The following is a 123,243-nucleotide window of genomic DNA, read 5'->3' on the forward strand; positions in this document are numbered from 1 at the left end:
AGTCCGAGGCTGAAGACTGTTTTCTCTTGTGAGGCCCAGTGTTTGCTCTTCAGGCTTTTGGTTAATTGGATGAGGTCCTACATATTATCAAGGGCCACCCTCTTTATTTAAAGCTACTGAGCGTGCCTATTAACTATATCCCCAATGTCCTCCACAGCAACCCCCAGAATGTTGAGTGACAGGAAGCCTAGGCACCACAGCCAAACCAAACTGACACGGGAAAAGTTAAAACTCTCAGAGCAAGGCTGCTTCCTTTCAGTTTTTTTTTTTCTCTTCAACTGTTTTTAAACTGGAAAGTGTTTTCCAAAACTGCTGTTTCTGCTTCATTTTCTGAAGAAATATGTTTCTTAGGAACAGCATGTTCCAAACTCAACCCTTCCAGTTGCCTTCTTGGCTGTTAGCTGTGTGGTGACTATTGGAGGAGAACAAATTCTTATCTTGATGACATCAGGGCAAGTACTGGGTGCTTAGGATAAACGTTCCTAACTGGACCTTGCCTGGCTGCTGAGGGCTGGGAACCAGTCTTCCCTTGGTGGTGATGGGGGCAGGTGTTATATACGAGTCTCTGCTTCCCAGATTCTTTAGCTGTTCTTCACCTCCCACAAAATTAAATAGGACAGTGCTCAGGTGAGTGCAAGCTGCACCATCATGTGCAGTTTTAGAATCAAGGGTGGAATCTCTTGCTTCTTGCTTCCTGGGTCGGTTTCCTTGGAATGTGCTGTCTTGCTTGAGGGACTATCTTCTCTCTCTGTTTCTCTCTCTGTCTCTCTGTCTCTGTGTCTCTCTGTCTCTCTCTGTCTCTCTGTCTCTCTCTCTCTCTCTCTCTCTCTCTCTCTGTCTGTCTGTCTCTGGATGTGTCTTTGCCAAAGCTCCTTCTGATTGGTTTAATAAAAAGCTGAATGGCCAATAGCTAGTCAGGAGAGAATAGGTAGAACTTCTGGTCTGAGAGAGAAACTGAAGATGAATTTAGGCACCACAAGAAATGCCAGCAAGCCGGGCGGTGGTGGCGCACGCCTTTAATCCCAGCACTCGGGAGGCAGAGCCAGGCAGATCTCTGTGAGTTCGAGACCAGCATGGTCTCCAAAGCGAGTTCCAGGAAAGGCGCAAAGCTACACAGAGAAACCCTGTCTTGAAACAAAAACAAAAAAAAAAGAAATGTCAGCAAGACACTGAAGTAGATAGACCTACAGTACAGAGGAGAGGTAACCAAGCCATGTGGCAGAGTGTAGATTAATAAAAACGGATTAATTTAAGTTATAAGAGCTAGTTGGGAAAAAGCCTAAGCTAAGGCCAAGTTTTCATAATTAATAATAAGTCTCCATGTTGTTATTTGGGAATTGGCGACCCAAAAAAAGTCTGACTACTCTCTCTCTCTCTCTCTCTCTCTCTCTCTCTCTCTCTCTCTCTGCCTCCCTTCCCCATCCATCCACATTCTATTGATACACAGGTCTGTTTGTGTCAGAATCATGTTTTTATTTTTAGAACAGTACAGTATGTCTTGAAATCAGGTGTGATTCCTCCAGTACTTTTTTTTCTACTAGGGATCTTTTGTGCTCCTATGTGGATTTTTTAAAACTAGTTCAGTGAAGAATACCATTGAAATTTTAATAAGGATTCTGTTGCTTCTATGGAACACTTGCTAGTTCTGCTGACCTGTTAATAAGGCAATCTTTCACTTTCTTTTTGGTTCTAACACTTTCATTTAAAAGGACTTTCACCTCTATGGTTAAACTTATGTCTCCATTGTCTTGGTTTTGAGACTGTTGTGAATATTGTTTTCCTGGTTTCTTTCTCATTGCATCAGTTATGAATACACAGATTTCTGTATATTGACTTCATATTTTCCTGTAAGTGTCAATGAAACTGGAGTATTCTGGTAGAATCTTTAGAGCCCTTAAAGTATAAGATCATGCCCTGCGGTGGTGGTACATGCCTTTAATCCCAGCACTCAGGAGGCAGAGACAGGTGGATCTCTATAAGTTCGAGGCCAGCCTTGTCTACAGAGAGAGTTCCAAAACAGAGAAATCCTGTCTCAAGAAAAAAGTAAGAAAGAAAGAAAGAAAAGTATAAGATCAGGTCATCTGCAAGTATGGAAATTTTGACTTCTCCATTTCCTGTTTCTCTGGAGGAATCTCCTTTTCAATGCCTCTTTCTAACCCTCACTGGCACTTTTCTAGTTTGCTTTTCCATTGCTGTAATAAAACACCAACTTGAGTACGAAAGTGTTTATTTTAGCTCACAGGCTCTAATTTCATAGCTCATCATTGAGGAGAGTCAGTCCAGGAACCTAGAAGCAGGAACTAAAGCAGAGACCATGGAAGAACACTGCTCACTGACTCACTTGCTCTGGCTTGCTCACCTGCTTTTTTCATTTTTCTTTTTGAGACAGGGTCTCACTATGTAACTTTGGCTGGCCTAGAATGTGGTATGTAGAACAGGCTAACCTGGAACTCAGAAAGATCTATCTGCCTCTGCTTCCTGAGTGTTGGATTAAAGGCCTACACCCATGCCCAGCTCAGCCACTTTTCTTATATAGCTGAGACCCACCTGCCTAGAGAATGCACTGCCCACAGTGTGCTGGACTCTCCTGTTTTTAATTAGCAATTAAGAAAACACCCTACAGACAGGACTGCAGGTCAATCTGATGGAGGCAATTCTTCAACTGAAGTTTTCTCTTCCCAGGTGACTCTAGATTCTGTCAAGTTGACAAAGAAAAAATAACCAGCATAGCTATTATCTGTGGAACCCAAGAGGAAACAACTTTCAGGAAGTTTCCAAGGCCAGCACTCCCAGAGCAGATGTTAGGGGAGGGAATGTGGAGCTAAGGAAGACCGTGACTAATAACTAAGGAATGTAGTCACAAAATTCACCCAAGATGTCTTCAGAATTCAGATTTACATCTCACATCTGAGCAAAATATAGAGTGCTACCATTGTATTGCCCCCTTTATATGTCTGTTACATTGTGTGTGTGTGTGTGTGTGTGTGTGTGTGTGTGTGTGTGTGTGTGTGTGAAGGAAGAGGAAAGGGAAAGAGAGAGAGAGAGAGAGAGAGAGAGAGAGAGAGAGAGAGAGAGGGAGAGGGGGAGAGAGAGAGAGAGAATCTGAACTGATCAATTACAGGAAGGCATAATATTAATACCATGGGATTATTACTAACCAATAAACAAATGTTGCTTCTGGTAAACAGCAAAGTGCAATAATATATGGACTTTTCAATTTAATTAGTGGCATAAGCTTCTAATTCCTGGTCCACGGAACACTTTGGAGGTCAGAACTGCTTGTCTCTAACTTCAGGGTCTGCAAATAGGTTAGCCTTCAAGATGGAGACATGCAGCCACAGAACCTGCTGCTCTATCTGGTGGAACATTCCATCCCACGGGGAAAATGCTCATGTGGCCAACTGCAAAAGGCCTTCTCTACAAACACACAGCAACTGGGACTGCACAGTACCTTTGCAGAGACACTTCATTCTTGGTCAGGACCCAGAGTACTTGGGCAGGCTAGACTTCTTACCTGACCTGAGGGGTGAGGGACATGACATGAGGGGGAAAAATGGGAGCAGGGAGAATGGGATTACTTCAAAGGTTTTAGATGTGAGTCAGCACACTGAGGAGAGTTGTAGGTGCTAGCCAAGCACAAATTGCCAGCATGCAGGCCAGATGTGTAGCAAACTGCCTTGTAAATGCATTTGCCTTATTCCCAATACAAAATTCCCCCTTGACATGCAGCTTAGCTGAAAATCCAAGTGATTACGGGTGTCTTATTGTTTACCCACAATACTCTCTTACTGTGAAAATAGCACAAAGGCCAGCATATTATGGTCTGTTCCCATGGGACAAACCATCCCTGACTACCACATTTCTTCCCAATTTCCTTTATCTTGCCTTTTAATGTTATTTTTTAAATATAATATTCTTTTACTAATTCTTTGAGAATTAAATACAGAAATACAGTATTTTCTGATAATATTCATCCCTTACTCCTTCCTAATCCACCCCATCCCTTCTCCCAATTTCACACCCTTTGTTCTGCTTGTTTGTTTTTTGTAATCCACTGGGTCCAGTTTGTGCTGCCCCTATACTCTGGGGTTTGGGGACATCCACTGGAGCATGGTGAACCACACCCTTAAAGGGGCCACACCCTTAAAGAAAACTGACTCTTCTCCCTCAGTAGCCATCAATTGCCAGTACCTCCTCACTAGAGGTGTAGGCTTAGGAGCACCTCCCAGATCCAGAATGTTGACTGGTCTGGTCTTGTGCATGCAACTACAGCTGTTGTGAGTTCATGAATGTAGCTGTCTTGTCATGTCCAGAAGATACTTCCACTCTGGCCCTCCTTGACCTCTGATTCTTACAATCTTTCTGACCCCTCTTCCTTGATGTTTCCTGATCCTGGGTGGAGAAGATATGATCTAGATGACCCACTATGACATTCTTAAGGATGTTTTTAAATGTTTGGGTAGACAATTCCTTGACCTATAAAATTAATACATCCCATAAGCTAATCCTTTATAAGTGCTCCATAATCTCCTTCTCCCATCCTTTCCTCTTCGTGCTCCAAGTATCTTTGGTCCTATGTGTGTATTTGTGTGGGGGCAGTGGGTGGGAGGTAGTGCTGGCAATGATGTTGCTTCCTCCCTCTTGTGTTCTCAGATGAAGCCAAATTCTACATCTCTCGCTCAAATCCCACTAATATAACATTTTCATGAGCAATTTAGATATAATTGTTAATAACAAGTAAATTAGATGAATATACATGGGAAAACATTTATACATGTACTGTTCATTGTTTCAAAATCTTTTTTTAGAGGGGAGGGGACAGGTTTGGTGACACATGTCTTTGATCCCAACAATAGAGGCAGGTGGATCTCTGTGTGTCCAAGGCCAGCCTGGTCTACATAGCAATTTCTGATACAGCCAGGGCTTCATAGAGACAAGACCTCAAAAAGAAAAAAAATATTTTTCAGTAATATAAAATCTTAATATTATATTGTGTTAACGTTTATAAATAGTCATTATTTGTGTGGGTCATTTCTAAATAAAGTAGAATATTAAGAAATCAATTTTAATAGAATATCTTTTTATTTATTCTTTGACAATTTCAGATGTGTTACCAACATACCATGAGTATATCCCCCCTGACTTCCCCTCCCGATACCCAGGTGTCCTGAACTTGCCCCTCCTCCGCCTTCATGTCCTCTATGGTTTTTGTAATTCATTAAGTCTTGCTTGGGCCGCCTTCCAGAGTATTGGAACATCAGTTATCAAGCACAAGTTGAGAGTTCATATACTTTGATATCCTGTTTTTGTATGGCATAAGGAAACACATATATTGGGGGTCTGTGTGTTAATGAATATGAAAAACTGGGCTGGGAGATGGCTCAGTCAGTAAAGTGCCTCTGTGTGAGCATCAAGACATGAGTTGAGCTCCCTTAGCACTGATGTAAAAGCCAGGCTGGCTGGTGCATGGCTGTAACCTCTGTGCTGGGGGTGAGGAACAGCATGACAAGGATCCCTGGAGCTAATTGGCTAGTGAATCTGGCTGAATTGGTGATCTCCAGGTTCAGTGAAAGACCCTGTCCCCAAAGAACAGGATGGAGAGCCATGAAGGAAGACATCCAATGACAAGCTCTAGCTCTACCTGCCATTCATACATGTGCATGCACACTACATCCATGCATACAAATACCCACATGACCATGTATAGATACATCATACACACACACACACACACACACACACACACACACACACACACACCAAGTTCTGTATATGAAATGGTACTTGTGTACAGAATGCTTTTTTAAATTGCTAAGGAATAAAATTCTCTCTAATAAATGTGCAAGGCATTTATTTTTTATGGACCAGGCCTTATAATATGGGGTTGAAAAAGAGTGTGGCTTTGCATTCTTCTGATCGCCAAAATTAATTCTTCTCTCTATAATAACCTTCATTTTTACCAAAAATAATCACAATAAGACCAATTTATCTGAAAATGGATCTACTCTCCTGATTATTTACATAAATAAACATAGCCAAAATAACCACACAGAGTCTTTTAAAAAAATCTGTTCTGTTGGAAATTTTGACAGATTAGACTAAAAAAAAAAAAAAACCCTCAAGGTTACAAACCACAGAAAGGAAACCAGACATTCCATGCACACTATTAAACATGATATTTTGATCAAAGTCAATATTTTCAACTGTGTTCCATTGCAAAAAGAACACATGGGCCTCTTCAACAGAGTTTCATAGAGATCAACCTCCACTGAACCCTTCTCTACAAAGGGAACAGTTCACTTCAAGAGAAGAAGAGGTGATCCTTGCCCTGGGGAAGTCTGGGGTCTATTCTGGTCCAGTACATCATGCTCCTTGAGCCTATCTTGGTAGCTGGGAAATTCCACTAGATGGCCTAGCCCCTCTCCCACCTCTAAAGGACCACCTTTGTAATTCTCTTTCTCTGTGTCTGTCTTTGTCTGTCTCTATCTCTGTGTCTGTCTCTGTGTCTGTGTCTGTCTCTCTCTCTCTCTCTGTCTCTGTCTGTCTCTGTCTCTCTCTGTCTCTCTGTCTCTCTGTCTCTCTGTCTCTCTCTCTCTCTCTCTCTCTCTCTCTCTCTCTCTCAGTAGTTCATTAGGAACTTGCACAGGTCACCCAAAGGAGAGTTGGATCTGTCAAACACAGAGATCCTTAGTGGGGTAACTTCAGCAATACCCTTAATAAAGCCATTCACTCAGATTAGCACTAGTGGGAGCATCCTTCACAAGACAGTGCTCCCTGCTTCCATCCCAGGATATCAGGTTATAGAATTGATGCCTGGTAGCTGAAAAGAAAAGACTCTGTGCCATGGTTGAATGTTCTTACTCATACAGATAAATTCATCAGGTATGGTTAGACCTTAGTTGCCAAAAGTAACCAACAGCTTATTTGGATCAAATAGATAGACTCCTTATCTGGCTCTTTAATTTATTCAATTATAGAGGTTGGTTTATAGGTGTCCTAGCTAAGGAGTATTATAGCAGGAATCTTAAAGATACTTATTAATAAAATCAAACCTGAGGCCAGTTATTGGGGTGAATGTTGGAAGATCAGAGAAGCAGAACAAGCCACAGCTACCTCACCTTGCCAGTTCTTCAGCTGATCTGTTTCCTCAGACTGGATGCCTCTCAGCTGAACTGTGCTGCTCCAAAGCCTAAAAGCTTAACCAGTCAAATGCTTAACCAGCCAAATTCTTCTAGTTTCTGGGCTTCACGCCTTATATACCTTTCTGCTTTCTACCATCACTCCCTGGGATTAAAGGCATGAGCCATCATGCTTGGTAGTATCCTTGAATAGATGGATTATTGCCTCTGGAATGCTAGGATTAAAGGTGTGAGTGCCACCATTTTCTGGCCTCTATGTCTGTCTAGTGGCTGTTCTGTTCTCTGACCTCAGACAAATTTATTAGAATGCACAATATTTTGGGGAACACAATATCACCACAGAGTATACTTTAACTTTTAGTATTACCATCCTGACAGTCCTAACAAAATTCTTCTTGAATACCTGGGTTTTAACCTGGGTTCCCATTGTTGTGATGCACAGTCCTTTGATGACCACTGGGCTGATGATCCCTCTGAGCTCTCTTGGACTGTGATCCTTTCATTTAATGAACATATGCTTAGTTCAGACCAATGAGACAGCAGGAGCAAGATCTTGAGAGTCATTTAGGGGCTACCCATACCTCACAACCTACTGAATCACTTACTGTCCGTTCAGTCATCCAGAGGCACCTCCTGCCTGCAGCTTTCATCAATTGTGACTGCTCTGGCAGTGCTCAAACCACACTATTGGAACCTGGTCCTACCCATCTCTGGTACACTGTAGGATCCCAATCTAGTGAGATTGACAGGAAGAGGAAGGAAGTCTCACGGGGAATGCATCATGCTCCAAACACTGCTGCCTTCCATGAAAAGGATGCCTATTCTGACCTGGGAAGAGAAGCAATGACCTCATGGAGGCGTGTTAGGTTAAATGGGGAGATTCTAAAATTTTATTAAAAGTCAGATTCTCAGAGCTAGAGAGATGGATTAGTAGTTAAGAACATTGCCTGATCTTCCAGAGGACCCAGGTTCAATTCCCAGTACCCATATAGTAGCTGACAATCATCTGTAACCCAAGTTCCAGGGGCTCCAGTATATTCATTTGCTCTCTACAGACACCAGACATGCACATGGTACACAGACATACATGCAGGAAAAAGGCACATAATTAAGTACCCATGTCCCTATTGTCATGTGTATTGTAATATCCACATCCTGGGTTTTGTTGTTGTTGTTGTTTGGTTTTTGTTGTTATTGTTTTTTTGAAAGAGGTAGGATCCCACTACGGCATAAAACTGGCTATGTAGAGCAGACTGGCCTTGAACTCATAGGGATCCTACTGCCTCTGCCTCCCAACTGCTGGGATTAAAGACATGTGCTCCCACACACTACCAACCATATGTGTTTTTAAAGTCCCCAAATACTTTCAGTGAAAGTCAGTTGTGAGAATTGCTAATACCAGAAGAAAGGTGCACCAGCCACCGGAGGTGACTCTAATATGAAACTGGACAGTTTGGATATGAGTTATGGGGCTTGGTGGTCTCCCTGATCCATAGAGAGGTTTGGACCAAATAATCCCGGGCACGCCGGGTGGTGGTGGTGCATGCCTTTAATCCCAGCACTTGGGAGGCAGAGCCAGGCGGATCTCTGTGAGTTGGAGGCCAGCCTGGGCTACCAGGTGAGTTCCAGGAAAAGGCGCAAAGCTCCACAGGGAAACCCTGTCTCAAAAAAAAAAAAAAAAAAAATCCTGGACAGTCCCTTCCAGACCCAAGTATAGGTTTAGGCCAAAACACTAGGACACCTCTGAGGACATGCTCAAACCAGGCATAGCCCACCACCCCAGGGTTCTGAGCTTTCACTTGGGTGGCGAATTGGATGAGAATGCCCTCATAGGCACAAATATTTGAATGCTTAGCCACCCTGGAAGTGGAACTATTTTAAAGGATTAGAAGGTATGGCCTTGTTGGAAGAAGTATGGCCTTGTTGGAGGAAGTGTGGCACTGAGGGCAGGCATGCCACGCCCATTTAGATAAGGATGTAGAACTCTCAGCTACTTCTCCAGAACCGTATCTACCTGTGTGCCACCCTGCTTCCTGCTATGCTGATAACTGACTAACCCTCTGAAACTTTAAGCAAACCCCAATTAAATGCTTTCTTTCATAAGAGTAGTTTTGATCATGGTGGCTCCTCACACCAATGGACCACTGGCGGAGACAAAGTCCTGTTTTTTCTGTCTTCTTGTGGGGGAGTTATTGCTGTCTAAAGTGCCACAGTGGGCAAATGCTGCTGCAAATTCAGTCCTTTCAAAACAATGCTGCAGTGCTCTGAGACTAGGGAGTTGCAACCTGAGATGAAGAATGCCTTGAAATGTAAGGGAGCAGAGATGGGATACAGGGTGGGAGACCTGTGTGGGAGCCCTGTATGCAAATTCTGAACCCACATTGTTTGACTGTGAGACTCAGGCCTTAACCTCAAACTTCGTTGTAGTAAATGAAGCATTAGCCATGGTTATCTCAGGTCGTTTAGCCCAGAAGATCTAAAGTGCCACAGACCGCTGTCCACACAACTTACTGTGTGATTCAAGTTTCCTTTTCATCCACTCCTCACCTAGGTGTCCCAGGAGAGGCATTCCTCAAGAAAGAGGGCCTCTAGCACTCACTTATTCTCCTGTCTCGGCCCTCAACTTAAATCACCCTATCGGGGCCTAACAGCTACTCTTTGAGTTCAAAAAAGTAAAGAAGCATTACTTTATTTTTGATGAAATAATAGCTGCACAAGTTAGAAAATACAACCAAGCTTAAGACAAAAAGAAAACTCTCTACCTGCGCCAAGCCTCTGACACAAACCGCAAGAGGTAGATTGCCTTGTTGGTGTTATTTTTGGGACTTTTCCTTACACCTTGTCTGGATCAATGGCCTGAATCACCACAAATATGCCTGTTGACTTGAGACCAAATCTGTCCAACCCTGGTTTTAAAAACAATGAATGAAGCCGGGCAGTGGTGGGGCACGCCTGTAATCCCAGCACTGAGGAGGCAGAGGCAGGTAGATCTCTGTGAGTTTGAGGCTAGCCTGGTCTACAGAGTGAGTTCCAGGACAGCCTCCAAAGCTACAGAGAAACCCTGTCTCGAAAAAACAAAAACCAAAAACAATGAATGATCAGTCTAGGCATAAACCCACCCCAATATGTGATATTTCTATTTTATTAAGTCTCCCAGTTATCTCTTCACTGGAACCACTGCCCAGGGCATTGGAGAAATAAGTTCCAAACTCAACCTTTGGCCATAATTCACCTGAACTGTGGTGGCACTTGAGAAAGATGTTAGCTTGGTTAAGAGTAGCTGATAAGCCTGGAAAATTAAAGAAAGTGGAAAATAGAAAATCAGTGTTTGGTCCCTCAAAAGGAAGTGTGAGCCCCATCGTGGTTTACTGTCTGACATTTCCCAAACAAGCTCCACTGCTGGACACTTGAGGTCGGTCTCTAAATAACACTTGCCAACAAGGAAGTGGAAATTTGGCTGAGCTGGTGGAAACTGCTGCAGGAGATCCAAAATGGGCTCTGAATGGAGTCATTTCCAGGAGAAAGAAGCCATTGTCCAGGCTGGGAGAGCCATTAAGAAAGGGGCAAAGACCACAATGGTCACATTGGCCAAGTCTAAAGAGAATGTTTTGGAACCAGGAGCAGTAAACACTGCCCAAAAGTGTCAGAAAATTTCGAGAACATTGTGTACTGTGGACATATTGCGGTTCGAGGCAGGAAGATCTCAAAAAGCAAATCTGCAGAGAAAGTTCTCAGGATAGAGCACCATTGTAAGGGCCAGAGGAGTGACTGGGGGGTAAAACATTTGGGGGTCTCAGCTGTTGCTTGTGCCTTATTTCAAAAGAAACTAAAGTTGTTTCCAATAAAGGAAGAACCCAGAACCTGTTCTGACACTGGAGAAGGTGGAGATGTTTTATTAGCCAAAAGTTACAAAGTGCTATGAAAGATCACACAATGTTTAAACATGGCATCAAATCATGTCATAGGAAAGGAAAAGAGGCCTAAGGAAAAGCTTAGACCTTTTCAATACGCAAACTTTCCAATAAACCAATCTCCTTTCTCCCTTCCTCTCCTCTCCTCTCCTCTCCTCTCCTTCCTCTCTCTCTCTCTCTCTCTCTCTCTCTCTCTCTCTCTCTCTCTCTCTCTCTGACTGTGCCCCTCTCTCCTTTCTCTGAAGCTTTATCCCAGGCATCCCCAACCAAATTCTGAAACTGTAAGCTAAACAAATATTCCTTCTTTCTAAGGTGTGTATCTCGGGTGTTTTGTCAAAACAGACAGATGGCCAACACAGAGCCTTTCAAAGGGAATTGTCAAGTTTAATTATCCAGAATCAGTTTTATTGATATCAACCTGAGTTAGGCCAACAGTTTGAACTCAAAACCACATAACAGTGTGTAAGTTTATTTCTTTACCTGTACTCAGAACATCCTGGGAAACCTGGTAAAAGGTGACTGAGCCATAAGAACCCCCAACTCCTGTACGTTCCTGCACACCCATCTTGCAGCTTAGATGCTTTGGAGTCATGATCAACTCATTTGCCATCTACCTAATGAGGATTATAATAGCCATGCTTGATTACACTAAGGACAATCTCCCCATAATCAACAATGGGGATAGGTATGACAGATGCTGTTTATGAAGTGTCTATCCTGATGGGCATTCTGTTAGTGCCATGCTCACCACAGCACCTTCATTTTCATAATTTCCTGAGGGAAATGATTCTATTTTATGGCAGTGGAAACTGAAGTTAACATAAAGTAAATGATTCAAGAAATAGGAGTGAGGCTTGAACTTTAGTGCCTCTAACTCCAAAGAACTCCTCATTGTCTACTGTGCCTCCTGCTATGGCCTCCAGAAACTGCAATATATTGAAAAATCACCTAAAAACTCCAGTCTCTACATGAGTCCAGTGACAGATAAAACAGTTTTCTTTACTGTCAACACAAATCTCTTTTACCAGTTCCCAGAACCGCACTCCTACCCGTTCACAAGGGGCACCCCAATATCTCACCTCACACTTGAGAGTGAATGACTTGCTTGTAATTTCAACTTTCCAAGAAGACAAATGCCTTGAAAAAAACAGGTTCATAAAGGGGCAAAAGACTAAATAAACCTCATGTGCTATAATGTGCATGTGGCTTATCCCCACCACTACTCACACTGAGACTCAGTTTACAAATTTTGGGCAGTAGTGGGACTTTTATAATTGGGTGATTAGGTCATGGGGCTCCACCACCATAGAGGAATGGAGTTCCAGTGAGAACAAGTTCAACAGTCTGGTTACCACAAAAAGGGCTGGTTATAAAGGAGACCAACCCATCCACCATTCTGTCTCTCCTTCTCCATGTGACCACTTCCCTGTGAGCATAATGTCTGGCTGCTGTGAAATCCCTGCTAGGAGTTGAACAGAATGCTAATGCCATGTTTTTGCACTTCCAAAACTGAATTTCCTTTGAAACTTACCTAGCCTTGGATATTTTGTTGTAGCAACAGAAAATAACTAACACAAAGTTGTGTTTCCAAATAGTGAAAGACTTAGGTCTAAGTTGACAATTGGGGAACTTGAAATAATTCTTACAGCATCAATTCCAATGCCCAGTACATGACATACTTCCTAAAATCTGAGATCCAAATTCAAACCTCAAAGAGAGGACATGGCACAGAGATCCGTGCACGAGAAGGTATGGCCACAAGTCAGGGAGCAGGCACCACTGGCAAGGGGGCCCAAGCCTGCATTTTTTCTGGCATTTCTCTTTTTGAGCAAAGGTAAAATTATAACCTCCTTCATTCCTCTAGTGAAGCAACCAACATGCTTTTAGGAAACTGAAATACATCAGAAATCCTAGTGGAATTTACCTTTTTCCATTTTCTTTTGATGGTAACAGCACCACAGACAGAGGGTGTTGTAAAATTAAGAGGTTAGTTTTACTCTGCAGCTGTGGTCCAAGGTGGAGGGGAGGATACATAGTGATGGCAGAGGCCTAAAGCCCTACATATGGACAGACAGATGTGCTCCAGAGACCAGACAAGCAAGGTGGCTTTTGTGGCAGACACACTCTCAAGATCATCCATTGACCTATCAATCACAAAACTGCTTAGTCCATTCGCAATAGCAGAGTCTGAAGGCCCTGTCTCCTCTCTCTCTCTCTCTCTCTCTCTCTCTCTCTCTCTCTCTCTCTCTCTCTCTCTCATATTGAGTCCAGGACTTGTCATAAGCTAGGCAATCACCTACCACTGACCTACACTGCTTGCCTAAATTCTACCTCTTAATATCTCAGAATATGGATTTAATTTCAGCATATGCTTTGGCAGGGACAAGCCATATTCAAACCATTTCAGAATAAGAAGCTAACAAAAGTGAGCTGCTCCACAAACAATCCAGAAAAGTAAGCTGAGGGTGGGCATCCATCTCCCACAGATGCCTCCCTCCCAACACACACACACACACACACACACACACACACACACACACACAGCAATAACATAACTCCTAATGACATATTGTTATATCCAGAAATCAGTGCATGGCTCAACCCTCACCAGAGAAGCTTCTTCTTGCAGTAGATGCTAGATGGTGATTAACACAGAAAGTCACAACTGGACAATGTACACTGATCACAAAGTGGGATGTCATTATCACACCTGTCCCCTCCCAGCTCACAGATCTATGCAGGAGAGGAGGCAGAAGGATTGTAAGGGTCAGACATGGTAGACGACCCAAGGAAACTATTTTCTAGACACAATAGAGCTGGTGTACTTATGAACTTACAGACACTATCACAGTATGCATAAGGCCTGTATAAGTTCAAGACAGACAATACTCCAGCATGGGGAAGGGGAAGTGGACACCAAGTTCCAATACCAACCGAGAAGCTATTTGCAAATGATAGTTGCTAGAGAACGAAAACAAGTTTTCTTCAATGGAATGACACTGGGTGTGTCAACCACATTCTAAGACAGGCCTTGTGCTCAGGAGCAGTTGGCCAACATGAAATAGACTCCATGAAGTGTGTGTGTGTTTGTAGTTTGTGTGTGGTTTGTTTGTTTTAGAGAGAAAGAACATTAACTTAGGTGGGTAGGGAGACAGGGAGAATCAGTGATGAGTTGTGGGAATGAAAATAATATCAAAATATATTACATGATATAAATTTAAACTTACCTTAAAAAATAAGTAAATAAAAGGAAAAGAAAGTATTTAGAGGAAAATTTGGAGAACAATCAAAAAGATTTTTTTAATGAGCTATTTTTTAAAAAAAAACTCTAAACAAATTATTGAAGTGTTGAACTGTATTTGACCTGTGAGTCTGACCAGAAAGAAACATCATTAGCACAGTGGTCCCTAATAAAGCTTAAAAGGCAGAGGGGGGGGGGAATCCACATCCTTAAAGCTCCCCTATGCCTGCCCTGAAGAAACACATGCATACACATGGATAGTGGGCCATGGTGTTCTGCATTGAACTCTAAGAAGAAAGGAGTAGAATCCAGGCAGTAGGGAATGAGGCAAATGACTCATCTGCTAGGATGAGGTACTAAGGAACAAGCAGAGCAAGGATAATGAAGGAGTTCTACCTACAAATGCCAGCACGGTGACTCAATCATGAGTTGAGTAAAGCATGATTATTATGTTAATGAACACCTAAGGATTACTTATCTCCAATGCTTGGGACTAAAAGTCTTTTGGATTTGGAGCTGTTGTGGATTTTGGAAAATTTATAAGCACTAAGGTATCTTAGATATGGAATCTGTAAGCTAGGTCACAGTAAAGGAACCACCAAAATGGTTACTCCATGATTTGAGGGGAAGGATTTTTTTTTTTTTTTAATAAGAAAGAGAGAACATCTAGAGGCAGCTGGATGTGTCCAGAGTAAAGAGGAAAAAGCTGAGTGGACATGGTCAGGGCTATCTGAGAAAAAAGTGAGAAAAGTAGAAAGAGAATTGCAGGGATGGGTGGGGGCATAATTTATCATAAGAAGGGAGCAGGAAATGAGCTATAATCTGGACCGGTCTAGGAGCTAGCATAGTACAGGAGGAGTGGAGAAGGTGAGAAGGGCCAAGAGGCTAGTGTGGACTTTGGGATGCAAGTACGTGTGAAGAGGGACCACAGGAGCCTGGAGGCTAGCATTGTTTTTGATACACATGCCAATCTACCAGATGAAGGAGAGATAGGGAAGTGTCTCTTCCTAGCAAACAGAAACCTAGAAACAGAAACAAACTGAGGAATGCTGAAACATTCTCCTGTAATCCTTCTGTTTTTCCTGCCAGTGTCCAGTCTGAGCTGAACCCAGGCTGCCGTCTTGGACATAGTCAGCGGGCCTGTCCTTCTGGGTGCTTGGGGATTTCCTTCAGACTTAACAGAAACCAAGTCTAAGAATGAAAATCATTTATACTTCATAAACACCTAATATTCATTCCCCAAGAGTAACTTGATATCAAATACTAGTGCCCCTGCATTTTGGCCATGGCCATCAGGTGAGTCACAGAGCTAGAATTTTCCACCTTGGCATCATAATGACACTAAAAGTTTCAGGTTTTGAAAAATTGCAGACTTTAGACTTTCAGATAACTTATGCTGCTTGTCTGAAACATTGGTTGACTGTCTCAAGGATTCAGGAAGCTGACGGATGTGGAGTACTTAGCCGCAGTGCCTGGCAGAGAAGTAAGGCCTAAGGGAGATGCTTCTTTGGGATATCTGCCCAGAAACATCATCAGCACAGTGGTCTCTAACAAAGCTAAACAAGAGATTTCTTTACCCTCAGAATAAGACACAGTTCCCTGGCTGGATGAGGCCTCTGTAATTTGGATTTTCTATTATACTGAAACCTATATTTTATCTAGAAATGTGGTGCTGTAACACTTTGGAATTGTTTGTTTAAAACAGAGGTTTGGGGTTGTTGTTATTTAGTACCCAAGTGCTAAGAAAAGAAAACCATATTCAGCATGAAGAGAGAATTTGGTCTGGCAATGCTTCGTGATCCACACAGTAAACACTGGCTTGTGTACAGAAAGGCCACCAGACTTTTGACTTCTGGGAGGGAGGAAAAGATATCCTTTTGTGCAGTACTAGAGATTGAATTCAGGGACTTGGGCTGATGCCCACAGCAAGCAACCGACCATGGAGCTACACCCTTAGCCCTTAGTTCTTTGAGACAGAGTCTTCCTATGACGCTCAGGCTGGCTTTGAGCTCCCAGACCTTCTGCCTCATCCTCCTGAATGCTGGGATTGCAAGTACATGCCACCAACTTGGCAAATGACATTTTAGTAGAAATCTATAAGCAGCAACAAACACATTTAAAAGAGGAACATGTTTATATCAGAAAATAGTTTTCACTCTCTCCTCCTTCTAAGCATCCTCAAATCCACCTTGTCCACACAGAGCCAAAGTTAAATAGAAATCTTGGTTTCTGTGTAAACGATCACCCAAGAGATGGGATTGTCAGTTCTGAGCAATTGGACAGAAAGGAATAGTGTCCCCAAAATGCATCACTCTTCCACTCAGAAGGGAGCTGAGGCATGGACACCCCATTTACAAGTCAGAGGTGAGGAAAATGTGGCAGAGGAGCAGGAATGGGATCTCCAGGACTTTTGATTTGTCTGTATGAGGACTGGTGCCCAGCTGAGGGGTCACATGCTTTTGACTATGTGGTGTAACTCCCTTGCCGTCATTACATGCAGCCATTGCCCTCTATTTAGTTCAGATCTACTGAAAGCCTATGTAGGATTCATCGTTGAAATTGTCAAAACCCGAAACCACCTGAAGACTGAGGTAAGGAGGCCACAGATGGAAGAGCTAAGGCAAGGGTGTGGGTGCAGAAAACTCCAGAATCCTGGGCTAGAGAGAAGGCTGAGTGCATAAAAGTGCTTGCTGCACAAGCCTGGGGACCTGAGCTCAATTACTGGAGCCCAAAAAATTAGCTCCCCAAAGTTGTCCTCTATTCCCTACACACACACACACACACACACACACACACACACACACACACCACACACACACACATACACACATACAACACACAGACACGCACACACACGCACACACGTACACACAAACACATACACACACGCACAACACACACAACACACACACACACATACAACACACACACACATGCACACACATGCACACACGTACACACAAACACATACACACATGCACACCACACACACACACAACACACACACACAACACACACACACAATACACACATACACACATACAACACACACACACACACACACACGCACACACACAACACACACACACACACACACACACAACACACACTACATACACACGCACACGCACACACACACACACCAATCCTGGAATCCCAGAGCGTCTCTTGCAACTGGGTCAGAGACCCCTCTGCTCCAGACATATCTCTTATCTTCTTTTACATTCATAGATGCTGCACGCCATCCTGTGTTTCAGCTTGTGGGAGACCCGGAAGGTCTATTTGATAGGGCTGTTTGAGAATTCTCTAAGGAAAGGCAACGCAGAAAGCACAAGGCCCTGAAGAAGTGGCCTGGAAGCCAAGCAGGTGATCCTGGGACCTAGCAGGACCCACGGAACCAGGAGCAGGTATGGAATGCTAAGAGGATGGGGCAACACAAGCCAGGCTGGTAAGAATGGGCTGTAGCAGGAATCCTAACAGGTCTTATTAATAAAGTCAAACTGAAGCCAGGGATTGGGGTGAATGCTGGAAGATCAGAGATGCAGAACAGGCTACACCTCACCTCACCAACTTCTCAGCCAATCTTGTTTCCTCAGACTGGAAGCTTCTCAGCTGAATTGCTGCTCAAAAGCCTAAAAGCTTAACCTGCCTAGTTCCTCGTCCTCATGCCTTAAATACCTTTCTGCTTCTTGCCCTCATTTCCTGGGATTAAAGGCTCTTGTTACCAAGCCTGGCTGTTTCCAGTGTGGCCTTGAACTCACAGAGATCCAGGCAGATCTCTGTCTCTGGAATGCTAGGATTAAAGATGTGTGCCACCATTTTCTGGCCTCTATATCTAGTGGCTGTCCTGTTCTCTAACCCCAGATAAGTTTATTAGGGTGCACAATATTTTGGGGGACATAATACCACCACACTGGGCCAGAGATATGCTCTGAACCAGGTACTCTGCCATCCCACTGGAACCCATGAGAAGAGCATTTTCCTTCCTGGGATAGCCCTCCTGGGATGGCTATTCTTTTTTCTTAATTAAATATCTTTATTTATTTTACATACTGACCAGTTTCCCCTCTCTCCTCTCCTCCTGTTCCCCTTCCCCCAATCTCCCACCTACTCCCAACCCCATCCTCTCCTCCATCTCTGTTCAGAAAGGCACAGATGTCCCATGGGTGTCAACAAAGCATGGCACATCAAATTGAGGCAGGACCAAGCTCCTCCCCCTGCATCAAGGCTGGTTAAGGCAATGGGGAATAGGTTCCCAAAAGCCAAGAGAGCTAGCATTCTCTTAAGAGGTTCTGATACTTGGAAGTTGCATGTAGCTACAAATGATGGCTAAAAATGCCCCACTTCATAGATAAGGTCTGGCAATTTGTTCTTAGTCATTGCTAATCCTTTTTGTTACTGATGCCTCCAAAAACAGAACCTTGGTTCTAGAAGTCCCGAGAAGGTACTGAAACTTTCTTATGAGACCCATATGGAATATTCAATGCCAGAAAAATACTGCCCGCCCCAGAGGGAAGGTCAACACCTGCCAGGATATAACTTAGTGAGCCAGAACTCTTACAGTGTGAGTCACAGGAGCTTTTAAAAAGAGGTGACGTTCTTTCTTTATTCAGGTCTTGAGACACCCGCGTCCAGCCAAAGAAGGGAGGCCATCCCAGACCTTTATAGATACAGCAAAATGTGGGCATATGCTGGTTAGAATCAGAAGTACCCAGCACAGTCCCCAAGCATTACATGTAGATACAGGTGCAGGCTAGCAGCAGGATGTGGACATATGCTGGTTAGAATCAGAAGTACCTAACACAATCTCCAAACATTACATGTAGATATAGATGCAGGCTAAAGGCACACTTCACCATGGGGACAAGGCCTCAGTCTTATTCAAAAGAGAGTGTGGTTCAGCTATGCCAGTCCAATTTGCTGCTAGGATTGGAGGCTATGACCATCTCTCCAGAGCCCCACCTAGAAACCATATTTCCTGAGCTGTAGTGATCCAGGCCACAAGAGGGCACCAATGGCCACCGAACAGGCACATCCCTTATCACCCTGAGGCACTTTTTTCTCCCTCGCCTTTTCAGATTCTCTAGTCCCTGTACTCTAGGTGCAAATGCCCACCCCTCTGTAGAACCCCATGAGGGGATTGCTCTGACATGAGCAGTTAGAATGCCAGCAGAGTGCAGTGGGACGGCACACCGCTGGGGCTAAGAAGCTGGACTTATGGAGTGCACTCAAGGTTGGAGTCCTCAACTCTGCACACTTTCAAGGTCAGCATCATCTTCCAGAGACCTAAACCAGAATGCCTGTTCCTGCTGTGAGATGATAGGTACAATGCTGGGGCACAGTGGAACATTCCTTGGGAACAAGCCCAGAGCGGAGACAACTGCCTTCCTCCATGTGGCGCTGCAGCTCTAAAATAAATAGACATCAAATCAAGGGGCTCCAATTCTCCCTTATCAAAATGCTCATTCTGCCCACACATCTTTAATTTGTCTTTTCCTGAGTTATTGTCTCCTCTAGTGGCCTGTCCAGAAACTACCTTACACTAAAACCTAGAGCCAGTATAAATCTGTCAGCACCTGACTGTGGAACAACCATGTGAAGGCTCGTCTGTACACTAAGGCACCAGAAACAAGTGTGGCTAGATTCAGATCAGGGACCCCTCTGTCTTCCCCTTTGCTTCTGTTCTCCCCAAATCACCTGTCAGAGCCCTTTTGCTCCATCCAGGACAGAAGGTGAATGGACAGTTTTGACTGGGGCAGGTGGTACCAAGTGTGGAAGGAACTCCTTGTGATGATAGAGAGGAGACCCAGACGGAGGAGTTTGGAGCCCAGGAAACGTACATTAGGGTTAGACCTAAGTGAGGAGGGCTGTAAGGACTAAGGTAGGAGGCAGAACCTGCAGCATACTGTGCCTAGCTGGGAAGATGGCTCCTCCTTGGGCAGTATTGCTGATTCTCTTGGGTTTCCAAGCCCAGGGAGCTCATACATGGTGTTCTGAAAAGAATGAACCCTACGTTGATAAGCCAGTCAGTGACCCTGACATAGTGAAGTTTGCTTTGAGTACATTCAACAATCAGAGCAAGGACGAGTATGCCTACAAAGTGGTTCACTACACTTGTTTCCTGATGAAGCAGGCAAGACAGTTAAGTTAGTCTTGGTTAGACATTTGTAGTCTGTGGTTGAGTTACCACAGACTACAAATAAAGAAATCAGTTGGTTTCAGTGGTTAGAATGCTTTTTAACTTATACTTTCTTTTAAATTATGTCTACTTACATAAAAATTATTACTCAACATTATGTTTTGTGTTAGTACTTAATTAACTAAAGAATAAACTTTGTGGTTTATAACTGTGATTTTAGCAGTATGGAAGCTGGGACAGGAGGATCTGGATTTATATGTCAAAATGATAATAATTAATAATAATAGTCACTTTAGAATAGGTACTTCTGGGGAGGTATTACTACTGAGCAAAGAAAATATTTATACAAAAATTCCACAAAGACTGAAAATATGTCAAAAACACATTTTAAAGTTTTTGCTAGTGTATATTTATTATGCACAATAATAGGCTTTTAAATGACAGTTCCTAGATATATGTAGTGCCTTTTCATAGTGTTCACCTTCCATTACTCTCTCTGGCCTCCTGTCCCCCTCTCACATTTGCCTTCCTCTTCCCAACACATACCTTTCTACTTGTCTACCTCTTTTCATTGGTGATCAAATGAGTTTACTTAATGAGAGTTACTTTAGGAACATGGCCGCCAGGTTTTATTTAGAGGCACATGGGCAACTTACAATGACGTTCAAATATTAAAGCAATAGGAAGTCTGGGGAGATGGCTCAGCCAGTAAAGTGCTTGCCACACAAACGTGAGGACCAGAGTTTGGACCCCCATCACTCATCATGCAAAAAGCCTGAATCTGGGATGCAGGCCTGTCAATCCTAGTGCTGAGAAGACAGAGACAGGAAGGTCTGGAGAGAGCACGTTTTTGCCCAGCCTAATCTGAGCTTCGGTTTCAGTAAGATATCCTGTGTCCAAAAGAAAGGAGAGGAGCTGCTGAGGAAAACTCCTAGGGTTGCTCTAGGCTCCATGCACTCACATGCATCCAAACAAGCAACTGGAAAACCTGAGAGAGTGGATGGAAGAGAAACAAAATTAGGCATTGAGGATTTGCCAACTGTCTTGTGGCCAGAGACAAGCTAGCTATACTGAGACTGATCTACTCAATATCTCAATTCCCTCCTACTCTGGTCCCCTGGCAGACTTTACTCAGCTCATTGATCACATCAAACTATCTTCTTCATCCCAAAATGCTCCCTGGTGATGGGATGCCTATAGAATGTCCTCAAGATGTCAACAGCCCTCTCCTAATATCACCCTGTAATCATGGGTGAGGAATACTTTGTTCCTCCTTTCTCAGCAGAGGAAAGACAGAAGAGTTTCAGGCCTACACAGCACTGAGACCTCTGGGAATCTCTGCAGAGCACTAGCTGGCCCTGTTGTCTGAGCTTTTTTGGAGTGGAGTCTCACCTGTGAGCTATGGCTATGAATTTGCTAGAGCCAGGGTTGGCCTTGTGGGAAGAAAGGATGAGAAGGGTGAGAGACTAGGGGAAGAAAGAGGGAGAGAAAGTGGAAGGAAGCAGGAGGGAGATTTCAGAGCACACACTATAAAAACTTATCCCTAAAGCCATCATTCCAATCCTGTGTGCTGGTGCATAGTGACTGAAGTATTTTCTTGATTTAGGTCAGGTGACAGCTGTGACAGTATACTACAGATCTGGCTTCATCTCTTTGGGTTGAGTGTGGTGATATATTGTGTATCAAATAAAGCTTGCCTGAGAATCAGAGGACAGAGAAAGCCACTAGATTAAACATAGAAGCCAGGCAGTAGAAACACACACCTTTAATCCTAGTGCTCAGGAGGCAGAGATCCATCTGGATCTCTGTGAGTTCAAAGCCACCCAGGACTACATGAGATTGATTCAGTCTAGGAGAGAAACTGGAGCTAGGCAGTGGTGGCACACAACTTTAATCCCAGTCTTGGGATCCACACCTTTAATCTCAACACTTGAGATCTCATGCCTTTGCTACCAGTATTTAGGAAGCACACACACCATTACTCCCAGTACTATGAAGGAAGTGAAATGGCTTGGCGGGGAAAGGCATATAAGACATGAGGAGACAGGAACTAGGCAGCTTTTGGATGAGGACTCAGGGTTTTCAGTGAGAGGATTCATGGAGATAGACTCTTGGCTCCCTTTAAGTCTGAGGATTAGTGGAGTTAGTGAAGCAAGAAGTTTCTCTAGTGGCTTGTTCCTTTGTCTCTCTGATCTTTCAGTATTTATCCCAATAACTGGCTCCAAGTTTTTATTGTAAGACCATTTAAATTTCATGCAACATCCAGTATCTAACTTTTGGGGTATGAACCCACAACCCTGAAATTAAAAGTCCTGAACCACAGAACCACAACTCTCCCAGAGCCTGACATCTAGAAATGCAGGTGTTGGTGAAAGCACCTGTTGAGAGTGGAGCCTAGGCCTCACTTGGAAGAATACAATATGGAGACTTGAGGTCGATGATGTACTAGTGGTTTATGACTCACCTTGTGACTTCCCCTAGCCTCTACCCAACTGTCACCTCCTAACTCTTAACTCTCCAAGCTAGAGACCTCCCTTTAACTTTCACCTCCAAGAAAGAGATGCTGGGCCTTGGAGAAACTCCAAACTCAGGAGAGAGTTTGGGTTTCTCCCCAGATTGACCACAGACATGATGAGGCCCATCTATGAACAGGCAGCAAGAAGAGTCTGCTCACTTCAGTCTTTTTCTGTCTTAGTAAAAACTACCAGCAACATTCTTCATGAAGCTGAGGCTGAGAAGGACCATCTGTAAGAAATTTGAGGAAAGTCTAGACATCTACCCCTTTCAGGACAATCTTGACTGGAAAATGTAAGGCAAGACACCAGCATCCACCCTTTTCACAGTTGTGAGTGCTGCCAGAGGATAGAGGGGGTACAAGAGCAGGTGACAGAGTCATGCTTAGAGACTGAAGGAGGTACCAGTGGCAAACTTCCCAGAATTCCTTCCTACGCCTTAATGGGGAAAGAGTTCCAAAAGGCAGGCAGCCTAGGTGCAAGCTACAAACATCTGGTCAACCTGTGCCCCCAAATCTGTCCACTCCCAATAGCAGCTGCCTGTTCCTTGAGTGTCATGACCTCATAAATCTCATGTCTTCTTTGGTCCTGAATCCTGGACCAGAGTAGCAACTGCTCATTGTTTGGTCATCCTTCTCCTCCTCTGGAATCAGGGGAGAGAGCCTAGTGAATTCTGATGTTATGTTAGAGACCCTTCACAGATACACAGCTCAAAAAGGGAGTGAGAGAAGGGGTCCTACTGTCTTCACTCCAGGAACTATGCCCTGCAGAAGCTCCAGCATCTTTTCTGAGGGACAAGAAAAAGGGAAGTCTAATTCTTGGACAATCCCCCAGGGCTAGTAGACCCCTATAAAGAATAATTAATAACTTAACTAATGACTTCAGTCTGACAGTAATCAACTCCTTCTGGGACAGATATCCCCTGCTATTCCTGGGAGCATGCATCACGCAGTGACAGCCCAGATATTCTTCTAGGGGCCACTTATTGGGTAAGAACAATAACACAAATGCCTTTGCATCAAGAGGAAGCTCAGATGCAGACAGCTCACCACTCAAGCAGAGTCTGAGTTAGTTGTTACACCTATAGACCAAAGACCAAAGTCTTCCAACTGCTGGCCAAGAAAGGGATAAGGTTGAGTAGACATTGTCCTGACCATAAACCACAGTCTTCCTGAGCCTCCTCCATCTCCTGTCTCGTTTTGACTGTTCCCTTAGATCATCATCTCCTCTTTCACCATCAGCATCCCACGCTAAAAACAGTTCAAGATGTTGAGAATGACTTGTTCTATGGGACTTCTCTGACTGGGAACCACCCCAAGGATCTACCCACTTATCTGCTCCTTTTTATGAAGATGCCTGTCACTCATAGGAAGCAGCAATTACTGGCTTAAGAAGCTCTATGATTCTTGCAAGGATCTGGGGTTTCATGTCCTGGCATTTTAGAAAATTCTCTTTGTACAGATTCATCATATAGAATAGATCATTAAACACCAGCATGTAATAACCTTTGTGGGCTATGGGCATGAGGGTGGAAGTTAAGCACTTAAAGGAGGAAGTTAAGTTAAGTTAAGTTAAGTTAAGTTAAGTTAAGTTAAAGGGAGGAAGTTAAGCACTCAGCAGGATAGCCTGGGGACCCTTTTTTTTTCTGTGGTTTTTCGAGACAGGGTTTCTCTGTAGCTTTGGAGGCTGTCCTGGAACTCGCTTTGTAGACCAGTCTGGCCTCGAACTCACAGAGATCCACCTGCCTCTGCCTCCCAAGTGCTGGGATTATAGGCGTGCACCACCACCACCCGGCTCCTTCATTTTTATAAACCTTAAGAGGTGGCCCAGATAGCATAACTAGATCCATCTGAGCTGTGGTCTCATGACATGACTCATGTGGCCAGAGATAAAATGGTTGTTAGCATCTACCTCCACCAGGGCATCCCATGTACACCATGGAGAAAAGTAAGCACCAAGCCCTTCTCAGCACAGATGGTCTTTGCTCTTTAGGAGATTTCCTCACACAGCTTTCCCCAGTTCTCTAAAGTTGATAGATGAAGGGAGGAATGTAGTCTCACTGTCCAGAAAATGGTTCCCACACAAAAAACAGCAGCAGAATTTCCTTGGCACCACTTAAAAATGAGGACAACCCTAGGAACTTCTGCTCTTGGAAAAGAAGCCACATCTCATAATCTTTGGGGACATTTTGTACTTAATATTTGAGAAACAATGATGAACCTGAGACCACTACATCCAATCTGGACCACTTGAGTAAGGGTCCAGCATGCATTCCAAAGAAGCTATGGAATGCTGACCTTTTGGAGTAGCTGATATCCTTGCCAACTATCTTCGTGTTACCTTTGTTTCTTGGGAATCATAGGCTATGTGAAAACTGATGAAAGTGGCCATGTTCCAGTTCCAGTAGGACTGCTGAGAAGCTGTGCCTGTTTGCAAGTGCTGATCCCATCTAAAGCACCTGCACCTGAGACATGAAATAATATCTTCAGGGGAAGATATAACCACTTCAACGACCAATACAGCAGCTGTAGATGCCCTCCCTGGGTTTACACAGGTGCAAGCCCATCAGCAGCCAGGCATGGACAGAAGGACTCAGAGGTCCTGCTCCTCACTGATGAACTGCTGATTAGGAGATGGAGAATAACTGTCATTAGTTGTGTACCTACTGATGACCTTATCAGACTCAAATAGATAGTTCCAACCCAATTGTCATACAAATGTCCTTGGTTAAACTAGATGGGTCACAAAACAAAACCAGAAGTCATAAATCTGGTAAAAAGGTGGAGATGGTGGAAAGGTGAAGGGTTGACAGGGATGAGAGGAAGATAAGGACAAAGAAATCAGAATACATTGAACACATAAAAATGTTCAAATAACAAAATCAATAAAAAGAAAAAATATTCTAATCTACTCTAGCAACAAAATAAAACCCAGAAAATACCTCAATACATTCAATGAGCTTAAACCACCTTGAAAATAAAGCTTTTCAGAGATATAAATAAATGAATAAATAAATAAATAAATAAATAAATAAATAAATAAATAAATGCCTAGCACATCATGCCATACCAAGTCTAAATACTGCAATTGCCTAGAACCTTCTATTATATCCTAAGACAAACAACAAACACTTAGGCCCACCTAACACATAGTGCACATTTAATCAAATACTTAGCCATTGCAAATTCAGTATATCTTCAGCTTTCTTCCCCTTTCAGTCTGTAAAATCTTACTGGTCATGATGATTATGCTGGCTAGCTTTTTGTTCACTTGACAGAAGCTAGAGTCATTTGAAAGGAGGGAAACTTAGTTGAGAAATTGCCTCTATAAGATCCAGCTGTAGGGTATTTTTAAAACTAGTGATTGATGGGGGAGGACTCAACCCATTGTGAATGACACCATCACTGGGCTGGTGGTCCTTGGTTTTATAAGAAAGCAGGATGAGCAATCCAGTAAGCAGCACTTCTCCATGGCCTCTACAGCAGCTCCTCTTTCTGGTTCCTTTCCTGTTTAGTTCCTGCCAAGGCAGGAACTTTAATGGACTATGACACTGGATATGTAAGCCAAATAAACCATTTCATCTCCAAGTTGCTTTTGGCCATGACATTTCATCACAGCAATAGTAACCCTAATAAAGACAGTGCTGGACCACAGCTTTGTCATTGATCATTACCTGATGCATTTACATATATTCTTCCTTGCCCAAATGAAGGCTACACATTAATTTTTGTCTAAAAGTTTTCTTTGTCTTAGTGTTTGTCAGTTTTGAATTTTCTTTCAGGAATTATTTTAAGTAACAGAATTGCCCAGGACTACCAAGAGTCAGAAATCCCTGAACTGAGACAGTGAATCACTAGTAATTATAGTGAGAACTGGCAATGAGCTGGCATTTGAGCAAGTCCCAGAGCCACCCAGATGGCTCTTATGAAGGTTTTGGCAACCATGATCAAGAGTTACCTAAGCCACAACATGCTCATGTTAATAGCACATCCTGCTGAAACACAGCCACTCTTCCTTGATCATGGTCTGTAACTGCATTCTACATATGAGGTCAGCTTAGGGAGGTGAGAGGGATACCAAATGTTGACAAATTTTGCTGAGCCATGGCCTGAAGTGGGTCTGGGCCACTAGTTCACTAGTTGTTGGAAAGTACCACAGTTCATACTGCCAGTAGACATGGACTCTGTACTCTGGGGGTTGGAAACTTTTCTGGGATTATCTTGCATATCCTTCTGTCTGGGTAATCACAGGTGCTTGATAGTGCTAGATCTTGCTGCTGAGGCCTGTTGTCCTGGTGCTGCCCTGGACACTCTCAAAGTTCCTGTGGCTGTAGAAAGCTTTTTCTTCATCACAGAACCACAGGGACCCTAAGCAACTGGTGACAATTCAAGAATTGTGTTGTTAGGGCTAGAGAGGTGGCTCAGTGTTTAAGAGCACTGGCTACTCCTCCAGAGGGCCTGGTTTCTATTCCCAACACCTGTATGGTGTCTCACAATCATTTGTAACTCTAGTCCCATGAGATCCAAAGCCCTTTTCTGGCCTGCCCAGGCACCAGGCACACAGAGTATTATACAGACACATCCAAGTAAAGGCCATACACATAAAAATAAATGTAGGAAAACCAAAACAACAATAAAAGAACATGTTGTCCTTGAGCCATATGTGTTGTTCTGTTGGCGTGGAATCCTGGTAATGGTGAGGAGTTCATTGGCTATGACTGAAGATGTTTTGGTGACACAGCTGGACTGTTGGAGCACTCTATCTGTCTCACAGGTGATGAAGACGCACAAAGATTAGCCAGCTTGTTGTTGCTTTGACACAATAACTAAGCAAGTCAACGTAAAAGAGAAAAAATTATTTGAGCTTAGGGTTTTGAAGGTTTGGGTCCACAGTTTGTTATTTTGATATTTGTGGCATTTTGATAAGGTAGTATATCACAGTACTTGTGTCTAAACAGGAGCTTGTGTCTAAAACAGTGTCTCTAAACTCAAAGGAAGTTAGGACACAAAAAGAAAACAAAAGGTTGATGCCCAGATAGCTCTTAAAAGTAAGTATTCCCATGACCTAGCTTTCATCAGTAGGTTCCACCTCTTAAAGGTTCTACCATCTCCTCACCTAAGCCTGGGATGAGCAAGGTAAAACAGGTGATGGTCTGGATACTGGGCCTAGTCCATGTCCATAGGGTCATTCTGGAATCAAACCTGCTGACATGATGGGACAATGGAATCTACTAGGATAGGCCCAGCCCCTATCTGCTGGAACATGATTGGACCCATGATTCTGGTTCTTCTAGGGCCAGGGTAAAGCATAGATCATGAGCAACAGCCTAAAAATTGAGAAAGGTTTGTAACCAAGATCACTATGGCCAACTTGGTTGACATGATTGACAACCCAGATTCTCCTTAGGTTGTCCTAGACTCTATAGCCAAGAAAATCATCCTTATTTAGGGTGGGGTTAGAGTTCCAGACTGTGGGCCAGTTTGGTACTGATGTTGGTGTGCAGTATATCCTGGCTGTACTTGGGAGTCATCAAGACAAATTTAGTATTGGCATCCAAAACAGATTCTAGTCTTTTTTTAAATCACTGGAGAGAATGTCTGTTTCCTGAACATGGGGACAGTTAAAAAAGGTGATGTAAAACTGTCCTTCCTGGTCAGTGTGTCTCCTTTTATTTCTGTGTTTACCCTAGGTATTGAAACCTCACTTGATTTTTGAGAGTTTGTGAGGATATGTTCATGCGTACATACTTGCTCAAATTGATGTTTATATAGATCAATACTATCAAGTCCTCTCCCACCAGCTAGCTGATGTCATGCAGAGATTATTTTAAGATTTATTTTATTTTTAATGATGTGTAAAGAGGGTATGTGCAGATGTGGGTACAGGTGCCCACAGAGTCCAGAAGAGGGCCCTGTCTCCAACCAACAGCCCAATGATTTTTAGTAAGCATTTAAATGACCTTGTGACTAATCTTGGCAATTGAGTTGTTCAAATTCTATATTCTTAACTATTTTATGAACACCTTGATGAATTAAGAAATTAAGGAATCAGCAATTCTTTAGGAAATCTTTAGGAAACCCTACTGGTTCCTTTTGTCACCAGGGAAACATGAAAGTCACTTTCTGGAGATCAGAGGCTGCACACATGTGCTGGTGTAAGAGAGGCAGAAGCTCTGCCTGGACCCTATCTTGGATAATTGACACCCTGGGGGACCACAGCCATTGTGCTTCTGGACTTTTGTGACAACAATTCTCATACATCTTACTTATTTATGTCTCTTGTGTCGTCATCCTCCCCCGCCCTCAGGAACTTCAAGGTGAGGGGAGTGTCTTAGAAACTCAAACTGTCCCCACCACCGGCCCATGGTGCTTCCTCTAAAAACATACATGGCAAGTGTTCAGAAATGCGATATTTAATGAGCTATTCTAAATGATGAAACAAGGGCAATATGAATTTTTCCTGGTTATTATCCACATACCCAGGCTTGACACTACACAATGTTGCAAACCAAGGAACACCAGCTCATAGAGACCCTGCCAAGGGTAACCACTTCCCGGATGCAGAGAGAAGTACAGGGCCATTCCATGGATGACTCCAGTCAGAGCAACTATGAGCACTCATGCTTGTAGAGCTTGAATTCTGTTGCCCAGGTAAGGGTACCAATACTGAACAGGCAGGTGTAGGTCTGAGGGAAAAGAATAAAAAAGGACGGTGAAAGAAGGTGAAGGAAGTTTGTGGCTTGTGCTCCAAATTTCACCTTTTCTCTTCCATAGACCAATAGGGAGTAGAAGGAGACAAGGACCTTCAGACATGACTACCCATGGGCAAGTCTTGAGCTGTGTCTTGATTTGAAGCTGCTCGGCAGACAGGACCTCTAGAGGAATATTTAGGATATCTTTGTGTGATTCACATACCTAACAGTGGGGGTAGAAAGTACCCTGTCATGATTACCCACTGTGGCAGTTAGTTTTAACTGTCAACCTAACACAATCGAGGATCATCTGGGAAGAGCATTTCAGTGAGAGATGAGCTAGATCAGGTTGGCCTGTGAGAATGTCAGTGGGGAGATTGTCTTGATTAGATTCATCACAGGAAGACCCAGCCTACTGTGGGTGGCACCATTCCCTGGGTTTGGAACCTGAACTGTATTAGAGTGGGAAAAGTGAGCTAAGTACTAGAAACTTGCATACATTCATTTTTCTCTACTTGTGACTATGGATGCGGTATGACTAGCTGACCCAGTTCCTACTGCCTCACCCCTGTCCCTACAGCACTCACAGCTGTAAAAACTATGGAGGCTTGTGTTTTGCCTTACATTATTTGGACTGTTGCTATCCTGAAAGGGGCAAGTGTCCAGGCCATCCTCAAATTTCTTGCACGTGGTTCTACGCAGCTGAAGCTTCATGGAGAAAACAGCTGGAAAAACCACCTGCAGACAGAAAAAGATGAAAGTGTGAACAGACCCTTCTTGCTTCTTAAGAAGCTCTGTGACTGTGCTCAGTGTGTGAAGAGATCCAGATTCTCTTCCATTTGGAGTTCTTCAAGGCCGGGCATCAGCTCTATGAAGACAGAAACCAGGAAAGTCATCTCTAGATTAGAGAGTTAAGAACCTAGAGTGGGGACCTGCTGGAAAGCAGGGAAGGCAAGGCTGAGTCCTTTATCTCCAGTCCCTATAGCCCACATTCAACCGTAGGAAAACCCAGACATCATCCTCAGCAGATCTGCATGTTCCCAGGACATATTCTGGGAGGGAAGTGGCTCTACCAGTGTTTGTGGGAAAGTCAATCCTAAGACATGGAACCAGATCTCCAGATACCTCCTCAACTGAGCTACAAGCAAAACAGTTGAAGTACAAGCACAGCCCAGAGTGGTGTTTCAGGAGAGGCCCTGTTCTTTTTACAGTGCATGCTTCTGAAAATCAGCTGGGTGCTGTGCTGGGATCTCAGAGGCCTCCGCACTAGGCAGAGCTAGAGCCTCTCTGCCTTTCCTTTGCCAGGGAAGGAGGAACTGAGTGCCTCTCCCCAATGACCAGAAGTGTGACACTGGAAATGAGCATTTCTGTACTGACTGCATTCTGTAGGGGCATTATAGGATGATGAAGAGGGTCTGATGTGGTCAGTGGGGCAGAGTGGGGCAGCCAGAGGCCTAAAGCATGAAGAAATTGAGAAGAGGAGCTGTCTGGTGCTCTCAAGAGAGATAGTGGCCTCCTCTCTATCTTCCATAAATCCTCAGCATATTTTCTGATTATCTTTGTTTTATTCTATGCATTTTTTGTACCAATTACTACTTTATTTTGTTTGTTTTAAATTTTGTGTCTGACGTATTTCTCAGCTTCATCTATCGGCACCTTTTTGTGTGTGAATCTTTTACTTACTATATGGTTTTATCTGCTTAGAAATGTCTGTTCTGGGGCCAGTGAGATGGCTCATTGGGCAAAGGCACTTGCACCAAGCCTGACAGCCTAAGCTCAATATCCATTATCTGCATGGTGGAAGAAGAGAGCTGCCCCCCAATTGGGTCTCTGATCTCTGCGTGTGCCAACACACACACACACACACACACACACACACACACAGAGAGAGAGAGAGAGAGAGAGAGAGAGAGAGAATAAAATATAATAAAAAAAATCTTTAAAAAGAAACACTCACTTTAAAATTACTCATTTAAAATGTTTCAAAACAATAAGAACGACATATGTATATTGTATGTGGATAGAAAATGATCTAATGTTAAAAGAACTTGCAAGGAGACTGAATGAATTAGGTTATGTGTAACTTGCAAGAGAGGTAGATTGCCCTCTCCTGTCCCTCACTGAGTAGCAGGTACATTCTGGCATGACAGATGTCGAGGATGTGGTCACTTACCTTCTCCTGCCAGGAACTCAGGATACGTTCCAGCCTGAAGGCGAATTCATCCTGACTTTTCTGGTTGAATGTTTCCACAGCAAACTCCACTGTGGGAGGGAAGTAAAGAGAGGTATCCTTTTCCTCCTTGGCCCTTGAAATGGGAGTGATGAGGAACTGGAGGCTTAGGAAAAGTAGCAGCATGGCACGAGGCAGAGTTTTCCTTCCCTGTGGACAGGACATGGTACCAGAGCTCCACAACCACTGCTTTGCCTGTCTCAGCCCCTCAGTCCCACAGGAGTTTATCAGGCACAACTCTAGTCCATAATCTCTTCAGCTCGGACACAGACTCCACCTTCTCAGTTGCCTCTCTGATTTACACCCTCTTCTATTCTTGCTTGCTCCAACAAAGGTTTTTATTTTTTATTTTTTGTTTTTGTTTTTTTGTTTTTTTTCCCTTTTTTTAAAAATTATATTTGTGTTTTAATTTTACACATCAGCCATGGGTTTCCCTGTCCTGCCCCTCCCGCTCCCACCCCCATCTTTCCCCCAGCCCCTCCCCTCCATTCCTATCTCCTCCAGGGCCAAGACTCCCCTGGGGACTCATTTAAACCTGGTGGATTCAGTACAGTCAGGTCCAGTCCCCTCCTTCCAGGCTGAGCAAAGTGTCCCTGTGTAAGCCCCAGGTTCCAAACAGCCAGCTCATGCACTAAGGACAGGTCCTGGTCCCACAGCCTGGGGGCCTCCCAAACAGTCCAAGCCACTCAACTGTCTCACTTATCCAGAGGGCCTGATCCAGCTGGGGGCTCCACAGCCTTTGGTTCACAATTTATGTGCTTCCATTCATCTGGCCTTTTGTCCCTGTGCTTTTTCCAATCCTGGGTTTGTTTTTTTCTTAATTTGTTTTTATTTTTGTTTGTTTCTTTGTTTTTGAGACAAGGTTTCTCTGTGTGCCCTGACTGTCCTATGTGCCTATGACTGACTACGCAGACCAGGCTCGCCTTGAACTCAGAGATCTGCATGCCTCTGCCTCCCGAGTGCTAGGATTAAAGGCATGTGCCACCATTCCCAGCCTCAACAAAGGTTTTTAAATCACCCCCAGTCCTGGAAAAAGGAACAGGATGCCAAACAGAATGTGCTGGAGAGAATCAAACCATGGGGAAGATCATCCTCTTATGTGGGCCAGTCACGTCTGCTCCTGATCTTCAATGAAACAGAGGAGCAGTCATCAGAATGTTCCAGATTCACATGCTAAATCGAAAACACAACCCCACATGTGTTAGTGGAAGACAGTGAGCTGAGGAGCAAGTGAGATGCAAAGAGTCAGAGAGAAGAGTCAGCTTTGTGGCTGAGGAGGCACAGCCGTTAGAGGCTCATGGGACCTGCTCAAAGCCTACGGGATTAGGCGGAGAGTGAAGACCACTGGCCCCAACTACTCCTTGTTGCTTCATAGCTTTGCTCCAACTACTGGCAGAGCAGTTGGGGAAGTGGAGACAAAGGACTGGAGCTTCAGTGAGAGACCCTGTCACAAGGAAATAGGAGTGAGTGATAGAGAGACACCTGGCATCAATTGTGGCCTCTGTGTGCATGTGCACAATCATATACATGCGTGCGCGCGCGCGCACACAGACACACACAGACACACACAGACACACACACACACACACACACACACACACACACGCACACCTTTTTTTTTTTAATTACTGACCATGAATCTTCCAAACACCCCTAGTGAAAAGGCAATGAAATAGACATCCTCAACCATAGTAATGGTGCCTGATCACATCTAGTGGGGAGGCCATCTGAGGAAGACAACAGAGATTGAAATTAGGAGAAATAGTCGGGCAGTTATAGTAATTTATAGTATGGTACATGCCTATAATCTCAGTACCATGAAAGAGGAGATAGAATTATGAGTTTACGGCTAGCCTGTGCAGTATACTGAGACTCTGTTCTCAAAATAAACAAACAAAAAACAGTAACAACAAAATCAAAGATGCAGAGAAAGAAGTTACCATAGTCATCATCCCACTTGTACCTACCAATGAGTTAGAACATAAAATAGAACCCATGATGATGCTGCAGAGAACAGAGCAAGCCTCAGCCATGTTGGGAGAGTCTAATACATCCTTTATTTCTCAAACACTGAGAGCAAGAAGGCTGAGTAGGACAGAAGCCAGAGAGGCCTTGGCAGGTGCAGTCAGCTGACCTGTTCAAGTGGTTTTACAGACTGAATTACCCCCCAACTCAATGGGAGTATAGAGTACTTTTTATCTTTTGAAAAATAATACGAAATTTTAACCATCACCATGTTTTTAGTTATATATCTATATATATTTATATATCTGTGTGTGTGTGAGAGAGGGAGAGAGAGACAGAGAGAGACACAGAGACAGAGACAGAGACAGAGACAGAGAAATCAGGCACCATTACTGTGGTTGAAGATTCTAAATATATCTATATATATTTAGAAGTTTGATGCTTTATGCTCTTCCCTTCCCATCCCTACCTTTCTCCTGTTCTAGGGCAGGGATTGAAACAAGGAAGCCCATAGGTATACACAGAGCAGCTCTAAGGGAACCACCAAGGAGAGCTACCTGGGCTGAGCTGTATGTACATGGGGACAAGTAAGCCTTTCTGCGCTCAGCTGAGGTGGAAGGGTTTATTCCATATTGCAGTGTCATCTGTCCTCTCCTAACAAAGAGGGAACTCTAACCTTGAGTAGACAACTAGTCACAAGAGTCAGAAACTGTACCATGCACCCACATGAACCTGTATGTATATTTCTTAGACCAGGACAAGGGACAAGGATAGGAGGCTACTCACTGGCCAGACTAACAAGCATCTGGTCAGAAATAGAAAAGCTTATTCTAAATCCAGCAAGAAGGAGGGGATGGTACAGAAGAAGCTAGTCATCCCTGAGCCTAGCAGAGTAAGGAGAAGATGATGAGGGCATCAGAACCAGGAAAGGATGGAGATCACTGGGTTCTAGGAGACCACATGGTGTACATGGCTGTGCTTAGGGCCTATAAGGGCTGGGAGCAAATACTGGACCCTTCGGGGGCAGCCCTGGAAACATTCCCAGGGAGTATGACTCATCCCAGTTCGTGGGCCTTTGATTACCCATGAAGTCCCTTCTTCATTCAGGGAACTCTTATTGCACAAACAATGCTCACACAGCATTAGCGCTGCTTCCCTAAATGTCATCCATGCAAATGAGGTCAGGAATTAACATTCCCCAGCTTAGGTCCCCCAACTTAATACCGACAGCAGGCCATTAACGATTAATGGATTAGGTCCCTTCGTTGTGCCGTTTTTACTACAGTCATCCCTGCAATCAATGTCTCTGCCCAGCCCACCTCCACCCTCCCCACAGGCTGCATGCACCAGCCCATCCTGGCTTTGCTTTATGGATCTTATCTGGCAAGAGTCCTTCAGATCCAAGGTCCACGCACCTGTTGATGTTACAGTACCACGTGCTATCATGCTGTGTTGTCTCTCCAGAGTCAAAAGCTCAGCTAAGCACTGAGAACCACCCCAGAAGGGAAGGAAGGGCCTTGCAACTCTATGTGCATCCTCCAGTGTTCATCTCTCGCTTCCCTGCACTGCTCCTCTGTTCCTAGTCTGCACTTCTTCTCTCTGGCGCATTAGTTTCTGTCCCTTGCGCTTTGTTCTGGCCTCTGATTTCTTTCCTCCTCATCCTTTCTGTATTCTCAGTAATCCCGCTTCGCTAGTGGACTCTCACATGTCTTGGTACCGAGTTGTTTATAAACACTTCGCTGTCTTCACACACCTTTACGCCGAGTGGCCCCATGCGATGGCCACACACAGCCTTTGCCTGTCTCCTTCCTGGAAGGAGGACCATTTCCTCCCTGCTTAGCAGTGGCTGTAAATGGTTCTTTCCTACCTTTGTCTTTTACTGCCAGATATTGTCAACTGTGTCCCGAGAGCCATTTCCAGCCCACCATCTGCTCTGTAAACGTGGTTTATTGAACTGCAATCACCCTCGTTTGCTTATACATTGCTCATAGCTATTCTCAAGACACAGGAATAGTACTGAGTTATGGGGAAAGAGATCTTGTGACCTCCAAACACCATTTTGGTAAACAATAGTTTAGCTTTTAAGTTTTTTCTTCCATAAACAGTGTGTGTATCACTGGTTCAGTGTTGATCAGTATGATCAGTCTGCTGTTCAGTATGATCTTTGTAGGCTCTGATATATCAGAGTACCTCAGTTGTTCATGGTAGCTGCATCCTCTGGGCATCTGTGAGCATGAGCATGCAGACTCTTTTATGTGCCTTGCTCTCCACAGAAGGCAGACCTGGGAACATCTTGACTCATGTCTCTGCCTCTACCCAGAAGAGAGTGGCGTTCCATTGTTCAGAAAAAAGAACCATGCTCTTTCTTCATTCATATCTCAGAAGATATACTCTTTCTATGATAAAAAAAAAAAACTAAATGGTCAAAACTGGCAAAGTTTTCCAGCCTTATTGGGGAACATGCATGAACTACAGAGCTCCAAGTTCTGAGGCCTAGACTGAGCATGCTCTGGCCAGCCTGGACAAATTGCTAGGGCAAGGAGAAAGATTTTTTATAGAGATGACAAACCAAAAAGATGGAGCCTGTGACCAACAAAGACCACTTGCCTGGACACTGTGGGTACAAGACTTGCATAGGGAACTGGTAAGATGGCTCCACAGGTAAAGGCACTTGCTGCCAACCCTGAAGACCTGAGTTCAATCCTCAGAGCCCATATGGTGGAAGGACAAACAGACTCCCCCAAGTTGTGCTTTGAGGCATACTCAAGTGCATGTGCTCACACACACATGCACAAACAAATAAGCAAACATACATGGAGTCTAAAAGGCATGTCAGATAGGCTGGCTGGTGGAAGAGTGGTTAGAAATTTCTGGATGTCTTCTCTTCTGATACTGAGGCAGAGGTGTTATCTGTGGGATATTCTGGGTTCTGTGAATCTCAAGGGGAAAAATGCTGATTAGTAAGTCATGAGGACTCATATCTTTTTAGTTCCTTTCCCAGGAATGGTTGACTCTGTGGTTAATTGTTAGGAAAGAAAAGGCCTCTTTTCTGTGGAGAAGGGAGAAGATAGCAAACAGCTACTTTCTAAGAGACAGATAATGAAAAGCTATTCCTCCAGGGTGGACGGAAAAGATAGAAGCAACTTTCCGTGGGAGACAGGACAAAGGGAGACATTCTCTGGAGAATAGTTTTCAGTTTTCAGGTGGCTTCAGTCTTTTCTAACAAAGCCTGTACAAACCAATGATATATTGCACAGCCACATGGCCTTCAGAACAAGTAATTTTTAAAATCAGCTAAAAGCATGTAGTCTAGAGGGTTCACTCATCTCTTCTTGCTAACAGCTCCCCCTGACCTGGAACTGGCCTTTTCAGGTCCACAGTCCTTCCTATTTGCTGTTCTTCCCCAGTCCACAAGACACATTTACCCAAGACTTAGAACAACACTGAGGACAATTTTAAAAGGATGTTTGAATGTCACTTCCTAGGGAGGATATGTATTTTAGTCCCAATGACATGAAACAGGACTCTTTTTTTTTTTTTTTTTTTTAGCTGAGGATCAAACCCAGGGCCTTACACTTGCTAGGCAAGTGCTCTACCACTGAGCTAAATCCCCAACCCCCAGATGATCTTTTGAACAAGGTCAGAGTGAGACATTTTGCCAGCACATATGTGTCATTAGTTGGTTAAACACCCTGAAAATGACTCATCTTTAAAAATAGGCCATTTATTTTGGATAAGAATGGGCATTAAGGGCCTGGAGAGATGGCTCAATTGGTAAACAGCTTTCCTTGCAAGCATGAGGATCCAAGTTTGTACCCGCAGTCAGGCATGATGGCGCATGCCTATAATCCTAGCCATGAAGAGACAAGAGGATTTCTTGACTCACTGGCTAGCAAAGTGTTGTCAATTCATTGAGCTCTGGGTTCAATGAAACCTTATCTCAAAAAATAAGGTGGAGAGTGATAGGAAACAACCTGCATCATCCTCTGGCTTTCATTCACATACACATACGTATGCATGTATGTGTACTCACATGATAATAGGTACATATGCATATACCACATTCCATCCTAAATTTATACAGAAAAGAATCTATGTCAAAAATTGGAGCTGAGATGGATAACACAACGATAAAAGCACTGATTTTGGCTGACCCAAATACAGTGTAGCTCCTGATGGAGATGACACGGTGTTGCAGACAGTGAGCTGAGAACAGTGGGCCCCATTTTCTGGGACCAAGGTCACTACTATGCAGAACCGAGTAATGCATCGAACACTGTTCAGGTCTGTGTAATTCCCCTCTGTGAAGGTCAAAGCTCTTTCCTCCTCCAGCACCATTTCCACAGCCCCATGCACACAGCATCTATGGGCCCTGCAGGTTGGGCTCAAGTGCCCCAGCTTCCCCCACAGGGAATCCTGGATGACGCTGCAGTGAGTCTTTCATAGGCCAGTGACCAGCTCTACACAGGGACATTAACCCTGGTCTCCCTCTGTGCTCTGTCTTATCAGTATGTGTATCCCTGATTTGGGGAGAGCCATCACCCCACCTTTCTCTAGGACCAACCAGAAGTCAATACTTTCTGACAAACAATCCAAGAGCTGGTATTTCAAGGCCCATGTCCCCTTCCCATAGGGAAACCTATAGGCTGCTCCCAGATAGAAGATGTGCACAGCAGTGGGAAGTGAGTGAGACAGTGAAGAAGCCATAAGGAGCAGTAGAAACAGCCTGCTCTCAGGGCAGGGAGCCTAATTACTCCCTTAGAGTCCCACACCCTGTTCCCCATCACCACAGAGCCAGGGATCAGAAAGAGTGCCATTACATTTAACCCTTCATCACAGCCCAGCATCAAGCCAAAGGAGGCACAGGTGAAATATGCCTGCTGTCTGACACCATATCAGGAGTCTCTGGGTGGCAACCTTACCCACCACACACAGAAGACAGGCAGTGTCAGAAGGTGCTGCTCTTCAGAAGCCATGCGTCACCTTGATCTCCCTAAGCTCCAGAAAGACTTTGGAGGCAACATAGATAATCTGAACAAGTAGGTCCAGATCAGCTGACATTGCAAATGAACTATAATCTAGCTGGGCTGTACAGTGTTGACCTCAACAAAGCCAACCTCCCCATATTTGTTCATAGGTAGAGAATACACTATTCAACCAGAATACCATTGGAAAATTTTTGGTGAAATTTGCCAGATTATGGCTTGAGCCACTCAGAATCAAACAGAACTTGGAGGCTAAGGGAGCTATGATGTAAGACTCCACCTGACTTTCTCCATCTGCCCAAACCCTTACTTTGGATTATGAAGAGAAGGCCTACTCTAGAGGAGTCCTTAGCCTGTCATGCATGAGCTAAGTGGAAACTGACTTTCTCGGGAATGATCAGAAACATGAAACGGGGAAACAGATGACCTCAAAGATGGCAATGCGACTGACAGGTGCTTGGCTAGTGTTTTGCTAATTCCGTGCACACGTGTGGACTTGAGGAGTGAAGAAGGGGTCCCATGGAGCAACTGTGGACAGCGGAAAGTATTTATGCTTGGAACTTAGTTAGGCTAGAAATAGTAACTTAATTTTGGCAGCAGATTGTCTCTCCTCAGATATAAAGGAACCACCCTGAGAAGGCTGCCAAACCCCAGAAAATAGCTTCACTCATTCTCAGTACCAGATCCAAAGAAGACTCTCTCTCTCTCTGTCTCCCTCTCTCTCTCTCTCTCCCCTCTCTCTCTCTGTCTCTCTGTCTATCACACACACACACACACACACACACACACACACACACACACACACACACACAATGAAGTCAGTGAGTCAGAGGTGGTGGTCCATTATCTTGCAAGCATCTTTATTAATTAAAAGAAAAGTGAGAACGGCAAGGTGTACTGGATGCTGATTAGATCTCTTTGCATTGTTTCTTCAGCATTTTAAGTTCAAATTTCCACGGTTTGGAGCTAACAATAAAAATGCAAAACAGCATCTAAAAAAGAGAAAAAGAACAGTTATTTAGGGAGCTATGGAGATGGCATAGTAAAGTACCTGAATTTGAATCCCAAGAACCCATGTAAAAAAATTCAGTCATGGTTGCACATCTCTATAACTCAAGCACAGGATGAGCAGAGACAGGCAAAGAAGTCAGTGGCCCCTGAGTCTACCAATCAATGAGCTCGATGAGAGAACTTATCCCAAAAGATAAGGTAGAGAATGGTCTGCATGTACATGTGCATACACATATGCATTACTCAATGCACACAAACACACAGGTATACACACACACACACACACACACACATACACACACACACACACACAAACACACACATAGGAAAGAAAAAAGGAAATCATACAAGTCCCTATTTCCAGGTCCCAGGATTTGACTTGAGAGGACAAAGAGTGAATCAACCATACCCATTGCACCGCATGTGTGGTCAACCTGATCCTTAAGGCAGAAGAGCCAGCCTTCCTCACAAAATCATTCTGAACACAGGAACTGCTCAGCCTTTCAAGTCTGCCTCCAGCTACAACCCATGTTCCTGTGATCCTCAGAGGTGCTTTGCTTTATTGGATTCTGCTATATGGAACCAATAAAACAAGAATAGAACAGAGTCCCATGTTTCTTAGAGAGAGTAGAAAATCTGTCCAGACAACAAGCAAATAGCCTTCAGGTGGAGAATCTCAAAGAGATGTGTGACCTGGTCTCAGATCTTACGGAAGTGTAGCTCCAGTCTCGTAGTGGACAACAAGCACCCTTGTTTTTCTAGTCTATCCCCTAAAAATTCACATTAACTTAGAATAAAAATGTAAAGTTGAAACACCTCTATGGCAACCATATAAATGTGAATAACATCCTCAAGCAAGGATGACAAAGAAAATGCATCAAAATATGCATAGTGCACAATAATTTAAAAAGCAGAGAGAAGAAAAGTTTTAACTTATATGAATTTCCATCAAGGTTATCTTGACATAGATGATGTTCAAGGAAATCCTGGGAGAAAAAAATTAGACAATCATCAAAGGTCCCAGAAAGATCCAAACTATCATTTTTATCTCTAGTACAATTTTGTGTAGTTTTAGAAAACATTTATGTATACTTATACAACATAATTCACTTATACAGCATAAATTGAGATATAAAAGATCTTTGCTTATCAGACATTAATGTGGATTCCATTGTGAAAGACTGGCCCCTGTGTATCCATTTGGGCACAAGGTCTGGTTAACACTAGAGAATAGCTATGATGCCCCTCAACTCTAATATGAAAGAGCAAAACACAGAATGTGAGACACTATGTTAAGCATCCAGAGCCATTCAGGAAGTCCTACAGCCTCCCAAGGCTTCCATACAACAGCAGACCTAATAGAATCAGACAATATGATTTCTTCCTGACACTCCCTACTTCAAGGATTTCAATGAAGTGGTCATGCCATGCTCTTTACTGGCTCAGCTCTTCCTAGTACATGGCACTTGAGTTGGGGTCTCTACCAAGACGGCCACTACCGAGGACTGATAGCAGAGCCTACTTACCTCTTCTTTAAGAAAGTAGAGCTGCCAAGATAGCTCAGTGGGTAAAGTGCTTGCTGAACAAGCATGAGGACCTGAATTCAGACTCCAGCACCATGTAAAAGCTAGGTACAGCATCATACACCTGTAACCTCAGCACTGTGGGGAACAGAGACAAACAGATCCCAGGGGCTTCCTGGCCAGCCCATCTATTCCAAATGACAAGCTCCATCTATGTCTCCAAAAGCAAGACAAAGAGCAATAGAAGATACCCAGCATCATACTACTACTACTACTACTACTATTGATGATGATGATGATGATAATGATAAAATAATAATAATAATAATAATAATAATAAATATTTGAAATTAAAATGGTAGATTTCCTTAGGACCACCTACTTATGAAGAAATGGATGAATATAGGTTGGAGAATTTATGTTAGATTGGCTGAGATGTCCCTAATTTTAGCAAGGACAGAGCCATATGCCAGGATATCACTCAGTCCTGAAAGAGAACAGAACACTATTTTTCATTCTATGCCTTTGTACCAGAGTAGCCTCAAACAGAAGGAATGAATATGGAGTAGCTCCAGCTTTATTAGTCATTCTCTGTGAAGCACTAATATGTGATTGTGAGTGACCCACTAGTCTGGAATATTCCTGCCAGTACACACCGCAGGAGTAGAATGATTGCTCAAAATAACCCTGTCCAGAATGCAAAATAGCAAGAAATAACAAACTGGCTTGGCTTTGCTTTACACCCATTTTTGTGTATAATGGATATGTCTCTCTGTGTATTCTTGTGTATGTATGTATATATGTGTGTGTGTGTGTGTGTGTGTGTGTGTGTGTGTGTGTGTGTCCCTGGTTGCATGTACATGTATATATGTATGTGTACATCTTGCAGAATAGGGTAGGATGCTGTCAATGATAGATAATAGAAACAACACCTTAGTTCTGGAGTCTGGCTATAACAGCCTCAAACAGAACAGAGTTTAAACAAGAAACTGGCCTCACAGTGTTCTTTATTACACAGGTGGGACAGGGGACATTTCCTCTCATGTCAGCTACATACCTTCTTCATTTTAGGATCATTTTGAAGCAAGCAGTTTTCATTTTCTCCTACAATTTTCTTGCACATCGTTCGGGCAATATTTACTTCGAGATAGTACTCCAGGCTGTCTGTGACCTGTCAATGAGTCACGTAAGTTAAATCTTATAGAAGAAAACAGCACCAAGCATCTGCTCTGAGAAGTCAATATGCCATTGGCTACTTAGGGCTAAACGATCTTCCTGCTCTTCCTCAACTCTACATCTCCTGGAAGACGTTTTAAGATTATTTGAAAGAATTCTTACCTTGACATCTGTCTCACCTCTCTCTCACAATGGTTTTATTTTTTGTTTATTGACTTTGTGTTTGTTATTGTGTATATTATATATACATGTATATGGTATATGTATGTATTCATGTGGGTAGGTATATTTGTGTATGTGGGTGCCTATGTGAGCATGCTCAGAGAGGCCACAAGTCCATGTTGATATCTTCTTGGATCACATTCACTAAATGTGGAGCTCATCAATTTTGTTAAGCTAGATGGCAAAAGAGGTTCAGGGATCTGCTTATCTGCCCATTGCCCCGAGAGCTGGGGTGGCAGGCGTGTAGTGCCACGTCCAACATTTAAGTACATGCTGTAGATCAAATTCAGGTCCTCATGCATGTGCAGAAAGCACTTTACTGAGCCTCCTCCTTAGCCCCTAGGTTTTTAATTTTTTGTTTGTTTGTTTGTTTGGTTTTGGTTTTATCGAGACAGGGTTTCTCTGTGTAGCTTTGTGCCTTTCCTAGATCTCACTTGGTAGCCCAGGCTGGCCTCGAACTCACAGAAATTCACCTGGCTCTGCCTCCCGAGTGCTGGGATTACAGGTGTGTACCACTGAACCCCGGCAGTTTTTAATTTTAAATAGCAAATAATAGCAAGTGTTCCCAGAATGAAGCAAGGAAATTACGAAGAGCATTCTCCAGTGAAAACTAACCATTTATTTATTGTAACTTGAGATTAGGTGATATGTAAAGAACAGAATATTTAATTTTTGAGATCTTAGAAGCTACACATTTCCAGATCCAGGAGCCCCTGTCTAGCAGGAGTCTTCTTGATACATCCTACCACAATGGAAATCAGAAGGACAAGAAGGAGCACAAGAAAACAAAGACAGGAGATTGATTATGAAGCCTCAAGACCTTTAAAAACAGATCAGTTTAGCCGGGTGGTGGTGGTGCACACCTGTAATCCCAGCACTCGGGAGGCAGAGCCAGGTGGATCTTTGTGATTTCGAGGCCAGACTGGTCTACAGCGTGAGATCCAGGAAAGGCACAAAGCTACACAAAGAAACCCTGTCTCGAAAAACCAAAGAAACAGATCAGTGTCCAAGCTAAGTGCCAGCCAGCTTAGCAAAATCAATGAGCTCCAGATTTGGAGATAATGATCGATCACCTGTGGCCTTTCAGTGCATGCTCACACAGGCACCCATATGAGTGCACCTACCCATGTGAATACATACACATGCCATGTACGTGTATACACCCAAATATAGTGTCAATAAAAAATGAAACAATCGCAAGACAGAAGCGAGATAGATGCCCAAGTTAAGAATTCTCTTTATAGCACAAAAACTTCCCCTTGGGGCCACATCTTCATACCCTGACATAAAAGATTACATTTCCAAAGCATGTTTTTGGAGGCAATTATGAGAGCCCAGGAACTGGCAGACCAAGGAAGGGAATAAAGAATTCTACAGTTATTTCAACCACATCTGAAAATTTAGCCCCTGCTGTACCCACCTTTCAAAAATCTAGAGGGTTTTTAATAAGGAGAGTTCTGGTGATTGCCTCTTATTTTTCGAAAAATGTAAACATTATACCTAGTGCTCAGTCTATAAATAAATACATGCTAGGCAGAAGAGGGCTTCTTAAGCAAGATGCAAAACTTAAACAGCATATGAGAAGAAAAAAACTAAATGCTATATTGCTATGTTTTCAAAAATCTAAAGACCCTATAAGCAAAATTAAACTTCAAACACTGAATGGACAAGTACAGTCTCTCTCTCTCTCTCTCTCTCTCTCTCTCTCTCTCTCTCTCTCTCTCTCTCACACACACACACACACACACACACACATGCCAATTTTATATGAATAACAAATTTATCAACTAATAGATAATTAAATAATATGAGAGAAGAAAGAACTCATAGAAGAAAACACATTGTCCTTAAACTAAATAAAAGACACATTTTTTCATGGTACTGGAAATACAAAGAGATATATTTTCACACCTATTAAACAGACAAATATCTAAAAGACAAGAGAGTTCTAATATTGGTATGATGAATGGCAAGAGACACCCACACACCAGCAACATGGGCAGAAGCCTAAATCTCTTAAATTCACAGCCTAACTGAGGCCTTCTGCTCAATGTCCAGCACCACAAAAAAAAATATAATAAGTAAATAAAAATAAATAGATTTAGTAGTATTCAGGGGCAATTTGCCTTTATTTTACAAATATACTCTTTAACGAAGGAATTAAAATTCGGAATATTGTTATGCTGCATGCAATGGCATATTCATTGTTCCACTTTTTCTATTAACCAATCTGTTGATTTGCTAGGATACAAGCAAAAATAACCATGCTATTTCAGTTTCCAAGGTACGATGAAAACTGAGATAAATCTAGCAGTACTTAGGCAAATTCCTATGACAGTTTGAGTGCCAAAATAGACAGCAGTATGATTTCATGAACACAAAATATACTTAATTGGACCTTTGAGATGGCTCAGTGGGTAAAATCACCTACCACCAAGCTTGACAACCTGAGTGTGATTCCCAGAATCCACATGATGAAGGGGACTAACTCCCACAAATTGTCCTATTGTCCTCTGACCACACATACAAGCATACAAGATACCATGTCCTTCCTCCCTCCCCAAACCCCTTCTCTGTCTCTGTCTCTCTGTCTCTTTCTCTCTTGAACACACACACACACACACACACACACACACACACACACACACAAAGGATTTTTTAAATCTTAAATCTTTCCACGATGTATGTACGTGGAAAGAAAATACCCAGAAGAAGAAAACAAACTACTTTTGTGTTACTCAGGAGTAACCAGCCAGATCGAAAATGCAAGAACCTGTTTCCTTTCATTTTTATTGTGTGTGTATGTATCCATGCATATGTGCATAAGTGTGGGTGCACATGTGTGATTATGTATGTGAAGGCCAAAGTATGACATCAGGAGTCTTCCTCAATGGCTCTCTACCTTTTTTTTTTTTTTTTTTAAGCAGGAAATCTCACTAAATCTAGAGCTCTCCTACTCAGCAATACTGGCTGGCCAGAAAAACTCAGGGATCCTGTCTCTGCCTCTTTCAGTAGTAGCATTAAAAGTAAGCACTGCCACATCTAGCTTTTTAAAACATGAATGCTGGGATCAAACTCAGGGCTTCATACTTGTACTGCATCAATGTCCTAACTGAAGCATCTCCCAGCCAGGCTTTCATTTTTAACTCAGCTACCAATCAGAGCCCTAGAACTTTTATATAGATGGAGATAAATCAAGTTTCTCAACCTCAGCCGCACAGAACTCTTGAAACTGGATCTTTCTTTGTCTGGGAGGCCTGGCTGTTGTAAGATAGAGAGTAGCATTCTAAGTCTCAACTTAATAGGTACCAGAAGTAGCCCTTCCATTCACATCATCAGCAAACACCCCAGGCATCGCCAAAAATCCCCGGGAACAAAAGCCATCCTTCATTGAGAACTGCAGATGTCCCCTTCAAGAAAACCACATATTTAAATACTGTAAGTGGAAAGTGTGTTAATGTATTCAGCTTCACAAATGTCTTAGGTTAGCAATATAGTACCCTAGACAGACAGTTGTCTCTCCATGACCACGGGGCTCACTGGGAGCTGTGACAATACCACAAGAAAATAGGATTTCACATATTGATAGCTCAAGAAAATATCCAAATTTGAAATTCCAAAGCAAGTTTTTTTTTTTTGGTTTGGTTTTTTTTTTTTTTTTTTTTTTTTTTGGTTTTTTGAGACAGGGTTTCTCTGTGTAGCTTTGCACCTTCTCTGGATCTCCCTCTGTAGACCAGGCTGGCCTCAAACTCACAGAGATCCACCTGCTTCTGCCTCCTGAGTGCTGGGATTAAAGGCGTGCGCCACCACCGCCCGGCCCAAAGCAAGTTTTATACTGAACATATATTGCTTTCACTCCACCATAAGTCATAAAATCATAAGTTAAATCATTACAATTTGGAGAGCATTGTGCTTCTCAAGTTAAAATAATTTCAAGCAGTGTCAGTTCACTCAGCCACCAACCAATCTCGAGCCTAATGTACATTCCCAGTTGCTCAACACATGGGAGGAGACAGAGAGGCTCCTGCATGCTGAGACAGGCCCTCATTACTCCTCCAGAGTCCTTTCTCTGACTTTGGACTTTCTAGGAACCTCTCTTTTTCCTTGCGCTGCACGGGTTTCCACTATCCAGCATGATCCAGAAGCTGCTCTCCTCATCCAGTCGTTCAGAGTCACACACTGATTAAAATCACAAGGATCTGGGCTTATGTCTTGACTCTTCTGCTCAGCTGTGCAGCACTGCACACTTTCTGTGCCTCAATTTTCTCTCCATAGTACAGAAACATCACTCCTACCTAGGAAGCTGTGCAAGCTGAATGAGTGAGTCATGAAAAACCAAGCGGACCAAGAGGAAGTAAATGTTCTCGTTGAGCCTCAGTAGTTCAGGCTGCTGTACAAGCTCGTGTGCACTAGCACTTAACACTGTACACAATCTGCAGCTGCCCCTTTTGAGCTCTGACCTACACTTAAAAACAGATTTATTAAGTTGTGGTAAGAGTAAGCATCTCCCTTTGTATTTAGGCTGGGCAAGGCAATCCAGTATGAGGAATAGGTTCCCAAGAGCCAGTCAAAGAGTTAGGGATGGCACTTGTGTCATTGTTAGGAGCCTCACAAATAGACCACACTACACAACTGTCGCATATATGGAGAGGGCTTAGGTCAACCTCTGCACGCTCCTTGGTTGTGATTATGTTAGTTCCTATGAGCCAGGTTAGTGTTTGGCTGATACCCATGGGCTACCTGCCCCTTTCTAAACATAAACAGAGGAGTAGATTGGCAAGGGGTGGGAGTGGAAGGAGATAGGGGAGGAGGAACTGCAGTTAGGATGCAAAATAAATATTAAACAAAAATGCTTTAAAAGGTTGATTTATTTTTATTTTATGTGTATGAATGTTTAGCCTGTATGCATTATGCACATATGTGCACCATGTATGTGCCTAGGGACCACTGAAGGCAGAAAGGAGTGTTGGATCCCCTAGAACTAGAGTTTCAAAGAGTTGTGAGCTGCCATGTAGGTGATGGTAACCAAGCCTGGGTCCTCTCTGCAAGATCAGCAAGGGCTCTTAACCACTGAGCCATCTCTCCAGCCCCTCACCTGTACTTTTAAGGTAAACAATTTTAATTGATATTTTATGCTTTTTCTCTATCTTGGACTAATAAATAGCAAACTTTGAATATATTTTTCAATTTTAAAGTAAAATGATATATTTTAGATGGAGACATCTTTTGACCTTGTTTCCATCCTATGTAGTAGCTATATCCCTGACACTCATCTCTGTCCTCAAAAGAAGACCAAGGGATAAAGGAGCAAGGAGCAGACACTACACCTACCTGCTCCTGAGATTTTAGGATGTCCACCACCTTGAAGTTGTACTGGTCCTTGCTGGCCTTGTTATACTCCTTCATGGCATACCAGACTGCTTGCCGCACATAGACATAGGTTGTGGGGATATCTTCAAATGGCCTCTCAATCTTAGGGGAGCCCCAGGCTTGGACTCTTCTAGACACAAGGCCCACTGTGATCACCAGGAGCAGCAAGACCTGTAAGAATCTGGCCATGGGACCTCATTCAAGGAGACACATACTAAGTTCCTTTTTTCTTTCCAGAGCTGGCGTAGATGTAGCCAGTAATGGCTCTGCTCTCTCTGCAGGTCAATACTCCTTTCACCTTGAGTCCTGACACTGCTGTGGGTTAAAAGAAGGGATTTCTGTTGACATCATTACGATACTGCATATATTTGATTTCCATCTCCCATTTCTGCCCTATAACCCTAGGTATTCCTGAGTGACAGTGAGAGAAAGGAGCATACACACATTCCATAGCACACCCTTTTCAGCCACGTGTAAGTTAGCTCTTGGTGGACCCTTGGATAATTAAAAAGAAGGAGCTCATTGCCAGAAAACCCAAACAGCTTGGACCTTTCAGTTCATCTTTGACCTTGAAGGGATGGAGATTGAGTTAATCACCAATGGGCAATGATTATATTATTTTGTCCTGTATAATGGAACCTCTGTAGCATGTCTGAAAAGAATCCAGAGAGGTGGAAATGAAATGAAATCTCAAGTGCCCAAGTACCAGCCTTTTTTGTTGTGCATCAAGCTTCTCACCTTTTCCTTAATAATTGTCCATTCCAAGGAACAGGTGGAAATCTGATTATAATTAGAATAAAATTAAGATGTGGAATATTTACCCAGAAGATAGGTCACAATTCCCTCATCGCCTTTTGAGTGGATTGGTACTGTTATTCCTGAAGCAGGTTAGTCTTTGCAGAGGTGACTTTGTACCTCTTTTAGTCACTTGCTCCTCCACCATGTTATGATACCATGCAGAGGCCCTCACCAGATGTGGTCCTTCAATTGCGTACTTAGAACCACAAACCTCAGACCCACATTAACGTCTATTATTTTCAATTTATCATATTCAGTCATAACAACAGAAAATTGAATAAGATACCAAAACTGAGGTAGAGGTTGTGGGGACCTTCCATTGGTAGCAGGGTTCAAAGAAAGTGTGAGCTACCCTGGGGACCTTCCACTCGTGATTGGCATCTAAGGTGGGAATCTTATTGAACCCAGTCAAGCCTGTGCTGCCTTAGGCTAGTGCCAGGTGATGTTGAAGTTTAACTGAATCACTGGGTGTCCTTTTGATGCCTAGAGAGAATTAGAACATGGCTTGGAGACCCCACACATGTGGTTCCAGGGGTACTTTGTGAATTTTAAACAATGTATACACAGCAACAATGAACTCAGGATTTCTCTCTCCTTCTCCAAAGAAAGTTAATTTAAAAAACAAAAACAAAAACAAAACCTTTACTGTTAGAATTTAGCCCATTTCCCCATCTCAGCCATTTGTTTCCTGGGAGGACTTACACTTTCGTCACTCACTCACCCCTTCACCTCCCATCCCCCACCCTTTTTTTTTCTGAATGATACCATCTCTTTGTTCTTCTCGATGAACAGAGATGTCTGCATCAGATCTCTGTGCACAGACAGCATGGGAAGCATTTCCTCAGCAAGAATATATTCTCAAAATTCTTCACTTTCCACATATAGATGTGGCAACCCCCACCTGAGATTTCACGCAGGCCTTAGAGGCTGTGTCCCCAGAACCTCCCCATTGACTGATCAGATTAGAACTCAGATCTTCTCATCATCCTGAAGCATGTCAGGCCCTGTGCCTCTTATGTCACTCACTGCCATCTTCCATGGGTGCTGTATACTGAGTAGCTAGCCCCTCTACAAGGGAGGAAAGTGAGGCTTATTAAGAAGCCAAGAAAATGCCTAAGGCTACTTGATGGGGGCTTCCAGGCCTAACCACTGTTGGCCTCATCCCATTAACCTACCTCAATCTAGCAGACATGCACATGTAAAGCCACAGCCTGGAATACACATTTGATTTGGAGGTTATCCAGTTTTACCAGAGAAGATAAATTGAGTTGAAATTTCTAACATCTGACAAACTGGTTAAGGCACGTACAGTCTCGACGGTGAGCAAGCAGACAAATAGCCTAAGAGACATTGCAGAGTTTATGAGAAGTGGAGCAGGCGGTGGTGGTGCATGCCTTCAATCCCAGCACTCTGGAGGCAGATCCAGGCGGATCTCTGAGAGTTCGAGGCCAGCCTGGTCTACAAAGTGAGTTCCAGGAAAGGCACAAAACTACACAGAGAAACCCTGTCTCGAAAGACCAAAAAAACAAAAAACAAACAAACAAAAAAAAAAAATGTGGAAAGACTGCATTTAGGTGGTGCATAAAATTTGATGGCGGAACTAAGAGACGATGCATCAGGCACTGAGTATGAATGGATACACATAACCAGGGTATTTCTGAGATCTTAATTCAGCCATTCTCTGATAACATCATTCTGGCCCCGTGTATCCGCTCCATAGGTAATGTCAATCAACTCATGCAGTAGGTTTCTCAAGTGGACAACTGTGCCAGGTTGGTGCATTTGAACCATCCTATAAGTGAATAATCAAGTGTAGCATTGTACCTCACTATGATTTGGGTTATCCATAGTGAACTGTGGTCCAAACGTACCAAATGGAAAATTCCAGAAATAAGCAACTCATAAATTTGAAATAATTTTATTGTAGAATACTACAGTTGCTCTATTTTATTGGCAGCTATTGATCATCCTTGCATATATCTATGAATTAAACTATCATGGTATGTCTAAGAAAAAACAGAATATATATGATATTAATACTACTCACAGTTCAGGCACCTACTATAGCGAAAAAGGCAAAACACCAAAACAAAATCCCCACATTTTGGCAACCCAGCCGCAACCACTTTTACCCTGACCCCTAGTGATTTAAGATGTCTTATGAAGGCACCTGGAGCACAATTCCCAATGACCTATAGCATCTGACATAGATGACTGATCTCAAGAAAGATGTGTGCTATAAATGTTATTACTTACGAAGATAGTGAGATGCCCATCTATCCATCTAGATTTGGACCCCATATAAATGGTCTATAAGATCAAGTAGCTGCCCCTCACTACTGTAAGACTTCTACATCCTATCAGCCATGAAACGTCCTTTCTGTGGTCTCATCTGCTACCCACTTGTAGAGTATTTCAATAGATTTCCTGTTTGTGTCCTTGGTAAGTTTCTTTTACTAGCTTCCATTGGCCTTGCCTACTCCATCTTCACCAGCATAAACTGGTCATTTTAGAATCTTCTCCCCACAAGCAAGTGCAACTAGTTTCCTGACACGTCACTTGCTCAAATCTCCACTGTGGTCCCATTAACCTACCATCACCATGAAGTCGATGTCAGAGGAGACATAAGATGTAACCCCGTGTTTCAGACGACGTGACCTCTCCACCTCCACCCTACTTGCCCCATGCCTTAAGTATGTTAAGCAGACCCATTGATCACCTTGCTTCTTACTTGATGTGTTACAGGTGAATTTGAACTAACTACTCAATAAGTCTTTCTGTTCTCTAATCGATGGATTACTTTCTTGGTCCTTGAAGACTACCCTGAACACTCTACTCTGTACCATGTCTAAACCAAGTTCTGCTCTGTCCCACAAAATGTACCTTTATCTGCAGTGAAGACTATGATTAAATGGCCTCTATCCTTAGGTTGCTCTCCACCACCATCACACTCAAGCCATGCTCCTATTTCAGGTTAGGCATCTGTGGGTTTAAGCCTCAGGTGCTTCTGGCCTCTGACTGCACTCTCCATCAGGTAGCCACACCTGCATCCCCTTTGTGAGGTAAGCCAGCCTTTCTGATGCTGTTCTAGTCAGGATACCTGAGACAGGTCCTATCAGCCTTTGGCCCACTGCTCTTGTGTTGTGTGACACTATTCCACGGAGATATGAAAAAATGTATATTCATCCCAGATAGGAAACCAAAAGCAGACTTAAGTAAAAACACCACCACAGGTCAATGGTGAACCAATGAGTTTTATTGGGGTTACCTGCAGAAATATAAGTGAGGGATTACTCGCAGGAATAGAAATGACTCAGACAGCTGCATCAAATTTTTTGATGATAACTATCCTAACAGATGGATGTGAAACAACAGATAGAGAATTGGCAAATATGTGACAGTTTTTAATTTCTATATCAAAGAGTTATTATTGACTGACCGAAAAGCTTCATCCCTCCTGACTAGTTTTTGTAGTACTGGAAGGTTCTATGTACTCTTATAGGGGAGAAAAGTAATCAATAGACTTACTCAGTTGGGAGTTGTGCAAGTTGTGGTATGTGACTGGCCTGACAAGCTATGACTGCTGGTGTGCTAGTGGCACAGATGTTACAGAGTAAACAAACACTTTCTGCTTGGATTTAAAACCCACAAGATGAAACTTATTCCTGGTATCATTAATTGGGTAAAAAACTCCGCGTTAGGGATTTAGCTCAGTGGTAGAGCGCTTGCCTAGCAAGTGCAAGGCCCTGGGTTCGATCCTCAGCTCAAAAAAAAAATATGTATGGGTGTATATTCTTTATGCCAGGTGGTGGTGGCAGCAGTGCATGCCTGTAATCCCAGCACTCAGAGGCAGAGGCAGGTGGATCTCTGTGAGTTCGAGGGCAGCCTGGTCTACAAAGTGAGTTCCAGAACAGCCTCCAAAGCTACAGAGAAATCCTGTTTCGAAACACTCCCCCCCACACAAAAAAAGCAAAAACTCCTGGCTGTCAGTACAAGAACTCAAGAAGGTCAGGAACCTGCAGGCAGGAGCTGATGCAGAAGCTATTGAAGGGTGTTGCTTACTGGCTTGCTCAATCTGCTTTCTTATAGAACCCAGGATAACCAGTTCAGGGATAGCACCACCCACAATGAGTTGGGCCCTCCCCCATCAATCATGAATTAAGAAAATACCCTACAGGCTTGCCTACAGCCTGATCTTATGGAGGCATTTTCTTAATTGAGGTTATCTCCTCTAAGGTGACTTTAGCTTGTATCAGGTTGGCATAAAACTAACCAGCACACTGATTAATAGAGACCTACAGCAGGCTAGCATGCAGAGAGTAAGAGACTGTAAGTAAGAGTGTTCAACTCTAAAGGAGACATCTGCATTATACCCCAACTCCTAACGCTCAGAAATCATTGGGAAGAGGGAGTAGATAATGATGATGAAGCAGTATTTTCCAGACATAATGGCACTGTTGCACATATGAACTCACAGGAGCTGTGGCTGCAAGCACAAGACACCCACACAATAAGCCACCCCAAATCCCAGTATGTCTTGGGGAGGACCCATGAAGACTCACTCCTACCTGAGGAGTTATTGGCAGTTAATGGATGCTAAAAGACAATCTGTTTTCTTCAGGAATATGGCCCCTCAGAGAGTACCATACTGCAGTAGATGGTCTTACACCCATGCGCATACAATCAGTACCAAGTGGACTCAGTGTGTTGAGAGAGAGAGGAGAGGGAGAGAAAGAGAGAGAGAGAGAGAGAGAGAGAGAGAGAGAGAGAGAGAGAGAGAGAGAGAGAGAAGTTGAAACTGGGAGGGGAACGTAGAGGGAACAGGGAAGAAGTTCTAGGAGAAGGAATAGAGGGGTGGATTTGGTCAAACTATATTATATGCATGTATGAAATTCTTAAACAACTTAAACAGCTTTTACAGGCAATTTTTAAAAGACAAATCATCTGATAAAAAAAACTTGGACAAAAGTCAGAAGCATGCAACTTATAGAAAAGATACATAAGTATCTATGCTACATAGGTAAAACTGTGCTAAGCCTCAGAACAGTTGAAGTTTAAATTAACTAACAATAAAATGTTGCAATTTCTGATCCATTGAAGAAAAGTAAGCTTGACAACATCAGATTAGCTAAATAACCTAGATTCTCAAACCAACTTCATTCCTCTTGGCAGAGGACAGATTCCAGGCATTTCTGAATAGTCATTTATCTAGCCACCCCTGTTGAGCATTTAAAAGTTACTTATTCATCAGTACCTACCACTGTATCTCAAAGAAGTATTGGCAGATGTGCACAGTCAGAGAAAATTGCTACAACACAGTTTACAATAGCAAAAAGGAAAAAAGAAACCACCCAATTATATGATAACCAAATCAAATATGTAAAGTTTATGAAAGAGAACCAACTAAACTATGTGCTTGGACTAAAAGGAAACAGATCTGTTACACATAAGCATTACAAGCTGACTAGAAATAGGAAACAAAGAACGCATGGGAAGGATGAAGACAACAGGTCATAAAGTCAAAGAAAGAAAATGGGTGGGGTGAACCAGGGGCAGGGGAATTTCAGTTTCAAAGCTAATTATTCACATCACATTGACTCTCTTCCTGAAAAGAACTGTGTTATTGAAAGGCCCCGAACTCCACAGTAGAATTCTAACATCTAGAAGAAGCCTTATGATGACAAAAGGCAAGCACTCCCAACTCCACTCCTGACTTGCTCTGTTTCCCAGGATGCATAAAGAAGGTTGATCCTAAATGCAAATGGGGGCTTGGTTTACACAATAATTCTTGATTCTTCTCTTTTCCCTTGACTGTTTTGGTTGATGGATAAACAGACAGCTACACAGACAGACAATCTCATTCTCATTCTGTAGCCCAAGCAGACCTTGAATTCCTGACCCTCCTGCCTCAGCCTCCCAAGTCCTGAAGTTACAATTGTGATCTACTACATCCAGGTCTAAAATTTTAATTAAACCTCTCCTTTGGTTCATCAGCTCCAAAACACCCCATGTGGCACTTCATTTTTTTTTCAAGATAAAGATGAAAGGAGGTCTAGTCACTGCTTTGTCAATGTCTTGTCTGTTGTGCTTATGTGTTTCTGCTCCATGATCAATCATATGACCTAAAACATTAAAAACCAAAATCAGATTCTTAAGCATGAAGGTCCTGGAGGCATGGTAGGATTTCCAATTTTTAGCCATGGCTCTCTGTGTGATAGTTTTAGTTTGGCAAGAATAATTGGAGCTGGGCCTAAGGAATATTGTATTTGGGGGAGAATGTGACTTCAACCAGGATGTTAAACAGACAGAAAAAGAGCCATGGTTGGAGTCAAAGGTGATCTCCAGGAGACCATAATGTTATGGTGGAGTTAGAAGTGAAGGAGAAGCAGAAAATATAAAGGACTGAATTTGGAGCAAGTAGAATGTCAGATACTAGCAAGATATATCTAACTTAGATGGTCCTCATGTTTGGAATTCAGGCATTTACACTGGCCTGCCCTCGGGGTCCTAGCAGGACACATCAGCAGCAGTAGCCAAGATGTGACACTATGACTATTGCAGCCACTGAGTAAAGCATTCTTCCTATGTGCATGTGCTATATCCCCTTATGAAAAGCAAGCCCGCCTTGTTCCCTCTCTCTTCCTTCCACTCTTGCCCAAGGGCCGCCTCTGCATACCCTCAATAAACTTCCCACGTGAGCTCTGTTGCATGGTGTGGCATTGTAGTTCCCCTTGGCTCCAACCTGCTAAGGTTACCTTCTGCTGTTAAACTATTATACCTTAACCTACCTACCCTTGCCAATTAATATGTAGCCTGCTGCCCTATTGCACATTCCACTTGGGAATATCAGAGGTTATTACAAAATTGCTCATTGGTATATCATCTGTCCTTCCTCATCCTATAAGAGCTCTTCTACCCCTGATGGCTGAGTAATGCCCCATCATTGAACCCTGGCCCCTGTTTTTAACATGTATCATTGCATCATTCACATGTATAGTGCAACAACCATTTGTACACATATCCTCATACAAGTTTAATTTCTCACCCAGAACAAACTGCAGAAAAAGCAGTCACTAAGCATATAAATTTTGCAAGTGTCATCTCCAACCATGATAAAGAGTTCGTACAGGGACAGGAGAGAGACACACTGACAAACAGACACAAAAAAGAAAAAAAAAAAAGGCTGAGTGATTAGTTTCTGTGAATCAAGTGAAGTTGCTGTACATACACAAAGTACCTGGTGTAGATTTCATTACTACATGAAAGCCAGCAAAGGGAGGTGAGGGGTACAGATAAGGAAATTAAAAAAAAAAAAAAAAAAAAAAAAAAAAAAAAAAAAAACAGGAAGGAAATGATGGTGGGTAGATGGTAGATCAAAGGCTAGCTTTGAGCTGAGACAAGGTGCCAGGTAGGACCCACGAGTTTCCAGAGGAGGACAACAGAAGGAACCTGCCCACTGGGGCCTCTGCCTCCTACACCTGCACCTCCTAATGCTCTAAATGTTCTCTCTCTTTGTGGGGAATCTAGAGGCTGAGCTGTACTTCCCCTCCACCTATTTTCATCTTCCCTGCCAGGTAGATTTCTTCCATGTATCATCGTTTCCCAGTTATGAACTCCAATCTCCTGAAGAATTGGTTCCTGACTTTCAAATCTACCAAGGTCTGGGCAACAGGATCTGCAAGGGACCCTCAGATGAGTGTACCACTGTGAGCCATACCTCCTCTGGCCCTTCCTGATTTAGGTGCCCAAGCTCTCACTAAGCAATGGAGGGTGTGTGTGATGATACTCACATCCTTGGGATGTGTTCTTGTCACCTGGCAATTCTGCCAACATTTGCTATTTGAGGCACTAATATAATTTAAAATACATTCAGATTAAAAATCAATACATCTCCCAAATGAATCATGCTTTACATATTAAACACCAGAATATGCAGTAGTATAAGTATTTGCTGGAGTCTTCTGTTTGTCTGGCCCTGTTCTATATACAGTGTCAGGGACCAATACGGTAGCGGGAAGGTGGTCACTGTTTAGGTGGTTCACAGGGAACCCCCTAACTAAGCAGCCCTTTCCACAGGAATCTCTTGGGTTCTGCAGCCAATCAATAACACACCTAAAGGTACTTTATCATCTCTTTTATGAAGATTGTTCTAGACCTTTCTTGAGTCATTGTATTTTCAAACCAATTCCAGAATAGGGCTTATTTTTACCCAGCTCTTCACATATATTCACTTGTGGTCATTTTGTTTTTCAGTTATGTTTTATCCAATTTATATTTATCAGGCCTTGATTGAGAATAAGACCACTACCATAATTTAAGGCCAAATTTGAAGCAAGCTTTATTTAAATGCTAGCCAGGTGGATGGGATCTGGCCAGGTCCATATCCAGATTCCTGGGAAATGACCAAGAATCACAGTTTTTAGCTGCTTAAGAAGGAAAACCCATAATCCATTGCATTTCCTACCAGGTCCAATCAAGGGTAAGCAACATAATACATCCTGACATACCTCCAGCCTGTGCACCTCCTGCCCACATGTGACCAAGCACATCTATGCAGATGGGTCAAACAAACTTGTTTGGGGGAGTGAAAACATGTAGCTTGTTATCTCCCATAAACAAAATCCTCCAGCATTTCAGGAACTATCTGTCCTTGGGCAAGGGGCTTGCAGATCAGAGGCTTTTTGTTTCATGGATCTCTTAGGCACAGTAATTAAAACTTAAAATAGAACTTTGGCTCTCACAGTTCCTGTCTTTTCCTGGGGAAATTTACCCCATTCATATCTTTGTGATCACTAATGTCCTTTGAATCCATTCACAGCTAATTATGATTGTTGCTTTTTATTTTCTGTCCCAGCAGTGGTGCTCACACAATCGTTTTCGCTAGGGAACTGGAAATCCTCCATAATAGTTCTTTTCATCTTATTATATTTTATGCCTATGGGTGTTTTGCCTGCATGTACGTCTGTGTACCAAATGTGTGCCTGGTGTCTCCAGAGGCCAAAAGAGGACACCAGATTCCCTAAAACTGAAGTTATAGACGATTGTGATCTGCTAAGTGGGTGCCAGGAATTTAAACCCTGGTTCTCTGGGAAAGCAGGGCGTGCTCTTAACCTCTGAACCATCTCACTTCCCACCCCCCAGGCACCATTATAGTTCTTTCTACTCACTTAATTCTTGCATATTATGACACCTTAAAGATCTTGAGATGGAAGAGACTGTACTCAGGAGGGGAAAACAATGGTGGAATGCAAGAGAAAATACGCCGAATGACAGAAAAAAGCAAAGCCAAGAGACCAGGGTGCCTCAGTGCTGACCTTGGAAGCAGGAGGCCACCTCCAGGCAAGGCCTCTAACTGAAAAAGCAAGCATCTGCTGGAACCGACAGCACTGTTTACAAAATAACAGCCAGTACCTTCACCAGCTTAGTCAACAAAGATCAAGTGGGACTGACTACACAGGGTTTAGGTGAAGGGACAAAACCCACAGTAGTAACTGGTGGACAAAGTTTCTTAGTGCATCAAAAGGGGGTGAAAGAAAATAAGCCAGGAAAATGTAACCTGATGCTGTGGACTCGTTCATTAAATCATTCCAGCTGTACTTGCACTGTATGCCCCCAGAAGTGAATTTCATAGTGGGTAGGATAGGGGCAAACTTGAGGTTAGCTGGTCAGGCCATGATTGGTACCACAACCAAAAAAGGTTATGGGAACATGCTGTCTGATACAATCCAGTACAAAGAAAAAGACAAACACTCCCTGCCCTGCCCTGAGGGAGGGATGTGATTGTCTCAGGAATCAAGACTCATCACCATTGTCTAAGTTAGGGTTTCTATTGCTGTGATGAAACACCATCACCAAAGAACCCTGGGCAGGAAGGTATTTGCTTGGCTTACACTTCCACAACACTGTTCATCTACGAACACAAACGGGAGGAACCTGGAGGCAGGAGCTGATGCAGAGGCCATTGAGGGATGGAACTTACTCACCTACTCCCTATGGCTTGCTCAGCCTGCTATTTTATAGAACCCAGGACCACCAGCCCAGGGATGGCACTACCCACAATGGGCTGGGCCCTCCCCATCAATCACTAATTAGAGTTGAATCTCGTGAAGGTATTTTCTCAATTGATTTCGATGACTCTAGCTGTGTCAGGTTGACATAAAACAGCCTTCTTGTAAGCACCTGGTTTTGGTGGACTGAGACAAAATAGCATCTCTGATGTTAAAACCTATCATAGGTAGGCCAGGCGTTGGTAGTGCACGCCTTTAACCCCAGCACTTGGGAGGCAGAGGCAGGCAGATCTCTGTGAGTTCGAGGCCAGCCTGGGCTACCAAGTGAGTTCCAGGAAAGGTGCAAAGCTACACAGAAAAACCCTGTCTCGAAAAACCAAAAAAATAAAAAATAAAAAAATAAAAACCTATCATAGGGACATCATGTGGAAATGGTGAGTCAATAGTATAATGAATCTAAGGTGGAGCCAAGGCCCTAGTGTTCTCTTTCTTAGTTTCTATCCACCAGCAGCCCCTCCAATTCTTGACCTGAACAACTGAAACTTCTCCATTTTTGTATAAAATGTGGAAAGAGAAAAGATCAAAACAAAACCTACAACCTTTCTTACAACTCAATCACCACGGAGAATACCTTCTTTGCAGACATTCTAGCCATCTCCAGTTGAAGAGCAAAGCTAAAGTTGCTAAAAAGAGTTGTTGCTGTTTATTTCTACCTCTCCACATGGCTCTGTCCCATATGATGACATCCCACATGTCTACAGTCCACCTTGACCCTGTTTTCATCTGCATGGCCTGGGATCTGCCAGAGACAAGGATGCTGTGCCATTTCTCAAAGAGAAGGAGGTCTCATGAAAGTTTGCTCAGCTAAGGCTGTAAGGTCAGTACCATTGCTTTTTTCATTAACACTGTTTAAAAGCCACTGAGCTTGGAAAGGAAAGGGTCACATCATTTATTCCCCACAGATTTATCATTTACCAGTTACTTATTTTGTTTTGTTTTGTTTTTGTGAGCCAGGGTTTCTCTGTGTATGTCTGGCTGTCCTGGAACTCATTCTGTAGACCAGGCTAGCCTTGAACTCAGAGATCCACCTGTCTTTGCCTTCTGAGAGCAAGAATTAAAGGTGGGTACCACCATTCCCTGGGTACCAGTCATTTCTTAAATAAAGGACTAAGCTGTAAGAGCAGAGAAGTCGCAGCCAGAAACAATGCCTAGCTCAGCAGGACTCACCCTGAGCACAGGAACCAGGGCTCAGGACCACCATGATGTCATTCAAGTCAGCTGTCTCTACAGAGAAGATTACATGATTTGTAAACCCATCTAGGTGTTCAGTATAGTCATGAGACCCATCTTAATAATGAGGCAAATTCTGAGAACTGTATCTTTAGGTGATGTCATTGTTTTGTGAACATTCTAGAATATACTCACACAAATGTGGGTGTTGCTAACCATTATTCCATGTAGCCTCTTGGTACTCGTAAAAGATGAGGCAATCAGTTGTGTGAGTCTGCTGTCAATGTCACACAGCAGACTGCTTTACTTAAACTTCCTTTAAAAAATTGGAGGACACTGAAATAATGGTAAAGTCTACTACATAAAAAACCACTAACAGAGCCGGGTGGTGGCTGTGGCAGTGGCGCATGCCTTTAATCCCAGCACCAGAGAGGCAGAGGCAGGCGGATCTCTGTGAGTTCAAGGCCAGCCTGGCCTACCAAGTGAGTTCCAGGAAAGGTGCAAAGCTACACAGAAAAACCCTGTCTCAAAAAACAAAAAAAAAAACAAAAACAAAAACAAAAAACCACATTCACCATCATTATCAAGTACACTTAGCAATGGTACAATTGATGGTCTCCACCCTCAGCATTACCACAAACATGAGTGCAATGAGCGTGTGGGATCACAAGGTTGTGAAAGGCTATGGCACCACTAGACAGGAGAAGTTTTTCAGCTCTATTAAAGTGTTATGAGACTACCACCCTATGTGGGGTCTACTGTACACCTGAACATCCTTATGTGGTGCATTACTGGACTCTGATTCACTCACTATTCTACCTAGACCCAGAGTCTTGCTACAGAGCTTGGTGAATTGGGAAAAATCCTCAGAAATTGTCATTTCATCATGAATTTCCTTCATTGGAAGGAAGCAAGAGGGTCAGGAGGGGTCCCTCGCTAGGACTTTAGAGCCATTTCTGACCTGCAAACTGGGTCAGTTATGGGTGAATCTTGCTCCACAGGGTCAAGTTCCTCATCCTAGCTCTGGACAGAAGCTGGTATCCCTTTTAGTACACCGACAAAATGAGGCTGATAGAGGATGTGTAGAAGCCCTCCAGCCTACCGGCAGACCGCCCTGGTAAGCATCAGCAGGTATGAGGTAATTTACATGAACACTGACTTCTGTGAGGGCCCTGAGGTTTCTGGCCATGAGAATAGGCAAGGTTCTAAAAACAGGGCATGCTGGTTCCCTACCCAATGACGCAAATCTGTCAGAAAGCTTAGGGTGTGGAGGGGTGTGTGTGTGCCACTCCCTGCAGTATCCCTGGAAGGAGATCTGTAGGGCAGAGAACAGGGCTGTGGATCAAAAAAAGGATCTGCATAATCACCCTACAGTGACCACCTTTCTGACACTGGCCCCAGATTTGCATTCCTAGTAAGAAAGTTGGAAGGGGTATATGCTGTAGATATCTAACTATGGGGCTCGTTGCTTAGGACCCTCCCCATCATCCAGTTAGAGTCTTCTGTTCTTTGTCCAGAATCTTTACAAGTCTCTGTCTTGCCCTTGACCTTGGCCTACTTGTATATTGTAACAAACTGTCAGTCCAAGAACAAAAATGACTGCAGAACTAACATTTCAACTTTTTGACGGGACAAGGACTATTGTAGCAGCGAGAGGAGGTAGCAGAAACCAAGATTCTTCTCCTGCCCCCGCTGCCATCTGTCCCCATTGCCCTGACCAAGTGCATCAGTAACTCAGAGGTGCAAGTATACAAACATACCCATAGCCCAGATTCAGAATCCCGCCTTCTCCTGAAAGGCACCAGATTGCTCAGTACACCCACTCTCACCCCTCCCTGAACCCGTTAAACACCTGAGGTACACATATGTGATGTTCCTGTAAGAAGCTGGGGAGCCCTAGGAGTTGTTACTTGGTAAAAACCTTGAAACTAAGAACAGAATTGGGACAGTATCCCATATCTTGTGAGCTAACTTGGGGCTGGCTTTTGAGGGGTTTGAGGCCTGGAGACACAGAGATGGTATCCTTGAGGTTCCCTTGAAGTATCAGATATTACTTTCCACTGGTCATCTTTCATCACTTGGCCAAGACACAAAACTCATTTTCTTTGTGCTCTAACATAGTGGAGAAAAACAGTCATCAGCTAAGTCCCATCACAAAGTATCCAACATGGCTGAGGAGATGTCAAAAGTAGGGAGGCTCTCCCTCCATTCATCCACCATGCCCCAGTGTCCAATCTCTGTACCCTCCATTCCATTAAATTCCTGGGACTTCAGTCCTTGCAGAAATGCAACAGAGCAGGCAAGAATAACGACCCTGACACATATCAGCGACTTGTAGGTACATGTGTGTGTGCGTGTGTTTGTGATGTTTCTACATAGGATTCTTACCCTAAACAGGGGACTTTTCTTGATGAGTGGGACATAATTGGGAGCAGATAAACATGGCAAGTGTTGTGTGAAGAAAATGGAGCATCTGGACATGGTGGTAGCACAAAGCCGATTTCATAGAAGGGGCTGTCCAGGCACCTTCTTTTCCTGAGGATGTTCATCCATAGCAAAGGAGATGTATGAGGGAAGGCCCTCAGAGCCTCTCCAGCCAGCCCTGCATGAGTTCAAGGGTACAGTGCATCCAGCCCTGCAGTCATCAAGGATACAGTGCATCCAGAGCAAGGCTGGTGAAGTGGGGCAAAGGCTTCTTTTGGCTGGGACTCTTGAGTCACAGAAAATATCAAGTAATTTAGAAAACAAAGAAAATGTATGGAGTATGGAGAAATAATATCATAATTCAAATCCTCTTTATAGTCCTTAGTTACCTGAGAATGGAGCTTAGTTTTGGGGTCTTCATTTTCAAAACACTAACATGACTGGCAGTGGCTGATGTGGAGGGCATACTGGCTAGGGACACACAGAACCATTTAAACTTGCTCTAACTAGGTGTCTGTTTTGCTCACAGGTTCCAAATACTGGAATATAGACATTTTGGAGCCATTGTTCTGCCTCCTCAACTCACATTTCAGAAGATATAGGAGAGAATATATGTTAGGAGAGGACATCCGGAGCCTGTGAATACAATAACTGTGATCTGCAGCTCCTCAGTCATAAACACCCTAACTAACCCTTACTTCAATTGACCCCATGGCCATCCCTGCTGCCCCACATGCAACACTGGCCAAATGTAGCATGGGATAAATATTTGGCTGCCATTAGTGAGGTTTATTCATGATGGATTCCTGGGCCCCATAACTGCTGGGAAATAAGAGCCATGGGACCAGCACAGGTCAATACCCCAGTGTAAATAAATTCACATAGGCACACCTGGAGCTCAGGAGGATATAGCACAAATATAAAAGATCTAGTATGTAAATAATATTTTAAATTCATCTTAAAATACAAAAGCAGGCAAACTGATATTTTAATGTGTTAAGGAATAAAAGATATTTGGAGGAAAAAAACTGGCTCCTTAATCAGCTTTTTAACCCAGAGTCCAATTAGTATGGCAACAAGATGACTTTCAAAAAGCAAACTGACTTCCTTTGCGTTTTCCATGTTTCAGGCTAGCATTTTCTTTTGCTTCTTGGTTGCAAAGAGCCGGGAAGTCAGAATATGGTAAGAGGCTGTGGTAGAATAACTTCTTCTACTGAGCCATGGGTTAGTACCAGAGTTTCACCCCATGGAAGTTGCCCTTCCCAGCCTCTAACACACAGAGGCCCACAAAGAAATATCAAAAAAGGATACCCTGGACCTAGGGTTGCTCCCTGAACCCTCAGGAGCTACCACATGTCCCTCAGTCTTGGTGATCATCTATCCCTGACTCATTGGCAGACTACAGATCAACTGATGTGTCTGACTGCACCCACCACTTAGAAGGGAAAGTTCCTCCCAAGACCACCTATTCCTTCCAGCCCCATCCAAGCTCTTAGAACAGTCAGCCCTTATGTTCACATGGGTAATAGATGAGCAGACAGGCTTGGCTTCAGTGGTCAAGGCCTTATGTCTTTGAGATTCAAGACTTCTTTCTGTCTGGGAATAAATACTGAAATCCTTTGTCAATCTGACAAAGCGGATAAACCCTGGCTTATGTTGGGTAAATGGAATACACATTTGGCTTTCTGAATCATGCCTAACACTACATTTCAAACAGAGTGTCACTCAAAGCCTGGGGGTTCCATCCTCAGAACTATAGAAATGAAATAAAAATGAAAAGGTCATTTAATTTTTTAAAAGAGTGGGAAAATATATATAACACAAAATTTATCATCTTAACCATTTTAAATGTGCAGTTCAGCAGTGTCAAACAAAGTAACATTGTTAACTTCTTTGGGTCACAAAACTAGAATTCTCTAGTCCCCATTAGACCCATAGGTTTTTTTTTTAAGATGTATTTTTATTTTCTGGTTATGAGTGTTTTTCCTGCATATGTCTTACAGCACATGCGTAACTGGTCCCCATAGAAGCCAGAAGAAGGTGTTGAAGTCTCTGGGCCTGAGTTCAGATGGTTTTGTGAGCTGCCATGTGGGTTCTCAGAATCAAACTTAGGCCCTCTGAAATACTAGCAAATGCTTTTAACCACTGAACCATCTATCCATCCTCAATATGATTACTTTCTGCCAAGGAATTCTATCTCTTGCCATCATCCATGTTTATCCACTTCCATCTTTATCTCTCCTCTTTTCATTCCTCTATTCTCTGTTGTATTCTTCTCACAGATACATGCACACACATGAGTGTATGCACACAGATACAGACAACACAGTTCACTTTTGTCTCTTGCTTTTTCTTTCTGACCATTTCTCAAATTGACAGAAGAAACAAATGTCCCCCAATTCACAAATCACCTCTCCCCAGGGATAGACTACCTGGACCTGGAACTCTTAGATAAGTAGGAGCCTCAGGTCAGCTGAGGCATCTAGAAGAAATCTTTTGAACAATACCCACGAGGTTCAGATCTCCTTAAGGGATTATTATGCATCAAAACACATTTCTCTATCTATTGACCATGGGGAACAAAAGTAGTCTACACTCTGGTGGATCCTCAAGCTGGCTACAGGTGAAGATCCGTCTTGGGTACCAGGGCAGAGCCCATATTTCACCCCTTCCCTATATTATGAAACTAATAAATAAAAACGCAAGCAGGAAGGCACACATGAGGAGAGTGTTGGTGACAGCCTTGAACTGATGTTTCTTTTTGTCACAGAGAAAGGCAGACCCAGAAGTGGGAGGGATGCTTCAAGACACCCTTAGATATTTTTACATTCTTTGTTCAACAGGGTGAACTCGCCAATCCAGGGAAGTGCTGCTACCAAAAAGCTGCAGTTGACTTTCTGAAAAAGACAGCAACAATGAACATCAGTAGTATGTCAAAGGAGAAGAACTACCCTGTTGTTAGGCATCAGCCTAGGAATATGCTGGAATACAGGTCACCAACTGTCCTAAAACTCCAACGATCCTAGCAGAAAATATAAATGTAAAATCACAACCTTCCAAACAACAATAAATGAAAAATCAGATACATATATGACATTAGGACATACTCAGGGTTGGCATGTTTGTCCTGGTGAATACCTACAATTTTCTGAACATGATAGCCCTTTTTAAAATTCACTATGCAGAGACAACCAGTCAAGTACAATGGCACCCACTCTGTTCATTTTACTGGCATTTATTTTTTTTCTTTTTGCTCAATGTAATACAACAGAGGCTTTCAAAATGTCCCCTGGGAACTTGCTCAGAATGAAAACCCTACTGAATCAGAAACTACAAATGGGACCCAGTCATCTGCAGGTGGAGCCTCCGTGTGATGCTGGTGTCTTTTCATGTTGGAGAACCATTCATGTGAAGAAAGGAAAGAAAACACCTCTAATGAACCAGGCCCTTCACCAACCTCAGCTCCACTGTGGAATGAATAGTCTAGGGCTCCCCACTAACTTGGCGGTCAAGAAGTAGAGGCTGTGTCCAAAAGCCTCATAACCAAGCCAGTCACGGCATGGGCTACTCCCTACCCTTCAGAGAAGCCTGGGCTTGAGCCCAGATCTTACCAACTAAAAGCCCAGGAAGCTATAAGCCAAGAGTTCTCTGAGAAGCTCTCAGCGGATGCACAAATGATAATGATAAAATGAATACTGTAGCTTCCTCATCCACAAGGTAACCCAAGTCTGAGTTGGGCTTTGCTTGAAAGGTGAGATATTTGGTCTAAATATTGCCTAATCTCTAGCACCTGGAATAGGCCTGCTGCAGATGATAGTGCCTGTAAATCTGTAGGTTTAAATGAGTGCACCAACAGAGTTCCTTTGTGCCTACACAGGCCTGAATGATTCACCTTACCAGCTGGCCAAGCTAGTCTCAGTCCAAAAGGACAGACTTTCAGTGAACATATGTCAATAGTTTCTCCTGCACCAAAAGTCTGGAGTTGATAGAGCCTTGGAGTGGGAATGGCCTTGATGGTATCCTGCATCTTCTATTCTGAGGGCAGCACGGTGGACCATATGGGACTCCAAATGAGGAGCAATCCAGACCTCCTAGAGTGTGGGCACCCTAAGGTTTTCCAACTACCTGGAAGCCTTCATAACCCTAAGTTGGACTTCACTTGGGGCTGTCATAGATGCCTCATTCGTCACTCACCTTTTCCAGTTTGGAGTTTTTTTGAGGGACACAGTTTTCAGTATTGTTTAAAGGCTTTTTGCAATTGCTGCGGGAGATCTGAACATCAATGTGGTATTCCATTCGGTCTGTGATCTGTCAATGAACAATGGTGCAATTTTAATTAAAAATTTTGGTGTGATAGATATGGATCTATTTGCATTCTTCTACATGTCACAATCTAGTTATTCCAGTATCATTTGTTGAAGATGCTTTTTTTTTTCCATTGTATAGTTTTGGCTTCTTTGACAAAAAATCAGGTAATCATAGGTGTGTGGATTAATGTCAGGGTCTTCTATTTGATTCCACTGATCCACCTGTCTGTTTTTATGCCAATAACAAGCTGTTTTTATTACTACAGTTCTATAGTATAGCTTGTTCTATGGGAGACCTTACCCTCTTTGAGGATTGGATTGGTGGTGGGTTGGGGAGAAGGTGAGGGGTAAGGAAGAGGAGGGGAGAACTGTGGTTGGTATGTAAAGTGAATAAAAACCTTTTAAATTAAAAAAAATGTTTGGTGTAACTCCCAAATGCTTTGGTGAACACACAAATCCTTCTTCCTTTATCAGGTCTACAGACCCCAATAAGGTTGAATTTGATTTTTGCTTCCTCTAAAGATTAGCAAAAGTGCCTCTGGCCTGTGTTAGAGGGAAGAAGCTGGTCACAGGACATCATCACCAGCAGAGCTATACACTGGGTTTGGGAGTTAATGATAGAGAAAGCTGAAGATACCATGGAACAAATCATCCTATTTATGCAGTCCTCATCCAAATATCTGAAATAAGAAATACTCCAAAATCTGAAATTTTAGAGCATCAACATGACGCCATAAGAAAATCCTGCACCTGACCTTCGCCACAGGTTGCAGTCAATACACAAACACACCCTCTAAATGTTTATTTTATGCCCATAGATTAGCATGGCTCACCACCTGAGTCAGAGATACTTCTGTTTACAGTGACTGAGATTTAATACAGAGACCTATACTGGTTAAATGAATTTTCAGTGATCAGCCCTAAACAGGACATCTACATCAGCGCTGCAAAAGCTTAGGGGCCATGGTAGAAGAAAGCACAGGAAGAGTGTAAGAGCCAGAGGATAGGGAGGGATCCTGTGAGGTGTTGTCTTCTGGATGTGATACAGCTAATGACCGTGAATTCACAGCAGTAGTAGCTATCCACACAAAGCCAACCTAAGACTAAGCCCATCAACATTCCACCATGAAGAGGAGGAGCTCATGAGGCCCTACCCCTCCCTGGAGAGCTAGGAGCAGTTAATGGTTGCTGGAAGAGGGAAATCATATTCCTCAGTGGGTCAGCCTCTGTTAAGTTGCCCTTGATTCAGGAAATAACTCCACACTCATATTTATGCTGTGGGACACACACACACACACACACACACACACACACACACACACACACACAAAGAAATGAAGATAAGAGGGGTATTGGGAAGGAAGGGGCTAAAAATGATAATGGAGGGATGTGATCAAAGGACATTGTATATACATATGAGGTTGTAAAACAGTAAACAAGTAATTACCTTCAGGCTATGTGCATAAAATGTACATGGAAAATGAAGGAATTTTTTCTTTAGATTTGGAGCTTATCTCTAAGTTATCTCCTTATGTATATTCAAATATTACAGAATCCAAAATGACTTGACATTCTTCCTGTCTCCCACATTTTGGATAGGAGCTTCTCAGCCTGTAATGATTTTTGCAGACTTTCATCATGCTGGCTCTGCTAGGCTGTAATTTTAAAATCTCTACCGAGGAGGAGGGAGACCTCAGTGAATCATCAGTCCTCCAGTGTAAGGCTGTCACTCTCTTTTTGTTCTCAGGCACACAAAAGGCAGAGAAAGATTGAGTATGTATCTAGCAGTTGATCCAGGTTTCTGGCGGAAGACTCTCAGCACTAGGACTCACATCACTTGCCATTTCTGCTAAGCCAGGAAGAATGAGGCCTTTCTGCTTGTGGCTACAAAGAAATGAGAACATAAGCCAGGAGGCTAGACCAAGCTGTCATGTGGACATCCTGACTGCATCCCCACAACCTCTTTCTATAAATAAGTTGATCGGGATGCTATTTTTAAAATTCCAATTTGGGAGCTAGGGATATAGCACAATAATAATAAAAGGCATGGGTAGATCATCATGAAGATGCTTGGTTCAACCACAACCGCAACCACAACCACAACCGCAACCACCACCACAACCATAAGCAATAAAGAAAAAGACAACCTTGCATCTCAGATCTGATCACAGGAATCCTAAGTGCTTCCTAACCTAAATATTTGTGTACTCCTACAACAAACTGAAAATCTTGGCCCTCCCTGAAGGCCAAACATGGCATGGTGCCGTGCTGGCAGCCTTTCAGAAGGAATCTAGGATGCCTGGCTGCACTTTCCCACCCTCACATCCCTGGCCCTTCCGGGCTGCCCTCTTGCGACAGATGCTATCAGTATCCTTCCCAAACATAGTGCCAGCTCCTATGATTCTTGCCTGAGACTTGCTACTTCTAGCAGGAACCAAGAACTCCTAGACCAGCTCAAAGCCATGGGCAGAAGGGAGCTGGTAAATAAATAACCTAACCACCTACAGGGTGACCCAGCTTGAGTGTACTCTGTATGTCTTCCCAAGGTCAGGAAGAACAACAACTCTATCAGTCTCTTTTTTTTTTTTTTGAGCTCAGGATCGAACCCAGGCCTTGTGCTTGCTAGGCAAGCACTCTACCACTGAGCTAAATCCCCAACCCCTCTATCAGTCTCATTAACTCACCCTTGGGTCAATCACCTTCCACTGTCATGTTTCCTTTCCCTTCTACCTTGCTAGTGCCTCCTGGGATGGCCTCAAAAATACACTACCTGCCCTTGAATCTTGTCACGATGTTCTGCTTCTGGGGAAACCCACCTCTCAACAACCTCCCCCACACCATTAACTCCTGCTCTGACTTCAAGCCCTACTTTCAAAGTCACTCCCAAGATGGGACAGTTCTTGCTAACTTTATATACTGGCATTATCTGGAAGAGTTAAACACCTCCTGAGACCTGAAAACCGCTTAGAGACTCATTTTATTAGTAGATTTGGTCTGCTTGATAGGGCATTTACACATTCTACATGTGGAAGACATTGTCAAATGGAAACTTTCCCTGACATTCTGCTCCCCAGTGCTATGCCACAACAAAAATAGACAGAATTCCAATTCCTGGCGAGGTTTTGGTTTTTTTTTTTAGGTTGGACTTCTGGCTCCCTATAGTCTGAAGAATGTTGTCCATCTCACCATCCCACCTATAGGGGCTAAGACAAAAAGGTCTTATGAGAAATTTACTACTAGTAATGCATGTGCTACCTGAGCACCAAAGAATGTGAGGGAGAGGCTGTAAAAGAGGGACTATGGAGGATGAGCAATCAATAAAGGATGCTACATCAGCATCATGTCCGAGAAATACGATGTTGATAACATGTTTTCCTGTAACTTGGGGAGCTGTTGAAAAATTACACCACCGACCAACTGAGGCTTCAATTTTCAATTCCTAAATTGCAACATTGGAGGGGTAAGGCTTACTATCCTAAAGAGAGCAATAAGCACTGTGTTGCAAATTCCAGGAAGCACTGTGCCCATTGGATTTCATGTGAACAGTGTTTCTTAGAGCTGGGCAGTGTATGGCTCTGTGAAAAGGGACACACCTTTATGATAAAATCAGAATGTCTTCACTTCTACTAAGTGCACATTAGGTTAAAACATTAATGCACATAGCTTAGCAGCTCAAAGCACATAGCACTCTTGTAGAGGACCTGATTTCAGCTCCCAGACCCCATATGAGTGGCTCATAACTGCTTTAACTCCAGATTCAAGGGGTCCAATGTCTTCTTCTGTCCACCATAGGCACAATTGTACACTTCTGAAACACAGGCATGCTTACACATAATTAAAAATAAATTTAAAAGTTAAAATGAAAGAAAATAGTAATTTATCCAATAGACAGTTACATGTCCCTCTGTTTATTCTCTATTTGATGGAGCACTTGTCTGTATCAGTAGTATTGCAAAATATTCCTGGTGCTTCATTTTTCTCCTAATCTCAATAAGCACAAGAGCATTCGATTTGCAGCTGAAAGTTAATAAGTTAACATAAGTAGACTAGAACCTGAGTCCAGCATGTGTGGTGTGGTGATATTTTATTTGTGCTGAAATGTGGTGATATCCCTTTTTTTTTTTTAAATCTGAGGATCGAACCCAGGGCCTTGCACTTGCTCTACCACTGAGCCTAATCCCCAAGCCATGATATCTTATTAGTGCTTTAATAAATGAAGCTTGCCTGGAGAGCAGAGGAATGGGAACAGCCATTATAAGTAAACACAGAAGTCATGCAACGTTAACACACACCTTTAATCCTATCACTTGCCAGGCAGGAACTCCGTGTGTTCAAGGCCACACTGGAAACAGAGCCAGGTATGGTGGCACACGCCTTAAATTCCAAAGCTAGTTAACCCTGAAGGTCTGGAGGTCTGTACAGACAGAAAGTGACAGAGCTGTGTAGGAAGAAGAAGTGATGTAGCTGAACAGAGAAAGCAAAACAGATGGCAGAACAGCAAGGCATATAGGTGTGGGTACTCAGGAAATTGCAGCATTTTGGAAGCTGCTGAATCGGTGAGATAAGGTTAGCTGTAGCTTTCCCTATTTCCATGATCTCTCCCAGGCTTTCACCCCTATATCTGGCATCATGTTTTTTATTTAATAAGACCATTTTAGAAATCATCTACAGTGTGGGAAGTGCCATGTGAGTATATCGCTTTTGTCACTGTAAGTATGCGCATAACAAGTCACACATTTAGGATTGTGCTGCTACCTTTTATTCTCATTTGTCTACTCTCTCAACCTGGCCTCCACCTGCGCCACCATAAGTCAATGTCCTACCTGATCAGAACTTTCTTACCTGAAGCTTGGCATGCAATGTCTTGTCCACGAGGAAGACATACTTGTCCCCACTTCCTTTGTTGTATTCTTTCATAGCAAACCATACACACTGCTTCACATTGGCATTTGAGGTACTGATGGATTCAAAGTACCTCAATACCTTCACTTCATTCTTGGATTGATCCACACCAACTTCCAGAGCCACTGGAATGATGAGGATGAGCATGAAGAGCCACAAATATTTTGTCATGGTCCCTCAGTGAAAAGGCACAGGAGGTGTGTCCTCTTGGAGCTTGAGCTGCCCTGGAGGTCTGTCAAACTAAATAACACAGAGAGAAACGCTCTCTGAAGATTGGTGATTGGTGGGGCCCTGAGAATTGCTCAGAGGGTTAAGGCACTTGCTGCTGAATCTGAAGACCTGAGTTCAATCCTGGGTCCCACACAGTGGAAGAAAAGAAGCAACTCCTGAAAGTTGTCCTCTAACTTCCACATGTGTGTTGTGGCATGTTTGATGCACACACACACACACACACACACACACACACACACACACACACACACACAAGTCATGCATATACATGTGTGTGAACAGGGCCCCCTCATACACATGCAAAACATATTCATTATATTTACTTGGGAGCAGCAGAGCCTTGCAATGGGAAGATGTGTTCCTTAAGAAACACTGAGCATATTCAAGGAGGCTGAAACAAGAAATGTTTAAAAGCAAAATGAGGAGGATTATATCAGACTTTGAAAATGAAGTTGTAGCTGCAAGAATCAGTAACGAAGATAGCATCAGTCCAAGGTTAAATACACAATAGTGGAAGGCTTCTGTGGGAGGTTGGAAGGCTTTTGTACAAGATTATGGTCCTGGCAAAATCTCTGAGAACTGTTTCTGTTATCAGCATACAGTACAAGGTCAGCCTCCCCACCAGAGCCTCTCGCTTTATGTTTCATTTGTGGATCTACTTAAGGCTCAACAAAATGACTCCATTTTGCTTCTGATATATTTTGCAGTTTAAGGATGGTGCAAGAACCGGTGCCTTCTCAGTATCGGTATAGCTAGATTCAAGACATGGCTCTTTGGACACCTTTGAAAACCACCTCTCTTTGTCTAAGAAAATCTACCAATAGCACCCCCAGTTAAAGGGGCTCTTCCACTGGCCTTTGCCTCCATCCTGGGTACAATCCATTTATCTAGAGAAATATCCCCTCCAGGGAGACCCTGACACGTTTTCACATGGCCCCATGCCTGCCACCACCTACTATATCCTGTGAGCTAGAACTATGAAAGCTGGCATGCCCCAATGTTCTCTGGCCCAATCCCTCTATGACTGTCCAACCTGCTTGTCCTTCTGGACACTTTCTTTACTCTGGCCACTCAGCTTGTGGTTCTTCTGGGTCTCTGGCACTCTCCACTCACACTTATGTCCTGGCCAGGCAGCTCTGTAAGTCCTGACCTTGAGGCCCAGGCCCTACATGGAGGCCATGCTTTATGATGCAATATAACATCTGTGACTATGCCTCATGGCAGCACTTTTCATCTGTTCAGCCTCTAGCCTTTGGCTCCAAAGCAGCTCAGAGGGCTGGAGGCAGCAGACAAGTACCTTCCACTTGGGGAACTCATGTGGCTACCTGTGCCTGTAGCATGAATCTTAAAGATACTTGTTAATAAAAACAAACCTGAGGCCAGTTATTGGGGTGAATGCTGGAAGATCAGAGAAGCAGAACAAGCCACGGCCATTTCACCTTGCTAGTTCCTCAGGTGACCCTGTTTCCTCAGGCTAGAAGCTTCTGAGTCCTCCTCCACATGAATCTCAGCTGAACTGTGTTGCTCCAAAGCCTGAACGCTTAACCAACCAAATGCTTAATTAACTACATGCTTTACTCCTTTAGTTCCTGGTCCTCACGCCTTATATATACCTTTCTCTTTCTGCCCCCACTCCCTGGGATTAAAGGTTGGGTTTCTGGGATAAAAGGCGTAGGTCACCGTGCTTAGCTGTTTCTAAAGTGGCCTTGAACTCAGAGATCAGGCTAGCTCTGCCTCCCAAGTGCTGGGATTAAAGGTGTGCACCACCACCGCCCAACTTCTGTTGTGGCTTACTCTTCCTGTTTTCTAGCCACCATTTTTGGCTTTGTTCTAGTGGCTGTCTGTTCTCTGCCCCCAGATATGTTAATTTCGGGGAACACACAATATTTCAGGGAATACAATACCCACCACATGTGCCCACCTCAGCCTGTCAGACACCTGACCCCTCAGCATCTGGTGCTTGCGCCAGCAGCTTCTCCCTCCACTGTTCTGCCAAACCTGAGCCTGAGAGGGAGGAGGCAGGCTGCACACGTGTGACCTTACAGATTCTGCTTTCCTGTGAAGGTCTGAAATTCATGTCTAGTTAATTCCTGGAGGGATAGCAAAGTGATTATGTACCCCAGGCTACAAAGACTGAGAGTTTTTTTACCATGCAGTATAGGCAGCTTGTAAAACACTGTTTTTAAACTCTCTTCCACTGGATTATTTGGTGGCTTCTCATTCTCTACTGGGGCCAAGAGTAATGTGCTGACGGCTTCTTAAGTGTCTTTGAAAAATCACACAAAGACCTAGAAGGGGATTGTTTACAAGAGCTGCACAGAAATACAAATTTACTATCCAACATCAAATCTCGACTCACTGAAAATCTGTTCATCGTTTCTAAATTTGACTCTCTTGAAAAATCACATGTGAGGTTGGAGAGCTCTCAGCAGTTAAGAGCACTTGTTCCTGAGGACCCAGGTTCAGTTCCTAGCACCCACATGGTGACTCACAACTGTAACAATAATCCCAAGGGATCTGACACCCTCTTCTGACCTACTTAGACACCAGGCACACATGTGGTGCATATAGTCAGGGAAAACACTCAAATATATAAAATAGTAAGATTATTCTAAAAGAATTGAAGCGCTTAGGGGGGGTCTTGGTACCCCAGGCCACACTTTACCAATAAAATCAGAGAATCTGGAAGTAGAGCCAGAAAACACATTCTTAAATTTCACTAGGGGGCCAATGTGCCCCCTTTGAGAACTGGTAGAGTGCATCTTATTTGGGACTGTTAATGTGAACCCAAAGTGCTGCAGAGCCTGTTCAAATGCAAACACTAATATGTAGATCAGGAGCCAGGCCTGAGAGTCTGCATTTCAGATCACAATTTGAGTAGGGAGATACTGAGGTGTGACAACCCTCAGCCTATTACCTTCAGCCTAATTATACTTTCTCAGTTGTCTAGAAGAACAATATTGACTTGATTTTTTTTCTGCGCCATTTGTATTATTCCTAAGGTTAGGCATGTTTCTCACAGAATGTCTTCTGCTGCTAATGTGTCACTCATTTAAGCTGTTTTCTGTGTGCAGTCTTTGTCCTTTATAAATTAATATCAAGAACCATAGAGGATAATAAAACAATTATTGTTTGGTTTTTAAATATACAGAGTAAGTCTGCTGTCCAACGTACTTTCCATCTTGTGAGTTTATTTGTATTTTATTTTTGTTATTTTTTTCATTATAACTTAATTTTTTAAAGTAATATTTAATTTAATTCATTTTGATCTTATCTACTTCCACGACATCCTTCCAACTACCCTGGAACCCATCAATCTATATCCTTCCCAACCTCATGCCATCTTATATCATTATTATCATCATTATCAATCCCCTGAGTCCACTTGGTGTGGATCATATATTAATTGATGTGAGGCCATCCACTGGGACATAGGCAACCTGCCAATAGCCACACCCAAAGGTCAGGACCCTTCCTGAAGTGAAACGGGACCCAGCATTCAAGTATATGAACCTATTGGAGCAGCCATTCTTATCCAAACCCCACAATGGGGTAACGAGCATCTCGTTTTTATCTTCGTTTAGCATGGTGGTCCTTCAGTCTGTCAATGTGATGGCAAATGGTAGAATCTTCTTCTAAGGCTGAATAGTATTCCTTTGTGTACATGTACCACATTTTCTTGATCTGTTGCCTCATTCATGCATTTCAATCATTTTCAACTTAGCTATTATGAGTAATGCTTCAATGAGCAAGACAGTACAGAATCTTTAATAGATAGTCATTTCATCTCTTTAGGGCACATACCTGGAGGAATGACTACAGTGGCAAATAGTTTCAAAGCACCTAATAAAATTTAAAACAAAGCTACAATATAACTGAAGACAAGGGTGACAGATATAGCATGTGCCAGCCCTAACAATAAGCTCCAAGAATGGACTCAGTGAAGTTGACAAGAAGATCTTGTTTTTCATACTGTGAGGAGTAGGATCGGTCAAATAGGGACCACAAGCAAACACTACTTGAAGTTACCATAGTTTGTAAGATACTGGGTTTCTTCAGAGAGCTGTCTTACAACTTTAGCCAATCAACTAATATATTATGTATTGGGGACAGTGGATCTCTTAAAGTTTTTACTGTAATAGAGACAGATGTCTGGTCTAATCTCTCAAAGAAATATAAAACAAACCAAGGAGGATTTTGTGTGCATCAAGGCAGAAAGCAATTGGCATGTCATGAAAACTAAGCATGCCAGGAACCTTTCTGGAGTGAAATAAGAGTTACTAATGAAGGTGTTCCTTCCTAAGAGCAATCTGATCAGGAAGGGCATTGGGTCCATGGTCAAGAACTCCACTCTTCGAGTTTGAGAGCTCTCAGAATAAGAATCCGGCTGTGCTGACCACACAGCTGCAACTTTGTAATACAAGCATGACAGATGTTGGGTGTTACAAATCCTATACGCATGTCAGAGGCCAAAGCCAGCTGTTACGCTGTGCAGAACTCTTTCTAAAACCCTTGTCTATGAGTACTATGACAAACTCACAGGAATAGGAAGACCAGGAAAGAATTGACTCTACCATAGATGACTGATGTTGAAGTTTCCAGAGACTCAAAGTGTAGAGGAAAGATCACACAGACTTCCATTCTGAGTATTCCTCCAGACAGGACTGCATGGCCTTCTCTACTCTGTATGTCCCACCCTCTCACTTGCCAATCTCATGTCCTCCAAGGCCATTCCCAGAATCTGAGGAGGGAGACTTAGTGTTACTCAGCCTGGAGGCAGCACAGTGCCTCTCAAGACAGTCAATGGTGCTAAAAGTTATAGAAGCTAAAATGGGACCTGAGTGGGAACACAGGCTTCCAGAAGCAGGTGGTATTGGTGGAAGTATTAAGGCAACTCCACGTAGTTAAAAGGGAGGTTTATTTGGGGGTTTTACTTACAACAAGTAAAAGGATAGGTTACAGGATCCAGGAGAGGTGAAGTGCAGTCCAGCGGTGTTCTCTGAAAAACTCTGCTCAGTCTGCCATCCAACATCCAGAATCACCAGGAACAAGAGAGCTGGCACATCCGGATCTTGGCTCTTAAGGGCTCCTGTCACACCCCACTTCAGGAGCAGGCCATAGGTAGGCGTGACAATTACCGGAAGCCTCACTGGGGGTAGTACTTCCAGGTCAAAGCTGGAACAGCTACCCACTACAAGGTGGGAACATTGAGACTAAGCTACTGTTTCTTAAGATGTCATGCCAGCCATGAGAAAATATTCTTGTCAGCAGCTATCAATGTCCGTAAGGGTAGAATCTCTGTCATTTTCAGTTTCCAATACACACACACACACACACACACACACACACACACACACACACACACATCATGTCCTATCTCCAATCCTCTGCAGAAGGGTCGCCCACTGTGATCCAGGTCCCTGAGATTAAAATAGAGAGGATTGCAGGTGGTGCTGCTTCCTAGAAGAATGTCTGCCTGCCTTCTGAGCATGTGAATGAGGGACTTGGAGGAATTGCAGAATGAATGAATGAACTACATACAAACATGAAATGATAGAAAGATTAATGAGTGAAACATTGAAATAAAAAATGAACTATTTCACCAAATCTATTCAACATTCTGCACCTGCAGGTATGGTTACAATAATGACAATAAAGTCGCCATTGCATATCAATGACAATGGCATCCATGACAAATAGACAGTACAGAAAACTTTAAACACTGTTCAGAGATCCAGAATGTTCTGTGATAACTTTAATTGTGTTGGTTCTAAATAGACCTTAAACTACAGGCAGTCACCTTCAGAGGAAAGGGGACTTTGGCTGCAGGTACACAGAGACCCCTGCCCCCACTTAAGTCTGCACACAGGTACTGTTCAAGATGATGAACTCAGTCTTCCATGCTAGAGACTCCAGAATATAAGTGCAGCGTACCTGAAAAAAAGTTACAAAGCATAAACTAGAAAAATGCAATGCATTAAGGCTATCTAGATAGTAGGGGCTCAATTTGCTCAAAACTAAGTTTTAAAAAAGAAGAAAAGGAAACTAAAATACATTGACCTAGAGAAAGACTCATAAAGCTCAAAGCTCCACCATGAGAAATGACATACGTTACAAAAATCTCCCCAACCAGAGCCTTCGATCTCCTGAAAAAAGCACCTGGCCAGGACCATCATCCATCTTGAGACTTTCTATCCTCACAGCTTCCTTAACACATATGGTGATAGATGAATTTATACGTCTTCCCAAGGGCCCTGGAAATCAGGCTAAATGAAGGCTGTTAGTTGAAAGGTGAGATGACACCCTGATAGAGTCCCCCTGATGTAACCATTCACAAGGTCCAAGATCTCATGGATCACATATCAGCTATAGGACAAGCATGTCACCAAGAATCACCCTTAGGACTCTAAAAGGAAAGTCTGAGTGAGCAAACAAACTAAATAGTTCTCATCCCTCCGCCCCGCACCAAAAAATGAACAATTGAAGACTGATGACCAAAGGGAAATCATGATCTTTCTGGACCTTCAAAGGTCTCTGAAGGCATAGGGTTGGAACAGGATATGAGGGCTGCCCCAGCACTGGGAGATAGGCTCTGCCTGCTTAAGATGGTCCCCTTCTGCACTCTTTCCCAAAAGATTGCTGATAGAAAGGGTTAATTTAATCTCAAACCTTTTTCTCTCCTTGGCCTTCCTGTAATGGGCAATTGTCAATGTCTTCATCATATTTCCCACAAATTGTACGGCCCATCTCCAGGTCTATTAAATATACCATTTCATTGGTCTGTCAAGAAGAAAGTGTGAAACTGTTAGAAAACATTTCGTTAGAATAAGTGAAAGGGAAGCAGAAAATGTGAGAGTTCAACAAACAGAAAAAAATAGTGCATAGCACATACAATCGTGTTTCTCTGTTATTTTATGGGGAGGGGTTTTTTGTTTTGTTTTGTTTTGTTTTGTTTTGTTTTTTTGCCGGAGCTGAGAACTGAACCCAGGGCCTTGCGCTTGCTAGTCAGGCGCTCTACCACTGAGCTAAGTCCCCAGCCCCACGTTTTTTGTTTTTTTGTTTTTTTCTTTGTTAGTGTCAGTTGGCTCTTTTAGACAAGGTCGGTATAGCCCGAGATAACATCCAACTTTCAATTTTACTGTCCCTCAGCTTCACAAGTGTTAGGGTTGCAGGATGTTCTTCCATGGTCTGCCTCTTTTTAATCTTTTTTTTTTTTTTTTCAAAATTTTCTTTTAATTCTACACAAGAGATATGCCCATTTACGTAGGGATATAGCTCAGTTGAAAGTGTGTGCTTAGCATGTTCAAAGAAGATAGTTTGGTCCCTGGAGCTGCCAAATATCTGAGAAGTCAAACTAGGGCCAGCACTGAGTCTCCCTCAGTCTTTTTCACTGGTAAATACCTAGCAGTCCTACTGGCAGGCTGGGAGTATCCAGCATGCCACATAGCCACACAATCAAGCTCACAGCAAAGCCCCTGTACATGATACAGCCACACACATGACACTATGATAAGTACTAAATTCGTCTAAGTAGCATCAGAGGTACCTGCTGAGTGAATGATTCTTTGACCTAGAATAGGACCCTGGTGAGACAGCCTGCCATGAGCAGGGAGAGCAGAGAACACATCAGCCCCTTTAAGTTTTATCTTTCCTGTAGGTACTGACTACACAGAGCACTCTTCTTGCAAGTACGTAAATGAAGTGGCTATCAAGTATTCCATTAGTATTCTCAGTAACCTATCAAAACCCTACACAGGGTGTTCCCTTAAACAGAGGTGGCTACTCAGATTGCTTTGTCTCTTCCTCAGATCCTCTTGTTCTGTTTTTGCCGTTGTTCAATTGTTTATTTGATAGTGTTCCTACCCATTTATATCAGAGAAAGAAAAAAAAAACCTTCTAGGGTCCCTCCTTGGCACCACTTATTTTTCAGCCAGATCATCACACACCACATCTGCTCCAACACTCACTCATGTTGATCAAGGCACCATTTTTTCTAACATGGTCTGAAGTTTCTTGTCCAGTGGCAGTGTGGGCCACTACACTCAGTAATCCTTCAATGAAAAGTTTGGTGGTTCACATGAGGAGCACCACTCAGTAGATTCCTAGTGCTCCCAGCTTGGCATCCTTACTGCCATATGCCCTTCTGCACACCTGCATCTCAGTATTTCCTTCCCCAAGACACAAGTCATAGAGCACAGTGCATCCTTCCAGGAGACTCATGTCTCCTGAGTACACTTGGTTCATCCTCCTTCAAAGGTCTATCTGTGACAACCTACACTTCCCACCCACCCAAAGAGCCATCACTTTCTTTCCTTCTTCAGCTCCCAGGACCCCTGTGTCTCTGTACTCACCCCACCTGGACTACTATTTTACTCACAGATTTGGGGTCAGCTTACCTATGCCTTCACTCAGCATAACAGTCTGGCTCCACGGCTGCCTGCCTGCCTGAGCATCATTTCTGTGGTGGTATTGTGTTCCCCAAAGTATTGTGCACCCTAATAAACTTATCTAGGGTCAGAGACAGAACAGCCACAATATTAAACATGAGGATAGGCAGTGGTAGCACATGCCTTTAATCCTAGCATTCCAAAGGCAGAAATCCATCTGTTCAAGGATACAGCCAAGCATGGTGACTCACGCCTTTAACCACAGAAAGCAAGCCTTTAATCCCAGGGAGTGATGGTATAAATCAGGAAGGTATATAAGGCATGAAGACCAGGAACTAGGAGGCTTTGGCTGGTTAAGATTTTAGGCTTCTAGCAGAAGTTCAGATGAGATACATTCGGATATGAGGACTCAGAGTCTGAGGAAACAGCATCAGCTGAGGAACTGGCAAGGTGAGGTAGCTATGGCTTGTTCTGCTTCTCTGATCTTCCAGCATTCACCTCAATACCTGGCTCTGGGTTTGGTTATATTAATAAGAACTTTTAAGATTCATGATACACATCTCAGTAGTGATGTAGATGTTACCAGGTACCCAAAATACATCTCTACCTTGCTGAGCAATGCCCACCCAGCTCATCCAGCTTCCCACGGGTACCTGTCACCCTGCCACACTTGCTGCCAACTGTCTACTGTGTGGGGATTTGTTACTTCTCATTTCTGTGCCTGCGACTCTCATCACCTGTCTCTCTGCTGTCCTGGCTTCCCTCAGCCCTGATTCGATTCCCCTCATCCTGAACTCAGATTGGGACATGATGCCTCCCTTCTACCTTGCTTTTCAGAGGCTACACTCACTTTAAAATAAGCCCCAAATTCTGAGTTTTTCTATTACTATTTGTTATTTTTTTAACATTTACCAAATGAAAGCCTTGGTTTCAACTTACTGCAAACCCAGAAGTTCCTCAGCCCTGCCAAGTATTGGAATGAATGCAGGCACCACACAGGAAGCAGGTTACTCACCTGACACTGACTTCTCCGGACTCTCAGGAACTTGTAGGCAAAAACATCATCCTGGTTTTCATTGAAGTGGAACACAACATACTCCACAGAAATGGCGAAATACTCCATATTCTTGTCGATGTCTATAAATTTGAAGCTGCAATCATGAATCCCCAGCACAATGAGCCCCACAAGCAGGAATGCCTTCCACAACATGGCTGTCTTCCGTGTCAGCACCGGCAGCTGCGGATGCATGGGTGGAGGGGTGGCACAGCTGCAGATGGTGATGCCATCCCACATGGCCCTGCCCACCAGAGGGCCTGTGGTGTTAAAACCCTAATTTTGACTAGAGCATCTAGCCAGTGTTATCTCTACTCCTCTGCCTTGTCCCTCCCTTCAACTGAGAACAGAAGGCAGAAGAGGAAGTTACATTTTCTATACCTTGGTGACATAAGCCACAGGCTCATGGGCATTCATGCAACGCACCCTTTGCCTGTGCATTTCCAAGTCTGCCTCCCCCAGCCCCAGCACAGCCTAATAAGAACTGATAGGAAGTTTGCAATTATAAGTCCAACTGGCTTACCCTTACTGCTCTGAATTTCAGAACTGGCAGAGCCACAGAAACTCTCATGAAGTAAAATAGGTCTTAAATATTTGGAGTTAAGAATCAAGTACTCATGATTTTGTAGCCTTAGAGGAGCCCAATGGGAGAGGTCAGAGTCAGGACTGGGAAATCATCTTTACCACCATCTCTGCAGTATAGGGGCCAGCTAATCACCTCTGTCTCCTTCCCTGAGATCTGCCAACCCAGTACCAGGGAGAACCATAATTGGAGGCAGTGGGTCTGTAGAGATGGACACAAATGGCAGCCATGGGCCTAAAAGCTGGCTGGACTCAGAAAGAGGCACCTACTAATGTATCCACACCCAGCTCTGCCACTCAGCCCTGTGCCAGACATCTCAGGAAAAATGCTCCACACTCTGACTCACTTACGGAGAAACTGGTGAGAGGTGAATAAGGCAAGGAAATGAGTAGGCTCAAAAGATATAAAGCTTGCCATCATGAATGGTCTTCCCTGCCATGGGAGACCAGGATACTTGAACCTTGATGATTCCAAAAAAATGGCCCCTGGGGGCAGAGGAGGAGCAGAACTAGAGCTCTATCATGGAACAGGACAGGACTGTGGACATGACTGCAAATGCTTTCCTGCAGCTTCCAGGTGGGAGAAAAGGCTCTCACAAGAGGGTCTGATGACAGACACTGTCTTAGTTAGGTTTCTAGTGCTGTGATAAAGCAACACGACAGGAATCAATTTGAGGAGGAAAGGGTTTATTTCATCTTATAGCTTGTAATCCATTGTCTGGAGAAGTGAAAGGCAGGAACAGAGGCCATGGGTGAATGCTGCATACTGACCTGCTCCTGGTGGCTTGCTCAGACTTCTTATACAATTCAGAACTGCCTCACAGGGATGGCACCCCCCACGGTGGGCTGGGCCCTCCCACATCAATCATTAATCAAGATACTGTCCCATAGACTTGCCTACAGGCCATCTAATGGAAACATTTTCTCAGCTGAAGTTCCTCTTTCCAGATAACTCTAGCTTGTCTCACATTAACAACAACAACAAAACAAACAAACAAACAAACAAACAAAAAAGAATGATGATGATGGTAAGGGGGTCTAAAACTGCAGATATCCTTCCCACCAGGAGTACTTCAAAGCATGCCTGAACCCCTTGGCTTCCCCACCACAGTAGACGCGAGCTCCTATATCTTATTAAATTCCCTTCCTAGTAATAGTCTGATCATACCTTACTGTCATCTCTCTCTCTAATGTCTCCAGATCTGCACAGAAGCCCCTTATCATTCGCAGCTTGTGATTTGACTGTTTTCTCTAAACCTAGATTTAGCTTACCAAAGGTTAGCAACTGTCTTATCTCTCCCGAAGGACTGACCCCTGGATTTCCTAACCATTTCTATCTACCATTGTTTTCTGTTTTTCTTTTAGGTATTTTTGTTACAATCCACTACCCCTACTCTGTAGTTTTTCCAGATTCAAACAAGAATTAGAGAGGAAGCAATCTTGAGATAGAATCCAATGCAGTCATCTGCTGTCTTGTCTCTGCTCTCTGGCTTGTACACTCCCACGTGTACAATATGTCTCTTGAAGTTCTGTAGCAGCAGCAGGGTCCACTCATTTGTTACTTAAGAACGTATTGAGGGGCTTGGGAGATGGCTACAGCACTTGCCACACCAACATAAGAATCTGAATTCAAATCCTCAGAGGCCACGTGAATCCAGGTATGGTCATTTATGTCAGCAATCCCCATGCTCCTATGGCAAGATGGGAAGCAGAGATAGGACAATCTCCAGCAGCTCACCGGCCGCTTAACCTGGCATACTCACCAGTGAACAACAAAAGATTGCTCATTTCAAAAACGATTTTAAGTGAGAACCAACACCCAAGGTTGCCCTTGGACCCCTACACATGAGCCATGGAACACCAGCACTTACACACACACACACATCATACATGAAAAGTTCGTTTTGTTTTTTCATAAAGAAATAAGAATGGGGAATGGAGAGATGGCTCAGTGATTGGGAGTCCTTACTGCTCTTCCAACAGACTGGAGTTTGGTTCCCAGCACCTATGTCAGGAAGCTCTGCAGGCTCTTGTACATATATATATCCACACACAGGCACACACATGCACACACACAGACATACGCACACAGACACACATATACACAATTAAAACAACAAAAAATCTTTTTTAAGTACGAATGTTTCAATTATGTATTTTTAAAAATATCCTATCCTATTTGGGTTCACTCAAGTTCACTAGCCTATGTATCACTTAAAGATACATAGCTAAATTTTCAAGTATTTCCTTTCTTAATTTCTAGATAAGTTTCACTGCCATCAGAGAACACAATCTATATGGCATCCATTCTCTAAAGTTCATGAAGATGTAAATTATGGGCCAGAACATGCTAAGTTTTGTTAAATTATCCACATGTTCAAAAGAGTGCATGTTCTGAACTTGGATGATGTTCTATGAAACACAAAATCAAATTTGTTTAATAAATTATCACATTTTGTATCTCCTTTGTGATTTTTACTCTGTGGATCTGTCGTTGCTGAGAAAAGTACCCGGAACTCTCACATTAGAATCCTGTGTGTATTTCTAGCCCTATCAGACAGTCTGTGGTATTCAGGAGGGCAAGACCTCCTAACCTGTCATTTACTCCTTCCCACCACCCCTGAGCCTGGGACTGGTCCCACTGCAGAGTGGGCACCACTGTGAGCCTGATTCCTGACACAGAAGCAGTAAGGATACAGATGACTGCTCCCTGGAAGAGTGGTTTGTATTCCTTCCTTTCTTTTTCTTTCTGTTTCTTTGTCTATTGTAACATCACTGTGGTGCCTAAGATGGTCTCCAGCTTGTGGGTTTCCAAGATCTTCCCCTTCCTCTCCTGTATAGTGCTGGACTATAGGCAGATACCACTAAGCCTGGCTTCTGCATTCATTATGAATGCATAGGTAAGGGGCACAGAGAAATTAACGAATGAATTAATGAGAGCACAAATCAATCAGTAGGGTTCATACGTGAGCTGTTTCACATGAACTGAGGAGTCTGATTTATTCAGACATTCATACCTGAGGCAAGGTAATAAAAAAAGACAATTGCAGCCAGGTGGTGGTGGCACATGCTTTTAATCCCAGCACTCAATAGGCAGAGGCAGGTGAATCTCTATGAGTTCGAGTCCAGATTGGTCTACAGAGCTAGTTCTAGGACAGCCAGGGCTATACCCCCATACACTCATACACACACACACACACACACACACACACACACACCAATTGCCAATCATTGAAGATGATATCCATGACAAATAGACAATACAGAAGACCCTAAGCGTTGCTCAGTGATTCAGAAGATGCTGTGATATTGCTTCTAATTGCATTGTAGACCTTGGACTACAGATAGTCACACTCCCATGAAGGGAGACTACTATGTGTAGACAGAGCCCCTCTCCCATTTATGTTGGCACACAGGTACTATTCAGGATGGAGAAGCCAGAAAACCAAGGTCGGGCATCTACTTGGAAAACACAGTGCACCTGAAAAAATAATCACAATAAGTTAGAACATTATAATGTGTTGAGATAATACAGCATGCCATAGGATCTCAGGATGCAATTAAATTTTTTTTCAAAAGTAAAGCTGAAACAGTCATTTTACAGGAGTGGGGACCATAGAGCTCAAATCTCCACTAGTACAATGGACATAAGTGAGCTGTTTCACATGAACTGAGGAGTCTGATTTATTCAGACATTCATACCTGAGGCAAGGTAATAAAAAAAGACAATTGCAGCCAGGTGGTGGTGGCACATGCTTTTAATCCCAGCACTCAATAGGCAGAGGCAGGTGAATCTCTATGAGTTCGAGTCCAGATTGGTCTACAGAGCTAGTTCTAGGACAGCCAGGGCTACCTTCTACCTAAGACAAAGGGGTCTTGAAAAAACACCTGCCTGGTGTCTTCACCCTGAGGCATCCTGTCCTCACAGCTCACCACTCTCATTCCACCCTGCAACATATGATGACAGATGAGCTTCTCTATCCCAAGGATCCTGGAAGAACCAAGGGACTACTTGAAAGAAGATCCCATCAGGCACTTTCCAGCTGAACAGCAGCACAAACCACTCAAAATGCATCTGCTGCAAGGCCATTAGTTGGAAGGTGAAACCAAACACTAACATAGTCCCCCAAATGGAAAGCTATCCTCGAGGTCCCAGATCCCATGGATTACAGGCCATGCAGAACAAAGATGTCATTCAGAATCATCCAGACTCTATCAGGAAGTCAGAGTATGCAGATAAATTAAATAGTTCCTAACCCCAAGACATGAACAAAGGAAGGCTGATGACCACAGGAGGAATTTTGTCTCCTCAAATCCTGATGGCTTCTAAAGGCACAAGTCCAAGACAACGAGGATAGCTCTGTCACAGATGGAAGCCGTGTGGGCATCTGCAGCAGAGGGATGCCACCACGGGTGTGGGAGCCAGGCTCTGTCTGCTCAAGATGAGCCCTTCTGTGTGGTTTCTGGTAGGTCAACCACACTCCAGTGCATGGCCCCACACTCAGGAATAGATGGATAGCACCAGCTAGACTGAGTAAGTTAATAAAAATAGGACATAATTTGGGGAATAAAGGTGGATCTGAGCAGAGATAGAGGAGAACTGAGGAGAGAATATGGATCCAAATACATTGTATGAAATTCTCAAATAATTAACACAGATCTTTTAAGATAAGGATAAAGTAAAAAAAAAATTAATTAATAAGGGGAGAAGATAGCCCCTTCTGCTTCCAGTAAGGGATCCCTGAGATGTGCCCTCATTCTGCCTGGATTGTCCCACACCTTCTCTAAACCCTGTCTTGGATTTTGCTTCATTATCTTTTCATTCCCAAAAGATCAGTTGTAAATTGGGGATGGTTTTATTATCTAACCTTTTTCTCTCCCGGGCCTTGTAGCAATGGGCAATTATGGATGTTTTCATCATGCTTCTTACAAATTGTGCGGCCCATCTCCAAATCCATTAAAAATATCATTGTCCATGTCTGTAGAAAAGAAATTATGCAAATAGATCTTATTTTTCATAACATAAATACAAAAAAACAAAAAGAAAATCAAGTAAACAATGGTCTAATGCCTAGAATATGTATGTGCTTATAAACAGGCATCTTTATGGCACATCCTGCCATTTTATGTCAATAGAAATGTGTCTATGAGAGCTACAAAACATATACCAGTCTTCTTCCAGTACTTCTTGCTAAACTCTGGCACGCTACAGGGGCTTAGATGTGTAGGGTATGGCACATTTAGAGGATGACAATCAAAAACTACAGAACAGGCAACCTGTACAGGCTACAGCCATACATGGCAATGTGACATCTCCCAGACATTTACTTGAGCGGCATGGGCCAGATTAAGAAATCAGATTAAGAAATGGGCTGGATTAAATTGCTAAGAAACTCCTTTAACTAGAACAGAAAGCAGACACAATTCCACCTTGGCTGGGGTATGAGGAGCTTGGTGGGGGGGGAGGGGGTGTATTGCCTTTCACATGAGTGCTGGCAGCACGCAAGTGCTCCTTTTAGAGACACAGACTGTGGTGAATGCACAGACACTACCCAGTTTTGAAATCCTCTCAAGATGCTGTGAGAAGTTATTGAGAATGACTGTCATACCCTTAAATAGAGATACATGGAAACTCAGAGAGCACCCAACAGCAACTCCTCCCAGAGAAGAGCACTCATCTCAGTGAACTAACATGGAAATATGCCCCCAAAGCTGACTAAACTGGGCACTTGGGAATCCATGCAGGTAAAGGCAGTATCCACACTTGCCCAGCACACACCAAATGCGCAACGCACCTCAACAAAACATACTATCAGTCTTTACCTGCATCTATGTTTGACACATACTAAGAACACACTTGCTCCATCACATCCCTCACATCACACCACCATGTTCGGGCCCATATGAGGAGCTAAGCCTGCATCTCCAGGGCTGTGCAGCAGCTAGAGGAGGTAGAATGTTTGATACCAAGGGCTCTGGGGCACAGTGCCCAGGGCTAACAACAGCCCAGGACAAACTCATTTAGGGAATAAGAAAAGCTGTCCTTGGTAAGGGAGGGTCCCCAGACCATGGCTGCAGACCCAGTACTCTCATCAGTCCCTGCCAATGCTCTCCCACCCCAGGTCTGTTCATGAAGGAATTATGCTCTGCACGTGAACTCACCTTTTTCTGGGCTCTCCCAACTTCCAGCAACCGGTATATGTTCTCTTCTGGGTTATTGTCATTGAACTGAGCCACAGCAAACTCCACTGATGCCACAAAATAATCTAGATCCTTAGTAATGGCTACAAATTCTTTGTCAATGGTCCACATATGAGTGCCTAGCACAATCAGTCCTACAAGTAGGGACAGCTTCCACAACATGGCTGTCCTTTGCATCAGCCGAGGGACTGGGGACACAAGGAGAAAGGGATGGAATAGACATAGTTGGTAACGCCCTTCTCAGCTCAGGATCCCACGTAGCCCTGCCCATCAGAGACCTGTGCTCCTGAATGCCTCCTTGTGTGCTTGTGTCTAGGCCCTTATCTCCACTCCTCTGCCTTGTTCCCTTCTCACCACCCCAAACAGGAGGTAGAGCCAAAGAAGACATTCCAAACCCTGCGTGACACAAACCCTGAAGTGAGACGCATCCACAGACGTACCCTCTGTATGCACATCTCTGGGCTGTCCCTATGCCTTTCCAGGCCAGGTCCCACTTGTACTATAGTCTAGTGGCACTATGCCAGCCCTGTTTGTCCTTAAACAATGCTAGAAAGGATTTCCAGGGTTGGAGGAACTCCTGAGAGGTCTGGGGAACTCACTCCTGGGAAATGGAATCAGTTGTTGCCAAGCCTGACCCATGACCTTGTCTGCAGCACACACCACCCACCAAGCTCAAGGCCAATCATTTGGGGATGTCCATTAGATGCCACCTTCCTGACTGCCCTGATCCTTTTTTGCCAGCAGCTACATTTATCTCCATTCTCCTGGTGTTTTGTGCTCATTGTCAGTACCATGGCTTTTAACCTGCTCTCATCTTCTCTGACATCTTTTCTGACCTTTGGGCTCTAATTACTCAACTATTTAATTCTAATCACACCTGATTTCAAATCACCTTTTACTTACCAACTTCTAACTCAAGTCAACCATAGTCAAAGAACATCTATTCTATCTTACCTTTCTTTGAAACGTATTGAGATCTATTTTTGTTTTTATTATTGAGAATACAACCAATATTTCTTGTGCTTTAAAAGAGCACATTTTGTAAGCATAGTGTTAAATTTGGACATAGTGAGTCTCTGCTCACTGGACTGTGCAACATCCATGGTTTCAGAGAATCTCTGACCTGGTGTCTAATTGTGCTACATTTGAGATCAGTCACTCCCAAATTCACTAAGACACAGCAGAACGCAGTAGAGTTATCACCTGGCAATAGACTATTTCATACTTTTTAATAAACTGAATACTATGGTATACATAGAAAAGGAAAATGCCTCCCTGCAACCCAGTCATCCAACCATAAGTAGTTAGTGTATCCTCAGAATCAGGATCAAGGCCCCCAGTCATCCATCCATAAGTAGTTAATTTATCCTCATCAGATTCAGATTCAAGCCCTGCCCCCAGTCATTCATCCATGAGTGATGAATGATACACTCACGTCCAAGGCTTCAACAAAAATCCAGTTACACTGAACCTGATAAAAGAGAAAGTGAGGAATAGTCTTGAATGCATTGGCATAGGAAACAGCTTCCTGAATTTCCTCAGACTCAGAATCAAGACCCCTGTAGGCATTTATCTATAAGTGATTAGTATATCTTCATCAAACTCAGGATCAAGATTCAGTGCAGCCATGAATCTGATAGGAGAGAAAGTAGGAAACAGTCTTGAATGCATTGGCACAGGAGAATATTTCCTGAATATGACACCAGTAACAAGACACTAGGATTGACAATTAATAACTGGGACCTCATGAAACTGAAAAGTTTCTGTAAGACAAAGAACACCATCAGTAGGCCAAAATGGCAGCCTAAAGAATGGGAAAAGATTTTCACCAACCTCACATCTGACATAGGGCTGATTTCCAAAATGTATAAAGAACTCAAGAAACTAAACATCAAAACATCAAATAATCAAATGAAAAAAATAGGGTACAGACCTTGTGGTAGCTTGAATGTAATTGGTCCCCATAATCTCATAGGGAGTGGCACTATTAAGTTTTGTTAGTTTTGTTGAAGTGGGTATGGCCTTGTTGGAGGAAGTATACCACTGTGGGGGTGGGCTTTGAGGTTTCCTATGCTCAGGACACAGGCGAGTGTCTTATTTAATTTCCTATTGCCTACAAGATGGAGAACTCTCAGCTACTACTCCAGCACCATGTCTGCCTGCATGTTGCCATGCTCCCCATCATGATGATAATGGATTGAATCTCCAAAACTGTAGGTGAGCCACTTATAATTAAATGTTTTCTGTATAAGAATTGCTGTGATCATGGTGTCTCTTCACAGAAATAGAAACCGTAACTAAGACAAACCTAAACAGAATTCTCAACAGAAGAATTTCAAATGGCAGAGAAAGACTTAAAGAAATGTTCAAAGGTGGCTGGAGAGATAGCTCAGCAGTTAAAAGCACTGGCTGTTCTTCCAGAGGTCATGAATTCAATTCCCAGCAACCACATGGTGGCTCACAGCCATCTGTAATGAGATCTGGCACCCTCTTCTGGCATGCAGGCAGAACACTGTATACATAATCAATCAGTCAATCAATCTTTTTTTTTTAAAAAAAAAAAAAGGTATGCAGGCAGAACACTGTATGCATAATAAATAAATAAATCTTTAAAAAGAAAGAAAGAAAGAAATGTTCAAAGCCAGGCGGTGGTGGCACATGCCTTTAATCCCAGCACAGAGAAATAAATACCAGGGCTTCACTGGCTTTCTCCTTTTTATCCAGTCAGGGTCCCCAGTACAATGGTACCATCCACATTCAGGGTGAGTTTTCCTTTCTCAGTTAAATCTTTCTGAAAACACTCGCATATACATACGTGTTTCCACAGTGGTTCTATCTGCAATCAAGGTAACAAGGAAGGTTACCCATCACATGGGCCTTACTTAGCTGAGGCCTCAGTGTAAGAAATAACTCAGCCCAGATCAGCAGGACCACCTGCCTGATCACCAATAATAAGCAGAATATATATAGTATTTTTATGTCTTCTGAAAAGTATTAAAAAACATGAAGTAAATAATAAGTGTAATTCTCAGTATGACACAAACTTAATTCTCTGTGAATTGGTATATTTAGAATTAATCTCAACTCAAAATACCAACAAGAAGTGGCAAGCTAAATTAATTTTTAAAATGCTGGGAAAGTTAAATACAAAGGAGAGGCTGTAAATGCTTGTAGAAGAAAACAAATGCAATAGACTGTAAAGACTGGTGGAGCCAATCAGCTGTGCAGGTTCTTGAGCCTCATTCCCAGGACTCTAGCAGAGTCAGGCTGAGGAAGGGGGCAAGAGAAGAATAGACAAGCACTCCCTGAGAGTGGGGCAGAATTGAAGTCTCAAAGTGAATCATGCACTCAAGGAATGTGGCTTTGGATCAAGATGAGTTTCAAGTCAGTGGGTTTAAAAAAATTATCGCTTCACCAAGTGGGGATAATAAAACTAGACAGTCATCTGTTAGACAGCTCTAAGTAGATGATAGATAGATGACAGATAGATAGATAGACAGACTGATAGATAGATAGATGATAGATAGATAGATAGATAGATAGATAGATAGATAGATAGATAGATAGCCAGGAGGTGGTGGCTCAGGTCTTTAGTCCCAGCACTCTGGAGGCAGAGCCCGGTGGATCTCTGTGAGTTCGAGGTCAGCCTGGGCTACAGAGCTAGATCCAGGACAGGCACCAAAACTACATAGAGAAACCCTGTCTCAAAAAATTTAAAAAAAGATATATATATATATATATATATATATATATATATATATATATAGAGAGAGAGAGAGAGAGAGAGAGAGAGAGAGAGAGGCATCTCCTAAATAGACAATGTTAGATAGACAGGTAGATAGATTTAGATAGACAGATATCTACCTGAGAGGCAGATAAACATGAGCTACAGGGGACAGGACACCAGGACATGAGACAGAGACTGAGAAAAAGACTTCCAGCTTATGCTTTCCAAATGGCATCAATGGTAAAAGGAACACTAAACACCATGCGACAGTCAGGACAGCCACCCGTGGCTGGCCTATTAACCCCCAGTGTGGCACCTAGGGAGCCCTAGCTGTTCTAGGAGGAGGAGTTAGATTTCCTGCCAGTGTGGGTGTTGGGTGGGGCTCAGCTGCTAAGGCATCTGTTTGTCTTCAAAGCTGAGAAGTAAGACTCTGGTACATTCCCAGATTAGTATAAATACATATGAGGAATTTGGGACAACCAGCAGAGTTTGTGGAAAGGGTGTTCTTGTGTACTATTGACAGGGTCTAAACCAAGAAATATAAACAGATCTATAAACAGAGTCATGCCTGAACAGAAGCGCTGTACAAGATTATCCTTCAAGCAGAACTTCTACTGTCTTTATGAGATCAGCTATTTCCCTTAGGAAAAAATCATCACAACTATGCTTTGTTGACTATTGCCCTTCTCTCTTAGAAGAAAGGGAGAAGAGGGCTGTGGGACATAGCCAGGCTGGCCTCGAACTCACAGAGAGCCATCTGCTATGCCTCTGGGGTGCTAGAATGAAAATATGTACCACCATGCCCTGCTATGGCTGCTGCCTTTCTTGCTGGCAATCAGAGAACTTAAAAACACACCAGGGCTGAAGGCTGTGTGAGAAGCTTTAGACACCAACTAGTTGAACCCCTAAACATTCATCTACCTGAAGCAACAGTAGATGACCAGCAGATCAACCCCAAGGCTATAGCTTCAGACATTAAACAATCCCCTGTAACCTTGAAAATAAATATTCTATCAAATGTAACAACAAAGTCTTTGTTATTTATGAAAACCGGTATAAAGCTGGGTGCCAGAGAACTCAAGCTTTTCATAGTGGGTGGAAAAACCACTGCATTTCTTGCCGATGTCTAGAAAGAGAAAGGGCCGGAGGTTGGAGAGCAGGTGAGCATGAAATGGTTTCTGGCTCCTTCTTTCCATTCAAGTACACTTCTTGGATGGGCAGATGTCCAAGAATGGGCTGAGTTGAAGTCATTTTAGAATGTGAGAGACATTAAAAGGGGCTCACAAATCCCAGTCAAAAAAAAAAAAAAGTCTCAGAATGAAAGAGTAAGCCCAAACAGCAGAAGATACATCCTCTCTACTGCTGTGACAGACAGAGCAATGTCCCAACCCATGCTGCCTCAGTCCAAGATTACAAACCTGTGAATACACTGCTTACAGGAAAAAGAGACTTTGAATCACCTCAGTGACTGGGTAGATACCATGCAATGACAAAGGGTCCTTGAGAGAGAGATGCAAAGTCATGGGAGAAGTAATGACGGAATTGGAGGTTGGAGATTTGGCTATTAGGAGATGGTAAACTTACCTTTCTATATGCTGTTGTTTCTGGTAACTTGAGAGATAGATCATCATAGGAAGCTCATCCAGCAGCCAAGAGCACAGCAGAGGAGTAGATCTTAGCAGTGAAGGTGGAGAACTGGGAGGGCACCCAAAGGATGTCAGATTGGCATTTCTGCCAAGGCCAGGGCACTAGAGCTAGAGCCAAATAGCAACTTTCTAGTCCCCACTTATTTCTTTCCTAGTCCTGGAAACAGAAAGGTTTTGAAAACCATGGCTGGTGAGGTAAGAGACACAGAACAGAAGTAGTATTGTGATAAGGAAGAGAAGCCATCACCTCCACAGATGTAGACCCACAGGGGGAAGAAATACAGTGTGTAATTTGGAATTTAAATGTCCCCTGAAGGCTTATGTGTCATCCCAGCCTATGGAGCTACTAGGAGGTTATAAAGCCCATAAGTGGTACAATCAGTAGAAGTTGGGTCACGGGAGGCAGGTCCTAGAAGGGGAGAATGGAACCCAGCCCCTTCCTGTCTGTCTCACTCTGCTTCTCATCTGCCATGCAGGAAGCAAACTCCTCTACCAGGCATTCTCAGCATGACATCAACCTTGTCATTGATCCCTCTGGCTAATTAAGCAAGCAGACCCAAATCCCAGACAGATCTCTTCTGCAACAATACCAGCTATAATGACACCAGGATGAAGTCCTACCTTCCACCTCCATTCTCTCCTACTTTGGAAGTGCTCTTAGTGGTCAAGACATCAAGGGATTGCTCTTCAAATGACACCAAAGTAGGTATGGGGATTTGATGGTGCACTTCTTAGACTTCAGACCCTTTTCTATGAGGATTCCTCACCCAATGGGACCTCAGATGTGGTAGCAGTGATATGTGACTGAGAAAGGCATCTTGGTTTCAGCACTGCTCCTAGTTTGGGGAAACCAATGACTTCATTGGAATTATCTTCAGGAATATGGGTGAGGGCTTAATTATAGAAGCATGAGTGACTTAAAGGGAACTCTGTTCCTTAAAAATCCCACTCCAGCATGGGCAATGGCTCATGAAACTCTTTGAGCTGCTTGAACAACTTGCAGACAACTAGGCTGGAGAGGATCATCTCCCCAGAAGTTATTGCTTATATAACCTCAGGAAGGTACTTCAAGAACTTCCTGAGACTTCAAAGTTTTTATTACTTCCTTAGTCTCAATGAGCCTCCCTCATTAAGAAGAGGATGCTCCAAGTCATAGGAAATAGCTACACAATGGCCAATGAGAATATGTACTTAGGGTAGGAATAGAGATACATGTGTCTGTACGCTGGTTCATATATCAGTCTGAATGCATACTTAGAGCAGAGGTGTGGCTACATAGGTTTGCATGTTTGTACATGTCAGCATGAGTGCAGGTATATGCACTCACACCTCTGTTCTAGGATCTTTCACAACCTGTCTTGATATTGTATCCTTATGAGCAATATCCTACAGTAATAGTTCTCAACCTTTCTAATGCTGTGACTTTTCAAGAGTTCCTCATGTTGTAGTGACTTCCAATCATAAATATATTTTTGTTGCTACTTTATGACTAATTTTGCTCCTGCTATGAATTGCAATATAAGTGTTTTTGGAGACAGAGGTTTGCTGAAGAAGTCACAACCCACAGGTTGAGAACCATTGCCCTATAGGCTTACTCCAAACATCTCATGAGCTGGCATCACACAGATGGCTGCATCCTGCCAGCCTCCATGCCTTTGACCTTGCCTTTCTATATCAAGCTGGAGCTCCTGTGGGGTCTTATCTTTCTGAAACCCAACTTGTCAGGCAGGAAACTCTTGCCATCCCCTCCTTCAACTTCCTGCTCACCTCTAAAACATGGAGTCGGCCACACTCAAATGTCATCAGCTTTCCAAAGTGAGGTTCTCCAGGTCCTTGCTTCTCTCTCTCCTCCTAGTCCCTCTTCTCTTTTGACATATTTCCTGGAACCAGTGTCCAAGATCCAGGTCAAGGAGAGGGCTTCCTCAAAACCCAGCTCCTCTTCATGTTCTTCTCCTTACCATCTTCCTGCTGGTTAGGCTATACTTCCTAAGACCCAATACCCTTCATGTGTCCTCCATTGCCTACCCCTGAAGTGTTCTTTGGCCCCTCATGACATAAGCTCAGTGGAAAGAGGCCTCTGACTTAGCTTCTACTGAGGGAGTAACAGTCCACAGAAGTGCATGTTGCTGAAGGAGAAGCCCCCACAAATATAAGTGTGTGTGTGTGTGTGTGTGTGTGTGTGTGTGTGTGTGTGTGTGTAATGAAATGAACTATGCAAAAAGAATGAGAGTAGATATGAGTTTGCCAGTCATTGCAAAGTGTCCCTAGAGTAGGCAGATGGGAGGAGAAAGATAGAGCTGTGGGTGTTGCTGCATGTTTCCCTTAAGTCTGACTCAGGACAGCTGTGGTCAGTATGACCCAACAGATGAAGACGAGGGGGAAGCTCTTCCCAATATTCTCCAGATGAACGATGATGGCCAGACCTTGGAAGACACCACAGCTCCTGTTAGCCATTCTGGTGGCCCTGGTGGCCTTTAGCTATCAAGAAAAGAGGAAGACATTTATAAGTGTCCATGAAGTAAGTGCAATAGAAATTTTTGTCCCAGGCACATTGGAGTATGTCACAGAAATGTACAACAAAGAAAGTGATGACTTGTACAACTTCAGGATCATCCGCATCCTGAAGATTGAGAAGCAGGTGAGTATGTGGCTTCCCTGTCTCTCCTCCAGTGGGACCCAGTGCTCTGGTAAAAACCCCAGGTGTTTGTTTGGATAGGATCTCACTAGACAGACTAGGTCAGCCTCAAACTCGCAGCCTTTTGCCTCAGTCTCCCCAGTACTATAATTACAGGTATATGCTACCATTTCCAAATGAAAGTGGGTGCTTTAAGAGAAAGGTACATTTGCTAAAGTGAATGAATCTGTCGTTTCAATGATAACCAACAAATTACATACCCAGGTCCAACTGTCTTGGCCGTGTACCTTCTAAATAATAGCAGTGCTATTGGAACCATCCGTGCTGTGTCCATCCAGGGCTGCCATGCTGCTGGGCTCAGTCTGTAAAGTTGCAACACAGAACACATGGCCCACAGAGATTAACCTGTTTACTATCTAACCCTTCTCAGAAAACTTATACACAGTTCTGCCTGGAACTATTAGCCTTTTCAATGCTGTCCAAAAGATAAAGATAGGTTTTCTGGTAGTCTTGGTGACATTTCAATGTCTTCTGGTAGTCTTGGTGCTATCCCAATGAGTGACTAAAAGAGGCCTGGAATCCAGCAAGAAGGAGAGCAAGGATCCTACAATTGTGCAAGACCGGGCCCTTGCCATTGAGCATGGTGTAGAGCTGTCCCCTCATCTAGACTCCACAATGGGGAGAAGAGGCCAGCCTTCATTTCCCTTCCCTTACTACCCACAGATGACAGACCACATGGAGTTACACATCAGAGTGGAGATGCGGAGGACTACCTGCTTCAAGACAGAGAAGAGCACCTGTGATGTCCAGAAAGGGGAACTTTACAAGGTGCTAGGCAAGCTCAGTCACACAAAGCCGTTTTTCATGGGTTTTTCTGTGGTTTTAGCATAAGGGAAGGCAGACTTATTTGGGATCTATTTAAGCTTGCTTGGAAAAAAAATCTCATGAGTGATATTTCCTCTTTCAAAGAGGAAATTAGACATGGAAAAAGTAGGGCCATCATTTGTTGGTGCTGGAGGAATCACAGGAAGGAGGAAGGGGTCCAAAGGGAGCAGTTTGGTGACAACTACAGAAGGACACCCCAAGCCAAGGGAAGCAGTTAATTATTAACCATATTTTAGCAGGAAATGAGAAAATGCATTTAAAAATAATTTAACTGGTATACAGTGGACTAAGAAAAACAAATCTGTGTGGGTGGCCTGCTGAGGGACATGCTGAGTGGTCTTTGGCCCCAGAGGCACCTCAGTCCCCTGCAGAATTCACTCTGACAGAGCAGGAGGCTGGCCAGATGTTGCACAACATCATCCCCACTTCTGTGTGCATAATCAGGGTGTGTCCGACACACACTCTTTGGCTATGAGTCCTAACAGCCCTGTAACCATCTCTTAACTTTCCCCAGATGAATATGAGCAAGGATGGCTGTATGTCCCTCTTTGTCTGGCATCATCCTGGATAAGGTCTAAGTTTTTAATGTAATCATTAGTAGCCTCACCTTTTGCTTATAACAAGTTCTTGTTCAGTTCATAAACTATATGGCAAACCTAGTAATAAGGACTTGGAGGTTCTCAACACACAAGTGTGTCCTTTCCTGGGCTCCCTCCTCATATTAGGACATAAAATCTGAGTGAATGAAAGGAAGGAGAGATAGATAAAAGGAAGGAATAGGTGGGAAGATGGAACAATAAACAGGTGGATGAATGGAACTAGAAGGGTAGATTGTGAGTGGGTGTGTGGATAGATAAGTAGACAAAAGGAAGGCAGAAAGAAAGGGAGGAAGGAGGGAGGAGGGAGGGAGGGAGGGAGGGAGGGAAGATGTTATAAAGGAGAAGGGAGGAATGGAGAGAAGGGAGATGTGGATCCAGTAGAGGCCCAGGAAGAGAGAATATGATAAACACTACATGAGTGAAAATGATGAAAAACTAGAACCAATAACCCCACAGTGAGTATGGGCTGGGCCTTCTATTACTACTCCAAACCTGACCACAGACAGCACAATTTCCAGAATGATCGCAACAATGCTTTTGATGCTTAAATGAAATCACAAAAAAAACAGGATTTGGGCTGAGGGGAGCAATGAGGCAGTGCTGTTTCCCTGGCCTCGTGTTTGAGGTTCTCTTCCTTCTCACCGTGCAGTTTAGCTCTTTATCTTGTTTTTATAGAATCTGACTATGCACCCCACTTGAACTCTCTATAAACGTCGGACCTCAGATTCCCAGTTCCTGCCATTGCAGAGCACTGCCGTGCCTGCCTCTTGTTTATCTTTTAAAATATGCATTTTGTTTGTTTGTTTTAGCAAATCCGGTGCTACTTCGCAGTGTATGTCATACCCATGTTTGAAAGATACAAAATTCTCAAGAAAAACTGTACCGATAGCTGAGTGTCTTGGAGCACATGATATGTCCACCAAGTTTCAGGTCTCCCTGCAATCAACAGTAATCCTCAGTTCACACAATAAAGATGGGAGCCTGTTCTCTTCAAGGTCTTCATGTTGTGACTCCATTTTCCCCCCATAAATTCTTCAGCTGTAAGAACAAAATGTGGAGGCACACTAGGGGGAACCAGTGAGGGACAATTGTTTATACCCTTGTGATAGTGGAGCTTCATCCTCAGCTTCATAGCAAGTAGGGGGCGTTAGGACTTTTTTGTTTATCTATTTGTTTTATGTTTGAGATTGGGTCTCAGGTAACCTCACACTGACCTGGAACTCACTATGTAGCTACCTTGAACTCACTATGTAGCTGAGGATGAGTTTGAACTTATGATCTTCCTTCCTCCACCTCCCCAATGCTGGCAAAATAGGCATAGACCACCACACTCAGCTTTATGCAATGCTGGGGGTTGTTGAGGGGGAGGGCGTCAAACACAAGACTTCTTGCAGATTAAACAAACATTCTACAAACTGAGCAACATTCCCAGGCCAATCATTCTGGGTTTTAAGACTAGCTGGAGAAGAAAGGGAGAAGGACAATAGGAGATGGAGGGATGCTGACAGTGGGTAACTGAGCAGCAGAGATGTTAGCAAGTGACTCTCACTGTGGAATCCCCTCAGGAGCCTGACAAAGAGCGCCCCCCCCACACACACACTAAAGTATAAAACAAGAAGGAAAAACACAAAGAACTAAGAAAGACAAGAACCTTACTCCTGGTCCAGAGTTGAGAGATGCCCTTTGTTTCAGTAAGGAAACTCAGATCTAGACTCCCACCACATTACACCAGCAGCCAGGACCAGAGCAGAAAGAAGGCATCTTGGATTCTGGAGGTTTGAGACAAAGGAAAATGTGTGCCTGTGGGAAAGAGGACATGGTCCACAATGTCAGTTTATTTTCTCCATATCGACCAATGGGATTAAGTCCACCAGAGGATAAAGGAGAACAGTCAGGGGAAGCCAGGAGCACTACATCACAGGGCTGCACTTTCTGTCTTGATCTGTTTCCTACCGATAGTAACACAATACTACAAATGAGGTAAATTATTTTTAATCAGTCTAATTGTACATTAAGAAATTTAGCTCAAAAGGAAAAAAACACAAATTATAAAATGTCTTTAATTTGCAATCAGAGATGTTTAGGAGTGAAGTATACTATGTCTTCAACTAAATTTGAAGTACATATGTAAAAGGAGACTGTCAGGTAAATATAAGAATTGGAAAGAGATGCTTAATACAAATACAAAATACAAATTTCAGAATGTAAGTGATGGGCATATAGTTGTTCTTTGCAAAATTATTTCAACTTTAGATCAAGTTTTAAAATGTTTACCAGTATTCTGGAAGAAAAAAAACATGAATGCATACATTAAACCACAGAGTTAGACTTTAAATAACTTGCCAGAATGTGCTTGTATTGTTTAAAATATCTCACACTGGAGCTGAAGAAATGGCTCAGAGGTTAAGAGTACATTCTGTCTTGCAGAGGACCTAAATTCTATTCCCAGGCCCCATGTCATGCAGGTCACAAACACCTGTAATTCCACCTCCTGAGATATCCAAGGCCTCTGACCTCTGTGGGCACTTGCGCGCGCGCGCGCGCGCGCGCGCACACACACACACACACACACACACACACTAAAATAAAATAAAATAAAATATCTCACATTAGATGAAATCTATGAATAAAATTGTAGACTTATTTATGACATTGTTTGCAATTTATTCTGTATTTATTATATACAAGAAACTTATAAAATGCCAAAAACTGATATAAAACTTAAACATTCAGAGGTATCATTTAAAATATGAATTGGGCTCCTTATTTAACAAGTTAGAGAATAAAAGGCAGAAGATTATATCATTTGTAGGAGGAATCAAGAGGTGAAGTTAACGTCAGCCACTGCACTCTAAAAGGAGGATATTTAAATAGAGATTGTTAGAGTTTCTACTTCAATTTCTTCAATGAAGTAATGACTAAATAAATAAACAAACAAACAAACACTTCAGTATCACTAGAATCCCAGAATTTCTATTCTGACCAAGGTCTTTTCCATTTACATAGGATTTAAGTGTAGTTTTAAAACATATTTTCACTAACCCAATGGGAATTTCATACATGTATACAATTATTTTGGTCATTTCCACCCCAAACCCTCTCAACTTCATGTTCTCTTTAAGAGTGTGGCCCTTGGTAGGATCACCACATTCCAGTGATTGTCTCACACCCAGAAACACAACTGGACTCTGTAGGTTATAAACTAGACTAGTAAATTATAAAGAAAGCTATTTGGACTCATAGTTCTGGTCTAAGGTTAAAGAGCACCATCTAGTGATAGCCTTCTTTTATTATTATTATTATTATTATTATTATTATTATTATTATTATATTTGTGTTTTAATTTTACACATCAGCCATAGGTTCCCCTGTCCTCCCGCCTCCTGCCCTAACCGCACCTTCCCCCCATCCCCTCCCCTCCAATCCCATCTCCTCCAGGGCCAAGACTCACCTGGGGATTCATTTAAACCTGGTGGATTCAGTACAAGCAGGTCCAGTCCCCTCCTTCCAGGCTGAGCAAAGTGGATGCAGAGATCCTCAGCCTGGCCCCAGGTGGAGCTCCAGGTGTCCAATTGTCGAGAAAGAGGAGGGACTGTAAGACCGTGAATTGTTGAGACCAAGATTGCAAAAAGCACAGGGACAAATAGCCAATCAATGGAAGCACATGAATTATGAACCAAAGGCTGTGGAGCTCCCAGCTAGATCAGGCCCTCTGGATAAGTGAGACAATTGAATAGCTTGAACTGTTTGGGAGGCACCCAGGCTGTGGGACTGAGACCTGTCCTTAATGCATGAGCTGGCTGTTTGGAACCTTGGGCTTACACAGGGATTGCCTTCTTTTTAAAGGCCCAGTCCTGAGATAGCACAGGACAGCACATGGTGAGTGGGGCAGGGAGTGGCAGAGACCTATCTAAACTGACTGGCTCTCAAGATGATTCAGCAAGTCATTAACACAGATTTATTTATCAGACAAGTGAGTTCATCCGCTTACATGGATAGAGAGACCCACTAACTTCCTAAAAGTCCCAGTGGATCCCACCTCTTCTCATGATGTACATTTATGTCTCCACAGGAGTTTAGGAGCGCCTTCCATGATAGCACATTAACAATGGGGACACCCCAAAACTTCAACTCAGGAACTCAATGTCCCCAGGCTCCTTCCACATAACTCCCCCTACTTTGTCTCTGGAGAACTTTCAGCAATTCACATGTGCTCCTTCACATCTGGTAGAGAAAGATCTCATGCCAAGACTCCAGCAAAAGGCCTGGAGAGATGGCCTGGTGGTTAAGAGCACTTGCTGCTCTTCCAGAGGACCAGAGTTCAATTCCCAGCTCATAACCATTTTAATCTTTAGCTCCAGGGAGGTCTGACACCCTCTTATAGCCTCCATGGACACTAGCATCTATATTTAACACAGAGACACACAGACATAAATAAAGATTATTTTAAATTGACAAAAGAATTCAGCAAAAGTCCAGGGTTTAATACTGTTAGTAGATCCTGCTGACATCATGACATCATAGAGTCCCCCCATATCTCTCTCTCTCTCTCTCTCTCTCTCTCTCTCTCTCTCTCTCTCTCTCTCTCACACACACACACACACACACACACACACACACACACACACACACACCACAGAAGTGAAGCAGCTGGTGGAGTCGAGGTGTTTGTCCAGTTAGGATTTGCCAAGAGTGGCTCCAAGCACTGTAATTTTCCCAGCCCCTATGAGTTGTGGTAGATCTAGGTCAGAGAAAGCCATGGAGTGCTCAAAGGGAAATGAGCTGGCATACCCTGAGAGGGTAAGTCTATATAGGACATAGCAGAGGACCAACAAGTGTGAACTGTGATCTTGGGTGAACAGAAGACTTATCAAGGCTCCCCAAGTTGGGGTTAGATAGGAATTTTTAGCATCTACTCACCCCATCAAAACTCTAGAATATTTGGTGGGGAGCAGCTGGAGTTCCTTCTTCCAAATATCTGGGATCACACTAATCTACAACTTTTCTTCTTTGGCTGAGGAAAACAGGATATCTTCTTGGAGTTGTTACAACATGTGAAATTAATGATGCTTATAATGCAGGCAGGAATCAAAACACATATAGCCCAGAGCAGGAGCTCAGTGGAAGCTGTGGCAGTAATTTACTGTGAATCGCATCCACACTATTGACACATCTGGGCTATTTCATCCCCCAGACAGTGACTGTCCTTTGAGAGAAAAACAGAGATGGAACATTTGGGTCCATTAGTCTTTTGGATTTCTCAGTCAATGTTTGGCTGAAATGTATTTTGGAAATATTATTTTCACAAGAAGTTACAAAGGCAGCAAAGAGAAGTGCCCTGTACCCCTCCCCCTGGTTTTCTCTGATGGCAAAATTTTCATAATTAAGGAAAAAAGAACACCTAGTGGGGATCAGTATAGCGTGTGTGTGTGTGTGTGTGTGTGTGTGTGTGTGTGTGTGTGTGTGATTTTGTCATTCATGTAGATTCCCGTAAGTACCACTATAGTGGAGATATGCAGGACCATTCCTACTGGGCCAGGACTTCCATTCACTTACCCTTCATGCAGCCTGCTTACCCAGTTCTTCCTGTTTGTGGATTGAAAAAGCAAAATAGGTTGGATGGGAAAGAGAAAGTTCACTTGTTTAAAAACTTTCAAAGCAGTGAGGAAAAGAGATGTTTCAAAAGTTAAGAGCACATAGTGCTCTTGCAGAGGATCTGAGTTCAGTTCTCAGGACTCATGTTGGGCCCCTCATGACTTCCTGTGGCTCCAAATGCAGGAGGATATGGTGCCTCTGACTTCCATAGGCACCTAAACACGTGTGCACATACTCCCATAAGGATGCACGTGAGTGCACATAACCAGAAAGGAGAACAGTGTTAAAAATTTAAAGTAGGACTGGAATGTAGCTCAGTGGCAGAGCACTTGCTGGTGTGCAGAAAGCCCTGAGAGCAAACTGCAACACTGTTAAAATAATAATAATACATTCAGGAGGCAGAAGCAGGCAGATCTCTGTGAGTTCAAGACCAGCCTGGTCTAGAAAGTGAGTTCCAGGACAGCCAGGACTGTTACACAGAGAAACTCTGTTTCAGAAAACCAATAAGTAAGTAAATAAAAAATAAAAGTAAATAAATAAATGGATAGATAAATAAATAAATAAATAAATAAATAAATAAATAGCAATAAGAAGAGGACCAGCGAGACAGCTCACAAAGGTAAAATGCTTGTCATGCAAATCTGACAATCTGAGTTTGATTCCTGGAACCCATAACTGTCAGAAAGGAGCAATCCCTGAAAGTCCTCCTTTGGCTTCCACATGAGCACCATGGCAAGAACACACTTGCATTCACTCACATGTTGCGTACACATACAACACAACAAATAAATTTCTTTTAAAAAAGAACCATGTCCATATGAAATCACATAAAATCAAAAACAAATTGAACTCTAGTCTCACCATTCCGACATGAAATGAGTAAGAACTTAGCTCAAACCAATACCATGGTTTCTTTCTTTCTTCTTTTCTTTTTTTTTTTTGTTTTTTTTGTTTTGTTTTGTTTTGTTTTGTTTTGTTTTTCGAGACAGGGTTTCTCTATAGCTTTGCAGCCTGTCCTGGAATAGCTCTGTAGACCAGGCTGGCCTCGAACTCACAGAGATCCACCTGCCTCTGCCTCCCTACAGGCGTGCACCACCACCTCCTGGCTCTTTCTTTCTTTCTTTTTTGATTTTTTGAAACAGGGTTCCCCTGTGTAACAGCCCTGACTGTCGTAAAACTCACTCTGTAGACCAGTTTGGACTTGAACTCACAGAGATCCACCTGCCTTTGCCTCCCAAGTTCTGGAATTAAAGGAGTGTGTCAGCACCACCTGGCCAGTATTTATTCATTTGTTCATTTTGAGACAGTATCTCTCTCTATAGCTCAGAATGGCATCTCTAGCTCATAATAACTCCTCTGACTCAACCTCTTGAATGCTGAGATTCCACCACCATGTCAATACCTGAAGTAACTAACAATAGACATGCAAAGTAAGTTAGGGAGAGTGAAAATAAGTCCAGAGCAAAAGTAGCTTATGCTGTACAAATGCATACCTTGTGGCCTCAGCAAATACCCAACAGAGACACACACACATCTGCCTTTTACACAGATACACACATGCTTATTGATAAAAGGTATTATTAGAAACTGAAAACTATCTGGGTATGATGGTGCATGCTGAGGCTGAGGCAGGAGGATCTCAAGTTCAAGGCCAACTTGGTCTACCTAGCTAAACACTACCTTAAAAATCAAAATTAAAACAAAAACTCCTAAAAACCACAGGGTTATTATTAAAGAATGGATAAGAATGATATGTTTGGGGAGGGGAGAGATGACTCGGTGGGTACATAGAGAAAGTGGAGGAGCATGTGGGGCCTCAGAGGCTCCAACGGCATTGAATTTGCATGGCAAGGTGCTTTGGGCTCTCCTTGCTATTGTATGACCTTTCACTCATTTCCTGTGCCCCTCTCCTCCAGGCATCTTGGTTAATCTGAGGCTCTCACTTGGGGATCTACATTCTTCTCCCCTAAGTGATTCTCAAGTTACCTTCTGACTGAAAGAGTGGCAGATTCAGATACACACGATACATTCAATATGTTCTCAGCTCAAGGCTGTGCCCTTTCTTACTGAGTTATGAGTCAATGGAGGAAGGTAGCTGTAGGGAGGTGAGAATATATCACGCCTGTAGTCTGGAGACCTGGAGGGAAAGCATTCAGCACAGTGATGGAAATCCTACCAAAGGGCCTCCATATGTCCACAACACCACCACCACCCCCAAACAACACCTGAGCACTGAGTCTCTGACCCTAGTCTCTAGAAGACGGTGTTCTACAGACACCCTCATAGCTTGTGGCTGGGGACTAAGTGCACCCTATAGCTATAAGGGGCAAGGGCTCTGGGAGTTTTTGTGTTCCCCTGGGACACTATCCTCTACCTCTTTGTAGTGGTCTGAATGAAAACGACCCCCCATAGGCTCGTAGCAAGTTGGCACTACTAGGTGTGGCCTTGTTGGAGGAAATGTGTCACAGGGGGGTGGGGTCTGAGGCTTCAGATGCTCCACCCAGGCCCAGTGTCACTTTCTCTTCCTAAGGACCCATATGTAGAACTCTAAGCGATCTCTCCAGCACCATGTCTGTCTTTGTACCACCATGCTTATCCCACGACGATAATAGACTAAACCTCTGAACTGTAAGTGAGTCTCTCCACAGCAACAAACCCTGAGCCAAGACATCCCTGCTACTGCTGCCACCTGATGACCTATGGCCACTCTAAGTCACAGCCTTGCTACAAGTGTACTGAGCCGACACTGATTACTCAGCCTTGTTTAGTCATGGGACTTCAGACATGCTCGCTGTGACATATGTGTGTGGTGGTATTGTGTTCCCTGAAATATTGTGTGTTCCCCGAAATAAACTTATCTGGGGTCAGAGAACAGACAGCCCCTAGAACAGAGCCAGAAATGGTGGCTAGAAAATGGGTCAGAGCAAGCCATAGCAGAAGTTGGGCGGTGGTGGTGCACGCCTTTAATCCCAGCACTTGGGAGGCAGAGCTAGGTGGATCTCTGAGTTCAAGGCTACTTTAGAAACAGCCAGGCTTGGTGACCCACCAAGAAACCTTTAATCCCAGAAACCCAGCCTTTAATCCCAGGGAGTGACACAGAAAGTAGAAAGATCTATAAGACATGAAAACCAGGCACCAGAGTGAGTTAAGCATTTAGTTAGTTAAACGTTTGGCTGGTTTAGCATTCAGGCTTTGGAGCAGTACAGTCCAGCCATTGGGATGAGGATTCAGAAGCTTCCAGCCCGAGGAAACAGGATCACCTGAGGAACTAGCAAGGTGACATAGCTGTGGCTTATTCTGTGTCTCTGATCTTCCAGCATTCACCCCAATAACTGGCCTCGGGTTTGATTTTATTAACAAGTATCTTTAAGATTCATACTACATGTGTGAGTCCACAGTGTTGTGTATAGTGGTAGGGTATAGTGTTCCCCATGCCCAGGCCAGAGTTAACGACTGTGCCTGGGCCCAGAGATAGGAGCATGGAGTTGATGTAGACAGAACAGTGAGGCTCCCCAAAGGGATATCAGCATCCTGTTCAAATCATAACAGTCCATTGTGATCACTGCATATCTGTGAGGTGTATGTGAGCTGCCAGTGTGGGGAAGCACAGAGGTCCACGTGTGGAAGTGTTTGCATATGTGTTTGCATGGTGACTGCCAAGTGTACGGGAGCAGAGGTATGTATGCCTGTGTGCATGTGAGTGGAAAGTACATGTGTCAATAAAGGTGCTGTTACTATGCATGTTGTTGAGTGTCAGTGTTGTGAGAGTGAGTGAGCATATGTGTACGTGTGTGTGTGTGTGTGTGTGTGTGTGTGTGTGTGTGTGTGTGTAGATACACCCCAGAGAGCGGCACAAGTCCTCTTAGAGATATATAAAAAACCAGTACAAAACACAGGCATCTGGGTGTCAGTAGACCTCTTTACATGGACACTCTGTGATCCTGGCAAGAATTGTTCCAGAGCTGGTAGTAGTTTGCCCAGGGCACAGTGTATATCAGTGATGTGCAAATCAGGCTCTGTGGAAGAAAAAAGAAGACAATCAGCTTTGGGGAAACTCGTTTTCAAAGGTGGAAGAGAAGGCTCCAACTCCTCAGGCCCTGGAGAACCCAGAAATGAAATGCTCCTCTGAGACACATGGCAGGTGCCTCTGGAGCCCTGGATTTATATATGTATAAAAATCAGGACTTGGAATTCCAGGAAGGGGTACTGACCCTCCCTCTCCTCCTATCCCTGCACCTACACCCTGGGTCAGAAAGAGGCCCCAACAATGGACCAGCCATCATAGAAAGGGACAATAGAACTAAGAAGACACAGAGGAGACAGGGACAGTCTTCAGTGCCCCCAAAGAATGGAAGCAAGATAACAAAGGCCTTGAGAAGGAACAAACAACGCTTGTACTCTGGAGCTCTGTGGGGAGAAGCAGAAGCCTAGGTCCAGGGCTGTGCCCACTTGGGTGGCCAGACTGCCCAAGCCAACAGCCTTCTTCCTTCTTGGATGCACCAAGAAGTGTCAGGTAGCCCTATGGCTGGGCATTTGCTCGCCCTGACTCTCAGTTTGAAGATGTTCATTCCCCATCCTTGGACTTGAGGCTTTCTCAGAGGACTCCCACAACACACCTTTTTCATCTTGCTGCTTTGCAGAGGACAGGAAGCTTTCTTTGTCTCGTTTTTCTTGCATTTGGTCCTGCCAATCTTCACAGTGACGAAATACTCCACTCCTGAAGTCAGCTGTGGAGGAGCAATCGCATTGCTAATTTCCACACTGGAGTGTCCAATGTCTGACTCTCTCCAGAAGGAACTAAGCATGACCCCTCTTCCCAGAACTCATCCATCAAAACTCAGCTCCTTCCTCCCCTCCCATTGATCGAGTCTCAGTGTTAACTAGGGTCCCTATTCAGCCACAATCCTTTGCTCTGGACTTTGCTGTGGCAGCCACATAGTGCTTGTCTCCCATTCATTGTCATGTTAAGACAAACTGGGTTGCCTGGTAACAACAAACCACTGTGGTCCTCATAATGTACTGAGCTATCTGGCCCTATTTCTTCCCAGACTTCTCACTCCTTACTCTCCTTCCCAGCCATTCATAAAGTAGACAATTTAGCAACACATCTAAATATTAACTAGAGCGATGGTTTAAAAGCATTTGTTGCTCTTGCAGAGGACCAAAGTTTGGTTCCCAGAACCCACATGGCAGTTCACAACCACCTGCAACTCCAGTTTCTGGACATCCAATGTCCTCTTCTGGTCTCTGCAAGCACTGCATATATGTAGTGCACTTACATACATACTTGAAGGCAGAACACCCATACATATAAAAATATAAATCTTTAAAAATGAGCTTGGGGGTCAGATTTATTTCAGACACTCACTCCCCATATATTAGCTCTGAAACCTTGAGAAAGTAACGTAGCAGCCTCCATTTCCTCATTTGCAAGGTACACATAATCAATCATTCGATCTGTTTATGGATTCTGTGGACAAAACAGAAGCACTTCCACTAATGCATAAAAACCAACCTATTGTGTAGCTATTTCCTCCCAATTGAAACATTCCCTCTGGAGTGTGGAGGCTCATAAGATTCAGGAACCAAATGAAACAAGATTGTAAGGCCTCCTACCCAAGGTCATTATGGAGACATTTGGGCTAGCTGAGCCACCTGCAGGAACTTCTGAGATGCTGTCATCATCCTGAGCCATCACCCTTACTGGGACAGGCTTTTTGGTGATATAGCTGCTTCTGAGTCCTCCATGGTTTTTTAAGCATTCCCCCATAGAATCACCAGTAAACTAAGCTAGACTTGGTTGGAATCATTCCTTTGGTGTGTTGTTAGTGCCCTATCTGTAGTAAGTAGATGCTGATTTAGGTCTCCCCAGGAAAAGCCACACAATGGTCGCTTAAGAGAATTCTTAATGTTTCTCTGCCAACTGTGTGGACCAGCTATGACATTTGGGAGAGCCAAGGACAGGATGACATGTGCTAAAGATCTTGTTTTATCTCCCAGGAGCTTTCCACTTGATACCCCCTGTTCTCTGAATCTGTTTCCTCCTGGGGAAGTGGGCAGTGTAAGATGATGTGCTAGCCAGGTAAGCCACAGAGACACAAGCCAGAGCCAGCTCCCATAGGTGGCTTTGTCTTCCCTCTCTCGTGATCAAACCTAAGCCTGTGAAGACCAAGAAGAGGAAGTTGGGAAGGCTTCTGTGGAAGAGCAGCACACTGGAGTGAAACTCTAAGGAAATTTGGTGATTATTGTCCCAGGTCTGGCCTCCGGACGAATGTGTAGATTAGACAGCAGTGTTGTATAGGGAGAAACTCTTAGGAATCTCCTGCTTCTTGCCCAAACACCAGTGGCCCAACCTAATGAGACAGTGTGAGTCTGTCTAGGGGAGATGCAGGCAGAAAATTCACCTTGATCCTGGTTGAAAGGCACCCATAGAAAATCGAAGGCCGGGTCCCAGGCCATTGCTCTGGCTGCCCTGAAAATACAATCTCAGTGCTAGCCTGGAATTTACTAGAGTACAGGTGTTCCTCTGCCATTGTCAAAGGGCCATTTTACCTGTGCATAAGGATGTTGTAGAACTAGGCCAGCCATTGTCATACCAACTGGCTACCAGCAAGTTGTATGTAGGAAAAAGCTAAAACATGAGCACACATTAAACTTCTTACTCACTGGTAGTGTCAATTGTTCTCTCAGAACATGAACTGTCATAATAACAGCAAATGTTTTGACAAGTGCTACTAGGTGGTGGCATTGTGCTAAACTGTTACTTGTTCTGACCCAGTTTGCAGGTGAAGAAGCAGTCCTGAAGAAGTCTAGATTACACCTAACCAAGACCCCACAGCTGGGGACAGCTGGAAGTTGAAAGCAGGCCCACCAGCCCACCATGCTTGTCTATGACCCCTTCTTTGCCGTACTGAGACTTTCAAAGTCACATCTGGATATTGAGATGTCTGGAAACCTGTGTCCATGATCCTCCCCTTCCAATGGGCAAGCCCGCACTGTCCATTTATCACTTAAAGTAACATCAAGTTTGCTTTTAACATTTTAAGAAACTATTCTTGACCAGTTAACTGTTAGTGGTAAAAGGTTAGGTTCACACATTAAATCTTAGCGTCTCAGCTATACCTAAAGGAAATTGATTCGAGTGAAAAAGACAAATGAGAACAGCACCATCTTGTGGTCATAGTGCATAATAGCCAGGAATTCCCCTGGAATGTCTGTGCCAGGATTTAGGAATCCTCTGGCCTGGGAATAACACTAATATTGACACCCCACTCCCATGCCTTCCCCTCTTTCTGCTTACTCCTGTTCCATCTGCCTCTAATTATCTCATCTCTAGTAGTCTTTCCTCCTAGTGAATTATTTCTCCCCAAACCTGAGTAGGGTGTAATATTGTTTCTGATTTACATATTTTACTATCTGACCTTGAGGGAACATTGGATCAACAGTTTTCAAACAAATTCTCTCCTCTACCATCTTTCAACTGATACAATTCACAAGAAATATATGTGCAAAATTGTGTGTAAAACAAAAGAGAAGCTACGGTGGCACGCATGTGTGATCCTAGCACTCACATTCAGTAGGCTAAGGCAGGAGGTTGAGGGAAGAGAGAAACAGGCCAGCCAGGGCTTAATGCAGAGACTGCCTCAGAAGGGGTGGAACTATCTAACTGAAGCCCCTTGGCTCATCCCCTGCTACTTTCCCACTGCTATCCCCAAAGACTTGTGATTCTAGATGTCTCAAACAGAAAATTCAGTCCTATTTTACAGTCCTGGACACTGAAAGGAAATGTTGTCAGAAAAAAGGAATCTACAGAGAGTCTTTAGGTTTTGCCCAGACAAAACCATTAAAGAAAGCAAAGCCAGCCCCATTACTGCTGTCTGGTAGGCAAAATGAAATGTAGTCCCTCCACAGGACAATGGAGAACCTCTACAAGTCAGCTTTTGGCCAAGAAGGAGGGAGTTAGGTTGGCTCCAGACTTTAGGGCCACCTAGGTTATGTGGCTGTCATGACTGAGGGACCTGCTTAGCCCAGAAGCATCAGGTGCACCCACTGTATATGATGCTCCCCAAAGAGTTATGGGTACTCCATTATCCCAGGAGCCCAGTCAGAATCCCCATATGTCTGAAAAAGCAAGATGGGGGCTGTGTCGATGTCCGGAAAACCAAGGCACAAACCTGCATCTGACTTTGAATTAGCTTCTGAACTCGAAACAAGTAGGTGTCGTTGCTTGCATTGTTGTAGAATTGGATGAAGAAATGGAGGGTAGAGTTCATGTTTTTCGTGCTTGTGGCCTTATCCTTGAAGCCCCCCCACCTTTGGATGTAAGTCACCTTGGCCATTGCAACTACAGTCACCAGCAATAGCAGCAAGGGGATCCTCGAGCCTCTGGCCTTCATCTCCACAGCTTCAGCAGGTGGTGGGGTAGTGTTGCCAGGGTAGGAGTGCAGCGACTGTCACCTCACTCTGCCACGGCAGTCTTACCAGCACAGGCTTTCCTGGGAGACAGCTTCACCTGCACTTAAGTAAAGGATTAAGATCTCTCGTTTGTTTTTTCCGCCATGCTAAGAACACTACCCATGGAAAGCTTCCCAGGCGGCCACACACCCTACTCCCCAGCAGTGTTCCTCCCACTTGCAATGACATTCGGTTCTTCGGCAGTCCAGGTAAGGGGTTGTCTCTGCACACTGCCAAGCCAGGGGAGTCCCTACCCTTGCCCACGCATGCAGTGTGCAAGAAATCCCAAGAACAGACCTGTTCAGAGCTCTGCAATAAAAGCTGCTGTAGTAGACAAAGGTCACTATGTATGGGAGTGGGTGAACATTTATGCAAAGTCATATTTGAACTGCAACATGGGACTCAACCACATGGAACCTGGTAGTACATTCCAACCATCTTACCAAGCCTCCAACATCTCCTGTGCTTCTTCCGTCAGGTTCCTCTTAATCACCTGCTCCCACCCCTCACAGATTTCTCCCTGCTCTTTCCCACTCTGCTGGCAAGTTTACATAGTCTCTCTTGTAATCCTGTTGTGACCCAGTAGAGCTTTGTGAGGTAACCCTAATGTCCCCATGTGAAATCAGCCAGGAGCCTTCCTCAGAAATCAGCCCTACACAGGGCAGCCTGTGTGTAGAAGCTCACTAGTGAGCCCTCTTTTTTGCTCTAGGAAAGGAATAACAGTAAGAGAATTAAAGGAATCTTGGATCTACAGAGATTACTCAGTGCCAGCATGAGGACCTGAGTTCATATCCTCAGCACCCACATAAAAGACAGATTTGGCAGTGAACATCTGTAACCCTAGTGCTGGGGAGCAAAGATGGGTGAGTCCTAGGGCCTCACCAGTCAATCAGTGCAGCCAAAATGCTAAGCTGCAGGTTCACTGAGAAACCCTGTCTCAAAAAATAAGGTGGAGAATAATGCAGTTATACATAACAGCAGCTTTGGGCCTTCATACACCCCCAACCTCCCACCCCCACCCCCACAATCTGAATGTAATGTAGTGCTTGTATTGTAAAATATTAACTTTTTAGTTTTACACTTGTCCTAGGATGATGCCAATGTTTGGGGAGGTTAAAGGCCTAGGACAGATTTTTACATTTTTTTAGACTTTTTGTAAGTCTTATATTATTTCTAATTAAAAGTTGGAATATTCAAAACTAAATACCAGTCAGTGAGAAGCAGAGTCATATGGCAGACAACACACTCATTTTATTATCCAGATATATTCTGGGGATTCTGGGCTAATCTCCCTGAGCCTAGATTTTTCATCTCCCTACAATATGAATTATTCTGTTTTGAAATAAGGTCTCATTATGTAATCCTGGATGGTCTGGAACTCACTGTGTAGACAAAGCTGGCCTAAAACAGAGATCAAGTTGATTATGCCCCATATTGTGGTTAAAGGCATGTGCCACCACACCTGACATCCCTACAATATGAAAATGGATGGAGGCAAACAACTTGCTCCTGTGTCTGCCTTTGGTGATTTCTCAAAAACATTCGTGTGATCCTTCCCTGACTCTGATTCATATGCTGGAACCATTGTCTATGGCACTCCTAGCCATTGTCCAAGCCACTCTTCATGTGACAGTGTATAATCCTGCCAGGATAGATCATGGTAGCCATACTGTGCTCCATAGAGTACTAGAACTGTCTGGCTCCAGACATGGCAGCTTTGGAACACTCCAAGTCACATAAGCCAAGGTCACTATAGAGTAGATGTCTCAACTGTAGCCTAATTCCAACCCTTTCCCCTCTGTACTATAAATGGCTTATGGTAAACTCTGCTGCTTGGGGTGGGGGGAAATTCTGCTTGTGGGATAATTCAAAAACTCTATCAATTAAGCTAAGTATAGACAATCAAAATATATGTCACTCTGGACTGCTATGTGGGGAGCCCAGCAGGGGGCCAGATGGGCATAAAACAATGTTTAACTGAACTTGGGGCTCATGTTCTTCTTTTGTATTTCTAAATTTTATTTTATGTATGTGAATGTACCATTTGCCTGGATGTATGTATTGTACCATTTGTGTGCTTGGTGTCTGAGAAAGTCAGAAGAGGGCTTCAGATTCCCAGGAACTGGAGTCATGCATAGTTTTGAACCACCAATGTGGGTGCTGGGAATTGAATCCAGGTATTCTACAAGAGCAACAAATACTCCTAACTGCTGAGCCATCTCTTCAGCCCCAGGGCTCATTTTTTTAAAATTGTCCTCTGCTGACCCTGTATGTGTCAACACTGCAAATAAAACTGCTTTCTGGCCCCTATCAGTTCAGGCATCTTGTTTCCTGATCCAGTTTTCCCTGGACAATACCAGGAAGATCCACAGTATGAGGGAGAAACAGGTATTTAGTTAAAACCATGGAATAAAGGAGAAATAATTGGCCTAATTGTATCAATTGAATATGGAATAAATGGGAAGTATTTTAATGTCCAGTAACTAAGGGGACATAGAGTACCAACATATCTGTGGACATATGGGAAGTAAGGATTATATTATATTTGTGGATAGTCACAATCATAAGTATGAGAAACATGGTGAATATCAGGAGCCTGGCCATGAATTAAGGAGCCAGGTGAAATACAATACAATGAGGACAAAAGAAGGAAGTGAGGGGCCTGCTCATGTTCTTGGAGGAAAGGCAAAGAAGGAGTTTGTTTATCTTCACAGAACTGGAAAATAGCTGTGAAGTAAGAGGAGCATGATGGCCTAGTTTACATCCAGAAGTGAAAAGAAACACACGGACAGGTCATGTCCAAGCAGCTGTGGGGAGTGTTTAAGCTTAGTCATGCCCAAAGGAAAGGGAAAAATAAGGCTCTTTGCACGTTATGAACACAGAAGTAAAATGCCTTGTAGTTTTACAAGCTATAGGGAAGATGGGGACTTGAGAATTCCATAGACTAAAGGGGAACTTACAGGGGTCTTGTTCAATCCATGGCAAATGAGAAACATGAACTTTGGCTGGATCCATGTAAAGAGGTCATTATAGGGACCTTGGTCTTGTCCATAGGACATGAGAAAAATCCATGGCATGGGGTGAGGCCTTCTTGGGAAAATTCATGAACAGGAAATATTTAAGCCTTATATTGTTTATGAAACAGGAAGAATATATTTTTTTCTGAAATGGAGAATTGTGACCTCTGACTGTTTGCATGGAAAATAGACACTGTAGATGTCTGGGGATATAAGGAAATCAGAAACATGGGTACATATGTGAAATAAGAGGAAAAGAGTTTCACTGGTCATGTTAACCGAGGATAGCATGGGACAGCAGAAAATGTGGGATCTGCTTATGCATGGGGGAAGAAAAGGGCAAGGGGAAAGAATGTCAAGGAGAGGAGAGACTTTAGATAATAGATACATTCATTGGGTAGATTTTAGTGAGTGATAATTCTGCAAGTGAACACAAGTATTAAAACTTCGAATTGTTCACTATAAATACATGTGATTATTTGTCATTTGCAACTCATAATGTGGTGTGGATGTGTCAGGGACCAAGATGTCAGGAACCAAACATGAACCATGGAAAAGTACTAGCTAGGCCAGAGAACAAGTCATAAGCCCACTGCCCTTTCCCAGATCAGTAACACCTGTTTACTAACCAGAGGTCCCCAAAGATAAGAACATCCCACAGTCAGGTGCCATGACAACTGAACATAAAGAGCATTTCATGGTCAGGTAGCCTAGCAACAGAATAAATGGCCCCTGACCAGTGACCTTAGCTGACATCTCGCAGTTGCATGATCTGTCTCCCACGTCTTGCACCCCTTCCATGTTCTGCAAGCCCCTTTTCCCCTTCCCTCCTTCCTGCTGCCTTCTCCCCTCCTATGCTACATAAGCCTTGCTGAGGAAAATAAAATTTGCAGCTTGATCAGAATCCTGTCTTGCTGTCTTGTGTCCCCTGTTCCTTTCATTCAATCCCACAGATGGGTCGCTCCCATTGAAACCCCACTGGCCAGGGCATGGATGGATGGGTGGGTGTATGGGATAAATGGATGCATGATAGGTAAATGGGCAGATGGATGGATTGGGGGATGGAGAAGTAGGCAAATGGTTAGGTAGATAGATAAAAGGCATGTGATACTACCCAGAGTACTTCCTATGGACTATGCAATCAGTCGGAAGACACTTCCTGCCTCCACTTTGCTCCCTTTCATGGCCTGTGCCTATGACTGAGGGGAAAAGGATTGCCTTTGGCCAAAGCCACCAGAAGAGGACTGACACAGTGAGCATGCCCTATAGCCCCTCTTGCCTACCTGTACCCAAGCCATCTTATCATTTGCCATACCACCTAAAGGAAGACAGCTTCTAGGTAGCTATTTCTTTATTCAGAAAGGAATCTTTGCCACATGCTCAGCAAATCTGGCCTCCTATCTGATGAACTAAATTTGGTAACCTGGCCCCTGATGGAAGACTGGTGCCTGGCAGGTGGGTGGGATTCATCCAAGCTCTGCCTGTCATGGTTGAGTGGTGTTTAGGTCCCTAAAGGAACTTGCATGAGTTGCACTACTTCCTCATTTTACGTATTAACATCGAGGCTTGAGATGTGTCAGTCCAGCACCCAGAAGAAAACAAGCAAGAAATAGAAAAATAATGTGCTTTATCACCACAGGCAGTATGCTCTGCTGTGCAGGCTGAGCAGTCTGCGGGCAAGGATGTGTCCTGGCTGTAGCTTTCAGTCATCCTTCTCCTAGTCTGTCCTTCTTGTTGATGCTGCTTTCCCTTACATCGCACCCCACCCATATAGATACACTACTCAGGCTTCTGCTTGACCGTGACTGAGGTTTCCTGGACCTGCACTAAACCACCCATCAGTCTGGGCCAAAGGCATTGCTCATGGTATTCTACCTCTCACTTGAAACCTGAAGTGGAGTGCCCTTGCTCCATGATGAGGTCAGTTAGCAAACACCAAGAATGCTGGGCTTTTTCCAGTCTAGGCAACAGGATAGACCATTTCCTAACTGGGCAGCCTGTCTAGACATTTGGGTTTGGTAGTCTTGGTCTCAGTTTGGGGGACCCCAGATGTAGTGGGTAGCCATCCCGGCCTTGGCCCGGCTAGCTCAGTTGGTAGAGCATGAGACTCTTAATCTGAGGGTCGTGGGTACGTGCCCCACGTTGGGCGCCAGATATTGGTGAAATTACTAAGGCCACTCCACGTAGTTAAAAGGGGGGTTAATTTTGTGGGGTAACTTACAAATGAAGGGATAGGTTCCAGGGTCTGGGAAAGGTATGGTGCAGTCCGGCGGTGTTCTCTGGAGAACTCTGCTCCGTCTACCTCCAGCATCCAGGGTCCTGCAACCAAGAGAGGCCTCTCCTCTGGATCCTGGGTCTTCAGCTTCCTCCCTCAGCCCCGCCTTGTGGACGTGACCATTACAGAAGCCTCAGTGGGGGTTGGAGCTTCCAGGCCAAGGCTGCGATGGCTACCCACTCCACCCAGAAGGCACAGGAGAGCTGCTGAGAAGAGCAAACAACTGAGAACAAAAAGTAGTCCTTTTCATGGCTGCTTGGCCAGGTGCTTCACTTTCTTAGCTTTGCTTTCTCTTTAGCTGTAATTCTAGCATATATCATAAAAGTAAGTATCTCATAGGATGATGTGCTGGCTTTTCATTAATATTACTAAATGTCTCATAGCAGGCAGAACACAGACAGAAAGCAGCAGATCGGGTTCCAGGACACACACACACACACACACACACACACACACACACACACACACAAATACTCCTCTAGAGCATGCTCCCTCCCTAATCTACTTCCTAATTAAACTTCACCTCATAGTTTTCATCACCTCCTAATCATGCCATCTAATTATTAGTCCATCCTTAAATAATCCACTGAGAGTGCAGCCTTCAAAGTCCATCAGACAGCAGCAAAGCCTTTAACACATGAGCTTTTGCTAGGCTACATTTCACAGCTGAAGTACTACAGATGCTTGGGAAATTCAAATTATAAATTGCACAGATATTATTGTTTGTAGTTTAAGGGATATCAGGGCTTATATTGACATCAGTTGAGGCAGCTATTTTCAATAAGAAAAGGAATCATCCACGGGGGAGTGTTAAAAGTGGAGCTACTTCAGAGCTCCTTGCTATTTCCTGTGAACTTAACCCTAGCAGAGCAGTGGACATCTGTTACCTGTGAGTTCTGTAACTGTGGAGTCAGTCAACTACAAATAGACAACTCCTAAACACAATTAGGTCTGGACCAAGCATGTGTCTGAAAAATAGAATATTTACATAGAGCTTTGTGTGTTTTTTAAAAAAGATTCATTTATTTATTATGTATACAGTGTTCCTTCTGCGTGTATGTCTGCAGGCCAGAAGAGAACTCTGGATCTCATTACAGATGGTTGTGAGCCACCATGTAGTTGCTGGGAATTGAACTCAGGACCTCAGGAAGAGCAGCTAGTGCTCTTAACCACTGAGCCATCTTTCCAGCCCTGAGCTTTATGTTTTATTAGGTATTTTAGGAGATGCAGGGGCAGTGAATAGGATAGAGGGGTATGTACATGTCTTATGCAAACACTATGCTGTTTTGTAAGAAGGCTAGAGCATCCACAGATTTTTTTGGTCTCTGCAGAGGCCCCTGGAAGCAATCCCCATGGATACCAAGGGACATCTGTTTTTCACTGATAAATAGAGTGTCAGAACTTGAAGAGTCACAATGTGCCACTCTTTTAAAAAGCCTACACCTATATCTGATGTCTGGATCTTCATTTCTTACAGGGTAAATGAATAAAATAACTCCTTACAAACAAGAAGGCTAGTGTCATTTGGTTTCTTCTCTGGACTTTTCTTTTTAAGCTTTTAAAAGAAGCATTTATTTTGTAATATGTGCATTACAGGATACACAACACAAGAAGCCAAGAACAGCCCCCCAGTCACAAGCAGCTCAGCTTGATGTGACCTTCTAGATGCTGCAAGTGTACCTACATTTAGGGAATTGATATTATACAGTATATATCATGCTTTCCACCACATTTTGAATATTCACCAACTAAAAACTGCACGCATGAGTATTTTGATAACCAAGAATACACCATGCTTTTAAAAAGTGTATTTCTGTACCCTGAATGGTCCTGCTCTGGCAGGATAGTGACCTGGATATAACACAGACAGGAAGTAAATCTATTTAGGACCCAACTGTTTGCCAGGCGGCACCCTTCCAAGATCGCCATGAAAGAAACAGTCAACAGTCTGTCACCTGCTCACGTATCCCAGGCTTGACTGTGGGGCAGTACTGCCCATGAAGCCATCAGCAGTCCCCACAGCAGCCTTGGACCCTCATCTCTGGTGCTACCACAGACGGATGGGGCTGACCTTGGCTGGAAATGCCTTCTGCTTCTGAGAAGCAAGCCTGCAGCAGGCACACAGAATGTCAGAGAGACAAGGTGGTGCTACAGATGGCTCAAGTTGGAATTGATCCAAAGTGCTCTGTACATTTTCTCCTCTAGACTAAGAAACCTGAGAAGTCACAAGACCAAGAAAGAGCATTCTCACAGTTACAGAGTGCTTCCCTGGGAGGGAAGAGCTGGCTAAGGACATCAGGGCAGAGTAGCTGGTGGCTGCCTGTCCTCCTCACCCAAACTTAAGTATTTTTTTTGTTCAGGTGCTTTCCATGTTAAAAATAATTTAGCAGCTCCTAATCATACTTCTCCACTTAAGGAAACAACAGGTTCCTATTACAAGAAATCCAAGGAGTCTGCTTAAATTGTAAAGGAATTTATTAGAAAGGGAGACTCATTGCAGAACAGGAGATTTATCATAGGGTCCTGGATGGTCAAGATATAGTCCAACACGATTCTTCTGCCTGAGTTTGTCCCAGCATCCAAGCCCATGAGGGAGACAAGAGCAAGGCTGTGTGTTTCTCAGGTCTTAATGGTAGCCCAGAGGCCACACCCCAGGGGCAAGTACTTTAAGGTCATAGGTAGGTAGGACAGTTACCTACTATATCTGTAGAGGTGGTGCTTCAAGGTCATAGACAGAACAGCTATCCACTACATCTCCCCTTCTGTCTAAATAAGAAAGTTCTAACCTAATATAAAATTATATATAATAGGAACAATTATCAAATATTGTCCAGGAGAGGGGAAAGGTAATAACATAATCAAAAATAGAAATACAACCAGCAAGAACAAGAGACATATACTAAAATCCAGAAATGTCTGGATCATAGGTAAATGGCATGTTACAGAGATTATTCCAATAGCTGTCCCAAAAGGTGCCTCTAGTTGGGGGCCAAACATTTAACATGTGATCCTGTGTCCGAACCATGAGTAGAGAGAACCTAGTACATGGAAAGAGAGATAGTTCAACAGGGAAAGCACTTGCTACTCAAACCTAAGGATCCGAGTTCTGATCCCTGGAACCCATGTAATTACCAGACAGTAGTACAAGCATCTGTGATCCCAGTGCATCCCTACCAGAAGATGGGATGCAGACACAGGAGAATCACAGAAACTCATGGGCCAGCTCCCCTGGCACATGCAGCAGAAAAACAAGAGACCTTGTTTCAAACAAGGTGAAAGATGACACTTGAGGTTGTCCTCTGACCTCCATATGAACACATAGGAACACAGACAGAGAAAGACACACACACACACACACACACACACACACACACACACACACACACAGAGAGAGAGAGAGAGAGAGAGAGACAGACAGACAGACAGACAGACAGACAGACAGAGACACAGAGAGAGACAGCAAATGCAACATATTTATGGTTATTATGTACCCATTAAAAAGCAAGATATCCTGCCAGGCATAGTGGGACATGCCTGTAATCCTAGCACTATGGGATCTAAAAGTAGAATAATCATGAATTGAAGTGTGGGAAGCATAATAAGGACCTATCTTAAAACAAAACAACAACAAAATGTTATCCAGGCTTGGAGAGATGGCTTAGCAGTTAAGAGTTCCCAGAACCTACATCAGGAAGTTCACAACCATCTGTACCTCCAGCTGCAGTGGATCTGATGTCTCTGGCCTCCTAGAACACCTGAATTTTTGTACACATACCCACATTGCAGACACACACACACACACACACACACACACACACACACACACACACACCTGCACATAATTAAAAGTCATAACAAGAAATATTAATAAAATTATATCCTACTACCTGCGTCAGAACTACTAGAGGACATCACATTAAATGAAATAAGACAAACATAGAGGAGAAAATACTTTGTGTTCTTCTGTATGCATGGATTCTTTTTTAAAATTAAAAATCCTGGGGCTGGAAAGTTGGTTCAGTGGCTACAGTGTTTGCTGTCCAAGCATCAGAACCCATTACCGAAGTAAAGCTGGGGGTGATGGCACACACATGTAATGCTAATATTTGTAGGGTGAAGGAGATAGGCAGATCCCAGGGACTCTGCCCCATCAGTATTAGTAAAACAGTAATCTCCAGGTTCCATGAAAGACGTTGTTCCCAAAAATAGATGAAGAATGGTAGAGAAAGAATGCTGACCTCTGGCTTCCACACACGTACAAGCACAGACACAAGCGCATCTCTCTCCCTCTCTCTCTCTCTCTCTCTCTCTCTCTCTCTCTCTCTCTCTCTCTCACACACACACACACACACACACACACACACACACACCCCTTAGTAAGCTAACTGTGGAGTAATAATCAGGGGAAATGGGAAGTTGGAGAGCAAGCACCAAAACACCAGCAGTTAGAAAAAGTGATCTATAGCACAGTGGGTATCTGTACTCACAGTAGCCTAGTTTGCATTTTATAAATAACTCTGAGGAATTTGACACAATGTTAAGGAGATGGACAGTTAATACCCTGGGTTGTTCATTACGTGTGTATGGAATTATCACACTATATGCTTTAAATGTCTGCAATTAAATAATGATTAACCAAAACTTTTTTTTACCAGGTGTGGTGACACATATCTATGATCCCCACATTCAGAAGGCCGAGGCAGGATGGGGAGTTAAAGGATAGCTTGGCTTCACACTGGCCTTGTCTCAAAAAAGAAAACTTTTTAAAAATACAGATAGAAAAGGTAATATCTAAGGCTCTGTAGCCATATGGAAGGGTGAGTGCTGCTCATATCCATGTGTTGTGGAGTGCACAATAGTTCCCAACAGGTCCTATTCTGAAAGAAAATGAAAAGCAAGTGACTCTGCAGCCTGCTCACCAACTGGGAAAGCTAAAGGCCAAGCCTGTGTGGAAATCCTCTAAATCTGAAAGTTCAAGGCCTCTGCCCCCCTCTCTATTTGGCTGTTTGTGTCCATTGATTTGGAAGACTTCTTTACCCTGGATAATTCTTTACTTTGGTTTGGGTGAACATACCACAGATATCTTTTTCTGGGTTGTGGCTTGCCTTTTTGTTTTATTTTTGGTACATTGGAGGAGAGAAATTCTTAACCTTAATGGAGTGAATGTATTGATTTTCTCTCTTCTGGTTTGCATTTTTGATGTCTTAGGAAGTCAAGGTCAGAAAGCTACTTAAACATTTTAATAATTCTACTTTCTTCCATGTTTTCCCAAACACTTTGAACTTTAGCATTTCCATGTATGTCAGCAATCCATCTGGATTGTGTGCATGGTATGTGTGTTCAAGCTTGGTTCATACTCTATCCATTATAGTCATGAATGAGATTGCCCTTTGTTTCTCCATCCCCATGTTGTCCTCTTCAGATTTGGGGTTCAGGATCATAAGGCTAGCCTTATACAATGAGTTGGGAACACATCAATGAGGATCTTTGCAGTGAGCAAGGGGCATGATAGCAATAAGAAAAATTCAAGAAAGCTGGGTGGTGGTGGCACGTGCCTTTAATCTCAACACTCAAGAGGCAGAGACAGGTAGATCTCTGAGTTCAAAGCCAGTCTTGTCTACAGAGAGAGTTCCAGGATAGCCAGGGCTTCATAGATGAACACTGTCAAAAGAAAAAAAAGATGCTGGGTGGTGGTGGAATCCCAGCACTCGGGAGGCAGAGGCAGGTGGATTCTCTGTGAGTTCGAGGCCAGCCTGGTCTACAAAGCGAGTGCCAGGACAGCCTTCAAAGCTACAGAGAAACCCTGTCTCGAAAAACCAAAAAAAAAAAAAAAAAAAAAAAAAAGAGAGAGAGAGAAGAGAAAAGAAAAGAAGGGAGGGAGGGAGGGAAGGAAGGAGGCAGGGGAGAGAGAGAGAGAGAGAGAGAGAGAGAGAGAGAGAGAGAGAGAGAGAGAGAGAAGGAAAATTCAAGATGGTTGATCTAAACAGAATGTCTGCATAATGCTAAAAATGCAAAGGGGACAGAGGGGACAGGGGACAGAGAAGTCTTCTACGGGTAGCAGTACCCATGCCAGCACTGCTAAGCATGAACAATGAGGAGAATGGAACAATCCAGAAAGAGTCAGGGAGCATCAAATGGCCGCTTTGTGGATGGAGGAACTAGGAAACAAAT

General features: G+C 43.4%; 7 protein-coding genes and 1 pseudogene across 7 annotated transcripts; 2 read left to right on the forward strand and 6 right to left on the reverse strand.

Moving 5' to 3' along the window:
* The first annotated feature begins 20,214 nt into the window (after positions 1 to 20,214).
* Positions 20,215 to 24,245, forward strand: LOC118581972 (annotated as a pseudogene).
* A 5,305-nt stretch (positions 24,246 to 29,550) lies between these two features.
* On the reverse strand, positions 29,551 to 32,029 carry LOC118581459 (cystatin-9-like). The gene is made up of 3 exons (XM_036183587.1): positions 31,808 to 32,029; positions 30,259 to 30,372; positions 29,551 to 29,628 (listed from the first exon to the last, which is right to left on the reverse strand). The coding sequence occupies exons 1-3, from the start codon at positions 32,027 to 32,029 to the stop codon at positions 29,551 to 29,553; spliced, it is 414 nt and encodes a 137-aa protein (XP_036039480.1).
* Positions 32,030 to 39,646: 7,617 nt separating this feature from the next.
* On the reverse strand, positions 39,647 to 51,929 carry LOC118581398 (cystatin-13). Its single transcript, XM_036183468.1, has 4 exons — positions 51,798 to 51,929; positions 48,078 to 48,431; positions 42,406 to 42,519; positions 39,647 to 39,806 (listed from the first exon to the last, which is right to left on the reverse strand). Exons 2-4 carry the CDS (start codon positions 48,303 to 48,305, stop codon positions 39,723 to 39,725), a joined length of 426 nt encoding a protein of 141 aa, XP_036039361.1. The 5' UTR covers positions 48,306 to 48,431; positions 51,798 to 51,929; the 3' UTR covers positions 39,647 to 39,722.
* Positions 51,930 to 65,388: 13,459 nt separating this feature from the next.
* On the reverse strand, positions 65,389 to 71,955 carry Cst8 (cystatin 8). The gene is made up of 3 exons (XM_036183561.1): positions 71,725 to 71,955; positions 66,770 to 66,883; positions 65,389 to 65,472 (listed from the first exon to the last, which is right to left on the reverse strand). The coding sequence occupies exons 1-3, from the start codon at positions 71,953 to 71,955 to the stop codon at positions 65,389 to 65,391; spliced, it is 429 nt and encodes a 142-aa protein (XP_036039454.1).
* A 5,913-nt stretch (positions 71,956 to 77,868) lies between these two features.
* On the reverse strand, positions 77,869 to 81,612 carry LOC118581389 (cystatin-12-like). Its single transcript, XM_036183449.1, has 3 exons — positions 81,418 to 81,612; positions 78,685 to 78,795; positions 77,869 to 77,949 (listed from the first exon to the last, which is right to left on the reverse strand). The coding sequence occupies exons 1-3, from the start codon at positions 81,610 to 81,612 to the stop codon at positions 77,869 to 77,871; spliced, it is 387 nt and encodes a 128-aa protein (XP_036039342.1).
* Positions 81,613 to 85,338: 3,726 nt separating this feature from the next.
* On the reverse strand, positions 85,339 to 88,496 carry LOC118581387 (cystatin-14). Its single transcript, XM_036183438.1, has 3 exons — positions 88,201 to 88,496; positions 86,907 to 87,017; positions 85,339 to 85,519 (listed from the first exon to the last, which is right to left on the reverse strand). The coding sequence occupies exons 1-3, from the start codon at positions 88,414 to 88,416 to the stop codon at positions 85,439 to 85,441; spliced, it is 408 nt and encodes a 135-aa protein (XP_036039331.1). The 5' UTR covers positions 88,417 to 88,496; the 3' UTR covers positions 85,339 to 85,438.
* A 7,526-nt stretch (positions 88,497 to 96,022) lies between these two features.
* Positions 96,023 to 98,624, forward strand: Cst11 (cystatin 11). Its single transcript, XM_036183546.1, has 3 exons — positions 96,023 to 96,250; positions 96,971 to 97,075; positions 98,541 to 98,624. The coding sequence occupies exons 1-3, from the start codon at positions 96,023 to 96,025 to the stop codon at positions 98,622 to 98,624; spliced, it is 417 nt and encodes a 138-aa protein (XP_036039439.1).
* An 8,622-nt stretch (positions 98,625 to 107,246) lies between these two features.
* Cstl1 (cystatin like 1) lies at positions 107,247 to 113,249 on the reverse strand. The gene is made up of 4 exons (XM_036184362.1): positions 113,243 to 113,249; positions 111,501 to 111,730; positions 107,943 to 108,053; positions 107,247 to 107,342 (listed from the first exon to the last, which is right to left on the reverse strand). Exons 1-4 carry the CDS (start codon positions 113,247 to 113,249, stop codon positions 107,247 to 107,249), a joined length of 444 nt encoding a protein of 147 aa, XP_036040255.1.
* Between the last annotated feature and the right edge of the window lie 9,994 nt (positions 113,250 to 123,243).

This window comes from Onychomys torridus, chromosome 4 (genome assembly GCF_903995425.1).
Source record: "Onychomys torridus chromosome 4, mOncTor1.1, whole genome shotgun sequence".
In the NCBI taxonomy this organism is placed as follows: domain Eukaryota; kingdom Metazoa; phylum Chordata; class Mammalia; order Rodentia; family Cricetidae; genus Onychomys; species Onychomys torridus.

Coding starts and splice junctions, on each gene's coding strand:
- LOC118581459 (XM_036183587.1), bottom strand. CDS start 32,029: ATGTCCTGTCCACAGGGAAGGAAAACTCTGCCTCGTGCCATGCTGCTA. Junction 30,373..31,807: donor TGAGTTCCTGGCAGGAGAAG/GTAAGTGACCAC, acceptor TTCTGTCTGCAG/GTGGTTTTTCCAGCTGTTTT. Junction 29,629..30,258: donor ATAGCAACAGTCCAAATAAT/GTAAGGCAAAAC, acceptor CTTTTCCCTCAG/ACCTACACCTGCCTGTTCAG.
- LOC118581398 (XM_036183468.1), bottom strand. CDS start 48,305: ATGGCCAGATTCTTACAGGTCTTGCTGCTCCTGGTGATCACAGTGGGC. Junction 42,520..48,077: donor TCCTAAAATCTCAGGAGCAG/GTAGGTGTAGTG, acceptor ACTCATTGACAG/GTCACAGACAGCCTGGAGTA. Junction 39,807..42,405: donor ATGATCCTAAAATGAAGAAG/GTATGTAGCTGA, acceptor TCTCTTTTTTAG/ATGCTGTTTTGCATTTTTAT.
- Cst8 (XM_036183561.1), bottom strand. CDS start 71,955: ATGACAAAATATTTGTGGCTCTTCATGCTCATCCTCATCATTCCAGTG. Junction 66,884..71,724: donor CATTGCATGCCAAGCTTCAG/GTAAGAAAGTTC, acceptor GTTCATTGACAG/ATCACAGACCGAATGGAATA. Junction 65,473..66,769: donor AAAACTCCAAACTGGAAAAG/GTGAGTGACGAA, acceptor TGTCTTTTTCAG/AAAGTCAACTGCAGCTTTTT.
- LOC118581389 (XM_036183449.1), bottom strand. CDS start 81,612: ATGTTGTGGAAGGCATTCCTGCTTGTGGGGCTCATTGTGCTGGGGATT. Junction 78,796..81,417: donor TCCGGAGAAGTCAGTGTCAG/GTGAGTAACCTG, acceptor TCTTCTTGACAG/ACCAATGAAATGGTATATTT. Junction 77,950..78,684: donor AAGGCCAAGGAGAGAAAAAG/GTTTGAGATTAA, acceptor ACTTTTTTTCAG/GTACGCTGCACTTATATTCT.
- LOC118581387 (XM_036183438.1), bottom strand. CDS start 88,416: ATGCAAAGGACAGCCATGTTGTGGAAGCTGTCCCTACTTGTAGGACTG. Junction 87,018..88,200: donor TTGGGAGAGCCCAGAAAAAG/GTGAGTTCACGT, acceptor TCTTTTCTACAG/ACATGGACAATGATATTTTT. Junction 85,520..86,906: donor AAGGCCCGGGAGAGAAAAAG/GTTAGATAATAA, acceptor TTATTTTTTCAG/GTGCACTGTGTTTTCCAAGT.
- Cst11 (XM_036183546.1), top strand. CDS start 96,023: ATGATGGCCAGACCTTGGAAGACACCACAGCTCCTGTTAGCCATTCTG. Junction 96,251..96,970: donor TCCTGAAGATTGAGAAGCAG/GTGAGTATGTGG, acceptor TACTACCCACAG/ATGACAGACCACATGGAGTT. Junction 97,076..98,540: donor AGAAAGGGGAACTTTACAAG/GTGCTAGGCAAG, acceptor TGTTTGTTTTAG/CAAATCCGGTGCTACTTCGC.
- Cstl1 (XM_036184362.1), bottom strand. Junction 108,054..111,500: donor TAATTCAAAGTCAGATGCAG/GTTTGTGCCTTG, acceptor GCTCCTCCACAG/CTGACTTCAGGAGTGGAGTA. Junction 107,343..107,942: donor AAAGCAGCAAGATGAAAAAG/GTGTGTTGTGGG, acceptor TTTCTTCCACAG/AGCCTGATTTGCACATCACT.